A 144,179-nucleotide genomic window follows, 5' to 3' on the forward strand; every position below is an offset into this window, starting at 1 on the left:
CGCCAAATGCGCACACAACACACGCATACACCTGTATTTTGTACTTTGTATATCTGCTCGCATTGTTGCCATAAGTATTGATTATTAGATTCATTTTGACCAGTGCTGAGAAATTTGTGGCTATTTAGTTAAAACATAGACTAGATATTAAGAGTAAAACGTAAAACACAAATACAGTCTGGCCTAGTTAAACAGGTTTATACAGAAAGATACTGTGTAGTGTTAAGTAAACGATTATAGGTAATATCGCTTACATTTATAGAAGTGTGGGATTTGTACTACTGCGGACGTACGGTCTTTGTACACGTGTCTCGGACAAAGTACGGGACTGCGTATGCAACGTAAAGACGTACGCACGATCGCGTGTTTACGCAACGTGCGTAAAGGTACGACCGCTAAGTCCAAATTACACAATAGCAGTGCTTAGTTTAGGCGCGAAACGGTAGCCACGCGATAATAGCACAAATTGCTCAGTGTCCAAGATTTAGTTTAAATAAAACATTTTTTACTGCATTACCTCTGGTACTAAGGCTGTTCATCTGAATGAAAGTTAATTTTCTGTACAGAAAAACCAAAGTGTATTTGAGTGAACGAACGTGAGTGTGCAAACAATAAAGGTTTTGTGGACCCAGGGAATTCGGGATCCCGTAGGAGACCACACCAGGTGAGTGGACACTTGGTGGCGTGAGACTGGCTTGCTCACGTTAACATAGATTCAAGTACAAAGGAGCAAGGTAGCAGATACCGCAGACCAAAGGTCAGCGAAGGTTTAGAGTACCGCAGACCACAGGTCAGCAAGGTTTTTGTTTAGGTACCGCAGCCCAAGGGGTTAGCGAAGATACCCATATAGGCCATTTGATTGATACGCTCCGGCTGAGGTTTCGCAGCCTGAAAAATCGATTCCATTGGTCGTACGGCGGATAAGTAACAGTTACCTATACGCTGTGCGATTGTACCACGCGTTCGTGAGTGCAATACTTAGCGCAAGGTGATACCCTTTTTACGAGCTTTGCGTAAAATCGTGGGATCATTAGCGCTGGGTGTAGCATACGCAAGCGTGATTTGTGTAACATTTTTTTTTGCTTTAAGGGAGTTTCGCTGGTCACTCAGGAAATCTCCAACAACCAATATTTACTGAAAAGGGTAAGTCACTCCCATATACTTCCAGTAAATAGAGGTTACACAGGGGCCCTAGGTTGGATACTAACTTCGCTGACGACAGTATTTGGTAGTATTGGCCAACGTGGGCGTGAGTGGGTGAGAGCACTCGTTGAACTTTCACTGTTGCCTTATATTGAGTATTTTTTTTTTTAGGAATTAGCTGAGAAGGCAATACCTGCAAAATATGGGGGCCAGTTGCTCAAGTAAGGGACGTGCAACCAGGGTTCAGGTTGACATTCCGCGACCCAGGGGGTCAGCGAGGTACATAATGTGTGAGAAGTATGGATCACACACAGAGGTTTTATGCAATGAATGGGAACGTATGACTGCGGAAGATAAGGAACCATTCCCTAGGGTAGGCAGTTTTGAACCAGAGGTGTTGCAGAATTTAAGGTTTAGGATATGTCTGATAAAATCCCGAAAACAAAGGGTCAGACACACAAACTGTTTACATTTATGGCAGCAAGAGGGTGATATGCAGAAAGAACTAGCTCACGCAGCCGGTTCCAAACCTAGCAGGAAACTGATGGCAACCGCACCACCACCACCGTATATTACAGGGGAGAAAGTGGCTACAGACAATGGCATACTGATATATGATAAGAGTAAAGTTGATAAATGTACTAATGCTAACCCGTGCAAGTTGTATCCCATTGTAAACTTCCCTCAGGACTGCGAGCAAGAAGATAAGCCAAGCACGATATCGGCACTCTCACTAGCAGCCACCATACAAGACACCCAGGTGGGCACGGACCAACCAATAAGAGTAGTAAAGGCCCCTAGCGGAGGAGTAGGTGAGGTCGTGTCCACAGGTAAGTATGGTACCGTACATTATGCAGAGACAATTGCACCTCACATTGTAGAAGCAACTCAGAATGATGTAATTGAACTAAATCCTGTCAGGGTGATCGCAGTCCCCAATGGGAGGACAGACGCTCAGGGAGTCACTCCCATCAGGAACATTGCTATGCATTGTCCTTGGTCCCGGACAGAATTGAGGACAATTATGTCTGAATTTCCCGATCCCAGAAAGGATCTAGCTGCATGTCAAAGGTTTATTAAAGAATTTAGGTAACGCCACCAAACCCACAAACAAAGATTGGCGAACAGTGCTACGGGCATGTTTACCCTCCAATATTGACCCCGCGAAATTCATTACTGATTGTAAATTAGACGTAGAAGTACCTCTCACTGATGAATACACTCAGGAGAATGTACGACAGATCAATCTACAATTAGGAGTATATTTCCCTACTGTTGTCAAATGGAATAAAATCTTTTCCATAAGACAAAAAGAAGTTGAAACGGCGTCTGAATATTTCCATCGAGCACTGCAGGAAATGGCTAGATACACTGAGGTTGAGGACATTAAGGAAAATGTACATCACAGGGAGGTAGCTGTGTCAGTATTAATGGACGGGTTAAAAGAAACATTGAGAACAAGGGTACAAAGCACTCAACCTAACTGGAGAGGTATCTCGGTGGCTGCATTAAGAGAGTCCGCTATCGAGCACGATCGGAACATCATTAAGCACAGGGAGTCACAGGGGGATAAGCTGATGACGGTAAGTATAAAAGCCCTTACAACGAAGCCGCATCAGCCAAAACCCCAGACCCCTGATGGTAAGTCGCATGTAGTAGTATGTTATAACTGCCAGAGGGAAGGACATTTTGCACAGAATTGTAGGTATAAGGACACACATAAGGTATATCGACCCCCTAGACCAGGATATGAACCACATTATGATACACGTAATTGGGACCAGGGATCGCATAGGAGGAGTTATGAGCCGCATGCAGGGGAAACAAGGAGGTACCCACCTAGGAGGGACTGGCAGGCCTCAGAAAATTCTCAGCTACCCCCCTCACATATTGTAGCTACCAGCGCGCTGCGGGAGAGTCACAATACACAATAGGGGTTAGGCCACACCTGTAGTCTGCAGCCAGTGAAATTGATTGCTAGCCTAGGTAGTGAACCTGAGGTTACAGTTGATGTAGCTGGTAGATCACTACCTTTTCTTGTAGATACAGGGGCGGCCAGGTCAGTGATAAATTCAATGGTAGGTATGAAAACCACGGGTAAAACAATCTCAGCAATGGGAGTAACAGGAATAGTGCAACACTACCTTTAAGTAGACCAGCGGAGATTACGATAGGGCCTTTGCAGACCAAGCATTCCTTTTTGATAGCTGCATCGGCTCCGACTAATCTACTTGGGAGAGATTGATTGTGTAAAATGAGGTGTGTCATATATTGTACTCCTGAGGGTGTCTTATTGGATATACCCGAGAATCACGTTCAGGAAGTGCAGGATATGTTAGACACCCCACAAAGGTTAATGTCACACTCTGCTGTTATAGACAGGTGTCCATCCAAGGTAGAGCGAATAATCTCCCACATACCGGAATTCCTCTGGACCAAAGATGGACAAGACACTGGATTGATGGCAAATGTAGCTCCTGTAGTAGTGCAAGTAAAAGATGGTAGGATAGCTCCAAAAATCCCACAGTATCCTCTGAAGCCAGAGGTGGAATTAGGAGTGTACTCAGTCATAGAGCGCTTGCTACAACAGGGCATCCTAGTTAGGACATCCAGCACTGCCAATAGTCCCATCTTCCCTGTGAAAAAGAGTGGGGGCAGGGGTTACAGGCTAGTGCAGGATCTAAGGGGGATAAACAAGATAGTTGAGAGCCAATTCCCTGTAGTGCCAAATCCAGCTGTCATTCTCATGCAAATTCCCCCTACTGCTAAATTTTTCACTGTAATTGACCTCTGTTCTGCTTTCTTTTCAGTCCCTCTGCACCCTGACAGCCAATACTTGTTTGCATTCACATATAGGGGAGTACAGTACACCTGGACTCGCCTACCCCAAGGTTTCATTGACAGCCCAAGTATTTTCTCCCAGGCTCTGCATGACTGTTTACAATCCTTTCAACCTGAGAGCGGATCAGTATTAATACAGTATGTAGATGACTTACTGCTGTGTTCTGATTCACTCGAATCGTCCTTGAAAGACACGAAACAGCTTCTGTTTCACCTTTCTAATACGGGACACAAGGTTTCAAAGGACAAGTTGCAGTTGTGCCAGACCAAGGTAAAATATTTGGGACATTGCTTGACACAAGGACTTAGACACCTCACCGCTGATAGAATACAGGCGATTCGCGACATGACTCTGCCACAAACCCAGCAACAAATCTGCACTTTTCTTGGAATGTGTGGGTACTGCCGAAACTGAATCCCAGGGTTCTCCATACTGGCTTTACCTTTGCAGGAAATGGTCTCCTCGAACAAACCAGATCGGATCTCTCACACAGATGAGTCCGAACTGGCATTTGAGAGACTTAAACAGTGCCTATCACAGGCACCTGCATTAGGCATGCCAGATTATGGGAAACCCTTTGAGTTGTACGGTACGGAAAGTGCTGGGTGCGTGGCAGGTGTCCTAACCCAGAGACATGGTGATGCCAGCAGGCCGGTAGCGTACTACAGTGCACAGTTGGACACCGTAGCGCAGTCTCTCCCCACATGCTTGCGAAGTGTTGCAGCGATAGCTTTGCTAGTGAGTAAAAGCGAAGACGTAGTGTTAGGACACAGCCTGACCATCCATACACCTCATGCAGTGTCAGCCTTACTGAACTCTGCCCAAACCAGACATGTCTCATCTGCACGGTTTACAAGGTGGGAATTAGCACTAATGGCCCCTGTAAACATCACCATAAAGAGATGCAGTGCACTAAATCCTGCAACTTATCTGCCAGGTGTACCTGGACAGGCACAAAGGGTGGAGGATGAGAATGATGGTGAAGGAGGATTTAGCACAGACACTGACACACATGATTGTATGGAATATCTGAACCAAACTTTCACTGCAAGACCCGACATTAGTGACAACCCACTGGAATGCGTAGATTTTACTTTTTACACTGACGGTAGTTGCCACAGACAGACGGACTCGGGAGACCTGTGTACTGGATACTCAGTCGTAGATGACAGAGGTAGCATAGAAGCTGAGCCCCTGGGCCCACCGCACTCAGCACAAGTTGCTGAGCTGGTCGCCCTAACCAGAGCGTGTGAATTGGCCAAAGGAAAGTCAGCCAATATATATACAGATTCTAGGTATGCCTTTGGAGTAGTGCATGATTTCGGGGCCCTATGGCGCCTCAGAAATTTCATGACGGCAGCTGGGACACCTGTAGCGCATGCATCCCATTTAAAAAGGCTTCTAACAGCGATACAAGAACCAGACAGAGTGGCTGTTATCAAGTGCAAAGCCCACACTTACAGTCAAGACCCAGTGTCACTTGGTAACAGCCGGGCAGACAAAGCTGCTAAATCAGCAGCCAGCACCCCCATACAAACAGATATCACATCACTGATGATATTCAACACGTCAACACACAAAAATTAAGTGAAATGCAAAATTTGTGTTCTCCACAGGAAAAGGCAGTCTGGAGGTCAAAGGGGTATGGCCAGGAGTCCTCAGGACTCTGGACAGATGGACAGGGTAAGCCAGTAGCCCCCAGAGCTTATCTTCCAAGTTTAGCTGAGGCGGCACACGGTCTGACTCATCTGGGTAAAGAGGGTATGTGTAAGCTGGTGAGAGCCTACTGGTGTGTGCCAGGATTCTCTTCTCATGCGGGTAAGAGAGCAATGACATGTCTTATCTGCTTGAGGAAGAATATTGGAAAGTCAATACCAACAGAACCATCCCATATCCCTCCGACAGACTGCCCTTTTCAGGTAATACAAATTGATTTCATACAGTTACCACCCTGCAGAAATTTAAAATATGTGTTAGTCTGTATTGATGTGTTTTCTAATTGGGTGGAAGCGTTCCCTGCTGCCACAAATACTGCTACATTAACTGCAAAGAAAATTGTGCAGGAATTTGTGTGCAGATATGGTATCCCTAGAATAATTGAAAGCGATAGGGGGTACCCATTTTACAGGTGAAGTCTTTCAGGTTATGTGTAAACTCATGGGAATTAATAGCAAGCTGCATACTCTGTACCGCCCACAGGCGAGTGCGAAGGTGGAAAGAGTAAACAGCACTATTAAGAACAAGCTGAGCAAAGTAATGGCTGAAACTGGATTGTTGTGGCCAGAAGCTTTGCCACTTGTATTATACAGCATCAGAACCACTCCCAGGTCCCCACTTAACCTATCACCCTTTGAGATTCTTTTTGGTCGACAACCCCATGTAATGATTGACCCCCAGGATGATTTGAAATGCAATAACGAGGTGACTGTAAAATATTTGGTTAAGATGAGCCAGCAGCTGAGGATTCCTGACCTACCAAACAGTAATTGTCATGACATTGAACCTGGGGATTATGTAATGATTCGAAATTTTCTACGCTCAGGTTGCCTCATTGACAGGTGGGAAGGACCGTACCAAGTATTACTAACCAGCACGACAGCATTAAAGGTTGCCGAAAGAGAGACTTGGGTCCACTCGTCCCACTGTAAGAAGGTCGCTGACCCAGAGAGAACCCGTGACAAAGAGCAGAGTGTAGAGAACATCGTATCACTGGAGTGTCTGTTCCGGGAAGGCTGAGAGGCAGGACTGTTGTCACGGCACCTGAGCGCGGAGAACAACAAGACCAGAGGCGGTTGTCGCACCAGTTTTCTTTTTCCTTTTTGTTATTTTCTCCATTTCCCATTACCCTCCTTTCCTCCCACTTCTTGTTCCTTTTTCTCTCACCTTAACAAGATGGACTTACCCCAAGAGACTGCGTTCCGGGTTTTTCTGTTAACCCTGTTGTTGACCAGAACAGTCTGTTTCGGTGAGAGTACCAGTGAGGTCGAGAAAGGATCTGGAATGGGTTCTGATGGCAAGGACGGATTTGTAGAATTCCAAGAGCAACACATCAATCGAGCAAAGGCGAGTATCAGAAAACGATCTGGTAGTCAGGAAACTAGGAGGCACTGTGAAGGGTTATTGGCTGAGGAAAATTGGATTTGTAGGAACTGTGAGAACATAGTTGAGGATGGGTGTATCCAGAGATGTCAGTCCAGCCTTAATATCAACATGGACCGTCATCCATTGAGTGACTACCACTCACTAGTGGGTAAGGTCTTAAACCAGACCGAATGCTGGGTGTGTTCACAAGTACCTCAAGGTCAGAGCAAGTCAGGATTAGTACCGTACCCATTAGCAATAGATGAGGTACTTGAATTACGGGGTGGGAGACCGGTGGACAAGAAATTTAATATTTCTAGGCCCCCTAGTTTGAAGCTCCACCAGTACCATGTAGATAGATCCTTAGTATGTTTCAACATTTCCAATTCCAGAAAGCCGGGAAATTGGGAGGTGACATGGAATAACCAGACCATGGCATTTTCGCACAGAGCTGATAGGATACCCGTAAACTCTGAACTTATACGCCAAATAGCCAACAGTGGAAGGTATTTTCGGTATAGGTATACTCAAGGAAGTAAGACCATGCGGGTTGGAGAAGTATCACCAGGGTACTGTGCACATATCATACAGCCTGATACGTGTACTGAACAGATGAGAGAGTTAGGGATAGGATTTTTCACTTGGAAAGTTTGCAATATGGTAATGTCATATTCTGTCCCATATTTTCTCCCTGATGATGCTTATTTCATATGTGGGAGGAAGGCGTATAAGTGGCTTGCCCCAAACTCAGAGGGATTGTGTTACATTGGAAGAGTGTTGCCAGAGGTCATGACCATAACCCATGATAAGATGAAAGACGTTCACCGCAGTGCTCAAGCTCCTTATACTTACACTCATTATGAACACATCGTTAAGAGACACCTTATAGATAGGACAGAGCACGTAGCCTCTGATTTGATCCACGAATCCACCGGTTTCAATTCCTTCTCGCATTAGACATCACCCGTACTGCCAGAGGAATTATAAATTATAGGTACATCCATGCGCTAGCGAACCTGATAGATAATATCACTGAGATGTATGACGACACCTTCAGGTATACGGGAAGGGAGTTGCAAGCTTACAAAACGGAACTGATCCAGCATAGGATGGTCCTCAATTATATCACAGCCGTGACGGGAGGGTACTGTGTCACATTGGCAACTCAATATGGTGTGAAGTGCTGCACGTATATTACAAACAGCACTGATGACCCAACCGAGATCATCGATCAAAAGATGGACGATATCTTGCAGTTGAAGTGGGAGTTCCAAAGGAGACACAACCTTACCCTGACTGCTGTGAGTAATGAACTGACCGGCTGGGTCTCATGGTTGAACCCACGAAATTGGTTCTCAGGTTTAGGAGAGTGGGCTCAAAATGTTATTATGAGTGTAGGAAAGTTTCTCCTTTGTATCCTGGGAGTCGTCATAATTATTGGCTTGATATTTAGGCGTGTTCGAATTTTAACGCGGCGCAAGCACGGCACAAAATTGATGAGTTTAAGGAGCGGGGGCATTGGTACAGCAGCAGATTTAATTTACGACCCATCCATAGAAACGATGTTGTGATAAGGATTGCAAATGAATTCCACGGCCTGTTTCTTTCACCCGTTTTTCCTGTGTTTCCCCCTCAGCAAAAATACACCCATCCGGAAAAGACTTCGATCAACACCCAAGAATGATTACGCAAATGTTATGTGAATGTATTGTACATATGTGTCTTATCATCATCTCTACAACCTTCAGTTAGTGACACACATAGTCGACAGGTGATATCCACATATATTAGCACTCACATATGTTCCCCCTCCATGTATCATCAACTAAATGTGCACCCCATTTGTTGGAACAAGAAGCCGAAAAGAGCTCGGTAGTGTTTGTTGGCCCACTTACAGACCCTTAATACGGGATAAGAAGGATTTAATGTATACTTCGCAATACCTCGAAGCTTATCTAGAACATATACGGCACGATGATACATGCCCCTCAGACATGGATTCACACATACATGCTTTTACTATCCCACTAGGTCATACATTTCCCGCCTACACCTCTCCTCCTACCACCCAATCATCTGTTGATACTGTATTGTATATTTTTCTGTTCAATGTTTAGAAAGTGGCAGTTATTGTTGACTGCCAAAAGGTGGACTGTTAAAGTCGAAAAATATTGTAATGCATACATCATGTACTAACCACTCACACATGCCCGCTGCGCGTGCACTTATTCCGCCGTGCGTGCACATATCCGCAATTTGCGTATGATCGCTCCCGCGATCCTGCGCGTGGTATGGGTATTTACGGCGGAGTTTGTGAGCGCATAGAGGGTTATCAGAACATTACATATTTAACCCAAATAGTGCACTTTGTACACACAGCTCCCCTACACCACATCAGCAAGTATCAACAGTTTAAATGATTCCAGGACTAAGGGATTCACCTTTGAATGATAGGAAGGGACAGACACAGGTTATAGGGTGATGTCTAGTATCCAGCTGTAGGGTATTTTAAGGGTAACATTCCGGTGTTGGTTAGAGAAAGATTGCATGTTCCTGCGTATAGCTATGTGCAGAAGTAGAATATAGATATAAACTGTATTTACTGTATATTATGTATGCGGCGGTAATCCAGAGGAGACCACCCACAAGAGCAGTTGAAAAAGACATCGCCCACCTTTTCAAATCAACCTATGACCTCTCCTGTAATGCAAAGATGCATCTCAGTGTCCAATAGACAAAGGGATTACAGTAACCATTGTATTATATATGGAAGTTATGTATAAAAAGCCTGTTGTTGCCTGGCCGGTCAGAAGACTCTGAACGCTATCTACCTGATGAGCGGAGGACTGGTCCAGGTTGCGCAAGCGAACATTCTCACGTATGTACATTGACTGTAGCCATTATTCTGTTGTAGATTTATCTTGTTAGCTTTGTAGTGTATAACTTGTACTGTTATCCCCTTTCAATTAATCCACGGTGGTGTTAGAACCCAGCGGTTAACTACAAATCGGTGTTGTGTCCTCATTTCCCTGCTAGGGGTTTAAAGTGTATTTAACTGTATAAGGTTTTAAAGTGTATTGATAAGGTGTGTACGCACAGCGGGTACTTTATACCTTCAGTGCTGCGTAAGGTTTAAGATGTATCATCATTACAGTGCTTTGCGGCACAAGGTTTAGAGTGTAAGAATAACATTGCATTACGAATAAGGTTTAAAGTTTATTAAGTGTGTGTGCGCGCGCTGTGCGTACTCTGTACACCCAGCACGGCGTGTGTACGCTAAGTACGTACAACGTACGGGACTCTGTACGCAAATAGCGTGCAAAGTGCGTAGCGTGTGTATTAAGTCTAGAGGCCGCAGCGGCTCCATGGTAAAAGTGTATTTAGAGGTATAGCTTTATGGTTTAAGATAATATCGACATTATCACTAAAGTTAAGAAATAGGCTGCCTGAGGCAGCCTCCTGTTAAGTGACCTGCTACTGCAGGCACCAACTACAAACTGAGCTCACTGGCATGGAAGCGGGTTTATAGAGGAGGCGGCGCTGTGCATCTTGGGAACAGTCTAAAGCTTTGAGCCTGTTGGTGCCTCGGATCAAGATCCTACTCTACACCCCGATGTTACTTCCTTGTGGAGCCTAGTGTACATTTTGTTTGTATATTTTTATGTGAAATATATGACCGATGGATTAAGTACCGTTGCGTTCCAGGCTTCGGGACATGACTTCCCGATTGCAGGTCACCGAACGGAAGTAAAGTGATTCCACTTCCGGCCGGCGGAGTAATGCGCCCGCTAATATGGAGAAGCATATACCCCACACAACAGATGCTGGGTGACAGCCGCGGAGATTCAACGTAGCACTACTGAGGTCGGAAATCCGTTGTCGTCACTTTCAGGAGATAGTTTTTGGAGCGCAAGCGGTCCCCATAGTAACAGAAACGGCGCCAGAAGCGATCCAATGAGATTGAACTTTAAGAACGGGGCATTATGGGGTGCCATTCCTGATTGGACATTTCTTGATATAGGATGTAAAAAAGATAATCTGGGATAGAGTCCGACCATTAGTACTATACAGAACATAGGGATCCAGTTCACGTTTTAGATACAACCTTATTTTTGATAATTAGTGCAATTATGGATTTATGTAATGATTTTATGTGAAATTTGTTTGTAAGTGTATACGTATATGGTAAAAAGCATCACGTGTGTAATATGAGAGATGAATGTTTAATGCATTTTGACCACCTTTTGTAAACAAACGATGAGGATTGGTTGTTGGTCACATGACTAGACTGTTAAGTATACAAATGTGGGAGCTTGGCTTGTGCACTTCATACCCTGAGGAAGGAAACATTTCTGAAACGCGTTAGTAATTTGACTTTTTAGATATAGGGATGTTCCACTTCTACTTACCTGTAAGGTGATAAGATCTTTTTCTTAGACTTGTGCTATATTTCCCGGTTTATTTTCCCGGGATTAAATTGGTGAGAGGCAAATGTTATGGAGTGGAGTGACACAATCCTTTTTTTTATTTTTTTATGGAATTTGTTTTTAACTTGTTGTACCACCCTCTGAATAAATTGATGTACGGAGAACAACCGGTCCTACTATCTTTATTGGAGTCTGCTAGAGTTGGGATACATCTACAGAGGAACAGGACAGCTGTGGACGCCCTGTCGGCACAGTTCGTCTGTCTGTTCCCTCTGATTCCCTGGGTCTTAAAAAGACTAAAAAGGGAAAGCATGCAGGCAATTTTCATTGTTCCGGATTGGCCTCGCCGGGCCAGGTATGCAGAACTCCTGGCCATATCCCTCGATGAGCCCTGGTCTCTGCCACTTCAGGAAGATCATCTTCTGCAAGGGCCGTTCATCTATCAAGACTTACTACGGCTACATTTGACGGCATGGAAGTTGAGAGGGAGATTTTAGCCAGAAAAGGGATTCCTGGAAAGGTTATCTCAACTATGGTCCAGGCTCGGAAGGTGGACACATCTAAGCATTACCACCGCATCTGGAAGAAGTACGTCTCCTGGTGTGACAGTCGACAGTACTCCACTGTGGATTTTCATCTGGGAAGGTTCTTGCTCTTCCTGCAAGCAGGTGTGTATATGTGCCTTCATTTGGGATCCATCAAGGTTCAGATCTCAGCCTTTACTATTTTTTCTTCCAAAAACAGTTGGTTGTTATCCCGGAAGTCCAGACATTCCTAAAAGGTGTACTTCATATTCAACCACCCTTTGTTCCTCCCACGGCACTGTGGGATCTCACCTTGGTCCTGACCTTTCTGCAATCAGAATGGTTTGAACGTTTGCATTGGGTAGACTTCAAATATTTGACTTGGAAGACTGTCATGTTGTTGGCCTTGGCCTCAGAGAGGCGTGTCTCGGGATTGGGGGCCTTATCCTGTAAGAGCCCTTACCTGGTGTTTCACGAGGATAGAGCGGAGCTCAGGACTCGCCTGCAGTTTCTGCTTAAAGTGGTGTTGGCATTTCACATCAACCAACCAATTGTTGTTCCTGTGTTGTCTGACAGTCGTTTCCTCAAAGTTCTTGGACGTAGTTCGAGCTTTGAGGATTTATGTCAAGAGAACTGCTCGTCACAGGAAATCTGATTCACTTTTTGTTCTCTATGATGCTACAAAGATTGGGTGTCCTGCTTTAAAGCAGTCCATTGCTCGTTGGATCCGGATGACTATCCAACAGGCTTACTCTTCTGTTCTGGCCCGCTTCACAAGATCGGTGGGTTCTTCCTGGGTGGCTGCCCGTGGTGTCTGTTTTGCAGTTATTCCGAGCAGCCACTTGGTCTGGTTCGAACACGTTTGTGAAATTTTACAAGTTCGATACCTTGGCGTCCAAAGACCTTCATTTTGGGTTACGGTCGTTAGGTCGACACTCATTAGGTTGACCACTGAAGGTCGACATGTACTAGGTCGACAGGTCAAAAGGTCGACATGAGTTTTTCACATTATTTTTTATTTTATTTTTATTTTTTGGATTTTTCCATACTTAACGATCCACGTGGACTACGATTAGAATGGTAATCCATGCCGAGCACAGCAGTAGTGGAGCGAGGCACCTTTCCCAAAGCATGGCGAGCTAAGCGAGCCATGCAAGGGGACACGGTGCACTAATTTGGGTTCCCCGTCACTTTACAGAGAAAACGACACCAAAAACAGTCAAAAACCTCATGTTGACCTTTTTACCTGTCGACCTAATGACCATGTCGACATATTGTCCCTGTCGACCTAATGACTGTTGACCTAAGTTGTGCCTATCCAACGACCCATACCCTTTAGTTTGGTCGCTCGGTTTTGCAGGGGTCTCAGCACTCTCCCACCCGTTCTAGGAGCTTTGGGACATCCACATGGTAACTCTTACCATCCCAGTATCCTCTAGGACGTGAGAGAAAATAGGAATTTAATACCTACCGATAATTCTTTTTTTCTCCTAGTCCGTAAGGGATACTGGGCGACCGCCTCTGTGCTTCATATTTTCCTGCAAGAGTTGTTCTTGTTGCATTGTGTGCTGGTTCGTATCTCACCACTTTTTCTTATCTGTTTTCCTTCTCTCAAAGTATGTCCGTCTCCTCGGACACCGCTTTCCTAGACTGAGTTTGCAGGAGGGGCATAGAGGGGAGGAGCCAGCACCCTGAAGAATTTAAAGTGCCATGGCTCCAATGGACCCCATCTATACCCAATGGTAACTCTTACCATCCCAATATCCCCTATGGACTAGGAGAAAATAAGAATTTACTTACCGATAATTCTATTTCTCGTAGTCCGTAGTGGATGCTGGGGACTCCGTAAGGACCATGGGGAATAGCGGCTCCGCAGGAGACTGGGCACAAAAGTAAAGCTTTAGAACTACCTGGTGTGCACTGGCTCCTCCCCCTATGACCCTCCTCCAAGCCTCAGTTAGGATACGGTGCCCGGACGAGCGTACACAATAAGGAAGGATTTTGAATCCCGGGTAAGACTCATACCAGCCACACCAATCACACCATATAACTTGTGATCTAAACCCAGTTAACAGCATGATAACAACGGAGCCTCTAGAAAAGATGGCTCACTACAGCAATAACCCGATTTTTTGGTAACAATAACTATGTACCAGTATTGCAGACAATCCGCACTTGGGATGGGCGCCCAGCATCCACTACGGACTACGAGAAATAGAATTATCGGTAAGTAAATTCTTATTTTCTCTAACGTCCTAAGTGGATGCTGGGGACTCCGTAAGGACCATGGGGATTATACCAAAGCTCCCAAACGGGCGGGAGAGTGCGGATGACTCTGCAGCACCAAATGAGAGAACTCCAGGTCCTCCTCAGCCAGGGTATCAAATTTGTAGAATTTTACAAACGTATTTGCTCCTGACCAAGAAGCTGCTCGGCAAAGTTGTAAAGCCGAGACCCCCTCGGGCAGCCTCCCAAGATGAGCCCACCTTCCTTGTGGAATGGGCTTTTACAGATTTTGTCTGTGGCAGGCCTGCCACAGAATGTGCAAGCTGAATTGTACTACAAATCCAACGAGCAATAGTCTGCTTAGAAGCAGGAGCACCCAGCTTGTTGGGTGCATACAGAATAAACAACGAGTCAGATTTTCTGACTCCAGCCGTCCTGGAAACCTATATTTCCAGGGCTCTGGAAAAAAACTTGGAGTCCTCCAAGTCCCTAGTAGCCGCAGGCACCACAATAGGTTGATTCAGGTGAAACGCTGAAAACCACCTTAGGGAGAAACTGAGGACAAGTCCTCAATTCCGCCCTGTCCGAATGGAAAATCAGATGAGGGCTTTTACAGGATAAAGCCGCCAATTCTGACACGCACCTGGCCCAGGCCAGGGCCAACAGCATGACCACTTTCCATGTGAGATATTTTAACTCCACATATTTAAGTGGTTCCAATGTGACTTTTGGAACCCAAAAACTACATTTAGATCCCAAGGTGCCACTGGAGGCACAAAAGGAGGCTGTATATACAGTACCCCTTTCACAAACGTCTGAACTTCAGGGGCTAGTTCTTTTTGGAAGAAAATTGACAGGGCCGAAATTTGAACCTTAATGGACCCCCATTTCAGGCCCATAGACATTCCTGTTTGCAGGAAATGTAGGAATCGACCTAGTTGAAAATTCCTCCGTTGGGGCCTTACTGGCCTCGCACCACGCAACATATTTTCGCCAAATGCGGTGATAATGTTTTGCGGTTATATCTTTCCTGGCTTTGATCAGGATATGGATGACTTCATCCGGAATGCCTTTTTCCTTCAGGATCCGGCGTTCAACCGCCATGCCGTCAAACGCAGCCGCGGTAACTCTTGGAACAAGACAGGGTCCTTGCTGGAGCAGGTCCCTTCTTAGAGGTAGAGGCCACGGATCCTCCGTGAGCATCTCTTGAAGTTCCGGTTACCAAGTCCTTCTTGGCCCATCCGGAGCCACGAATATAGTGCTTACTCCTCTCCATCTTATAATTCTTAGTACCTTGGTTATGAGAGGCAGAGGAGGGAACACCTACACTGACTGGTACACCCACTGTGTTACCAGAGCGTCTACAGCTATTGCCTGAGGGTCCCTTGACCTGGCGCAATACTTGTCGAGTTTTATAAACATGTGGAAGACTTCTGGGTGAAGTCCCCACTCTCCCGGGTGGAGGCCGTGTCTGCTGAGGAAGTCTGCTTCCCAGTTGTCCACTCCCGGAATGAATACTGCTGACAGTGCTATCACATGATTTTCCGCCCAGCGAAGAATCCTTGCAGCTTCTGTCATTGCCCTTCTGCTTCTTGTGTCACCCTGTCTGTTTACGTGGGTGACTGCCGTGATGTTGTCCGAATGGATCAACTCCGGGTGACCTTGAAGCAGAGGTCTTGCTGAGCTTAGAGCATTGTAAATGGCCCTTAGCTTCAGGATATTTATGTGAAGTGATGTCTCCAGGCTTGACCATAAGCTCTGGAAATTCCTTCCCTGTGTGACTGCTCCCCAGCCTCGCAGGCTGGCATCCGTGGTCACCAGGACCCAGTCCTGAATGTGCGGCCCTCTAGAAGATGAGCACTCTGCAACCACCACAGGAGAGACACCCTTGTGCTTGGTGACAGGGTTATCCGCTGATGCCTCTGAAGATGCGACCCAGACCATTTGTCCAGCAGGTCCCACTGGAAAGTTCTTGCGTGGAATCTGCCGCATGGGATTGCTTCATAGGAAGCCACCATTTTTCCCAGAACCATCTCATTGATGTACTGAGACTTGGCTCGGTTATAGGAGGTTCCCTACTAGCTCGGATAACTCCCTGACTTTTTCCTCCGGGAGAAACACCTTTTTCTGAACTGTGTCCAGGATCATCCCTAAGAACAGAAGACGAGTCGTCGGAATCAGCTGCGATTTTGGAATATTGAGAATCCAATCGTGCTGCCGCAACACTACCTGAGATAGTGCTACACCGACCTCCAACTGTTCCCTGGATCTTACCCTTATCAGGGAATCGTCCAAGTAAGGGATAACTAAAATTCCCTTCCTTCGAAGGTGTATCATAATTTCGGCCATTACCTTGGTAAAGACCCGGGGTGCCGTGGACCATCCATACGGCAGCGTCTGAAACTGATAGTGACAGTTCTGTACCATAAACCTGAGGTACCCTTGGTGAGAAGGGTAAATTGGGACATGAAGGTAAGCATCCTTGATGTCCCGAGACATCATGTAGTCCTCTTCTTCCTGGTTCGCAATCACTGCTCTGAGTGACTCAATCTTGAATTTGAACCTCTGTATGTAAGTGTTCAAAGATTTTAGATTTAGAATCGGTCTCACCGAGCCGTCCGGCTTCAGTACCACAACAGTGTGGAATAATACCCCGTTCCCTGTTGCAGGAGGGGTACCTTGATTATCACCTGCTGGGAATACAGCTTGTGAATGGCTTCCAAAACTGTCTCCCTGTCAGAAGGAGACATCGGTAAAGCCGACTTTAGGAAACGGCGAGGGGGAGACGTCTCGAATTCCAATTTGTACCCCTGAGATATCACCTGAAGGATCCAGGGGTCTACTTGCGAGTGAGCCCACTGCGCGCTGAAATTCATTGAGACGGGCCCCCACCGTGCATGATTCTGCTTGTAAAGCCCCAGCGTCATACTGAGGGCTTGGCAGAGGCGGGAGAGGGTTTCTGTTCCTGGGAACTGGCTGATTTCTGCAGCCTTTTTCCTCTCCCTCTGTCACGGGGCAGAAATGAGGAACCTTTTGCCCGCTTGCCCACGAAAAGACTGCGCCTGATAATACGGCGTCTTCTCATGTTGAGAGGCGACCTGGGGTACAAACGTGGATTTCCAAGCTGTTGCCGTGGCCACCAGGTCTGAAAGACCGACCCCAAATAACTCCTCCCCTTAATAAGGCCATACTTCCAAATGCCGTTTGGAATCCGCATCACCTGACCACTGTCGTGTCCATAACCCTCTACTGGTAGAAATGGACAACGCACTTAGACTTGATGCCAGTCGGCAAATATTCCGCTGTGCATCACGCATATATAGAAATGCATCTTTTAAATGCTCTATAGGCAATAATATACTGTCCCTATCTAGGGTATCAATATTTTCAGTCAGGGAATCCGACCACGCCAACCCAGCACTGCACATCCAGGCTGAGGCGATTGCTGGTCGCAGTATAACACCAGTATGTGTGTAAATACCTTTTAGGATGCCCTCCTGCTTTCTATCAGCAGGATCCTTAAGGGCGGCCATCTCAGGAGAGGGTAGAGCCCTTGTTCTTACAAGCGTGTGAGCGCTTTATCCACCCTAGGGGGTGTTTCCCAACGCACCCTAACCTCTGGCGGGAAAGGATATAATGCCAATAACATTTTAGAAATTATCAGTTGTTATCGGAGGAAAACCACGCATCATCACACACCTCATTTAATTTCTCAGATTCAGGAAAACTACAGGTAGTTTTTCCTCACCGAACATAATACCCCTTTTTGGTGGTACTCGTATTATCAGAAATGTGTAAAACATTTTTCATTGCCTCAATCATGTAACGTGTGGCCCTACTGGAAGTTACATTTGTCTCTTCACCGTCGACACTGGAGTCAGTATCCGTGTCGGCGTCTATATCTGCCATCTGAGGTAACGGGCGCTTTAGAGCCCCTGACGGCCTATGAGACGTCTGGACAGGCACAAGCTGAGTAGCCGGCTGTCTCATGTCAACCACTGTCTTTTATACAGAGCTGACACTGTTACGTAATTCCTTCCAACAGTTCATCCACTCAGGTGTCGACCCCCTAGGGGGTGACATCACTATTACAGGCAATCTGCTCCGTCTCCACATCATTTTTCTCCTCATACATGTCGACACAAACGTACCGACATACAGCACACACACAGGGAATGCTCTGATAGAGGACAGGACCCCACTAGCCCTTTGGGGAGACAGAGGGAGAGTATGCCAGCACACACCAGAGCGCTATATATATACAGGGATAACCTTATATAAGTGTTTTTCCCCTTATAGCTGCTGTATCTTTAATACTGCGCGTAATTAGTGCCCCCCCTCTCTTTTTTAACCCTTTCTGTAGTGTAGTGACTGCAGGGGAGAGCCAGGGAGCTTCCCTCCAACGGAGCTGTGAGGGAAAATGGCGCCAGTGTGCTGAGGAGATAGGCTCCGCCCCCTTATCGGCGGCCTTATCTCCCGTTTTTCTATGTATTCTGGCAGGGGTTAAATTCATCCATATAGCCCAGGAGCTATACGTGATGAATTTTTTGCCATCCAAGGTGTTTTTATTGCGTCTCAGGGCGCCCCCCCCAGCGCCCTGCACCCTCAGTGACCGGAGTGTGAAGTGTGCTGAGAGCAATGGCGCACAGCTGCAGTGCTGTGCGCTACCTTGTTGAAGACAGGACGTCTTCTGCCGCCGATTTTCCGGACCTCTTCTGTCTTCTGGCTCTGTAAGGGGGCCGGCGGCGCGGCTCTGGGACCCATCCATGGCTGGGCCTGTGATCGTCCCTCTGGAGCTAATGTCCAGTAGCCTAAGAAGCCCAATCCACTCTGCACGCAGGTGAGTTCGCTTCTTCTCCCCTTAGTCCCTCGATGCAGTGAGCCTGTTGCCAGCAGGTCTCACTGAAAATAAAAAACCTAAAACTAAACTTTTCACTAAGCAGCTCAGGAGAGCCACCTAGTGTGCACCCTTCTCGTTCTGGCACAAAAATCTAACTGAGGCTTGGAGGAGGGTCATAGGGGGAGGAGCCAGTGCACACCAGGTAGTTCTAAAGCTTTACTTTTGTGCCCAGTCTCCTGCGGAGCCGCTATTCCCCATGGTCCTTACGGAGTCCCCAGCATCCACTTAGGACGTTAGAGAAAAGGAATTACCGGTAGGTATTAATTCCTATTTTATTGGATAGACTTAAGCTGAGTATACACTATGCAATAGTCTGGCCTAACAATCAAAACCACTTTGATCTAAAGCAGGTAGAGTGTGTACAGCTTTCTGCCAATCTGTATATCAATTGCTGAAGATAGTTCATGTTAAAATGTCACCTTGGTGATGGATAGAAGTTTGATGTGACAGTCATCAGTGATCTATCAATTGCTTGTCAATGAGTAGTGTCAAACTTCATTCCACCAATGTTTACAAACCCCTGTTTATACCTTCTGTGAGTATTGACACACTCTACTAGGCACTTATAGCCTGTGTTGCCTTTTATTATTGCAGGAGTTTTGCCAATGTTTCTTCTACACCACCCCAGTCCTATATTATATATTAATGTTGTCACCTGTGTTCTAGTGTTTCTTGAACGCCAAAGGCGTTTTTACAGGATGTTTAGGTCAGAATGTGGGGATAAATACGTGACTATACATTGACATTGCTTTACCAGATGGTGTGTTATACACTTCACTAAGCTCCTGTAACATCCCACATGACTTCAGTGTGTATTTGTTTATACTGCCACACTATCATACCTTCTGTTGTAACAAGTAAAAAGGAAAACCCTGAACAAACACAAAATTATCCTTTTTTTTTTTTTAAATTGTATTTTCTCCCTTGCTTTTTTTTCTTAACACTTGACCCTTCAAGATAGAAGGCAAAACGTATAAATAGGATGAAGTCCACCAAAATATGGATTTCAAACATCATATAGCGTTTTGTTTGTTTGTAAAAACCACATGCAATGAAAACTTCAATTACATGTGCAACACAGGATAGTAAAAATGCGCACTTTCCAACATTACCCCTTCCACTAGGAACAAAATGCTCTTCTGCACTACCCTCTTAATTTAGGACTGCAGTCACCTGTGTTCAAACACTTTTTCCATCAATTAACTAGTTCTATACAGGTAACTGCAAGTAAAGAGGGAAGTTCAGGAACAGAGTGTTCTGTGAAAATATATAAACATGAGAATTAGTGCAATGTTGCAAACATATTCCTAAAATCCTAACAATACACCTTAAATAATATGACAAGACAAGTGCAGTGCTTCCCAAACGCTCTCTTTAAGGCGCCCTAACAATCCAGATTTTAATGATATCCATGCTTAAGCACAGGTGACTTAATAAGTACATCTGTGAGTGTGATTATATCCCTTGACCACAAGCATGAATATCCTTAAATCCTGGACTGTTGGTGCTGAAACACACTACCCGGCTTTTGCCGGCCGGGAAAAAGCCGGACTGCTTTTTCCCGTGCCGGCATTGTAGTTAACAGTGTGAGGGCTAGGGTCCCTTCACACTGCACGGCCCCGGCCCGGCTGCCGGGTTGCAGCCGGGTCTCACCACTGGAAGGTCCGGCGGCCGCCGGGCCGTCTTTGGAGCCAGTAAACCATGTGTGTGAAGGGGAGCTTTCACACACAACGGTTTTTTCTGAAGCCGTGTCTGATGCTGCGCATGCGCACAGCATCACACACGGCTCAAAGCCGTCCTGTGTGACAGACTCTGACGGTTTCTCCCGGATGGCAAAAAGCCGGACAAAGTTTGTCCGGCTTTTTGCCATCCGGGAAAAACCGGAGTGTGTGTTACAGCCCTTAGGGTGGCTTGAGGACCAAGGTTTGGAATGAGAAAGTGAATGTTATGTGTGAGGTAAGAGTTACAGTGCATCCCAAAAGTATTCAAAGCGCTTAACTTTTTCCACATTGTGTTGTTACAGCCTTATTCCAAAATTGAATAAATTAATTTTTCTCTCAAGATTCTACACGCAATACCCCATAACAACGAAATTTATTAAAAATTAAAAATGTAGACATCACATGTACATAAGTATTCACAGCCTTTGCTCAATACTTTGTTGATGCACCTTTGGCAGCAATTACAGCATCAAGTCTTTTTGAATATCTTTGGGCAGTTTCGTCCATTCCTCTTTGTAGCACCTCTCAAGCTCCATCAGCTTGGATGGGAAGCGTCTATGCACAGCCATTTTCAGATCTCTCCAGAGATGTTCAATCGGATTCAAGTCGGGCTCTGGCTGGGCCACTCAAGGACATTCACAGAGTTGTCCTGAAGACACTCCTTTGATATCTTGGCTGTGTGCTTAGGGTCGTTGTCATGCTGAAAGATGAACCGTCGCCCCAGTCTGAGGTCAAGAGCGCTCTGGAGCAGGTTTTCATCCGCAATGTCTCTACATTGATGCATTCATCTTTCCCTCTATCGTGACTAGTCTCCTAGTTCCTGCTGCTGAAAAACATCCCCACAGCCTGATGCTGCCACCACCATGCTTGACTGTAGGGATGGTAATGGCCTTTTGATGAGCGGTGCCTGGTTTCCTCCAAACATGACACCTGACATTCATGCCAAAGAGTTCAATCTTTGTCTCCTCAGACCAGAGAATTTTGTTTCTCATGGTCTGAGAGTCCTTCAGGTGCATTTTGGCAAACTCCAGGCGGGCTGCCATGTGCTTTTTACTAAGGAGTGGCTTCCGTCTGGTAATTCTACCACATACTTGCCTACCTGACCCTCTCCATGAGGGAGAAAATACTCTGTTCCTGGACTTTCTGGGTAATGTATGATTGCCATCACCTGTGGTGAGCTAGTTAATTGATATGAAAGGTGTTTCACCACAGGTGATGGCAATCATACATTACCAGGAAAGTCCAGGAACATAGCATTTTCTCCCTCATGGAGAGGGTCAGGTAGGCAAGTATGCTCTACCATACATCCCATTACTTTTGGTCCCTTAAAATGTGGGAGGCACATATACCGTAGAAACCGTTGTAATTCCTACACCGTTCACCTAATTTGGATGTAAATACCCTCAAATTAAAGTTGAAAGTCTGCAGGTAAAGCACATCCTGTTGGTGGTGTATAGACTAGAGCCCAAAATATGAGAATTGTGTCGATGTCCCAATATATATGGACCTGACAGTCAGGTCCATATATATTGGGACATCGACACAATTTTCATATTTTGGGCTCTATACACCACCAACAGGATGTGCTTTACCTGCAGACTTTCAACTTTAATTTGAGGGTATTTACATCCAAATTAGGTGAACGGTGTAGGAATTACAACGGTTTCTATATGTGCCTCCCACTTTTTAAGGGACCGAAAGTAAGGGGATGTATGGTAGAGTTACCAGACGGAAGCCACTCCTCAGTTGGGAGGTATGCTGTATATTAATAGGCGTACCGTTCTATCCCTTTACACCAGGAGACACATGAATTAAACAGGTTCTCTAGCTTAATACCAGGTGAAAGGCAGGTTTGAAGTTAGCCAGCCACAGAACCTGTGTAAATCATAAGTGTCCCGTTTAAAGGGATGGTGTGGTAAACCTATAGATTACCATAGACTTTAATTAATGAAAAAAAAAAAAAAAACAACAGGACAGTAATATTAAAATGATGCTGTTTTAACAGCTCATAATAAAGCTGTGTTGGTCAGGAAAATATGATGTACAGTATCCTGCTGCACACCTTTCGTTCAGTTATACAGCTGTCAACGACCAGTTCCATCACATTCCCTTCGCAGTTTTGGCTACTACTCCGACGAGTCCAGATGATGATGATGATGCCACATATGTGCTATAACATTATTGTCTATAAAGATTATTTAAAGAAAAAGTGCAGGAATCAGGAAGTGACGTGTCGCTGTGCAGCCTGTGACTGAGCTGTCACCAGCAGCAGAAGCAGCGGTGTGTAAGTGATCGGGGCGGGCTGCAGCTGTCTCTGGACTCTCCCCGGCGCGCGGGACCGCCGCCGCTGCTGGTCAGTAACAGGCGCGCACCCGCCCGGTCGCACGAGTAAACAGGTAACGGTTGAAGCTGCCGGCAGGTTGGAACAGTCATTATTGTGCGCTCGTTTCGCTGTCACTTGTTTAATGTGTTGTGGTCTGCGTAACACAGCACGTGTATGTTCGTCCCTACAGCGCTTTTATACCTATTTATTATTAAGCTACGGACGATTTTTATGAGTGACTGACTTATTTCCATGATGCCGGTGCCTGAGCAGCTCACATCATATACCAAATTAAAGCTCTTGATGGTCTATGTATTAAGCATTGGGTGGAGATAAACCAGCTCCTGTCATTTTACAAACAGCCTGTAACATGGCAGTTAGGAGGTGATTGGCTGGTACGTTATCTCCTTCCACTTTATCACTCGCGAAGGCTTATTCTGAGTACACTCTAAACAATGTGAACCCAGTGTGACCTCGCAGGTGAGGGACCCAAGTACAATGGAGTGATATGGGGGGGAATGCTGCATTCGAATGCAGGTCCGACGGATGGATGTCGCTGATGACGCACGGGATTGTTACGATCTGTCAAATTCGCCCATATCATTAACAATGTCTTCTAGTTTGTACCCGGCATTAGTAAATTGACCCTTTGGTCCGTAGATGTGCAGAATTATATGGCCATTGTGATTGGTTGCTTTGTTTCAGAGTTATGCATCACCATTGAGCTCTTTGAAAACTCTCTGTGCACCTGCCGCGTACCCTGGAACAAAACAATAAATAAACAGCGCTAACAGGTGTTGGTATTAAATCAATAAATAAAATTTAATATAATCAAATTAGTAAAATAAACACATATTAAAATAAAATTAAATATAATCAAATTTACTGATTTAATACTGATTTACTGATTTATCAATACAAAATTAAAGCGCCCGGAGAGAAAATTATACTGATTTATCAGTACAGGTTTTTTCAATAATTATATCTTGCGTACCCTGGAACATGTGACAGTTATGAGCAGCCACCCACTAGGCAGGGATACTACGTGGTAACGACTCCTAAAGTGGTGAAAAGGGGTCAAATGTGCCGCCCAGCAAACTTGCCCGGTTGAAACCGGGTACTTCAGCTAGTTTCACTTATTACCATAGTCCCCCAATATCAGCCATAAGCGTTATGGTGCCCATACACTTGTGCAATGCCCCGAAACGCGACATCGCGGAGCATCGCACCAGCAGTTCAAGTGCGATTTCATCGCATCTGAACTGCCAAAGTGACTACCATGTGATAGATCGCATGGTAATCACGTGATGGGCACTTCACCGCCGAGTGGGAGTGGGTCAATATGTGCATACATTCATGCGATTGATCTCGAAGGATTGTATGCTATATTGTACAAGTGTATGGGCTACATAACTGTGGAGGCTAGTGACCATATGAATTCATGGTCGTAGACTGATTCATTTCTATATGTCATACTGTACAACAGGATAGTATCTAACGTGTCACCTAGATGCTGCATTATTATTCACAGAAGGTTTGGCAGCAAAATATAAAGATAAGTGATCATTTAAAAATGTACTACTTATATGGGTATCATTCACAGGCGTTTCTGCATATATTAACATCCCTTGTGTGTTGTATATCCTTATATTATGGAATCTGAGGGTTCTATACGTGCAGAATCTCCCCTCGAGAACAGTAATACTGGATGGTCTGTGGAAATAAGAAGCACAGTTTCCTTTGCTCTGCAGATATAGGCGGAGCAGAAGCTCTTAAGGGGGGTACTCGCGGGAGAGATGTGTGCTGAGCGATCTTAACACAGACCGCTCAGCACACATCTCTCACCCCGCTCAGCACAGCGCGATGTGCTGAGCGAGGGGGAAAGCCGACGGGGGGCCGCTCACTTCACACAACGGTGAAGTGAGCGACCCGCTAGATTGAGCCTGCATGCAGGCTCAATCTAGCATCGGCGATAGCGATGCGCGGGGCCGCGCATCGCTATCGCTGGAGGGCATACACACGGCAGATCCGTGCTTAAAATCTAAGCAATCTAGCAAGATTGCTTAGATTTTAAGCACGGATCTCTCCGTGTGTACCCCCCTTTACACTGGTCCCTCTTTGCTGAGCTGTAGTTGTATGTAAACATAATCTCTTTTTCTCCTTCATCCACTAGGGGCCACTGGAGTGTAGTTACAATGGGGAAATAGTAGGCAGTAATTGGGAGCTGGCACTTTAAAAATTCTCACACTGTGGCTAGCTCCTCCCCTACTATCTCCCCTCCAAGCCAGTCTTAGTTAAGTGCCCGAGGGAGCTGGTTCACTTGGGTTTAGCTGAAGAAATTTTTATTTTTTTCTTTATTATTTTATTTTTCTAACTTACACTCACAGACTGGCAGCTCTGCCACTGCCAGTCTACACCGCGGGAGCTGCCGGCGGGGTCCCATCGCAGCTGCGTGCGGCTAGGGATGGGCCCCGGCTGAGGGAGACACTGAGCTCTCCTGAGTTGGCGGACACCGCTGCGTGCCACTCCATCCAGCAGAAGATTCCGGCAGCATGGCAGCGGTGAGTATAAAAAATGGTCGGACACCGCTGCGTGCGGCTTGTGTCGGGACCACTCCATCACAGAAGATTCCGGCCGGACACCGCTGCGTGCGGCGCGTGTTGGAGCCACTCCATCAGAAGGACAGCGGTGAGTACAATCTCCCCCCCCCCCCCCCCCCTCCAGACTGATGGGTGATTTTACAGAGTGAGACTCTTAGATGTGATGGTCTTTACTGTGTTTCTAATCCACCCAGGATTTAGCCTGGTGGTGAGAGCCTCTGACTTACAACCAGTTGTCCTGGGTTCAAGTCCCACTCTATCTTAAAGAACAGTGTTTGAAATCTATATGGCTGCGGTAGCTCAGTGAATAGATGACCAGACTGCAGCAGAAAGAGCCACACTTGGCGCCATTATGTGGGGGGCGGAGCTTCAGCCCGCTCTGTAAGCGGGCTCAGTGCTCTTCAGCCGGGTGATAGCCGGGTCATAAACATTTACACGGCCGCACAGACAAGCTTACAGGCAGCCGGGTCAAAAACTGATTTTAAAGTATAAGTGGCGCCGGAGCAGAGGGGCGGAGCTAACTCCCGCTCCGTCCGGCGGGCTCAGACTCTCAGCACCGATCCCCGGCCGCAGCATATATTACAATATGCAGACGGCAGCAACAAACAGTGGGTTACATTTACTCCGACCGCAGCAAGGCGGCCGGGGGATAACATTTGCGCGCCGAGGCAGGGGGGGCGGAGCTAACTCCCGCTCTGTACGGCGGGCTCTCTCCGCTCCCCGCGCCGCTGCAGCACGCCGCTCCAGTGTGTGCTCGCACTGAAGACTCATTCCTCTCCTGGCTGTGCAGGGAGGATTTCTTTGCAAGGAGGGGTGAGTAAACCCGCTTTACTCAGCGGGCTCCCAGGTCTCACTGTCGCTAGGCAACAGACCCTGGCTCTGGAGTTTGTAACTTTTCGATACTTCATGCTGCTGAAATATAGATACATTCCTCCTGCAGTAGAGTCCTCTACCCAGCATTTCCCTACATGCAAATCAGGAAATCTGCTCTATTACAGGAGCTGGGACTCAGCTCATTAATAATTTAATAATCTACTGTGCAGTATTTATTTACCTACAAATACACAGTATTTATCTACCCTATTGGGTTCACATAGATAGTATTTATCTACCCGGTGGGTTTCACGGTGGTGTGTGTGTATATATACATATATAATTATGTTTGTATGTGTGTATATATATATATATATATATATATATATATATATATATATATATATATATATATATATATATATATATATATATATATATAATATATATATATATATATATAATATATATTTTTAAGTGTGTGTGTGTGTGTGGGTATGTATATAGATATATCCATACAATACCATATATAGGGGATAAAAGAAACACTTCCGCAATGTTTTCTAATAACAGAATATCCCACCTTGCCACATAACATTTTCCCCCATCTTTTCTCACAGGCTGGTCACCATTTTGAAAAGCCAGCGGAACCTCCGAGAAACGTCTGGTGCACCTTAATTAGCGGTACACTAAATACAGGGCGGGGTGTTGCCTTCCCTTTATTATTCCTTGGTGTCACTAGTTACTAATGCTATTTGTAATTGGGGAATGTGTGTAAGGCATCAGACAAATAGCGCTGTGGCTCAATACGCTAGTAAGGGTATCTGAACAGGGGTTTGAATCCAAACAAAACTTTAAGGAGAGCTCCTAAAGCCTAGGGCTAAGACTCATGTCCCACTGCGCAGCGCTACTGGTTCAGGTCTCCGCTGCTCCAGAAAGTTTATTTGAATCGGGTCGGTCACACATTATAGTGCAGACCTTGCATAGGGCTGTGTTTATTTAACCCACCTTTTCTCCTGTCGTTTGTCTCACCTGGGATAGTCGAAGAATTCCCTCTTAGGTGTGAAGTATGCGGTGGAGCCATCTGCTTAGCCCTCCGCACACCTGCAGGACACTCCTGTTTGAACAGCTCAGATTATACAGGTAATGTCACTGTTAACCAGATTGTACGTCATTTCACCTTTCCAAAAGGGAACCTTGCTAACATTCCATGCATTACGGATGTCTGTTTTCTGTGGATCTGAACCAGTGTCTCAGAATATCCAGGTACATTATACAGCAGTTCATCTGATACTGCAGGTAAAGGAGGAGGACACGTCAAGTCCATCAAGGTTCCACGCCAATGACGAAATGACAGCGACTGGTCCAGTTTCGGATGAGCTGGGCAGGCTCCGGTAGGCGGCCGACAGACACCCGAATACACAGTATCAGGTATCAAACAATGTTTGTTTTCCTATCCTTTCCCCGCAGATGGCAGGAGATGGTATCAGAACCTCTCTAGGGTATACCCCTCGATGTATCGTCAGTCCAACAAGCCGCCGTTTTCCTGAGGCAACCTTGCTCAGGGATCCATCGACATATGCGGCAGCGCGGTTATACCGTGTCCGGAGCAGGTAGGTTGGGGAACGATTGTCCTCTAGGTTACAGGATGCTTCGCATCAGGATCAATTGATACTTTGGTACAGGTCAGAATCACGATTCTGCTTTGTTCTTTGGAGGTCTCCACGTCTACAGACTCGGACCCTGCATCTTCGCTTGGGCTGTCTTAACCCGACGACCTCTGGGGCTGCGACAGTGACAGAGGAACAGGAAATCCTACGGGGCAGATGGTTCTGGGGAAGGAACTTTCTGCAGGATTTCTTGAACCATTGGAGGTAGGTCCATTTTGCTTTCTCCTACTACTGCCCCAGTTCCAAGACAGACCTTTACTGGTCTTTCCTTTAGTTTTTTCCGTGCCTTTTCAGGCTTTCGACTCCACACGGGTGATATCTTCGTCGCCAGGGGTTCTCAGGGTAAAAAGGCTGAAGCAGAGGTTCAACATCCTCGGTCCAGTTTGATTTAATGTCATCCTATACACCCATTACACAGACTTTCCTACCACCTGGAGGGTCCCAGGGTAGGCGCAGGTCGATGGGAGAAGGCTTGGGCGGTTACAACCGTCTCAGGAGTCCCTCGGCATGGGTCGGCCGATTTACGATGACAAGAAAGTCATACTGCAGGCTGCGCTCCATAGGTTTCTAACCGCAAAGGGTGTTGATCCCTGTTTTTCACATATCATTTGAATTAGGACAGTTCTCAGGCCTTTGTTTTCTTTTCACGTTCCGAAGCCAAGTGGCTCGGACAGGCCTATTCTGGCCTTACAATCCTTTTAGTCTGTGATTGCTAGTTGGAACAAGAAAGGGAGTTTTACGTGTCCCTTGTCTTCAGAGATACCTGTTTACTGATTTCCGTTGGACAGGCTTTTCTCAGATTCCCCCTTAACAGGATTCTCATTTTCACTGTCAGTCCTTTCCTCTTCTCTCTTCCGCTCCCACAGAGTTTAGGAAGATCACAGAATAACTCTTTTTCAAGGGCAGTGGGTGACGTTGTTTCCCTAATGGGACAATTTACTGCTACTATCCCACTCTGTACATTACGTGGCTTCTGAATATCCGGAGGATCCAGGAGTTTCGGATTCGACACAGATCCAATTTATGCTCCGCATAGACGTTTCTCAACACGGTCCGTCAGAGGTTCTTTTCATTCCTCGGCACCAGAGACTCTATTACTTCAGTCAAGTTGCGACGCAATGAAGGGTCGCCTCCATTCCTCTCGGAGCGGGGGACAACAATCTTGTTTCCAGATCAAGCCACCAGGTCAGACTCCTGGGTGAGGGAACATGCCCCGGAGTTTTGTCAGCTGGTCAGCTGTGGGCGGAGATTTCGGATCGACCTCAGGGCGTTCTGACTGACTCTTTAACCCTTTATTACTCTCGGACGTGAGCTCTGGCGGCAGTAGCCGTGGAGGCCCTCGGCTCCGGGGAGTTTTCTGGTTATTCTATCCTGCCTCCTTTTCTATTTCTACTTCATGTTCAGTAACACAGGAGGGGATTATGCGTGCTAGTCCTCTCGGTGGCGCTGGTTGGGCCACGCATGACTTGAAGATACAGATACGCCTGTTGTCAGTAGAGGAGCCGTGGCTCCTACCTCGACTGGACTGTCTACTTCAACAGGCTCCTTTTTTCTCCTTGTTCAATCTTACACTGGTTTCATTGACCCGTGTGACTGTTCACGAGACCTCAGAAGGGAGGAGTTCCCTAGTTCGGTTAGGCCTACTGGGCCCCGACTTCAGAGCCTACGGCCACACCACCCTGAACACGCCCGATCTCGTCTGATCTTGGAAGCTAAGCAGGGTCAGGCCTGGTTAGTACTTGGATGGGAGACCGCCTGGGAATACCAGGTGCTGTAGGCTAAAAGTCTGTTACCTCTTCTCGATTTTGCCACTTTTGGAAAACTTTATAGGACATAATAAGGAAAAAAGGGGTTTTTCCCCCTTCTTCCAGTTACCATTCATCTTTGGTTTCTCTGGGAGGTTTTTGCTCCGCTGCGCTTCAAACCACACTGACCGGAATTTTAGGTCTCTGCCTTTTTCGCTTTTCTTCCAAATGATATTAGCCTAGCGGCAGTAAGTTCGGCCTCTTGTTCAGGGAGTACTCTATTGGCAACTCCTCTGGCTGTGCTTCGGCTTCAGCGGTCGTTTCTTCCAGAGGGGATGTCCATTTTTCATATAAATCTGACACTAGTGTTTTTCAATCCTCTCTGAATGTTGTCAGGGCTCGCCAACTCTCTCTACAGAGGTCTCAGGCTATTCGATGAAGTGTTTTTCTTCTTTGCTCTGTACGATGCTCCCGTACTAAATAGCCGGGGTCCCAGCATAGGCTGGACAGTGGTATACATCTGATCATCAGACAGTCTTCTTGGCGGTTACTAGGGAGCCTCCGTTTTCCATTTCAGCGCGCTTTACGCGCATTGTAAGACCTTCATGGGCAGCCGCCCGCGGGGTCTCCATGAATATTTTGTCGGGCGGATACTTGGTCAAACCGACATTCGTTTTGTCAAATTCTACAAGTTTGACACTTTTACGGCCTCTGCATCACTGTTTGGCCGAGCAGTCTTTACAGGACTCTCAGCGCTTTCCCACCCGTTTTTGGGAGCTCTGGGACGTCCCCATTGTAACTACACTCCAGTGGCCCCTAGTGGATGAAGGAGAAATCAGGATTTTGGTACTTACCGATAAATCCCTTTCTCCGATTCCACAGGGGCCACTGGACGCCCGCCCAGCGCTGTTTCTCCTGATTTTTGTTTGATTAACGGTTTGCAGATCACCATATGACTGCTTGTTGGGTTCCGGCTAGCCTGGTTTTTGTCAGCTTCCGTTCCAGGTTTAGTTTGTGTTCGCCTGGTTTACAGGGCGTCGCTAACCTCCTCTGCCTTACGGTTTGGTTACTACAGCTCTCCTCGGGCACAGTTTAACGTAGACTGGCTTGGAGGGGAGATAGTAGGGGAGGAGCTAGCCACAGTGTGAGAATTTTTAAAGTGCCAGCTCCCAATACTACCAACTATCTCCCCATTGTAACTACACTCCAGTGGCCCCTGTGGAATCGGAGAAAGGGATTTATCGGTAAGTACCAAAATCCTGATTTATCTATTTCCATATAGATTGTAAGCTTGTGAGCAAAGCCTTCCTACATCTGTAACTGTCTGTAATAACCCAGTTTTGATTTATCACTGTTGTTTCCAGTTGTAAAGTACAACGTAATTTGCTGCACTATATTAGAAACTGTGTATAAATAATTATGTACGGTATGTATAGAGTGTATACTTTATTTTTGCTACTGCATAGGTCAGTGGTTCCCCAACTTTCTTGAATCACGACGCCCTAGAGTATCAGTAGTTTTTTCATGGCACCCCTAGGATAAAAGGATATATTTACAAAAAAATAAAATAAAATGAAGTAGATTGTGCCTACCTGTCAACCATAGGGTCAGTTATGTGGTGGTGCACAGTTGTACGTCTGATTGTCCTCATGTTTTATGATTGGCAGCCACTAGCACTGGTTTTTGCCTATCGCTTTGGCTATAAATAATTTAATTTGGTCCTTGACAACCAACCCGAAGCACCCCTGCAAGAGCCTTCAGTGATCGCAAAAACCTGCGAGTCTGTAGCTGCCGTCCTGGCTGCAAGACTTAAACAGAGGAGGTGGAGCCTTTCCACTCCTCATTGGCGCCTCTGGGTCCGGGCATGGCGCAGCTCCCTCGCCTGAAGAGATCCCTGCGCCGCGAGTCTGTGCATTTGGGTCGCCGGGTGATTATGTTATAGCCGCGGCGGAGGCCCGGTGAATGAGTAGCTGAGAGTGTCACAGGTGGTGGCTGGGCTTGTTGTGGGGGGTTGCCGCAGCGTCTAGGAGGGACTGGGATGGTGGCTGCCACTGGACTCTTGCTATTTTCCGTCATGGTCGCGTGGTGCAAGGGGACTGTGAAGCATGTTATAGCCGCCGCGGTGGATGAGTGAGTCATAAGTGCTACTGCAGTGGATGTCAGCTGGTATGTGGCTTGACTGTCTGTAAACGCTGCTGCCGGGTTTCCACGGGGGTCATGGTATAGCCACATGTGAGAGACTGAGTGTCACGTCTTATGCAGCGGGGCCGGTAACACAAGCAGGTGGTGGCTGGACTTGCTGTGGGGGATTCCCGGGGTGTCTGGGGGTATGAGGAGATGGCTGCAATGTGTCCAAGTGCTCTACCTGGTGCAGTGTATATAATGTGCTCTACCTGGCACAGTGTGTATAACGTGCTCCTCTACCTGGCGCAATGTGAATTGGCACTATGTGGCCACGCCCCTTCCTCACGAAGCCAAGCCCATACATTTTTCGGCGCGCACTGTCCATGCTTCCATGTTTTGGAATATGGGAGGAGGAGAACCAATTCACTTTCTGCCAAAGGGCGCCAAAATGTCTAGTTACACTTCTGGTGCAGAGTGTCCTGTATGCTACACAGCCCAGCAGGATTGTTACACCCCTCGCAGCACTTTTGTAGTGTCCAAATCAAGTTGTGTGTTTTTATATTTGAATCATTAAGAAGATTAATAAGAACCTTCATTCCGATGGAAACCAGAAAAGGACAGGTAGGACCCCAATTTTTAAAAGTGAGGGGTCCCTGGGACCCACTTTTTTTTCGACTTAGCGCGATCACTGGCCTTGTGGCACCCCAGGGTGCTACGGCACACAGGTTGAGAACCACTGGCATAGGTGAAGGTTCTCCACCCATCCATGCACTTTGAAAATATCTTGCAATATTTCAAACTTATTGCGTATTACCGTATTTTACTGCCGGACACTTGTACCTGTGTTCAGTTCAGTCTGACACAGTATTCAGCTGCTTACATCACGCTAGAATATGGTACCCTAATATCACAAATTATTCTCTAGAGTAGTGGAGCTAGGCTGTGTGTTCATTTCTGGTAATACAGCTTTATGCACTATAATCCACTTTTTGCTCTACACAATGTCCACATCAACAGCTAAACATAAAACACTAGCTACCATAGGCTACTTTTTATTTTTTAATTAACTGTGATTTCATTTTCAAGGCAACCTCTCACCTCATTTAAATCAGAAAATTGGGGTTCTACTGTGTAAATGGTAATTATTAATTATGTGGACACAAGATAATTTCTTGCTGACATTAATTGCACTCTATAAATGTTGGTTTTAAATTGCCTATTGTTATGTCTGTATAATTTTATTATGTAAGTATGTGATACTGTAGGTCCACCTTTGCAAGAGCAGTAGCAAGGATATTGCTGGTCACAATGAATAGTAATGACGGAAGGGGTGGATATATCAAGCAGTGAAAAGAGCAGACAAGTGGATCTTCAGAGGAATTGCCCATAGCAACCAATCAGCATATACCTATCATTTTATAGTAGTAGCCTCAAAGCTAATTTCTCTGACGTCCTAAGTGGATGCTGGGGACTCCGTCAGGACCATGGGGATTAGCGGCTCCGCAGGAGACAGGGCACAAAAGTAAAAGCTTTAGGATCAGGTGGTGTGCACTGGCTCCTCCCCCTATGACCCTCCTCCAAGCCTCAGTTAGATTTTTGTGCCCGGCCGAGAAGGGTGCAATCTAGGTGGCTCTCCTAAAGAGCTGCTTAGAGTAAAAAGTGACCACGGAGGCCAGCCTGAGAGGCTGGGGAGCAGTCACACAGGGAAAAAATTTCCAGGGAGTGTGATCAAGTCTGGAGATTTTTCTCCACATAAATATACTGGAGCTAAGGGCAATTTACAATGCTCTAAGCTTAGCAAGACCTCTGCTTCAAGGTCAGCCGGTATTGATCCAGTGGGACAACATCACGGCAGTCGCCCACGTAAACAGACAGGGCGGCACAAGAAGCAGGAGGGCAATGGCAGAAACTGCAAGGATTTTTCGCTGGGCGGAAAATCATGTGATAGCACTGTCAGCAGTGTTCATTCCGGGAGTGGACAACTGGGAAGCAGACTTCCTCAGCAGGCACAACCTCCACCCGGGAGAGTGGGGACTTCATCGGGAAGTCTTCCACATGATTGTGAACCGTTGGAAAAGACCAAAGGTGGACATGATGGCGTCCCGCCTGAACAAAAAACTGGACAAGTATTGCGCCAGGTCAAAAGACCCTCAGGCAATAGCTATGGACGTTCTGGTAACACCGTGGGTGTACCAGTCGGTGTATGTCTTCCCTCCTCTGCTTCTCATACCCAAGGTATTGAAAATTATAAGACGTAGAGAAGTAAGAACTATACTCGTGGCTCCGGATTGGCCAAGAAGGACTTGGTACCCGGAACTTCAAGAGATGCTCACAGAGGACTCATGGCCTCTGCCGCTAAGAAGGGACTTGCTTCAGCAAGTACCATGTCTGTTCCAAGACTTACCGCGGCTGCGTTTGACGGCATGGCGGTTGAACGCCGGATCCTAAGGGAAAAAGGCATTCCGGAAGAGGTCATTCCTACCCTGGGCAAAGCCAGGAAGGAGGTGACCGCACAACATTATCACCACATGTGGCGAAAATATGTTGCGTGGTGTGAGGCCAGGAAGGCCCCATGAAGAAATTTCAACTCGGTCGTTTCCTGCATTTCCTGCAAACAGGAGTGTCTATGGGCCTCAAATTGGGGTCCATTAAGGTTCAAATTTCGGCCCTGTCGATTTTCTTCCAGAAAGAATTGGCTTCAGTTCCTGAAGTCCAGAAGTTTGTCAAGGGAGTACTGCATATACAACCCCCTTTTGTGCCTCCAGTGGCACTGTGGGATCTCAACGTAGTTCTGGGATTCCTCAAATCACATTGGTTTAAACCGCTCAAATCTGTGGATTTAAAATATCTCACAGGGAAAGTGACCATGCTGTTGGCCCTGGCCTCGGCCAGGCGAGTGTCAGAATTGGCGGCGTTTGTCTCAAAAAAGCCCATATCTGATTGTCCATTCGGACAGGGCAGAGCTGCGGACTCATCCCCAGTTTCTCCCTAAGGTGGTGTCAGTGTTTCACCCGAACCAGCTTATTGTGGTACCTGCGGCTACTAGGGACTTGGAGGACTCCAAGTTGCTAGATGTTGTCAGGGCCCTGAAAATATAGTTTCCAGGACGGCTGGAGTCAGGAAAACTGACTTGCTGTTATCCTGTATGCACCCAACAAACTGGGTGCTCTTGCTTCTAAGCAGACGATTGCTAGTTGGATGTGTAGTACAATTCAGCTTGCACATTCTGTGGCAGGCCTGCCACAGCCAAAATATGTAAATGCCCATTCCACAAGGAAGGTGGGCTCATCTTGGGCGGCTGCCCGAGGGGTCTCGGCTTTACAACTTTGCTGAGTTGATACTTGGTCAGGGGCACACCCTGACTGAGGAGGACCTGGAGTTCTCTCATTCGGTGCTGCAGAGTCATCCGCACTCTCCCGCCCGTTTGGAAGCTTTGGTATAATCCCCATGGTCCTGACGGAGTCCCCAGCATCCACTTAGGACGTCAGAGAAAATAAGAATTTACTTACCGATAATTCTATTTCTCGTAGTCCGTAGTGGATGCTGGGCGCCCATCCCAAGTGCGGATTGTCTGCAATACTTGTACATAGTTATTGTTACAAAAATCGGGTTATTATTGTTGTGAGCCATCTTTTCAGATGCTCCGCTGTTATCATGCTGTTAACTGGGTTCAGATCACAGGTTGTACAGTGTGATTGGTGTGGCTGGTATGAGTCTTACCCGGGATTCAAAATCCTTCCTTATTGTGTACGCTCGTCCGGGCACAGTATCCTAACTGAGGCTTGGAGGAGGGTCATAGGGGGAGGAGCCAGTGCACACCACCTGATCCTAAAGCTTTTACTTTTGTGCCCTGTCTCCTGCGGAGCCGCTAATCCCCATGGTCCTGACGGAGTCCCCAGCATCCACTACGGACTACGAGAAATAGAATTATCGGTAAGTAAATTCTTATTTTATTGTTATGGGAAACTTCTCCACTGGTCCTCTTAACTGTTTTCAATCATTGATACATCCACCCCATATAGGAATAGCTATTATAAAAGTAAAGCACAGTCTAGACTGATGTCATCATGCCATGTAAAGTAGTGGAGCATAAAGGGAAATTTCTTTTCAGGTGCTGACAATTTCTCACAATTGTACATTGGTCAAATATGGCATCTTCAGAGAATGAGGAACAAATGGACAAACCAAGTAACAGTGACCCGGAGAAATCAAATGAGGTCTTAGAGTGGTCTGATCCGAGCACGTGTGATCTTCCATTTTATGTCTGCGAGTTTGTGGAGAAGGAGATTGGAAATGATTTCAAGTCCCTACGGAAAGTTGCGAGGTTTATTGAAAAGATTGCTGAAGAGAAAAAACACTTGGAAGAGCAGGTATTCAATCCCATTTTAAAAACAGGAATATTAGAAAACGTAGGCATCAGTTAGGGTAGTGATATTAGAAGTCGGTGATGAGCTTTATCCTATTACACTTTGTCATCATTGATAAGGATTTCCTGGGGATGTAGTTAGTACCCCGTCGGTCACAATCCCAAGTCAAATTAAGATGGGACGCAGAGGAGGAGAAGGGGGGCGAGCCGCGGGGGGACAGCCGGCGGGCATACAGGAAGATCAGCGCTACCGTAGCGCTGCAGCAGGATGTCACTCTGCCGCCCGACCTCACGGCAGCTTCCACCCGGCTCCAGCAGCGTGCTGGAGCCGGGTGGAAGCTGCCGTGAGGTCGGGCGGGTGAGTGACATCCAGCTGCAGCGCTACTGTAGTGCTGATCTCTCCTGTGTGCCCGCCGGCTGTCCCCTCGCCGCCTCTGGGTCCATCTCATTCTGACATCATTTTGATGTCTGATTGAGATGGTCGAAACGGGGCCAAAACCTGTCTGATTTGGTCCCGTTTTCTACATCAACACGTGGATCGGCAGCTATTCCGCCGATCCACGTGCTTTTCGACAAGTCGAATGCCTCGACTTGTCGAAAAGCTTTGAATAGGTCGAATCAGGATTCGACCTTAAAAAGTCGAAAACTGCTGTCTTTTCGACTGCAATTGAATATACCCCTAAATGTTCAGTTCCTTTTGCTTTGGTTAAAACAAATATTTGTATACTAGTTGTAAAGTCAATTGGAAACATTCATATGAAGATCTACTCAGAGAAGGCAGAATACTGAAAGGTGGTCAGGGGGTGATGCCATTAAAAGGGGCCATGTGACCTATATCTATGTTTTGACAATGCAATGCATGCACCTTACGTGTATTTGTTTCTGGAGATTTAGTTCTACATGCAGTAACATATATACCTGAATGTACCTCCCGTAATCCCTTCCAGCCTCTACACAACAGGCTTCTGCTCTTGACGTGTATGTGGCTGGTTGAGTTGTTACTGTACACTAATCAGTGGTGTCATAATGAACTACAGAGCTGGCTTTGCACAGGGGCACTGATGTTTCACAATGACTTAAAATTCTGTGCAAGTATCTGCATGTAATAATTTTACCATTTATTTGTGACTCTCAGAGACTTTACTTGGAGAAACAGTGTGAAATGTGCACAAAAACTGCGTGAATGTGATAGAATCTTTCTAATAGTAGAACCTGTGTAGACCCTTTTATAAACCCTGTATGTGATGAAATTGTGCATCTTATCTTCAGGTTCTTACTGTCTCTTCCGAAGCTCCCAAACGAATTCAGGCTGCTTTAAACAATGCCGAAAAAACAAAGTCTTCTCTTTCTTCTCTTCTGGAAAGAGAAGCCACTGTGACTGAATCAATCAGCAAGCACCTGGCGGAGGCTGGCCCATGGATGGAAGATTTAGGGGCACTTATAGACCAGATAAATGAAGTAGAGAGGCATCTATCTTACTTAAAATGGATCTCACAAATTGAGGAGCTCAGGTAACTTACTTCTAAAGCTGTGACCTAGACTTTAGCCCTATAGAATATTGGTTTGTCGCTATAACCAGCACTGAAATGAAATGAATCAACTCTAATTGAATGTACAGCAGTCTGCAGATGTGACTTGAATGACTGACTTATTGTGTACTTTAATTTTGATATTGTAATATCTTGATGGCTTTAATAATATGGATTCAAGTAAAGAGATGGGAGATATATATAGTGTTCCTTCTAGGCTGTTTCAGCAGGGTGCTGCACCCTGCCCGTTTTTCAAATGTGAAAAAGCACCCTGCCCTTTTTTCAGTGCACCCTGCAGGACCAGAAATCACCCCCTTGTATACAGAATGCAACAGTCAGAGTGCATGTTACAATGCAGTGGTCTACTCCTTGCCCACCTCTGAAATTGGAACACAATTTCTGTCCTCTGCGAATGGGATAGCAAAGGAGGAAATGACATCACTGCTGTGGCTCCTGTATAACACAGCATTCTGATAAAGAGGGAAAGAACAGGGTAAGCAGTGAGCATGTACTGCTTACACTATTTCCCTAGTAGAAGAACAGACTTATTTTGTACCTATATTTCTCTGACGTCCTAGTGGATGCTGGGGACTCCGTCAGGACCATGGGGAATAGCGGCTCCGCAGGAGACAGGGCACAAAAGTAAAAGCTTTAGGATCAGGTGGTGTGCACTGGCTCCTCCCCCTATGACCCTCCTCCAAGCCTCAGTTAGATTTTTGTGCCCGGCCGAGAAGGGTGCAATCTAGGTGGCTCTCCTAAAGAGCTGCTTAGAGTAAAAGTTTTGTTAGGTTTTTTATTTTCAGTGAGTCCTGCTGGCAACAGGCTCACTGCATCGAGGGACTTAGGGGAGAGAAGTGAACTCACCTGCGTGCAGGATGGATTGGCTTCTTAGGCTACTGGACACCATTAGCTCCAGAGGGAGTCGGAACACAGGTCTCACCCTGGGGTTCGTCCCGGAGCCGCGCCGCCGACCCCCTTGCAGATGCCGAAAAGTGAAGAGGTCCAGAAACCGGCGGCAGAAGACTTTTCAGTCTTCATAAGGTAGCGCACAGCACTGCAGCTGTGCGCCATTGTTGTCAGCACACTTCATAGCAACGGTCACTGAGGGTGCAGGGCGCTGGGGGGGGCGCCCTGGGCAGCATTGATAGTACCTTATTCTGGCTAAAAATACATCACATATAGCCCCTGGGGGCTATATGGATGTATTTAACCCCTGCCAGGTCTCAGAAAAGCGGGAGAAGAAGCCTGCCGAAATAGGGGGCGGGGCCTATTCTCCTCAGCACACAGCGCCATTTTCCCTCACAGAAATGCTGGTGGGAAGGCTCCCAGGCTCTCCCCTGCACTGCACTACAGAAACAGGGTTAAAACAGAGAGGGGGGGCACTTATTTGGCGATATGACTATATATATTCAAATGCTATAAGGGAAAAACACTTATATAAAGGTTGTCCCTGTATAATTATAGCGTTTTTGGTGTGTGCTGGCAAACTCTCCCTCTGTCTCCCCAAAGGGCTAGTGGGGTCCTGTCCTCTATCAGAGCATTCCCTGTGTGTGTGCTGTGTGTCGGTACGTGTGTGTCGACATGTATGAGGACGATGTTGGTGAGGAGGCGGAGCAATTGCCTGTAATGGTGATGTCACTCTCTAGGGAGTCGACACCGGAATGGATGGCTTATTTAAGGAATTACGTGATAATGTCAACACGCTGCAAGGTCGGTTGACGACATGAGACGGCCGGCAAACCAATTAGTACCTGTCCAGGCGTCTCAAACACCGTCAGGGGCGTTAAAACGTCCTTTTACCTCAGTCGGTCGACACAGACACTGACTCCAGTGTCGACGGTGAAGAAACAAACGTATTTTCCTTTAGGGCCACACGTTACTTGTTAAGGGCAATGAAGGAGGTGTTACATATTTCTGATACTACAAGTCCCACAAAAAAGGGTATTATGTGGAGTGTGAAAAAACTACCTGTAGTTTTTCCTGAATCAGATAAATTAAATGAAGTGTGTGATGATGCGTGGGTTTCCCCCGATAGAAAATTATTAGCGGTATACCCTTTCCCGCCAGAAGTTAGGGCGCGTTGGGAAACACCCCTTAGGGTGGATAAGGCGCTCACACGCTTATCAAAACAAGTGGCGGTACCGTCTCCAGATAGGGCCGCCCTCAAGGAGCCAGCTGATAGGAGGCTGGAAAATATCCTAAAAAGTATATACACACATACTGGTGTTATACAGCGACCAGCGATCGCCTCAGCCTGGATGTGCAGCGCTGGGGTGGCTTGGTCGGATTCCCTGACTGAAAATATTGATACCCTTGACAGGGACAGTATTTTATTGACTATAGAGCATTTAAAGGATGCATTTCTATATATGCGAGATGCACAGAGGGATATTTGCACTCTGGCATCAAGAGTAAGTGCGATGTCCATATCTGCCAGAAGTTGTTTATGGACACGACAGTGGTCAGGTGATGCAGATTCCAAACGGCACATGGAAGTATTGCCGTATAAAGGAGAAAAAGACAACGTCTTTTCAGCCTCAGTCCTTTCGTCCCCATAAGGGCAAGCGGGCAAAAGGCCAGTCATATCTGCCATGGGATAGAGGAAAGGGAAGAAGACTGCAGCAGGCAGCCCATTCCCAGAAACAGAAGCCCTCCACCGCTTCTGCCAAGTCCTCAGCATGACGCTGGGGCCGTACAAGCGGACTCAGGTGCGGTGGGGGGGGTCGTCTCAAGAGTTTCAGCACGCAGTGGGCTCACTCGCAAGTGGACCCCTGGATCCTACAAGTAGTATCCCAGGGGTACAGGTTGGAAATTCGAGACGTCTCCCCCTCGCAGGTTCCTGAAGTCTGCTTTACCAACGTCTCCCTCCGACAGGGAGGCAGTAGTGGAAACAATTCACAAGCTGTATTCCCAGCAGGTGATAATCAAAGTACCCCTCCTACAACAAGGAAAGGGGTATTATTCCACAATATATTGTGGTACTGAAGCCAGACGGCTCGGTGAGACCTATTCTAAATCTGAAATAGTTGAACACTTACATACAAAGGTTCAAATAAAGATGGAGTCACTCAGAGCAGTGATAGCGAACCAGGAAGAAGGGGACTATATGGTGTCCCGGGACATCAGGGATGCTTACCTCCATGTCCCAATTTGCCCTTCTCACCAAGGGTACCTCAGGTTCGTGGTACAGAACTGTCACTATCAGTTTCAGACGCTGCCGGTTGGATTGTCCACGGCACCCCGGGTCCTTACCAAGGTAATGGCCGAAATGATGATTCTTCTTCAAAGAAAATGGACGATCTCCTGATAGGGGCAAGGTCCAGAGAACAGTTGGAGGTCGGAGTAGCACTATCTCAAGTAGTTCTACGACAGCACGGGTGGATTCTAAATATTCCAAAACCGCAGCTGTTTCCGACGACACGTCTGCTGTTCCTAGGGATGATTCTGGACACAGTCCAGAAAAAGGTGTTTCTCCCGGAGAAGAAAGCCAGGGAGTTATCCGAGCTAGTCAGGAACCTCCTAAAACCAGGAAAAGTGTCAGTGCATCATTGCACAAGGGTCCTGGGAAAAATGGTGGCTTCTTACGAAGCGATTCCATTAGGTAGATTTCACGCAAGAACTTTTCAGTGGGATCTGCTGGAAAAATGGTCCGGATCGCATCTTCAGATGCATCAGCGGATAACCCTGTCTCCAAGGACAAGGGTGTTTCTTCTGCGGTGGCTGCAGAGTGCTCATCTACTAAAGGGCCGCAGATTCGGCATTCAGGACTGGGTCCTGGTGACCACGGATGCCAGCCTGAGAGGCTGGGGAGCAGTCACACAGGGAAAAAATTTCCAGGGAGTGTGATCAAGTCTGGAGACTTCTCTCCACATAAATATACTGGAGCTAAGGGCAATTTACAATGTTCTAAGCTTAGCAAGACCTCTGCTTCAAGGTCAGCCGGTATTGATCCAGTGGGACAACATCACGGCAGTCGCCCACGTAAACAGACAGGGCGGCACAAGAAGCAGGAGGGCAATGGCAGAAACTGCAAGGATTCTTCGCTGGGCGAAAAATCATGTGATAACACTGTCAGCAGTGTTCATTCCGGGAGTGGACAACTGGGAAGCAGACTTCCTCAGCAGGCACGACCTCCACCCGGGAGAGTGGGGACTTCATCGGGAAGTATTCCACATGATTGTGAACCGTTGGGAAAGACCAAAGGTGGACATGATGGCGTCCCGCCTGAACAAAAAACTGGACAGGTATTGCGCCAGGTCAAGAGACCCTCAAGCAATATCTGTGGACGTTCTGGTAACACCGTGGGTGTACCAGTTGGTGTATGTGTTCCCTCCTCTGCTTCTCATAACCAAGGTACTGAGAATTATAAGACGTAGAGGAGTAAGAACTATACTCGTGGCTCCGGATTGGCCAAGAAGGACGTGGCACCCGGAACTTCAAGAAATGCTCACAGAGGACTCATGGCCTCTGCCGCTAAGAAGGGACTTGCTTCAGCAAGTACCAGGTCTGTTCCAAGACTTACCGCGGCTGCGTTTGACGGCATGGCGGAGGAACGCCAGATCCTAAGGGAAAAAGGCATTCCGGAAGAGGTCATTCCTACCCTGGTCAAAGCCAGGAAGGAGGTGACCGCAAAACATTATCACCACATGTGGCGAAAATATGTTGCGTGGTGTGAGGCCAGGAAGGCCCCACAAAGAAATTTCAACTCGGTCGATTCCTGCATTTCCTGCAAACAGGAGTGTCTATGAGCCTCAAATTGGGGTCCATTAAGGTTCAAATTTCGGCCCTGTCAATTTTCTTCCAGAAAGAATTGGCTTCAGTTCCTGAAGTCCAGAAGTTTGTCAAGGGAGTATTGCATATACAACCCCCTTTTTGTGCCTCCAGTGGCACTGTGGGATCTCAACGTAGTTCTGGGATTCCTCAAATCACATTTTAAACCGCTCAAATCTGTGGATTTGAAATATCTCACATGAAAAGTGACCATGCTGTTGGCCCTGACCTGGGCCAGGCGAGTGTCAGAATTGGCGGCTTTGTCCCAAAAAAGCCATATCTGATTGTCCATTCGGACAGGGCAGAGCTGCGGACTCGTCCCCAGTTTCTTCCTAAGGTGGTGTCAGCGTTTCACCTGAACCAGCTTATTGTGGTACCTGCGGCTACTAGGGACTTGGAGGACTCTAAGTTGCTAGATGTTGTCAGGGCCCTGAAAATATAGGTTTCCAGGACGGCTGGAGTCAGGAAAACTGACTCGCTGTTATCCTGTATGCACCCAACAAACTGGGTGCTCTTGCTTCTAAGCAGACGATTGCTCGTTGGATTTGTAGCACATTTCAACTTGCACATTCTGTGGCATGCCTGCCACAGCCTAAATCTGTCAAGGCCCATTCCACAAGGAAGGTGGGCTCATCCTGGGCGGCTGCCCGAGGGGTCTCGGCATTACAACTCTGCCGAGCAGCTACGTGGTCGGGGGAGAACACGTTTGTAAAATTCTACAAATTTGATACCCTGGCTAAAGAGGACCTGGAGTTCTCTCATTCGGTGCTGCAGAGTCATCCGCACTCTCCCGCCCGTTTGGGAGCTTTGGTATAATCCCCATGGTCCTGACGGAGTCCCCAGCATCCACTAGGACGTCAGAGAAAATAAGATTTTACTTACCGATAATTCTATTTCTCGTAGTCCGTAGTGGATGCTGGGCGCCCATCCCAAGTGCGGATTGTCTGCAATACTTGTACATAGTTATTGTTACAAAAATCGGGTTATTATTGTTGTGAGCCATCTTTTCAGAGGCTCCGCTGTTATCATGCTGTTAACTGGGTTCAGATCACAGGTTGTACAGTGTGATTGGTGTGGCTGGTATGAGTCTTACCCGGGATTCAAAATCCTTCCTTATTGTGTACGCTCGTCCGGGCACAGTATCCTAACTGAGGCTTGGAGGAGGGTCATAGGGGGAGGAGCCAGTGCACACCACCTGATCCTAAAGCTTTTACTTTTGTGCCCTGTCTCCTGCGGAGCCGCTATTCCCCATGGTCCTGACGGAGTCCCCAGCATCCACTACGGACTACGAGAAATAGATTTATCGGTAAGTAAAATCTTATTATTTTTAACCCTCTGCTTAACTTTTCTGTTTTATAACACATAAGGATTAGAACTACTTCAGTACTGGAAGAAACCTTCATTATCTACTTATTTATATGCTACAGCCGTTCTTTCAAGAAGACTGGACATATACAGTATTTTTCTCAGTACAGATGTTGGGTGTTACATGGGTCTCCTATATGTATGTATCGGTATATGATACACTAAGCGTAAAATATATGTACAACAACTATAGACATATGCGCTATGCTTTGTGCGCAAAGCGTCACACCAAAAATGTGCCCTCCTCAGTGATCAGCACCCTGCCCTAAAAAAAATCCTAAAGTGATCTCTATATATAGGGATGTCTTTTCATAGTGTAAAAAGACAGCATTGGTACAGGTTTAAACCGGGGAGCAGCACCACCAGGATTATTGTGATGAGAAGTATCCCCATTACACATTGAGATACGTGGTACTATGCGATTCAATTAGGTGGTTGGAATTCCACCATCCAAGGTACACCTTGAATTCACTGGGGTGTTACTATAGGTGGAGGTCACGATTTATGTGAGATAATGCACTAGGAGGCGCCTATTCTCATTTCTCTAACGTCCTAGTGGATGCTGGGGACTCCGTCAGGACCATGGGGAATAGCGGGCTCCGCAGGAGACAGGGCACATCTAAAAAGCTTTTTAGGTCACATGGTGTGTACTGGCTCCTCCCCCCATGACCCTCCTCCAAGCCTCAGTTAGGTTTTTGTGCCCGTCCGAGAAGGGTGCAAACTGGATGGCTCTCTTAAGGAGCTGTTTAGTAAAGTTTTTTTTTTAGGTTTCTAATCAGTGATTCCTGCTGATCACTGCAACGAGGGACTTAGGGGAGAGATCTCCAACTCACCTGCGTGCAGGATGGATTGGGATCTTAGGCTACTGGACACTGAGCTCCAGAGGGAGTCGGAACACAGGTCAGCCTGGGGTTCGTCCCGGAGCCGCGCCGCCGATCCCCCTTACAGACGCTGAAGAAAGACGGCGGAACGGAGGTCCGGAAACAGGCGGCAGAAGACTTCACAGTCTTCAGAGAGGTAGCGCACAGCACTGCAGCTGTGCGCCATTGTTGCTACACGGCTCACTGACACGGTCACGGAGGGTGCAGGGCGCTGCTGGGGGCGCCCTGGGCAGCAATATAAATACCTATTTGGCAAATAAATACATCACATATAGCCATTAAGGCTATATGTATGTATTTAACCCAGGCCAGTTTTCCTAATAACCGGGAGAAAAGCCCGCCGTGAAAGGGGCGGAGCTTATTCTCCTCAGCACTCAGCGCCATTTTCCTGACCAGCTCCGCTGGTGAGGAAGGCTCCCACTCTCCCCTGCACTACAGAAACAGGGTTAAAGAGAAGGGGGGCATAAATTGGCGATATAATTATATATTAAGAGCCCATATATAGAAACAACACCTTCTAGGGTTGTTATATACATTATGGCGCTTTTGGTGTGTGCTGGCAAACTCTCCCTCTGTCTCCCCAAAGGGCTAGTGGGTCCTGTCCTCTATCAGAGCATTCCCTGTATGTGTGTGCTGTAGGTCGGTACGTGTGTGTCGACATGTATGAGGAAAATGTTGGTGAGGAGACGGAGAAAATTGCCTGTAATGGTGATGTCACTCTCTAGGGAGTCGACACCAGAAGATGGCTTACTTATGGAATTACGTGATAATGTCAACACGCTGCAAGCCGGTTGACGACATGAGACAGCCGGCGGACAAATTAGTATCGGTCCAGGCGTCTCAGACACCGTCAGGGGCTTGTAAAAACGCCCATTTACCTCAGTCGGTCGACAGACACTGACACGGACACTGACCCCAGTGTCGACGGTGAAGAAACAAACGTATTTTTCCTTTTAGGGCCACAAGTTACATGTTAAGGGCAATGAAAGAGGTGTTACGTATTTCTGATACCACAAGTACCACAAATAAGGGTATTTTGTAGGGTGGGAATAAACTACTTGTAGTTTTGCCTAAATCAGATAAATTAAATGAAGTGTGTGATGATACGTGGGGTTCCTCCGACAGAAAGTTATGGGCGGTATACCCTTTTTCCCGCCAGTAGTAAGGGCGAGTTGGAAAACACACCTTAGGGTGGACAAGGCGCTCACACGCTTATAAAAAACATGGCGTTACCGTTTCCAGATACGGCCGCCCTCAAGGAGCCAGCTGATAGGAAGCTGGAAAATATCATAACAGTATATACACACATACTGGTGTTATACTACGACCAGCAATCGCCTCAGCCTGGATGTGCAGCGCTGAGGGGGCTTGGTCGGATTTCCTGACTGAAAATTTTGATACCCTTGACAGGGACAGGATTTTATTGTCTATAGAGCATTTTAAGGATGCGTTTCTATATATGTGTGATGCGCAGAGGCATATTTGCATTCTGGCATCAAGAGTAAATGTGATGTACATATCTGCCAGACGAAGACACGACAGTGGTCAGGTGAGGCAGATTCCTGACGGCATATGGAAGTATTGCCGTATAAAGGGGCGGTCCATTGGACCTGGTGGCCATGGCAACAGCTGAAAAATCCACCTTTTGTTACCCCGAGTCACATATTGGCAGAAAAGGACACAGTCTTTTCAGTCTCAGTCCTTTCGTCCCCATACGGGCAGGCGGGCGAAGGCCAGTCATATCTGCCCAGGGGGAGAGGAAAGGGAAGAAGACTGCAGCAAGCAGCTCATTCCCAGGAACAGAAGCTCCTCACGGCTTCTGCCAAGTCCGCAGCATAACGCTGGGGCCGTACAAGCGGACTCAGGTGCGGTAGGGGGTCATCTCAAGAGTTTCAGCAACACTCGCAAGGGAACTCCGGGATCCTACATGTAATATCCCAGGTGTACATTGGAAATTCGAGACGTCTCCCCCTCACACAATTCACAGGCTGTATTCCCAGCAGGTGATAATCAAAGTACCCTTCTTACAACAAGGAAGGGGGTAGTATTCCACACTATATTGTGGTACTGAAGCCAACCGGCTCGGTGAGATCTGAAATATTTGAACACTTACATACAAGCGTTCAAATCAAGATGGAGTCACTCGAAGCAGTGATAGCGAACCAGGAAGAAGGGGACGATATGATGTCACTGGATATCAGGGACGTTTACCTACAGGTCCAAATTTGCCCTTCTCACCAAGGGTACTTCAGGTTCCTGGTACAGAACTGTCACTATCAGTTCAGACGCTGCCGTTTGGATTGTCCACGGCGCCCCGGGTCTTTACCAAGGTAATGGCCGGAATGAGGATTTTTCTTAAAAGAAACATGGACGCTTTCCTGATAAGGGCAAGGTCCAGAGAACAGTTGGAGGTCGGAGTAGCACTATCTTAAGTAGTTCTACGACAGCACGAGTGGATTCTAAATATTCCAAAATCGCAGCTTTTTCCGACGACACGTCTACTGTTCCTAGGGAAGATTCTGGACACAGTCCAGAAAAACGTGTTTCTCCCAGTGGAGAAAACCAGGGAGTTATCCGAGCTAATCGGGATCCTCCTAAAACCAGGAAAAGTGTCAGTGCATCATTGCACAAGAGTCCTGGTAAAAATGGTGGCTTATTACGAAGCAATTCCATTCGGCAGATTTCCCGCAAGAACTCTTCAGTGGGATCTGCTGGACAAATGGTCCGGATCGCATCCTCAGATGCATCAGCGGATAACCCTATATCCAAGGAAAAGGGTGTCTCTCCTGTGGTGATTACAGAGTGCTCATCTTCTAGAGGGCCGCAGATTCGGCATTCAGGATTGGATGCCGGTGACCACGGAGGCCAGCCTGAGAGGCTGGGGAACAGTCACACAGGGAAAAAATTTCCAGGGAAGTGTGATTAAGTCTGGAGAATTCTCTCCGCATAAATAAGCTTAGAGCAAATTTATAATGCTCTAAACTTAGCTAGACCTCTGCTTCAAGGTCAGCCGGTATTGATCCAGTGGGATAACATCACGGCAGTCGCCCACGTAAACAGAAGGGCGGCACAAGAAGCAGGAGGGCAGTGAAAACTGCAAGGATTTTTCGCTAGGCGGAAAATCATGTGATAGCACTGTCAGCAGTGTTCTTTCCGGGAGTGGACGACTGGGAAGCAGACTTCCTTAGCAGGCATGACCTCCACCCGGGAGAGTGGAAACTTCATAGGGAAGTTTTTCAACATGATTGTGGACCGTTGGCAAAGACCAAAGGTGGACATGATGGCGTCCCGCCCGAACAAAAAACGGGACAGGTATTCCGCCAGGTCATGAGACCTTCAGGCGATAGCTGTGGATGTTCTGGTAACACCGTGGGTGTACCAGTCTGTGTATGTGTTCCCTCCTCTGTTTCTCATAACCAGGGTATTGAGAATTATAAGACATAGAGGAGTATGAACTATACTAGTGGCTCCGGATGGGCCAAGAGGGACTTGGTACCCGGAACTTCAAGAAATGCTCACAGAGGACTAAGGGCCTGGGGAGCTAAGAAGGGACTTGATTCAGCAAGTACCATGTCTATTCCAAGACTTACCGCGGCTGCGTTTGACGGCATGGCGGTTGAATGCCGGATCCTGAGGGGAAAAGGCATTCCATAAGAGGTCATACCTACCTTGGTCAAAGCCAGGAAGGAGGTGACCGCACAACGTCATCACCACATGTGGTGAAAATATGTTGCGTGGGTGAGGCCAGGAAGGCTCCACGACGAAAATTCAACTAGGTCGATTTCTACACTTCCTGAAAACAGGAGTGTTTTGGACCTCAAATTGGGGTTCATTAACATTTAAATTTCGGCCCTGTAGATTTTCTTCCAGAAAGAATTGACTTCAGTTCCTGAAGTCCAGATTGTAAAGGATGTATTGCATATACAGCTTTTTTGTGCCCCTAGGGGCACCGTGAGATCTCAACATAGTGTTGGGATTTCTTAAAATCATATTGGTTTGAACCGCTCAAATCTGTGGATTTGAAATATCTCACATGGAAAGTGACCATGCTATTGACAAATATCTCACATGGGAAGTGACCATGTTGTTAGCCCTGGCCTCGGCCAGGCGATTGTCAGAATGGGCGGCTTTGTCTTACAAAAGCCCATATTAAAATTTTCCATTTGAACAGGACAGAACTGGGACTCGTCTCCAGTTTCTTCATAAAGGGGTGTCAGCGTTTTCACCTGAAACAACCTCTTGTGGTGCCTGCGGCTACTAGGGACTTGGAGGACTCCAAGTTACTAGACGTGGTCAGGGCCCTAAAAATATATATATATATATATATATATATATATATATATATATATATATATATATATATATATATATATATATATATATATATATTTAGGACGGCTGGAGTCAGAAAGTCTGACTTGCTGTTTATACTGTATACACCCAACAAGCTGGGTGCTCATGCTTCTAAGCAGTCTATTGCACGCTGGATTTGTAGTACAATTCAGCTGGCACATTCTGTGGCAGGCCTGCCACAGACGAAATATGTAGATGCCCATTCCACAAGGAAGGTGGGCTCATCCTGGGCGGCTGCCCGAGGAGTCTCGGCATTACAACTTTGCCGAGCAGTTACGTGGTCAGGGGAGAACACGTTTGTAAAATTTTACAAATTTTGATACTCTGGCTAAGGAGGACCTGGAGTTCTCTCATTCGGTGCTGCAGAGTCATCCGCACTCTCCCGCCCGTTTGGGAGCTTTGGTATAATCCCCATGGTCCTGACGGAGTCCCCAGCATCCACTAGGACGTTAGAGAAAATAAGAATTTACTTACCGATAATTCTATTTCTCGTAGTCCGTAGTGGATGCTGGGCGCCCATCCCAAGTGCGGATTGTCTGCAATGCTTGTACATAGTTATTGTTACAAAAATCGGGTTATTACTATTGTTGTGAGCCATCTTTTCGGAGGCTACTTCGTTTTGTTATCATACTGTTAACTGGGTTCAGATCACAAGTTGTACGGTGTGATTGGTGTGGCTGGTATGAGTCTTACCCGGGATTCAAGATCCTTCCTTATTGTGTACGCTCGTCCGGGCACAGTACCTAACTGAGGCTTGGAGGAGGGTCATGGGGGGAGGAGCCAGTACACACCATGTGACCTAAAAAGCTTTTTAGATGTGCCCTGTCTCCTGCGGAGCCCGCTATTCCCCATGGTCCTGACGGAGTCCCCAGCATCCACTACGGACTACGAGAAATAGAATTATCGGTAAGTAAATTCTTATTTTTTTTGTCTTTTAGATTTAAATTGGTTAGCCTGAACAGCAAGCCACGGGAGAAAAGGGCTGCCATCCCATTATAATATATATATATATATATATATATATATATATATATATATATCTCTCTCTATCTATCTATCTATCTATCTAGAATTACTCTCCCACTGTGCTATTTCAAATAAAAAAAACACTAAAATTAATTAATTATATGGCTGCCTGTATCCTCTAAGTTCCCTGTTAGGAGGAACTAAATGTGTGAAAATATGAAACGAAATAGAGGAGATGGCGCCAAGGGAGTTATATCAACGCCCTACCTAAAAACGGACCCTTACAGTACTCTCCGGATAAATTACGTCAGATAACAAATACTAACATAAAAATGTATTAAAACAACATATAAACCCGACACAAATGTTCATAAGTATACAGAGTTAATACATTTACATTTGTCGCACAATTTGAACAATCAGTTTGTAGTGATGAGGAAAAAGCGTAGATATATCGCTACGATTTCCTCCTTCTCCTTATTGTAGATTCGGAGGTAACATCAGATAATAGATAGATAAATAACCCAACGCGTTTCATCTTGTTCCAAGACTTCATCAGGGGTAAAATCTCCATTTCAGAACATATTGTCAGCACATAAAAGGTCATTCAAAGATGTATGAACAACGTTTCAATATTTCAATGGGACTTGATTGATACAGCGAGGACCATACCTCATATATCATCAGCTTGAGTCTGACATTCAGATATTCGAATATGGGGAAGATTCATATGTGTATAGAATCTAACTGGTTCACAAGCATAAGGAACCTCATCGGTCAGCAGCTTGAACCTGACACTCAGAGACTCAGGAGTGAAGGCAATTCAAATGGGTATAATGTCTAACCAATTTAGAACACGTGGTAGACCCTCCAGTAGTGCAGTGCTGACAGCCAAGTCTCTATATAATATAGAGACTTGGCTGTCAGCACTGCACTACTGGAGTTATTCGTTGATATAACTCCCTTGGCGCCATCTCCTCTATTTCGTGTTATATATATATATATATATATATATATATATATATATATATATATATATATATATATATATATATATATATATATATATATATATATATATATATATATATATCTCAAAAAAATAAAGGGAACACTAAAATAACACATCCTAGATCTGAATGAATGAAATATTCTTATTAAATACTTTGTTCTTTACATAGTTGAATGTGCCGACAACAAAATCACACAAAAATCGTCAATGGAAATCAAATTTATTAACCCATGGCGGTCTGGATTTGGAGTCGCACTCAAAATTAAAGTGGAGAAACACACTACAGGCTGATCCAACTTTGATGTAATGTCCTTAAAACAAGTCAAAATGAGGCTCAGTAGTGTGTGTGGCCTCCACGTGCCTGTATGACCTCCATACAATGCCTGGGCATGCTCCTGATGAGGTGGTGACCTCCATGGGTTAATAAATTTGATTTCCATTGACAATTTTTGTGTGATTTTGTTGTCAGCACATTCAACTATGTAAAGAACAAAGTACTTTAATAAGAATATTTCATTCATTCAGATCTAGGATGTGTTATTTTAGTGTTCCCTTTATTTTTTTGAGCAGTATATATCTATACCTCTTTCTATCTATCTATCTATCTATCTATCTATCTATCTATCTATTTTTAATATATATATCTCTGTCTCTTTGCCCGGCACTCCTAATGTATGATAGGTATTTCTTGCTGAGGGGCCTTCCCGAGGGTGATGACCCTATGGGTATGTGAAGCAATGAGGCGGCACCCACCAGACTTGCAAGCAGTTAAAAACGTCCTTTAATGAATTCCGTTAAAGGATGTTTTTGACTGCTTGCAAGTCTGGTGAGTGCCGCCTCATTGCTTCACATATATATATTATATTTATTTCTTATTTCTCTAACGTCCTAGTGGATGCTGGGGACTCCGTCAGGACCATGGGGAATAGCGGCTCCGCAGGAGACAGGGCACATCTAAAGAAAGCTTTTAGGATCACATGGTGTGTACTGGCTCCTCCCCCCATGACCCTCCTCCAAGCCTCAGTTAGGTTTTTGTGCCCGTCCGAGCAGGGTGCAATCTAGGTGGCTCTCCTAAAGAGCTGCTTAGAAAAAGTTTTTTTAGGTTTTAAATCTCAGTGAGTCCTGCTGGCAACAGGCTCACTGCATCGAGGGACTTAGGGGAGAGATTTTCAACTCACCTGCGTGCAGGATGGATTGGAGTCTTAGGCTACTGGACATAGCTTCAGAGGGAGTCGGAACACAGGTCATCCTGGGGTTCGTCCCGGAGCCGCGCCGCCGACCCCCCTTACAGATGCTGAAGATCGGAGGTCCGGAAACAGGCGGCAGAAGACTCTTCAGTCTTCATGAAGGTAGCGCACAGCACGGCAGCTGTGCGCCATTGTTGCTACACACTTCTCACTGACCAGTCACGGAGGGTGCAGGGCGCTGCTGGGGGCGCCCTGGGCAGCAATATTAAATACCTTTAGTGGCAAAGAATACATCACATATAGCCATTAAGGCTATATGTATGTATTTAACCCAGGCCAGATTTCTCAAAACCCGGGAGAAAAGCCCGCCGGAAAAGGGGCGGAGCTTATTCTCCTCAGCACTCAGCGCCATTTTCCTGCTCAGCTCCGCTGTGAGGAAGGCTCCCAGGACTCTCCCCTGCACTGCACTACAGAAACAGGGTAACAAAGAGAAGGGGGGCATAAATTGGCGATATTTATATATTAAAAGCGCTTATAACAAAAACAACACCTTTTAGGGTTGTTTATATACATTTATAGCGTTTTTGGTGTGTGCTGGCAAACTCTCCCTCTGTCTCCCCAAAGGGCTAAGGGGGTCCTGTCTTCGATTAGAGCATTCCCTGTGTGGCTGCTGTGTGTCGGTACGTGTGTGTCGACATGTATGAGGACGATGTTGGTGTGGAGGCAGAGCAATTGCCGGTAATGGTGATGTCACCCCCTAGGGAGTCGACACCGGAATGGATGGCTTTAGTTATGGAATTACGTGATAATGTTAGTACATTACAAAAGTCAGTAGACGAAATGAGACGGCCGGAAAACCAGTCAGTACCGGCTCAGGCGTCTCAGACACCGTCAGGGGCTGTAAAACGTCCCTTACCTCAGTCAGTCGACACGGGTACCGACACAGATGAATCTAGTGTCGACGGTGAAGAAACAAACGTATTTTCCAACAGGGCCACACGTTATATGATCACGGCAATGAAGGAGGCTTTGCAGATCTCTGATACTGCTGGTACCTCAAAAAGGGGTATTATGTGGGGGGTGAAAAAACTACCTGTAGCTTTTCCAGAATCAGAGGAATTGAATGACGTGTGTGATGAAGCGTGGGTTAACCCAGATAGAAAACTGCTAATTTCTAAGAAGTTATTGGCATTATACCCTTTCCCACCAGAGGTTAGGACGCGCTGGGAAACACCCCCTAGGGTGGATAAGGCGCTCACACGTTTATCAAAGCAAGTGGCGTTGCCGTCTCCTGATACGGCCGCCCTCAAGGATCCAGCGGATAGGAGGCTGGAAACTAACCTGAAAAGTATATACACTCATACTGGTGTTATACTGCGACCGGCAATAGCCTCAGCCTGGATGTGCAGTGCTGGGGTAGTGTGGTTGGATTCCCTGACTGAAAATATTGATACCCTGGATAGGGACAGTATTTTATTGACTCTAGAGCAATTAAAGGATGCGTTTCTTTATATGCGAGATGCTCAGAGGGATATTTGTACTCTAGCATCAAGAGTAAGTGCGATGTCCATATCTGCCAGAAGAAGTTTATGGACGCGACAGTGGTCAGGTGATGCGGATTCCAAAAGGCATATGGAAGTGTTGCCATATAAAGGAGAGGAATTATTTGGGGTCGGTCTATCGGATCTGGTGGCCACGGCAACTGCCGGCAAATCCACTTTTTTACCTCAGACCCCCTCCCAACAGAAAAAGACACCGTCTTTTCAGCCGCAGTCCTTTCGCTCCTATAAAAACAAGCGAGCAAAAGGACAGTCTTATCTGCCGCGAGGCAGAGGAAAGGGTAAGAGAGGGCAGCAAGCAGCCCCTGCCCAGGACCAGAAGCCCGCCCCGGGTTCTACAAAGCCATCAGCATGACGCTGGGGCTTTACAAGCGGACTCAGGAGCGGTGGGGGGTCGACTAAAGATTTTCAGCAATCAGTGGGCTCGCTCACAGGTGGACCCGTGGATCCTGCAGATAGTATCTCAGGGTTACATGTTGGAGTTCGAAAGGTCTCCCCCTCGCCGGTTCCTAAAGTCTGCTTTACCAACGTCTCCCTCAGAAAGGACGACGGTATTGGAAGCCATTCACAAGCTGTATTCTCAGCAGGTGATAGTCAAGGTACCCCTCCTACAACAGGGAAAGGGGTATTATTCCACACTATTTGTGGTACCGAAGCCGGACGGTTCGGTAAGACCTATTCTAAATCTGAAATCCTTGAACCTGTACATACAGAAATTCAAGTTCAAGATGGAGTCACTCAGAGCAGTGATAGCGAATCTGGAAGAAGGGGACTTCATGGTGTCCCTGGACATAAAAGATGCTTATCTGCATGTCCCAATTTACCCCTCACACCAAGGGTATCTCAGGTTCGTGATACAAGACTGTCATTATCAGTTTCAAACGCTGCCGTTTGGTTTGTCCACGGCCCCTCGGGTCTTTACCAAGGTAATGACCGAAATGATGGTTCTTCTACGAAGAAAAGGCGTATTAATAATTCCTTACTTGGACGATCTCCTGATAAGGGCAAAGTCCAGAGAACAGCTGGAAGTCGGTGTAGCACTAACCCAAGTAGTGCTTCAGCAACACGGGTGGATTCTGAATCTTCCAAAATCTCAATTGACCCCGACAACACGTCTGCTGTTCCTGGGAATGATTCTGGACACGGTTCAGAAAAAGGTGTTTCTCCCGGAGGAGAAAGCAAGGGAGTTATCCGAACTGGTCAGGAACCTCCTAAAACCAGGAACTGTGTCAGTACATCAATGCACAAGAGTCCTGGGAAAGATGGTGGCTTCTTACGAAGAAATTCCATTCGGCAGATTCCATGCACGAACATTTCAGTGGGATCTGCTGGACAAATGGTCCGGATCGCATCTGCACATGCATCAGCGGATAACACTGTCACCAAGAACAAGGTTGTCTCTCCTGTGGTGGTTGCAGAGTGCCCATCTGTTAGAGGGCCGCAGGTTCGGCATACAGGACTGGGTCCTGGTGACTACGGATGCCAGCCTACGGGGCTGGGGAGTAGTCACACAGGGAAGAAACTTCCAGGGTGTATGGTCAGACCTGGAGACGTCTCTTCACATAAATATACGGCACGAGAAGCAGAAGAGCAATGACAGAAGCTGCAAGGATTCTTCGCTGGGCGGAAAATCATGTCATAGCACTGTCAGCAGTGTTCATCCCGGGAGTGGACAACTGGGAAGCAGACTTCCTCAGCAGACACGACCTTCACCCGGGAGAGTGGGGACTTCATCCGGAAGTTTTCCACATGATTGTGAACCGTTGGGAAAAACCAAAGGTGGATATGATGGCGTCTCGCCTCAACAAAAAACTGGACAGATATTGCGCCAGGTCAAGAGACCCTCAGGCAATAGCTGTGGACGCTCTGGTAACACCATGGGTGTACCAGTCAGTGTATGTGTTTCCTCCTCTGCCTCTCATACCAAAGGTACTGAGAATTATTCGGAAAAGGGGAGTAAGAACAATACTAGTGGCTCCGGATTGGCCAAGAAGAACTTGGTATCCGGAACTTCAAGAGATGCTCACGGAGGATCCGTGGCCTCTACCTCTAAGAAGGGATCTGCTTCAGCAGGGACCTTGTATGTTCCAAGACTTACCGCGGCTGCGTTTGACGGCATGGCGGTTGAACGCCGGATTCTAAAAGAAAAGGGCATTCCAGAGGAAGTTATTCCTACCTTGATTAAGGCTAGGAAGGAAGTGACCGCACAACATTATCACCGCATTTGGAGAAAATATGTTGCGTGGTGTGAAGCCAAGAAGGCCCCAACGGAAGAATTTCAATTGGGTCGATTCTTACATTTCCTGCAGGCAGGATTGTCTATGGGCCTCAAATTGGGGTCTATTAAAGTTCAAATTTCGGCCTTATCAATCTTCTTCCAGAAGGAATTGGCTTCAGTGCCTGAAGTACAAACTTTTGTCAAGGGTGTACTACATATACAGCCCCCGATTGTGCCCCCAGTGGCACCGTGGGATCTAAACGTAGTTTTGGATTTTCTCAAATCTCATTGGTTTGAGCCTCTCAAATCTGTAGATTTGAAGTATCTTACATGGAAAGTAACCATGCTACTGGCCCTGGCTTCAGCCAGGAGAGTTTCAGAGTTGGCGGCTTTATCGTACAAAAGCCCATATCTGATTTTCCATTCGGACAGGGCAGAACTGCGGACACGTCCTCATTTTCTCCCTAAGGTGGTTTCGGCTTTTCACTTGAACCAGCCTATTGTGGTGCCTGCGGCTACTAGCGACTTGGAGGACTCCAAGTTACTGGACGTTGTCAGAGCATTAAAAAAAAAATATATATATATTTCAAGGACAGCTGGAGTCAGAAAATCTGACTCGTTGTTTATATTGTATGCACCCAACAAGATGGGTGCTCCTGCGTCTAAGCAGACGATTGCGCGTTGGATCTGTAGCACAATCCAACTTGCACATTCTGTGGCAGGCCTGCCACAGCCTAAATCTGTAAAGACCCACTCCACAAGGAAGGTGGGCTCATCTTGGGCGGCTGCCCGAGGGGTCTCGGCATTACAACTTTGCCGAGCAGCTACGTGGTCAGGGGAGAACACGTTTGTAAAATTTTACAAATTTGATACTCTGGCTAAGGAGGACCTGGAGTTCTCTCATTCGGTGCTGCAGAGTCATCCGCACTCTCCCGCCCGTTTGGGAGCTTTGGTATAATCCCCATGGTCCTGACGGAGTCCCCAGCATCCACTAGGACGTTAGAGAAAATAAGAATTTACTTACCAATAATTCTATTTCTCATAGTCCGTAGTGGATGCTGGGCGCCCATCCCAAGTGCGGATTGTCTGCAATACTTGTACATAGTTATTGTTACAAAAATCGGGTTATTATTATTGTTGTGAGCCATCTTTTCAGAGGCTACTTCGTTTGTTATCATACTGTTAACTGGGTTCAGATCACAAGTTGTACAGTGTGATTGGTGTGGCTGGTATGAGTCTTACCCGGGATTCAAGATCCTTCCTTATTGTGTACGCTCGTCCGGGCACAGTACCTAACTGAGGCTTGGAGGAGGGTCATGGGGGGAGGAGCCAGTACACACCATGTGATCCTAAAAGCTTTCTTTAGATGTGCCCTGTCTCCTGCGGAGCCGCTATTCCCCATGGTCCTGACGGAGTCCCCAGCATCCACTACGGACTATGAGAAATAGAATTATCGGTAAGTAAATTCTTATTTTTTCTTTTCAGTGATAACATCCAGCAACATCTCATGACTAACAATGTTGCAGAAGCAGCTAGCACCTTGGTTTCTATGGCCGAATTGGCCATTAAGCTCCAGGATTCATCGTGTATCCATCTACTCAAATTTATCAGATCCACTGTTCAGTTCTGGCACAAAATCCTAAAAGATAAATTAACAAGGTAATTTTTATGCTAAATGACTATGGCGTAATGACTGGACAGTTACACAGTCTCATAGTTGTTAATGTTATGTAGAGTGCATTGGTAAAACAAGTTTTCCTTTCTATAGTGATTTTGAAGAGGTGCTAAATCATTTAAACTGGCCTTTCATTGGTCCTCATCAATCACGGACACCAGTTTCTGCTTCATCCTCAGCAAGTCTAACAGATTTTTTCACTAGCTTGGATACACTCTTCACTCAACTCCTTAAGCTTCAAATTTCGTATCCTTTTTCAAATGAGTTTAATGAAGGAATGTAATTAATGATTAGGTTCTTCATGTTGTCATATTTTTTATATATAAATTGTTAGGAACTTGAACTGCTTAAGGATAGCAGAATATAAAATGTGTTTTGTAGAGGTGCCCCACTCAGCCCTGCTAGTTTGTGGGTTTCTATGGCAATTCAGCCTGGGAGATGTACAAGATCAGTTACTAAAGGGTTTGGAAACTCACAATAGGTGATATAATATCAATAAATAGTGAGCATGTGGTTAGCGTAACCTAAAAATGTGTCCTAGTGAAGAGTTAATTTAGCTACATGCCTTGACTGAGAAACAGTACCTCTGGTATGTGCTGCAAATATTTTGTGTGGTTTATACTATTCTTGATAACAAGCGTAAAGAAGAGTCATTTGGGTGTCACTGCATATCCACGTTGGCATTGATCTTTGTGAAAAAGTATGATGATGGGATTTTAAATGATGCAGGCAATTGACAGATGTGGATGGATGAAGAGGATGAGCTACAAAAGGGTGTGGTATAGCACATAGACCGTTAAAAGATAGACAGTCATTAGGTAGACACCATATGGTCGACTGAGACAGGGTCAAAAGTCAGACAGTCAAACGTTAGATACATAAAAAATTGTTTTTAAACATTTTTAACACAAATTTGGTGAAATTTGGCCCCTCACGGGCTCTCTATGCTCGCCACTCTTCGGGCTCAGTGGCTCGCTCCGCTTCGCTCGCCACAAGTTTACTGAAAGGTAATAGTTTGTGACATGGATTGTAAATGAGGCAAAAGTTGTAAAAAAAAACACAGAAAAAAAACAATTTTTTTTTCTTTTGACTTTTGACCCTGTCTGACTTTTGACTGTCAACCATATGGTGTCTACCTAATGACTGTCTATCTTTTAACTGTCTATCTATACACTGGAACCCGCTGCAAACTTATGTAAATTGAGTGTTTTGAGTTATGTAGGAGGAGATGGCAGAACACTATTCTCTGGTTTTAGATGATACTTGGCAGGAGTGAAAAGATTGGCCTGGACATATTCATTGGCTTGATGTTGTACTCCTAGGATGATATTTACCTATCAACAGGATACGTGCATAAGCAAGTTCAACACCAATAAAAATGTATTTTATGTAAACCGAAGCAAATTGAATTTAATTAGACTTGGCACCAATTAGGTGAGGCATACACAAGAACATTTGAACTAAAACAGTAAAGTCACTTGATCAGGAACTAACCTGTCGCCCACCCCCTCATGCCGATAGATGCATGAGGGAGCCACACTGCAATGAGATGATCAAAAGTGTTTGCAGATTTGATTAGTGACAGTCATTTCTGATAACCTGCCCAGTAGAGGGATAGCCTTCAAGATTTAGGGGTATATGCAATTGCGGTTGAATTCCGTCTGAAATTCGACCGTTTTTGGATTCGACACAGTTCGACAGGCAAAACCCTCCCGCCGGAACACGAATTCGACATATTCAATAAATAACGGATTCGACAGTCCCGCTGTCGAAAAACGGACCAATTGACGATAGTGGGCGGCCTGGATTCGACTTCATGGACGGCACAAAAGTGTTCAATAAATCCTGGGGGGAAAAATGCGTGGGGTCCCCCCTCCTAAGCATAACCAGCCTCTGGCTCTTTGAGCCGGTCCTGGTTGTAAAAATACGGGGGGGGGAAATGACAGGGGTTCCCCCGTATTTTAACAACCAGCACCGGGCTCTGCGCCGGGTCCAGGTGCAAAAAATACGGGGGACAAAAGGCATAGGGGTCCCCCGTATTTTTAACACCAGCACCGGGCTCCACTAGCCAGAGAGATAATGCCACAGCCGGGGGACACTTTTTTTTTTTTTTTTTATATTGGTCCCTGCGGCCGTGGCATTAAATCCCCAACTAGTCACCGCTGGCTAAATCAAGGGTCCCCCCCCCCCCCCCTCCCCCTCCAGCCACCCAAGGGCCAGGGGTGAAGCCCGAGGCCACAAGTACCAGCATGCGGGGGGAGGGGGGGGGGGGGGGCGCACGGGCCCGCTGGTACCTGTAGTTCTACTACAAAAAAATACCCAAATAAAAACAATACACACACACACACACACACACACACACACACACACACACACACCGTGATAGTACAACTTTATTACATACATGCACACCAACATACATACTTACCTATGTTGACACGAAGAGTCGGTCCCCTTCTCCACGTAGAATCCACGGGGTACCTGTAAATAAAACTATACTCCCAACAATCCAGTGTAGATCGGTCCTCTTCTGTTTGTAATCCACGTACTTGGCAAAATAAAAAAAACGAAAAACACGATCCACGCACTGAGAGGGGTCCCATGTTTACACATGGGACCCCCCGTGACTGCTGTCAAAGAGGGTCCCTTCAGCCAATCAGGGAGTGCACTCTCCTGATTGACTGTGCGCAATGTGGGGTCACTCTTGTGGTCTACCGCTGACCGCAAAGTTCCCACCATTGGATATAATGGAGCGCCTATGCGCTACATTGTATCTCGAGTGCGCCGCCTGACTGACGGCTCAGACGCGCACAGCCAATCAGGAGAGTGCCATGACGTGGCGCTCCCTGATTGGCTGAAGGGTCCCTCTTTGACAGCAGTCACGGGGAGGTCCCGCCAGTCGGGAAAGGGGTCCCATGTGTAAACATGGGACCCCTTTCAATGCGTGGATCGTGTTTTTCGTTTTTTATTTTGCCAAGTACGTGGTTACAAACAAAAGAGGACCGATCTACACTGGATTGTTGTGAGTATAATTTTATTTACAGATACCCCGTGGATTCTACGTGGAGAAGGGGACCGACTCTTCGTGTCGACATAGGTAAGTATGTATGTTGGTGTGCATGTATGTAATAATGTTATTCTGTCACGGTGTCTGTGTATTGTTTTTATTTGGATATTTTTTATGCAGTAGAACTACAGGTACCAACGGGCCCATTTCCTCCCCACATGCTGGTACTTGTGGTTCTCCAAGTACCAGCTTGCGGGGAGGCTTGCTGGGACTTGTAGTTCTGCTACAAAAAACAATATTCTTTTTTTTGTCACAAAAGGCTATCAGCCCCCCATCCGCCGCCCTTGGATGGGGGGGGGGGGGGGGCAGCCTTGGGCTTCACCCCTGGCCCTTGGGTGGCTGGAGGGGGAGGACCCCTTAGTTTAAGGGGTCCCCACTCCTCCAGGGTACCCGGCCAGGGGTGACTAGTTGGGGATTTAATGCCACGGCTGCAGGGACCAATATAAAAGTGTCCCCCCGGCTGTGGCATTCTCTCTCTGGCTAGTGGAGCCCGGTGCTGGTGTTAAAAATACGGGGGACCCCTACGTCTTTTGTCCCCCGTATTTTTGGCACCAGGACCAGGCGCAGAGCCCGGTGCTGGTTGTTAAAATATGGGGGAACCCCTGTAATTTCCCCCCCCGTATTTTTACAACCAGGACCGGCTGAAAGAACCCGAGGCTGGTTATGCTTAGGAGGGGGGACCCCGCGCATTTTTTTTCAGGATTTTTAACCATTTCACACCCCTTCCAACTGAAAAACATGCACTGATCTCTCCATATTATTGTAGTTACTAAAAAAAAAAATATATATTTTAAAAAATCGATTAAATAATACTTGTGGCTCCTAAATAGACAAACCAAGTAGATAATCCCTTCAAATATAAATAGATATGCTATTAGCAATTAAAAAAAAAAAAAAAAAAATTACATGTAATTTTATTAGATCACGACAGCAAAGTGAGGCGGAATGAAATTGACGAAATGACTGTTGAAAAGTACTGTTGTCGTATCGAAATTCTTCAATTGAATATACTTTTGTCGAAAAGCCGCATTTTAACATTGCAGACATGTCGAATTGAAAAATTTCAAATTGCCAAAAGTCGAAAATGAAACTGCAGTTTTTTTGTCGAAAAGTACTGTATTGAATTGTCGAATCAAATTCGACAGGTTTTTTGTGTCGAACATTACCCATTTTTCGACATTTTCGGCAATTCGACCGCAATTGCATATACCCCTTAATCTTGCTTGTATAAGAGCTGCTAATTAACCACTTAACTGACGATTTATTTCGACGAAAACCGCTCCGAAATTGTCTTGTTTTTTTATGAGTGAATTAGGTGAAGAACCTGACTTTAACCCTATCCCAAATGATTTTAGTTAGGAAAAAATATATATATTTCTCTATCGTCCTAGTGGATGCTGGGGTTCCTGAAAGGACCATGGGGAATAGCGGCTCCGCAGGAGACAGGGCACAAAAAGTAAAGCTTTAGGATCAGGTGGTGTGCACTGGCTCCTCCCCCTATGACCCTCCTCCAAGCCTCAGTTAGATTTTTGTGCCCGGCCGAGAAGGGTGCAATCTAGGTGGCTCTCCTAAAGAGCTGCTTAGAAAAGTTTAGCTTAGGTTTTTTATTTTACAGTGAGTCCTGCTGGCAACAGGATCACTGCAACGAGGGACTTAGGGGAGAAGAAGTGAACTCACCTGCGTGCAGGATGGATTGGCTTCTTTGGCTACTGGACATTAGCTCCAGAGGGACGATCACAGGTACAGCCTGGATGGTCACCGGAGCCTCGCCGCCGGCCCCCTTGCAGATGCTGAAAAGAGAAGAAGGTCCAGAATCGGCGGCAGAAGACTCCTCAGTCCTCTTAAGGTAGCGCACAGCACTGCAGCTGTGCGCCATTGCTCTCAGCACACTTCATACGGCAGTCACTGAGGGTGCAGGGCGCTGGGAGGGGGGCGCCCTGGGAGGCAATGTAAACCTATTTTTTGGCAAAAAATACCTCACATATAGCCTCCGGGGGCTATATGGAGATATTTAACCCCTGCCAGAATCCGTTGAAGAGCGGGAGACGAGCCCGCCGAAAAAGGAGCGGGGCCTATCTCCTCAGCACACAGCGCCATTTTCCCTCACAGAAAGGCTGGAGGGAAGGCTCCCAGGCTCTCCCCTGCACTGCACTACAGAAACAGGGTTAAAACAGAGAGGGGGGGCACTAATTTGGCGTTAGAAATATATAAAAAGATGCTATAAGGGAAAACACTTATATAAGGTTGTCCCTATATAATTATAGCGTTTTTTGGTGTGTGCTGGCAAACTCTCCCTCTGTCTCTCCAAAGGGCTAGTGGGTCCTGTCCTCTATCAGAGCATTCCCTGTGTGTGTGCTGTGTGTCGGTACGTGTGTGTCGACATGTATGAGGACGATGTTGGTGAGGAGGCGGAGCAATTGCCTGTAATGGTGATGTCACTCTCTAGGGAGTCGACACCGGAATGGATGGCTTATTTAGGGAATTACGTGATGATGTCAACACGCTGCAAGGTCGGTTGACGACATGAGACGGCCGACAAACAATTAGTACCGGTCCAGACGTCTCAAAAACACCGTCAGGGGTTTTAAAACGCCCGTTTACCTTAGTCGGTCGACACAGACACGGACACTGAATCAACAAACGTATTCCTTATTAGGGCCACACGTTAAGGGCAATGAAGGAGGTGTTACATATTTCTGATACTACAAGTACCACAAAAGAGGGTATTATGTGGGATGTGAAAAAACTACCTGTAGTTTTTCCTGAATCAGATAAATTAAATGAAGTGTGTGATGATGCGTGGGTTCCCCCCGATAGAAAATTATTGGCGGTATACCCTTTCCCGCCAGAAGTTAGGGCGCGTTGGGAAACACCCCTTAGGGTGGATAAGGCGCTCACACGCTTATCAAAACAAGTGGCGGTACCGTCTATAGATAGGGCCGTCCTCAAGGAGCCAGCTGACAGGAGGCTGGAAAATATCATATAAAAGTATATACACACATACTGGTGTTATACTGCGACCAGCGATCGCCTCAGCCTGGATGTGCAGAGCTGGGGTGGCTTGGTCGGATTCCCTGACTAAAAATATTGATACCCTTGACAGGGACAGTATTTTATTGACTATAGAGCATTTAAAGGATGCATTTCTATATATGCGAGATGCACAGAGGGATATTTGCACTCTGGCATCAAGAGTAAGTGCGATGTCCATATCTGCCAGAAGATGTTTATGGACACGACAGTGGTCAGGTGATGCAGATTCCAAACGGCACAAAGGTGTATTGCCGTATAAAGGAAGAGGAGTTATTTGGGGTCGGTCCATCGGACCTGGTGGCCACGACAACTGCTGGAAAATACACCGTTTTTACCCTAAGTCACATCTCTGCAGAAAAAGACACCGTCTTTTCAGCCTCAGTCCTTTCGTCCCTATAAGAGTCATATTTGCCCAGGGATAGAGGAAAGGGAAGAAGACTGCAGCAGGCAGCCCATTCCCAGGAACAGAAGCCTTCCACCGCTTCTGCCAAGCTCTCAGCATGACGCTGGGACCGTACAGGACCCCTGGATCCTACAAGTAGGATCCCAGGGGTACAGATTGGAATGTCGAAACGTTTCCCCCTCGCAGGCTCCTGAAGTCTGCTTTACCAAGGTATCCCTCCGACAAGGAGGCAGTATGGGAAAAAATTCACAAGCTGTATTCCCAGCAGGTGATAATCAAATTACCCCTCCTACAACAAGGAAAGGGGTATTATTCCACACTATATTGTGGTACTGAAGCCAGAAGGCTAGGTGAGACCTATTCTAAATCTAAAAAAATTTGAACACTTACAAAGGTTCAAATCAAGATGGAGTCACTCAGAGCAGTGATAACGAACCAGGAAGAAGGGGACTATATAGTGTCCCGGGACATCGGGGATGCTTACCTCCATGTCCCAAATTTGCCCTTCTCACTAAGGGTACCTCAGGTTCGTGGTATAGAACTGTCACTGTCAGTTTCAGACGCTGCCGTTTGGATTGTCCACGGCACCCCGGGTCTTTACCAAGGTAATGGCCGAAATGATGATTCTTCTTCGAAGAAAAGGCGTCTTAATTACCCCTTACTTGGACGATCTCCTGATAAGGGCAAAGTCCAGGGAACAGTTGGAGGTCGGAGTAGCACTATCTCGGATAGCACGGATGGATTCTAAATATTCCAAAATCGCAGCTGATCCTGACGACACGTCTGCTGTGCCTAGGGATGATTCTGGACACAGTCCAGAAAAAGGTGTTTCTCCCGGAAGAGAAAGCCAGGGAGTTATCCGAGCTAGTCAAGAACCTCCTAAAACCAGGAAAAGTGTCAGTGCATCATTGCACAAGGGTCCTGGTAAAAATGGTGGCTTCCTACGAAGCAATTCCATTCGGCAGATTTCATGCAAGAACTTTTCAGTGGGATCTGCTGGACAAATGGTCCGGATCGCATCTTCAGATGCATCAGCGGATAACCCTTTATCCAAGGACAAGGGTGTCTCTCCTGTGGTGGTTACAGAGTGCTCATCTTCTAGAGGGCCGCAGATTTGGCATTCAGGATTGGATGCTGGTGACCACGGAGGCCAGCCCGAGAGGCTGGGGAGCAGTCACACAAGGAAAAAATTTCCAGGGAGTGTGATCAAGTCTGGAGACTTTTCTCCACATAAATATACTGGAGCTAAGGGTAAATTTATAATGCTCTAAGCTTAGCAAGACCTCTGCTTCAAGGTCAGCCGGTATTGATCCAGTGGGAAAAACATCACGGCAGTCGCCCACGTAAACAGACAGGGCGGCACAAGAAGCAGGAGGGCAATGGCAAAAGCGTCCCGTCTGAACAAAAAACGGGACAGGTATTGCGCCAGGTCAAGAGACCCTCAGGCAATAGCTGTGGACGTTCTGGTAACACCGTGGGTGTACCAGTCGGTGTATGTGTTCCCTCCTCTGCTTCTCATACCTAAGGTACTTAGTGTTCACTCTAGGAATTTTTTAGGGCAGGGTGCTGATCACGGGTAGGGCACATTTTTCGTTCGGGAGGGCACATTTTTCAATTAGAAGGGCAAAATTAGGTACATACTATAATGCTTGGTCCTCCCATTCCCACATGATAAAGAATGGGCAGTGCGCGCCAAAGGCGAAAATTTAGGGGCGTTGTTTTTCGTGGGGTTAGGGGCATGGCCACATAATAGTGGCAATTCACATTACACCACACAATAGTGCAGATAATACACACTGCACCAGGTAGAACCTCCTATACACACTGCGACAGGTAGAGCACGTTATACATATTGCGCCAGGCAGAGCACATTCTACACTTTGCGCCAGGCAGAGCACGTTATACACATTGCGCCAGGTAGAGAGCACTGAGACACACTGCACCAGGTAGAGAGCACTGAGACACACTGCACCAGGTAGAGAGCACTGAGACGCACTGCACCAGGTAGAGAGCACTGAGACACACTGCACCAGGTAGAGAGCACTGAGACACACTGCACCAGGTAGAGAGCACTGAGAAACATTGCACCAGGTAGAGAGCACTGAGAAACATTGCACCAGGTAGAGAGCACCGAGAAACATTGCACCAGGTAGAGAGCACCGAGAAACATTGCACCAGGTAGAGAGCACCGAGAAACATTGCACCAGGTAGAGAGCACCGAGAAACATTGCACCAGGTAGAGAGCACCGAGAAACAATGCACCAGGTAGAGAGCACCGAGAAACATTGCACCAGGTAGAGAGCACCGAGAAACATTGCACCAGGTAGAGAGCACCGAGAAACATTGCACCAGGTAGAGAGCACCGAGAAACAATGCACCAGGTAGAGAGCACCGAGAAACATTGCACCAGGTAGAAAGCACTGAGACACATTGGAGGAGGAGGGGGGGGGGGGGGGTAGATGGTTCCGCACACACATAAGACAAGGGGTAGTGGGGCCACACACAGGGGGTTGGGGGGGGCAGGAGGGCACAAGGTGTCACACACACGGGGGGGGGGGGCGCACAAACCAGGGTGAGGGGGGTAAAGTGTGCCACACACAAAGGCTGGGGGTAAATGGGGTCACATGCAGGGGGTGGGGGCAGGATATGGCAATGCATTAAAATACATGTTCATTACTTTGTGTGTATCTACTTACTCACACTCTGGCAGCTGAGGGTCACACTCCGGTAGATGGGTACGCTGGCCAGTGGCACTGGCTGGTGGGAGATGGGGGCTGCCCGCGGGTGTCTGGCCATGCACACAGAGAGGAGGGAGGGCTGGGTTTGCCTCGGCGGGAGAGGCAAACCCAGCCCTCCTGTCTCTCGCAGAGGAGGGGAGATGCGGCGGCTGACAACTAAGGACGGACGAGGTGGGCGGGCGGGACGGACGAGGTGGGCGGGACAGATGGGGCGGTACAGACGGGGCGGGCCGCGGAGGTCTCTGTCTCTCATGCAGGGAGACAGTGTGACTGTGATTAAGCACACTGGATTACTGCAGTAATGTGTCCGGTGGCTTGGCGGGGTCCGGCGGGCAGCAAAGTGCGGGGCGGGAGGGCGCACACAAATGGGCAGGGCGGCATTCAGGTGTCTAAAAAAGGGGCAGGGCGCAGCGCCCTGTGAAAGACACCTAGAGTGAACACTAGGTACTGAGAATTATAAGACGTAGAGGAGTAAGAACTATACTCATGGCTCCGGATTGGCCAAGAAGGACTTGGTACCCGGAACTTCAAGAGATGCTCACAGAGGACTTATGGCCTCTGCCGCTAAGAAGGGACTTGCTTCAGCAAGTACCATGTCTGTTCCAAGACTTACCGCAGCTGCGTTTGACGGCATGGCGGTGGAACGCCGGATCCTAAGGGAAAAAGGCATTCCGGAAGAGGTCATTCCTACCCTGGTCAAAGCCAGGAAGGAGGTGACCGCACAACATTATCACCACATGTGGCGAAAATATGTTGCGTGGTGTGAGGCCAGGAAGGCCCCACGAAGAAATTTCAACTCGGTCGATTCCTGCATTTCCTGCAAACAGGAGTGTCTATGGGCCTCAAATTGGGGCCCATTAAGGTTCAAATTTCGGCCCTGTCGATTTTCTTCCAGAAAGAATTGGCTTCAGTTCCTGAAGTCCAGAAGTTTGTCAAGGGAGTATTGCATATACAACCCCCTTTTGTGCCTCCAGTGGCACTGTGGGATCTCAACGTAGTTCTGGGATTCCTCAAATCACATTGGTTTAAAACCAGTCAAATCTGTGGATTTGAAGCATCTCACATGAAAAGTGACCATGCTCTTGGCCCTGGCCTGGGCCAGGCGAGTGTCAAATTGGTGGGTTTTTTTCTCAAAAAAGCCCATATCTGTTTGTCCATTCGGACAGGGCAGAGCTGCGGACTCGTCCCCAGTTCTCTCCCTAAGGTGGTGTCAGTGTTTCACCTGAACCAGCTTATTGTGGTGCCTTGCGCCTACTAGGGACTTGGAGGACTCCAAGTTGCTGGATGTTGTCAGGGCCCTGAAAGTATAGGTTCCAGGACGGCTGGAGTCAGGAAAACTGACTTGCTGTTATCCTGTATGCACCCAACAAACTGGGTGCTCTTGCTTCTAAGCAGACTATTGCTAGTTGGATGTGTAATACAATTCAGCTTGCACATTCTGTGGCAGGCCTGCCACAGCCAAAATATGTAAATGCCCATTCCACAAGGAAGGTGGGCTCATCTTGGGCGGCTGCCCGAGGGGTCTCGGCTTTACAACTTTGCCGAGCGGCTATTTAGTCAGGGGCAAACACGTTTGTAAAATCCTACAAATTTGATACCCTGGCTAAGGAGGACCTGGAGTTCTCTCATTCGGTGCTGCAGAGTCATCCGCACTCTCCCGCCCGTTTGGGAGCTTTGGTATAATCCCCATGGTCCTTTCAGGAACCCCAGCATCCACTAGGACGATAGAGAAAATAAGAATTTACTTACCGATAATTCTATTTCTCGGAGTCCGTAGTGGATGCTGGGCGCCCATCCCAAGTGCGGATTATCTGCATTACTTGTACGTAGTTACAAAAATCGGGTTATTATTGTTGTGAGCCATCTTTTCAGAGGCTCTGCTGTTATCATGCTGTTAACTGGGTTCAGATCACAGGTTGTACAGTGTGATTGGTGTGGCTGGTATGAGTCTTACCCGGGATTCAAAATCCTTCCTTATTGTGTACGCTCGTCCGGGCACAGTATCCTAACTGAGGCTTGGAGGAGGGTCATAGGGGGAGGAGCCAGTGCACACCACCTGATCCTAAAGCTTTACTTTTTGTGCCCGGTCTCCTGCGGAGCGGCTATTCCCCATGGTCCTTTCAGGAACCCCAGCATCCACTACGGACTCCGAGAAATAGAATTATCGGTAAGTAAATTCTTATTTTTTTGATATTTACATTTTTGTAATTTTTTTATTTATTTTTGAAACAGCAATACATTGTGACTATTGTGGCTTTCAATTTGAAAGCCGGGACAGCCTGCAGGTATGCAGGGGGTGGCTTGGGAGGGTTCATTTACTCTCTCCAGCGTCTGCCATTGTCTGCAGCCGCTGGAGGGGGGGGGGATCCTGCCGTGCTAACCGGTCAGCAGTGATCGGCAGCACGGCAGACACGGGGAGAGTGCAGGGAGGCAGAGGGACCTTCCGGTCCCTCTGACAGCAGCAGCGGAGGAAAGTTTCTCTTCCCTGCTGCTGCTAACACTCTCTATCTGACTGGTCGCATCCTGTGCGACCAGTTCAGATAGAGCACTTGCCAGCATGGTCGCATCTGATGCGACCATGCCAGGTAAGTGGTTAAATTAAGGGCCTGATTCAGATTTGTAGTAAACTATAAGGCTATGAGTACTAACAAAAGAGTTGTACAAGTGCACAGTCAGCAGCAGCAGCTGGTATGGGGGCGGTTAGACCCCCTAATGGATATAATATAAGAAAAAAGTAAATAAACCAACGCTGGCTGTAGAAATTATATGCATCGACGGTTTGCTTAATAAAAAAATTATTTTTACACTGCAATTCAGATTTCAGTTTGAACACACCCCACCCAAATCTAACTCTCTGCACATGGTATATCTGCCCCCCCTTGCAGTGCACATGGCTTTGCCCAACTGCTAACAAATTTGCTGCTGCGATCAACTCTGTATTAGGCCCCATATCCGGTAAACACTACTACTCCAGAGTGATTGCTTTTGATTGAAAGTTGTCCTAGCCAAAAAATGTTTGGCACTAATTCATAAGTGAACATGCAACAAAAATCCGCTATAGGGAGGTGTTTTTGCTAACCAGCTTTTTTATGCAAATAGCATTTATATCACGTACAAATTTGTAAGGTTCTATTGTGTATATATTATGGAATAAATTGTGATCCCTTTTTTTTTTATTAAGCAAACATCTGATGCATATAATTTCTACAGCCAGCGCTGGTTTATCTACATTTCTCTGACGTCCTAGTGGATGCTGGGACTCCGTCAGGACCATGGGGATTAGCAGCTCCGCAGGAGACAGGGCACAAAAATAAAAGCTTTAGGACTAGGTGGTGTGCACTGGCTCCTCCCCCTATGACCCTCCTCCAAGCCTCAGTTAGGTTTTTGTGCCCGTCCGAGCAGGGTGCAATCTAGGTGGCTCTCCTAAAGAGCTGCTTAGAGTAAAAGTTTTGTTAGGTTTTTTATTTTCAGTGAGTCCTGCTGGCAACAGGCTCACTGCAACGAGGGACTTAGGGGAGAAGAAGTGAACTCACCTGCGTGCAGGATGGATTGGCTTCTTAGGCTACTGGACACCATTAGCTCCAGAGGGATCGAACACAGGCCCAGCCATGGAGTCCGGTCCCGGAGCCGCGCCGCCGACCCCCTTGCAGATGCCGAAAAGTGAAGAGGTCCAGAAACCGGCGGCAGAAGACTTTTCAGTCTTCATGAGGTAGCGCACAGCACTGCAGCTGTGCGCCATTGTTGTCAGCACACTTCACACCAGCGGTCACTGAGGGTGCAGGGCGCTGGGGGGGGGCGCCCTGGGCAGCAATGATAATACCTTGTTCTGGCTAAAAATACATCACATATAGCCCCTGGGGCTATATGGATGTATTTAACCCCTGCCAGGTCTCACAAACACCGGGAGAAGAGCCCGCCGAAATAGGGGGCGGGGCCTATCTCCTCAGCACACAGCGCCATTTTCCTGCACAGCTCCGCTGCGAGGAAGGCTCCCAGGACTCTCCCCTGCACTGCACTACAGAAACAGGGTAAAAAAAGAGAGGGGGGGCACTTTTTTGCCGATATTGATATATTAAGCTGCTATAAAGGAAACCACACTTCTGTAGGGTTGTTCCTATATATTTATAGCGCTTGGGTGTGTGCTGGCAAACTCTCCCTCTGTCTCCCCAAAGGGCTAGTGGGGTCCTGTCTTCGATAAGAGCATTCCCTGTGTGTCTGCTGTGTGTCGGTACGTGTGTGTCGACATGTATGAGGACGATGTTGGTGTGGAGGCGGAGCAATTGCCGGTAATGGTGATGTCACCCCCTAGGGAGTCGACACCGGAATGGATGGCTTTGTTTATGGAATTACATGATAATGTCAGCACGTTACAAAAATCAGTTGACGACATGAGACGGCCGGCAAACCAGTTAGTACCTGTCCAGGCGTCTCAGACACCGTCAGGGGCTGTAAAACGCCCTTTACCTCAGTCGGTCGACACAGACCCAGACATGGACACCGAATCTAGTGTCGACGGTGAAGAAACAAACGTATTTTCCAGTAGGGCCACACGTTATATGATCACGGCAATGAAGGAGGCTTTGCATATCTCTGATACTGCAAGTACCACAAAAAGGGGTATTATGTGGGGTCTGAAAAAACTACCTGTAGTTTTTCCTGAATCAGAGGAATTGAATGAAGTGTGTGATGAAGCGTGGGTTAACCCCGATAGAAAACTGCTAATTTCAAAGAAGTTATTGGCATTATATCCTTTCCCGCCAGAGGTTAGGGCGCGCTGGGAAACACCCCCTAGGGTGGATAAGGCACTCACACGCTTATCAAAACAAGTGGCGTTACCGTCTCCTGAAATGGCCGCCCTCAAGGATCCAGCTGATAGGAGGCTGGAAACTACCCTGAAAAGTATATACACTCATACTGGTGTTATACTGCGACCAGCCATCGCCTCAGCATGGATGTGCAGTGCTGGGGTGGTTTGGTCGGATTCCCTGACTGAAAATATTGATACCCTGGATAGGGACAGTATTTTATTGACTATAGAGCAATTAAAGGATGCTTTTCTTTATATGCGAGATGCTCAGAGGGATATTTGCACTCTGGCATCGAGAGTAAGTGCGATGTCCATATCTGCCAGAAGAAGTTTATGGACGCGACAGTGGTCAGGTGATGCGGATTCCAAACGGCATATGGAAGTATTGCCGTATAAAGGGGAGGAATTATTTGGGGTCGGTCTATCGGATTTGGTGGCCACGGCAACAGCCGGGAAATCCACCTTTTTACCTCAGGTCCCCTCCCAACAGAAAAAGACACCGTCTTTTCAGCCGCAGTCCTTTCGTTCCTATAAGAACAAGCGGGCAAAAGGACAGTCATATCTGCCCCGTGGCAAAGGAAAGGGTAAGAGAGTGCACCAAGCAGCTCCCTCCCAGGAGCAGAAGCCCTCCCCGGCTTCTGCAAAGCCCTCAGCATGACGTTGGGGCTTTACAAGCGGACTCAGGGGCGGTGGGGGGTCGACTCAAGAATTTCAGCGCACAGTGGGCTCACTCACAGGTGGACCCCTGGATCCTGCAGGTAGTATCTCAGGGTTACAGGTTGGAATTCGAGAAGTCTCCCCCTCGCCGGTTCCTAAAGTCTGCTCTGCCAACGTCTCCCTCAGACAGGGCGACGGTATTGGAAGCCATTCACAAGCTGTATTCTCAGCAGGTGATAGTCAAGGTACCCCTCCTACAACAGGGAAAGGGGTATTATTCCACACTATTTGTGGTACCGAAGCCGGACGGCTCGGTAAGACCTATTCTAAATCTGAAATCTTTGAACCTGTACATACAAAAATTCAAGTTCAAGATGGAGTCACTCAGAGCAGTGATAGCGAATCTGGAAGAAGGGGACTTTATGGTGTCCCTGGACATCAAGGATGCTTACCTGCATGTCCCAATTTGCCCTTCACATCAAGGGTACCTCAGGTTCGTGGTGCAAAACTGTCATTATCAGTTTCAGACGCTGCCGTTTGGATTGTCCACGGCACCTCGGGTCTTTACCAAGGTAATGGCCGAAATGATGTTTCTTCTGTGAAGAAAAGGCGTATTAATTATCCCTTACTTGGACGATCTCCTGATAAGGGCAAGGTCCAGAGAACAGCTGGAGGACGTAGTAGCACTAACCCAAGTAGTGCTGCAACAGCACGGGTGGATTCTGAATTTTCCAAAATCTCAATTGACCCCGACGACACGTCTGCTGTTCCTGGGAATGATTCTGGACACGGTTCAGAAAAAGGTGTGTCTTCCGGAGGAGAAAGCCAGGGAGTTATCCGAACTTGTCAGGAACCTCCTAAAACCAGGAAAAGTGTCTGTGCATCAATGCACAAGAGTCCTGGGAAAAATGGTGGCTTCTTACGAAGCGATTCCATTCGGCAGATTCCACGCACGAACTTTTCAGTGGGATCTGCTGGACAAATGGTCTGGATCGCATCTGCAGATGCATCAGCGGATAACTTTGTCTCCAATACAGGACTGGGTCCTGGTGACCACGGATGCCAGTCTGAGAGGCTGGGGAGCGGTCACACAGGGAAGAAACTTCCAGGGAGTGTGGTCAAGCCTGGAGATGTCTCTTCACATAAATATACTGGAGCTAAGAGCGATTTACAATGCTCTAAGCCTGGCAAAACCCCTGCTTCAGGGTCAGCCGGTGTTGATCCAGTCGGACAACATCACGGCAGTCGCCCACGTAAACAGACAGGGCGGCACAAGAAGCAGGAGGGCAATGGCAGAAGCTGCAAGGATTCTTCGCTGGGCGGAAGATCATGTGATAGCACTGTCAGCAGTGTTCATTCCGGGAGTGGACAACTGGGAAGCGGACTTCCTCAGCAGACACGATCTACACCCGGGAGAGTGGGGACTTCATCCAGAAGTCTTCCACATGATTGTGAACCGTTGGGAAAAACCAAAGGTGGATATGATGGCGTCCCGCCTCAACAAAAAACTGGACAGGTATTGCGCCAGGTCAAGAGACCCTCAGGCAATAGCTGTGGACGCTCTGGTAACACCGTGGGTGTTCCAGTCAGTGTATGTGTTTCCTCCTCTGCCTCTCATACCAAAAGTACTGAGAATTATACGGCAAAGGGGAGTAAGAACGATACTCGTGGCTCCGGATTGGCCAAGAAGAACTTGGTACCCGGAACTTCAGGAGATGCTCACGGAAGATCCGTGGCCTCTACCTCTAAGACGGGACCTGCTTCAGCAGGGACCGTGTCTATTCCAAGACTTACCGCGGCTGCGCTTGACGGCATGGCGGTTGAACGCCGAATTCTAAGGGAAAAAGGCATTCCGGAAGAGGTCATCCCTACCCTGGTAAAAGCCAGGAAGGAGGTGACTGCACAACATTATCACCGCATTTGGAGAAAATATGTTGCGTGGTGTGAGGCCAGGAAGGCCCCGACGGAGGAATTTCAACTGGGTCGATTCCTACATTTCCTGCAAACAGGATTGTCTATGGGCCTCAAATTAGGGTCCATTAAGGTTCAAATTTCGGCCCTGTCGATTTTCTTCCAGAAAGAATTGGCTTCAGTTCCTGAAGTCCAGACTTTTGTAAAAGGAGTACTACATATACAGCCCCCGGTTGTGCCCCCAGTGGCTCCGTGGGATCTTAATGTAGTTTTGGATTTTCTCAAATCCCATTGGTTTGAGCCACTCAAATCGGTGGATTTTAAATATCTTACATGGAAAGTAACCATGCTACTGGCCCTGGCTTCAGCCAGGAGAGTGTCAGAATTGGCGTCTTTATCGTATAAAAGCCCATATCTGATTTTCCATTCGGACAGGGCAGAACTGCGGACGCGTCCTCAGTTTCTGCCTAAGGTGGTTTCAGCGTTTCACCTGAACCAGCCTATTGTGGTGCCTGCGGCTACTAGCGATTTGGAGGATTCCAAGTTGCTGGACGTTGTCAGGGCATTGAAAATATATATTTCAAGGACGGCTGGATTCAGAAAATCTGACTCGCTGTTTATACTGTGTGCACCCAACAAGCTGGGTGCTCCTGCTTCTAAGCAGACGATTGCTCGTTGGATTTGTAGCACAATTCAACTTGCACATTCTGTGGCAGGCCTGCCACAGCCTAAATCTATCAAGGCCCATTCCACAAGGAAGGTGGGCTCATCTTGGGCGGCTGCCCGAGGGGTCTCGGCATTACAACTCTGCCGAGCAGCTACGTGGTCGGGGGAGAACACGTTTGTAAAATTCTACAAATTTGATACCCTGGCTAAAGAGGACCTGGAGTTCTCTCATTCGGTGCTGCAGAGTCATCCGCACTCTCCCGCCCGTTTGGGAGCTTTGGTATAATCCCCATGGTCCTGACGGAGTCCCAGCATCCACTAGGACGTCAGAGAAAATAAGATTTTACTTACCGATAAATCTATTTCTCGTAGTCCGTAGTGGATGCTGGGCGCCCATCCCAAGTGCGGATTGTCTGCAATACTTGTACATAGTTATTGTTACAAAAAAATCGGGTTGTTATTGTTGTGAGCCGTCTGTTCAGAGGCTCCTACGTTTGTCATACTGTTAACTCGGTTCAGATCACAGGTTGTACGGTGTGATTGGTGTGGCTGGTATGAGTCTTACCCGGGATTCAAAATCCTTCCTTATTGTGTACGCTCGTCCGGGCACAGTATCCTAACTGAGGCTTGGAGGAGGGTCATAGGGGGAGGAGCCAGTGCACACCACCTAGTCCTAAAGCTTTTATTTTTGTGCCCTGTCTCCTGCGGAGCCGCTAATCCCCATGGTCCTGACGGAGTCCCAGCATCCACTACGGACTACGAGAAATAGATTTATCGGTAAGTAAAATCTTATTTTTTTTTCTTAGGCTATGAGTGATGAGAACTCTGTTTTAAGCCACGTAGCAGGCAAAGTTGTTAGTGGAATTTGAATTTGTAGTGAAAAAGGGTAAGCGAACAAGGTAGAGTTTCTACAGGATCAGAGACTAGTGCATGGTTTGTCATGGAGATCTGATTAGTTTTAGGAAGTAGATTCACTGCTTTTATTATATCTGCTTTGCTGAATATTTTTACAAAATAATAATTTATAGTCTTTGATCCAAGACACTCTTTGCACATATTTTATATAAAGTTAAAGGATTTTGTCAGAATAGAACCTACAGATTTGTCCTCTTACGTCCTTGCTGCAGACACGCTAAACAGTCCTTGAAGTGGCGCCATGCCATGGTGGGACTCTGTGGCCGAGAGTCTTTTTTGCATTTTGTTTCCGCAATAATGCATTCTACATGCAAAGTAATGTAATAGGACGCACAAGCAGCTTTTGCTGATTAAACTGATAAGCAACATGCCTATATTCAGTGTGTAATTGCGGCTCTATCTGCATCCGAAATGCCATGTTAGTGTTTTCCATGAAAACCCCTGTAGCATAGCATTTTGTATGCAAATAGTCAGTCACACACAGAATATAGGCATGCTGCATATCATTTTAATGAACAGAAGCTGCTCATGCGCCTTCTTACATTACTTTGCATCTAAGATACATTTTCACGGAAAAAATGCAAAAAAATATGCTTGGCGCTACAGAGTCACACGGCACTCGCGCGTTATGTGTAACTTGTAGCGCACGGATCAAAGATGTAAGAGGACACATCTGTACTTGCCTTGGTTACTACAGTTAAAATCCCTTTCCATTGCCACAAAAAACAGGGTTATTACCATCATAACCCGGGTCACGGCTCTGTGAAAATCTGGGTCCAGTGCCCAGGGAATCCAACCCATCTAGCTTGTAGGATTGGTCCCTGTAAACGGGTACACCCGGTCATCGGTCCCAGATCTCATCCACAGCAGTGATGACACTATCCATGGGTGGGGTGAGTGACGTCTTGGGGGAGGGAGGGGGGGGGGGGGCAGTGCTGGACTTGCTCACTGCAGCTGAGACTTCTGGCAGCTACTGCACCCGTATGCAGTGTAAACAGCTCCGACCTGGTAATAATCCAGGTCAGAGCCGCGTTGGAAAGGGACCAGTCTTGGGTCTGACCTGGTTTAGAACTGTGTTCCAAATCTCTGGTTATACTCTGGATTTACGTGGAAAAGAAGTATTATTCTGGTCACCTGGAAAAGAAACAACTATAGCCTCCATGAAAAATTGAGCACTGTGTCACAGAGAAAACAGTGAGAACAGTATGTTAGATAATCTGGGCATGTTAATGTAGGTTTCTCTAACGTCCTAAGTGGATGCTGGGGACTCCGTAAGGACCATGGGGCTCTACCTTCGCCTGAGATGGCCGCCCTTAAGGATCCTGCTGATAGAAAGCAGGAGGGTATCCTAAAAGGTATTTACACACATACTGGTGTTATACTGCGACCAGCAATCGCCTCAGCCTGGATGTGCAGTGCTGGGTTGGCGTGGTCGGATTCCCTGACTGAAAATATTGATACCCTAGATAGGGACAGTATATTTTTGCCTATAGAGCATTTAAAAGATGCATTTTTATATATGCGTGATGCACAGCGGAATATTTGCCGACTGGCATCAAGTCTAAGCGCGTTGTCCATTTCTACCAGTAGAGGGTTATGGACACGTCAGTGGTCAGGTGATGCGTATTCCAAACGGCATTTGGAAGTATTGCTTTATTAAGGGAGGAGTTATTTGGGGTCGGTCTTTCAGACCTGGTGGCCACGGCAACAGCTGGGAATTCCACGTTTGTACCCCAGGTCGCCTCTCAACATGAGAAGACGCCGTATTATCAGGCGCAGTCTTTTCGTGGACAAGCGGGCAAAAGGTTCCTCATTTCTGCCCCGTGACAGAGGGAGAGGAAAAAGGCTGCAGAAATCAGCCAGTTCCCAGGAACAGAAACCCCCTCCCGCCTCTGCCAAGCCCTCAGTATACGCTGGGGCTTTACAAGCAGAATCGGGCACGGTGGGGGGCCCGTCTCAATGAATTTCAGCGCGCAGTGGGCTCACTCGCAAGTAAACCCCTGGATCCTTCAGGTGATATCTCAGGGGTACAAATTAGAATTCGAGACATCTCCCCCTCGCCGTTTCCTAAAGTCGGCTTTACCGATGTCTCCTTCTGACAGGGAGACAGTTTTGGAAGCCATTCACAAGCTGTATTCCCAGCAGGTGATAATCAAGATACCCCTCCTGCAACAGGGAACGGGGTATTATTCCACACTGTTGTGGTACCGAAGCCGGACGGCTCGGTGAGACCGATTCTAAATCTAAAATCTTTGAACACTTACGTACAGAGGTTCAAATTCAAGATTGAGTCACTCAGAGCAGTGATTGCGAACCTGGAAGAAGGGGACTACATGATGTCTCGGGACATCAAGGATGCTTACCTTCATGTCAAAATTTACCCTTCTCACCAAGGGTACCTCAGGTTTATGGTACAGAACTGTCACTATCAGTTCAGACGCTGCCGTATGGATGGTACACGGCACCCCGGGTCTTTACCAAGGTAATGGCCGAAATGATGATATTCCTTCGAAGGAAGTGAATTTTAGTTATCCCTTCCTTGGACAATTCCCTGATAAGGGTAAGATCCAGGGAACAGTTGGAGGTCGGTGTAGCACTATCTCGGGTAGTGTTGCGGCAGCACGATTGGATTCTCAATATTCCAAAATCGCACCTGGTTCCGACGACGTGTCTTCTGTTCCTAGGGATGATCCTGGACACAGTCCAGAAAAAGGTGTTTCTCCCGGAGGAGAAAGCCAGGGAGTTATCCGAGCTAGTCAGGAACCTCCTAAAACCGAGCCAAGTCTCAGTGCATCAATGCACAAGGGTTCTGGGTAAAATGGTGGCTTCCTACGAAGCAATCCCATTCGGCAGATTCCACGCAAGAACTTTCCAGTGGGACCTGCTGGACAAATGGTCCGGATCGCATCTTCAGATGCATCAGCGGATAACCCTGTCACCAAGGACAAGGGTGTCCCTCCTGTGGTGGTTGCAGAGTGCTCATCTTCTAGAGGGCCGCAGATTAGGCATTCAGGACTGGGTCCTGGTGACCACTGATGCCAGCCTGCGAGGCTGGGGAGCAGTCACACAGGGAAGGAATATCCAGGGCTTATGGTCAAGCCTGGAGACATCACTTCACATAAATATCCTGAAGCTAAGGGACATTTACAATGCTCTAAGCTTAGCAAGACCTCTGCTTCAAGGTCAGCCGGTGTTGATCCAGTCGGACAACATCACGGCAGTCACCCACGTAAACAGACAGGGTGGCACAAGAAGCAGGAGGGCAATGGCAGAAGCTGCAAGGATTCTTCGCTGGGCGGAAAATCATGTGATAGCACTGTCAGCAGTATTCATTCCGGGAGTGGACAACTGGGAAGCAGACTTCCTCAGCACGACCTCCACCCGGGAGAGTGGGGACTTCACCCAGAAATCTTCCACATGATTAAAAACTCGACAGGTATTGCGCCAGGTCCAGGGACCCTCAGGCAATAAGCTGTAGACGCTCTGGTAACACCGTGGGTGTACCAGTCAGGGTATGTGTTCCCTCCTCTGCCTCTCATACCCAAGGTACTGAGATTGATAAGATGGAGAGGAGTAAGCACTATATTCGTGGTTCCGGATTGGCCAAGAAGGACTTGGTAACCGGAACTTCAAGAGATGCTCACGGAGGATCCGTGGCCTCTACCTCTAAGAAGGGACCTGCTCCAGCAAGGACCCTGTCTGTTCCAAGACTTACCACGGCTGCGTTTGACGGCATGGCGGTTGAACGCCGGATCCTGAAGGAAAAAAGGCATTCCGGATGAAGTCATCCCTATCCTGATCAAAGCCAGGAAGGATGTAACCGCAAAAAACATTATCACCGCAATTGGCGAAAATATGTTGCGTGGTGCGAGGCCAGTAAGGCCCGACGGAGGAAATTCAACTGGGTCGATTCCTACATTTCCTGCAAACAGGAGTGTCTATGGGCCTGAAATTGGGGTCCATTAAGGTTCAAATTTCGGCCCTGTCAATTTTCTTCCAAAAAGAACTAGCTTCAGTCCCTGAAGTTCAGACGTTTGTAAAAGGGGTACTGCATATACAGCCTCCTTTTGTGCCTCCAGTGGCACTTTGGGATCTCAATGTAGTTTTGGGTTCCAAAAGTCACATTGGTTTGAACCACTTAAATCTGTGGAGTTAAAATATCTCGCATGGAAAGTGGTCATGCTGTTGGCCCTGGCCTGGGCCAGGCGCGTGTCAGAATTGGCGGCTTTATCCTGAAAAAGCCCTTATCTGATTTTCCATTCTGACAGGGCGGAATTGAGGACTCGTCCTCAGTTTCTCCCCAAGGTGGTTTCAGCGTCTCACCTGAACCAACCTATTGGTGGTGCCTGCGGCTACTAGGGACTTGGAGGCCTCCAAGTTGCTAGACGTTGTCAGTGCCCTGAAAATATATGTTTCCAGGACGGCTGGAGTCAGGAAATCTGACTCGCTGTTTATCCTGTGTGCACCCAACAAGCTGGGTGCTCCTGCTTCTAAGCAGACTATTGCTCGTTGGATTTGTAGTACAATTCAGCTTGCACATTCTGTGGCAGGCCTGCCACAGCCAAAAATCTGTAAATGCCCACTCCACAAGGAAGGTGGGCTCATCTTGGGCGGCTGCCCGAGGGGTCTCGGCTTTACAACTTTGCCGAGCAGCTACTTGGTCAGGAGCAAATACGTTTGTAAAATTCTACAAAATTGATATCCTGGCTGAGGAGGACCTGGAGTTCTCTCATTTGGTGCTGCAGAGTCATCCGCACTCTCCCGCCCGTTTGGGAGCTTTGGTATAATCCCCATGGTCCTTACGGAGTCCCCAGCATCCACTTAGGACGTTAGAGAAAATAAGAATTTACTTACCGATAATTCTATTTCTCATAGTCCGTAGTGGATGCTGGGCGCCCATCCCAAGTGCGGATTGTCTGCAATACTTGTACATAGTTATTGTTACAAAATCGGGTTATTATTGTTGTGAGCCATCTTTCAGAGGCTCCTCTGTTATCATGCTGTTAACTGGGTTCAGATCACAGGTTATACGGTGTGATTGGTGTGGCTGGTATGAGTCTTACCCGGGATTCAAAATCCTTCCTTATTGTGTACGCTCGTCCGGGCACAGTATCCTAACTGAGGCTTGGAGGAGGGTCATAGGGGGAGGAGCCAGTGCACACCAGATAGTCCTAAAGCTTTCTTTAGATGTGCCCAGTCTCCTGCGGAGCCGCTATTCCCCATGGTCCTTACGGAGTCCCCAGCATCCACTACGGACTATGAGAAATAGAATTATCGGTAAGTAAATTCTTATTTTTTTTGTTTTAATGAAATAACACGTATATGGACTGAGAGCGATTATAAAGCAAATATTGTTTATATTTCCTTAACATGTGTTCCTAGGGATGAATTGATAAGTACACCCAAACAGATGCTACAGAAGTATTCCCTTCCAGCATCTCCTACAATCATTCTTCCTATGCAGATTATGTTAAAACCTCTACAGAAGAGATTTTGGTATCATTTTACAGGAAATAAACAAACCAATGTCTTAAGCAAGGTGAGGAGTGTGTATGTCTATATCACTATTATGTTTCCATACACCTCATGTATGCATTTCAGTACAGCTGATTTTATATACAATATGTAGGCGACTATGATTTGCGATTAGGGTATTTAGGTGGGGAATATTTTTTATTGTTTGTTGGTCTGTACAGGAGGCATTCAAGTTGTCGGGATCCCGGCGGTCAGGATGCAGACGCTGGAATTACCACTTGGGTGGTGGTCCGCACCACAATCTGAGGGGGAATCGGTCGCCACCAGGCCCTAAGCGTGGTGAGCGCACACGCTGCGCTCGCGGCCGGGATCCCGGCGGCTGTGTCCCTGAACACGTTTGAATTTGATTCACTGTCGTTGAATACTGTCAGTTTGCTTCTATTAACAAGCTTCCCGTGTTTTTTTTTTTTTTTTTGGTGGGGAGGGATTATATTTATAATATATATGTATGTATTTTAGTTTTTTTTTTTTTTTATATATTTGAAACCGTTACGGAAAACAGTAAGTATATTTTCAAACTGCTAAAACATAAGGTTCCACACCACCTCTTTGTTTGCCTATTTCACCCACTTGTCTCCCATTCACACCTCAAGGTGCATGCTCATTTTCATGGAAGCCCAATCTAGCAGTTGTTTTGCATATCCTTTTGAAAATGCAGTGGAGGAAAGGTTGACAAAATTACATCCTTTTCCAGGGAGAAAGCACCTCCTACCTTCTCCATCCCATTTAATCATATCTAAATAGTCTTGTCCTGTAAAATGATGGATACAGCGGCGCGCCATTTTATCAGCCGTTCGTAAAGTTCTCTCAAAATAATCCTGTTCCTGTACGGAAAATTGTGAATAAAATAGGTAAACCTACTGTAACAGAGCATAAACAATATTAGCGAAAAAAGTTAAATATTATTAGAAAGAAGCATTAAGAATACTACTCCGTGTTCCTGTCTATCTGTAAGACTAACTGTGATCTATGATGTACGTAGCAAGGTATGATCCGTGACAACATCATTTTCTATTTATGGCTGCATGGTCTGTACAGTCTTATGGATAGGCCACAAAGTTGACGGTCATAATTGTCTTTACTACTATTTTGCTAATCTGTTTAATTTGTTGCTACTTTTTTTGCACATTTTTGCAAATTAAAGTGCTATGTTAATTATAGAGCAGTAGATCAGCACCATGCAAATACGCTTGAGCATTCTAGGGGGTCATTCCGACCCGCTCACTTGCTGCTAAATTTAGCACAGCTACGATCAACTCGGAATGACCCCCCTAATGCGGAGATGTTATCCTTAATGGTGCACACCATTTTGTGCCATTTTGTTGACTGTGTTGAGCTGAGAGCAAAGCCAACTAAGGACACATCGATATGCTCCCCTATACCAGTAGTTCCCAAACTGGGTCCTCAAGGCACCCTTACAGTCTGTTTTTAGGCTATCCATGGCTGAGCACAGATAGTTAAATTGATTGAGGAACTAATTAAGTAACCTGTGCCCAAGCTTAATTATCTTTAAAACCTGGACTGTTAGGATGCCTTAAACACCAGGTTTTAGAACCAAAGGAATTGTTAAAGTTTCAGATTAAGTTTCAGATGCATGGTGTGGGTCACTTCCATCGGACCTGTCTTTTGCCTTAGATTGTGTAATTTCCCTCCATTTTGCTACTGTTTCTTCAATTTTGAGTCTAAATTTGCTAATAGTGGCTGATTCAGTTGTGGAAAGTGCCCACTTCTGCGTCTATTGGCAGGCGCCCACCTGCGACTTTATGCTAGTGTTGACACAAACCCCACATTCAGCGTCTACACACACTGTAATAACAAGTGGTGCCACTTTAGACGTTCCATCGGTCGCACCATTGAAACTTGCACCAGCCCTATGGCAGATACAGTTTCTCCATCCAAGTATGGCCTCCAGTGAGAGCAGTTTAGGGTCTGCATATGGCAACCGCTGATACTCCCGTATCACGCTCATAAGATGGACCATCTCCAGGCATGAGCCAAGTTGCCTCCATGTCTCCACCGAAAAACAAGTTTATGGTAAGAACTGAGGACCACGAAGCCGCCATGCACAATTGTTCAAGGTTCGCACCACGGCGGGCCACCCAAGAAGGTCCAACAGACCAAGTAGAATGGGCCTTAATGTGATCCGGAGCAGCCTTCACATAAGCATGTGCAATCACCATTCTAATCCATCTGGCCAGAGTTTGCTTGTGAGCAGGCCAGCCCCGTTTGTGAAACCCAAACACAACAAAAAGAGAATCCGATTTCCTAATAGGAGCAGTTCTCTTCACATAGATACGGAGAGCCCGTACCACATCCAAAGACCGCTCTTTGGGAGACAGATCAGGAGAAACAAGTGCCGGAACTACAATCTCCTGATTAAGGTGGAACGAAGAAACCACCTTAGATAGCCGGGACGAGTCCTAAGAACCGCCTGGTCACGGTGAAATATCAGATATGGGGAACTACAGGACAAGGCACCCAAATCCGACACTCTTCTAGCTGAAACAATAGCCAGCAGAAACACCACCTTAAGGGAAAGCCACTTAAGGTCAGCTGAACCAAGAGGTTCAAACGGAGACTCTTGTAACGCCTCCAAAACCACTGACAAGTCCCAAGGAGCCACAGGTTGGATACGCAACACACCCTGAGTAAAGGTATGCACATCAGGTAAGGTCGCAATCTTCCTCGCAATCTTCCTCTGAAACCACACCGACAAGGCAGATACTTGAACCTTGAGGGAGGCCAGACACAGGCCTAAGTCCAGGCCCTGCTGAAGAAAGGCCAAAAACTTGGCTATACTAAACTTGGAAGCGTAATAATTGTTAGATGTCAAGACGGATGCTTCAAGAGCCACGACGTCAAAGACAGCCGGGCTAGGTCCTGGTAGACACAGGGGCCCTGAACGAGGAGGTCTGGGCGTTGTGGAAGTAGAATTGGACGCTCTGACAATAGGCCCTGCAGGTCTGAGAACCAGTGCCGTCTGGGCCACGCTGGAGCTATGAAAAGCAGAATTCCTCTTTCTTGCTTGAACTTCTGAATTACCCTGGGCAGGAGTGACACCGGAGGGAACACGTACGGCAGCCGAAACCTCCACGGCACCGCCAGCAGCTTCCACGAATGCTGCTTGAGGATCCCTTGTCCTTGCTCCGAAGACCGGAACCTTGGGATTGTGTCGAGGCGCCATCAGATCTGCGTCTGGAAGGCCCCACCTTTCCACTAGGAGTTGAAACACTTCTGGATGGAGGCCCCACTGGCCGGCATGCACGTCCTGACGACTGAGAAAGTCTGCTTCCCAATTCGGGACTCCCGGAATGAATATTGCCGATATGGCCGGTAGATGGCGTTCTGCCCACTGTAGAATCCGTGAGACTTCCTTCATTGCTAGGCGGCTTCGAGTGCCGCCTTGATGATTTATGTAAGCCATTGTGGTGGCGTTGTCTGACTGTACTTGAACAGGACGGTTCTGAATTAAATGCTGGGCTAGGTTCAAGGCATTGAAGACCGCCCGCAACTCCAGAATATTGATCAAGAGGAGGGACGACTCCTTGGTCCACCGCCCCTGAAGGGAGTGTTGCTCCAGCACCACGCCCCAACCTCTTAGACTGGCATCTGTCGTCAACAGGACCCAGTTGGATATCCAGAACGGACGGCCCCTGCACAGTTGTTGGTCCCGGAGCCACCAGAGCAGCGACAGACGGACCTCCGGAGTCAATTAGATCATTTAAGACCTGATCCGGTGAGGCAGGCCGTCCCATTTGGCTAGAATCAGCCTCTGGAGAGGGCGAGAGTGAAATTGAGCGTACTCCACCATGTCGAATGCTGCCACCATGAGGCCCAGCACCTGCATCGCCGAATGTATCGACACTTGCAGACGAGATAGGAAGCAACGAATCCTGTCCTGAAGTTTCAGGACTTTCTCCTGAGACGGGAACAACCGCTGGTTGTGAGTGTCCAATAGTGCTCCCAGATGCACCATGCTCTGAGCAGGGATCAGGGATGACTTCTTCCAGTTGATGAGCCACCCGTGGGCTTGCAGAAACCGGACCGTCACATCTAGATGACGCAGGAGAAGTTCTGGGGAATTTGCCAGGATTAACAAGTCGTCCAAATACGGCAGTATCCTGACCCCTTGACCACCGCCATGACTTTTGTAAAGACTCGCGGAGCCGTTGTTAAACCAAAAGATAACGCCCGAAACTGGTAATGGCAGTTGCCAATCGCAAATATCGGGTATTGCTGATGAGACACTGCTATAGGAATATGCAGGTAAGCATCCTGTATATCCAAGGAGACCATGAAGTCCCCAGGTTCCAAGGCCAGAACTATAGAGCGAAGGGTTTCCATCCGGAACCTGGAAACCTTCACAAACCTGTTCAATGCCTTGAGGTTGAGTATGGGCCGGGAGGACCCATTCGGTTTCGGGACTAGAAACCGCGGAGAATAGTACCCCTGGCCCATCTGCGCAAGAGGCACCTGTACTACGACTCCTGTATCCAGGAGGGTCTGTACCACTGAATGTAGAGTGTTTGCCTTTGTCTTGTCCAACGGGACATCTGTCTGGCAAAATCGATGAGGGGGTCGGTTTTTGAAGGCTATGGCGTAACCTCGCGTGACGACTTCCCGTACCCAGGCATCTGAAGTGGTCTTCAACCATTCCTGGGTATACCCTAGAAGCCGGCCCCCCACCCTGGGATCCCCCAGAGGGAGGCTTGCCCCGTCATGCGGCAGGCTTATCTGTTTTGGAAGCTGGCTGACGGGCCGCCCAGGCTCTTTTGGGCTTAGGCTTACCAGGTTTGGAAGTGCGGGCCTGCTTGTTGTACGCCTGACCTTTTGCTTTACCTTAAGCATGAAAGGGGCGAAAGGAAGTATCTTTAGCCTTCGACACAGAAGGAGCAGTACTTGGCAGATAGGCAGTTTTGGCAGTAGCCAAGTCAGCCACAATCTTATTTAAATCCTCCCCAAACAGAATATCTCCCTTTTAAAAGGGAGTACCTCCAGGGTTTTTCTAGAGTCCAGATCCACAGACCAGGATCTCGGCCACGATATCCGGCGAGCCAGGACTGATGTAGTAGAGGCCTTGGCTGCCAGGATACCAGCATCAGAAGCCGCCTCTTTAATATAACGAGAAGCTGTGACAATATAAGACAAGCATTGTCTAGCATGGTCAGAGGAGATTTCAGTATCTAACTCCAAGGCCCATGCTTCAATGGCCTCTGCAGGCCAATTAGCTGCAATAGTGGGCCTTTGTGCAGCACCCGTGAGGGTGCAAATCGCTTTCAGACAACCCTCCACACGTTTATCCGTAGGCTGTATTAGAGACGTGGCGGTGGTGACCGGTAGAGCTGAGGAAACCACCATCCTAGCCACATATGAGTCCACTGGAGGAGGCGTTTCACAATTTTTAGACCGCTCCGGCGCGAGGGGTTAGCGAGCCAGCATCTTCTTTTGAGGCACAAACTTCGTACCCGGGTTTTCCCAGGGTTCCTGACGTATATCAATTAGGTGGTCAGAGTGAGGTAAAACTTGTTTAATCACCTTCTGACGCTTGAACCTATCTGGTTTCTTAGGAGGAACGGATGGCTCAGGATCATCCGTAATCTGTAAAATTAAACTTAATAGCCTCCAAAAGATCAGGAACATTCACATGTGAACCACCCTCTCCATCAGCCGTATCTGAGTCAGAACCTGTGGGGTCAGTGTAAGTGCCGTCTTCATCCGACGAGGTGTCAGTGACAGCAGTGGATTGTGAGGAGACAAGCGCTCGCTTAGAGGACCCCTTGGACGTAGGCGAGCGACGGTCAGACTTTTTAGTAGTCAGGAACTGGTTCAACTTCTTTATTTGAGCAGATAAATCGTCCGCCCACGGCGGGTTAGCTGCAGGGACCACAAACGGTTGCACCGGCATTGGGGGTCCCATAGGGGGTGTTAGTTTATGAACTAGCGTATGCAGAAGCGTGGAAAAAGCGGCCCACGGCAGGTCATTATTTGCCCCCGTTGCCACCGTCCCACTGGTGGGCAAGGAGCCCCCAGAACCAGAGCCCAAAGCTGCTATATTCTCATAGGTATCTGCGGCTTCAGCAACACCGGCAGTGTGTTCAGCCCCAGAACGGTTACCCTCAGAAGCAGACATGATATAACTTGCAGTATCAAGGTAACACTACAATTATCAGCAGCACAATACCTCTAGCCCAAACCCCTGCGCAGTGTAGTCAGCACCAGCAGAGATAAAGGAGAGATATGGTGACTAAATCACAGAGAAAAATACGTAATACAGTATATCTTTGTGAAAATACTATATTAGATAAAACCTGACGCACCAAGCCCCCTCAGGTTATAGAATATAGGGATAGCAGGTTGAGTGAAAGACATGAAATGGACACCACTCAGCTATCAAATGCACACACACATAGTCACAGTCTGTACAATGCAGAGGTTATTACAGACAATAATACTGCACTGGACTAGCTTACACAGCTATATAACAATAGATATAACAGTACACAGTAAGAACTGGATGTATATCACAGGGTAATTGTACTAGGAAACCCTGACTAAGTGCACTCTTTCTTACTAACACTGACTAAAAAAAGGCAGGTAGAATACTTAAGTGTCCTGTAAAGTCACAGCACTGACAACCAGGCGGCTTTACATAGGAGGATTTGCCCAAGCATTCCCAGGAACAGTGAGCTGAGGGATAATGGCGCTGCAGACACTGCCAGGGAGTGAGGGAGAGACAGATATGCAGCTCCAGGGCGGGAACATTTGTGGAAATGGCGCCCTGGGGGAGGGGCTCCAGGTCTAAGCCTTATCCCCTCTGCTGGCAAAACCACCGGGTACTGCGGGCTACTTGTAAAAAAAAGGTTTAGAGAGAAACCTGACCTGCACCCATGCCCTGGTGATCTAGTGGGATCGCCTGTGCTGCCACAGTGTCCAAGGCCAGTGCGCGCGGCCCGCCTCCCACCAGCCGCTGGGGGAGAGATGGAGCTGCAGCAGGCAATGTCTACTGACATCCAGCACAATCTGTGCCTCTGCTGCAGTCCTTGTAGTCTTCTTTTTTCCTCTGAAAAAGCTTTTATAGAGCTGCTGTGAGCAGCTTTTCCTGTTATATGCTTGCACTGCAAGCACCAACTACAAACTGAGCTCCTGTGCACGGAGGTGGGGTGATATAGGAGGCGGTGCTATGCATCTTGGGAAGAAGGTCAAAGCTTTTGAGCCTGTTGGTGCTTCGGATCAAGATCCTACTCTACACCCCAATGTCTATCCTTGTGGAGCCCAGTGTACCCCGCAGCAGAAATACCCACTAAATTTTCAATGTTCAGTGTTCTCCATGCATGCATCCGAAATTGCAAGTACGACTCTGTACAGACACAATTGCGACATACTTGTAATGCGTTTTAGATTCATGCATAGTGTGTTCAACTCTGAATCTGCCTCATAATTTACTAAATACTTAGGATTAGTGCTTTGGTGCTGCTAAGTCGCAAAGTCTGGAGAGCTAAACGGAGCTATTTGGCGGGATTTGAGGATAGGTTTTTGTTTGTGGACTTATCTGCATGCGGAATGCCTCCTATTTCATTCTATCACCAACCAAACAATATTGTTGAATGTTTGAGATCATGAATGTAGTATGGTAAACGTAGCCGCAACTAATGGAACAGGTAACTAAGCTTCAACCTCCTGACCATGTCCTTTTTATGCCTGGTCCTGGGGATTGCATGGTTCAGACATTGTCGTATATCTCTGTACATTGTATGAGCCATCTTTGGGGGGTTGCAGTAATCTTCTGGGCTGGATAACCCTATATAGGAGTTAGAGAAAGCCATTAAGCAGGCTTATTGTATGTTATCTTGTTGTTTGCATTAGGGAAATAATACTAATAATAGGGTTAGTATGCCTCCTACATAGATAAATAGAGCATAAGACTATGGGGTCTATTCAAACTGCACTTTTCGACTATTTTTTTTATGTCGAATCTGGATTCGACCTATTCAAATCTAGTTCCGTTTTCCCGACTTGACGGAAATTCCGACTTGTCTCAAAACAGGTGGATCGGGGGCGTGGCTTGGACGCCATCAGGAGAAGACGTGTTATACAGGAGCTCCTGCATATTTCGGGCTAAAACCCACAATAACATCATCCCCATACACTTGAGCCCTCCCTGCCTGACCTTGCCCACGGCTGTGGACGTCTCCCTGGACGAGGGGAACCCGCCAGGAGGCCGCAGCAACATTTTTATGATCACGGCCTACCAGAGCTCCAGAGACCGGGGCCTCGAGTTAGCCACCGTCCCGATTTTGAGCTCCAGGCCCGATTCGCGGACGGAACGGGACCCGTAGCGCCGCCAGAATCTGTCCCCCTCTCCCCACAACGCTCCCCAGCCTGCCCCAGACCCCCGGCCGCCCGCAGGACGAGTCCTTTTAACCGCTGGACCACGGGGAATTGATTTAAAGTGCACTTTCCTCACCTGTGCACTGGTCGGCGGCCATCTTGGATTCTTAGGCTGATTCTCTGTGAGCCTCACCAGAGGAGAGCCGAGTTCCCTGCTGGGAGTCCAGATGAGAGAGGGGGAGAAGGAGACCCCGGAACCCTTGGCCCACACTCAGACACCTCCAAGGTTCACAAGACACTCAGGGCTCTGAAGATATAAAAGGCCTGTGACTCGAAGCTAGAGGCGCCATCTTGATTACTGGCAAATAGCCAGTACTGCAGTTCTGCATCTGTCCAGCATCTTTCTCCTACACAAATCCTGAGTCATTGCTCATGCAGGAATCTCCCTCTGGTGGTCATCCTAAGATAATGCACCACAGACGTGCACTTAAACCCACCCAGGAGAAATCATTTAAACGCCTTTCTGCAATACTGAGTGAATGGCACTATCAACCATATATTTCATCTGGCTGTCGATGCTACTAATACCGTAATGCACCGCTGATGCCAATCCAAAGGGAACTGCTCTGCTGACGGCATTCATATGCGAGCTACATAAATAAATCTAACCTCGTTGATCTGATTCCAGGAAATAAGACACCACCCCGCTGGCTAAGTGATGACCAGGAACAAAAGACCTACTAAAAAAGCCGACACATCAACCCCTCGAGGAAATATGTCACAATCCGCTATGAGATCTTTCTTACAACCCACCCCGCCTGCCCAGGCTGATAACCCACCAGTGGCAGACCACCCCGTCCCCCTGCAGACACCTCATCCATCTCCTTCAGGCACGGAAACGCCACTTGATAGCCCCCCAAGAAACAAAGATCTGCAAGAAATTCTGGCCTATATGAAAAACCTACCCACTAAGAAAGACCTGCAGGACACGGTGAGACGTGAACTGGCGGCCGTGAGACAAGATATCTCCCACGTCTCAGACCGGGTGACGAAATTAGAAGAACACCATGATTCCTCCGATACATTTTTAATGTCAATGGCAACCATCATTGAAGCTCAATCCACAGAGATTCGTTCACTCCAGACTCGACTAACGGATTTAGACAACAGAGGGAGAAGAAATAATATCCGAGTACGGGGCCTGCCGGAAGATGTCACCCAAACAGGCCTAATAGACGTCCTCACAAAAATCTTTAATGAGATCCTGGGCAACGACCCCGACGACAATATTACCTTCGACAGGGCCCACAGAGCCTTGAAGCCAAGGGGCCTCTCTTCGGATAGCCCACGCGATGTAATCTGCAGATTGCATTACTTCTCCCAAAAGGACGACATCATGCGCAAAGTCCGACAGCTCGACGGGGTTGACTTCAACGGCACACCAATCCAAATATATCAAGACTTGTCCTGGCACACTCTTCAGCAGCGGAAGGCCCTCAAACCCCTAACGGATGAACTCCGCAAACGCCAATTAAAATACAGATGGGGATACCCTTTTAATCTCCAAGTCTCCTTGTCGGGGAAAACCCATACCCTCAACACGTTCTTGGACCTCCCGGAATTCTGTGTGGGATTGGGTATCCCGAAACCTAATCTCCGCGACTGGGATTTTCACATTCCAGAGCTACCACCTTTCCAGCCCTTACACACCGGAGCTCCTTGGACAGAAGTACGAAAGAATGGGAAAAGAAACTCCAAAGGAGCCCCCCCAGATGAGGATTCACGAGTCACCTGATGGAACACTAAAGGAGGGTCACAGCTTCCTGTACACAGCGTGAGATTATTTTACACCTCTGGTGGACCTTTATTTGACATTTAGCAGTTGTGGGGCCCTGACCCCTTACTCCGCCTTGAGGCGCGGACTGCAAAATGAAACTCACTGAATGAGACTTATTGCAACCAAATACTTGATGCAACCTACAGTTTAACGAGGTTTACAGTTTACAATTTATAGATTATATTTAACAGTTTACGATTAGCTAACATTATGTATGTTTAGTTACTTTAGCTCTACTTTTGATTAATAACCAGATGCCCTAGGCGGGAGTTCCCTTATCCGCCCTACACCCGCTCATGGCAGGAATGCCTCTTAGGTCTCCAACCCTTAATCGGCTTGGTGACCTCAACGCGGGTTTTTCAAATGTTAATGTTGTTGTTTACCTTTTCCCCATGTTTAACCCTCCTCATGCCTTCCCCATACTTCCACCCCTCCCCTTCCTTGACCATTCCAGGAATGCAACCCCCCTTCATGACTCACGCCCACCATGACATCCCCCGGAAGAATTAAAATAACATCACTCAATGCGAAAGGCCTTAATGTCCCAGAGAAAAGAACATCTTTACTGCGGTCCCTATGGGCTGACAGAGTGGATGTCGCACTAATCCAAGAGTCACATTTCAAAATCTCCGCTAAGAACCCACCCTTGACTAACTTTCGCTTCCCTCAGGCCTACTACAGCAACAACCCAGACACCAAATCCAAGGGAGTAGCGATAATATTCTCCAGGACTCTCCAACTATCAGACATAACAGTCCACAAACCGATCCCAGGACACCTCCTGGTAGTCAATTGCAAAATATGTATGTGTCCGTACACATTTGTGGCTCTGTATGCTCCAAACAAAGATCAGGTCCCATTCTTCCGCTCTGCCCTTTCCCTAATTGAGCCTCTACTTTCGGGGGTTGTGGTTGTGGGGGGAGACCTGAACTGGACAATGGACCCATCCTTAGACTCATCCTCTGGCACACCCCGAACATCCCAACGTCAACACCGACAGGCTAAGCGACTATTCCACGATCTACAGTTGGTAGATTCCTGGAGAATACTCCACCCCTCTGACAGAGACTACTCCTTTTACTTGAACCCGCACAATGTTTACTCACGTCTTGATTATATATTTTTGAGCCACAGACACCTCCCTCAACTAATAGACTCCTCCATAGGCTCGATAACCTGGTCAGACCATGCCCCAATACATATGACCATCTCAACCCCCCAATCAGCTCCGGGCCAATGGACCTGGCGCCTAAACGAGTTACTTTTGCACGACCAGTACTGCAAAGGCGAACTAGAAAAGGCCCTGACAGAATATTTTCCCCTTAATGACACCGACGAGGTCTCCAAGGTTACCCTGTGGGAAGCACACAAATGCACCATAAGAGGCAAACTCATCCAGTTGGGGACTTTCATGAAAAAACAGAGGTCAGCTCATATCACTAAATTACTAGAACGTATCCACCGCCTCGAGTCCTCACACAAAAAATCCCTTTCAAAATCCGATTACCTTGACCTGACAGATACTCGTGCCCAATTGAAAAAAGCCCTCACAGATAGTATCCAGTTTTCTGTCCGTAAATGTAACTCCAAATATTACCAGTGGGGTAATAAACCCGGCCGCCTTTTGGCCCAAGCCCTCAAAGCACAACGCTCATCCCTGTACATTAATAGCATAAAAGACGGAGACGGAACTCCCCAATTCAAGTCCCCTGAAATAGCCGCGTGCTTTAAACAATATTACTCCCTCTTATACAACCTAGAGAACCGAGCCGACAATACATCCACCCCCTACAACTTCCTACAGGCAAAAGCATACCTAGAAAAAGTCTCCTACCCTGTTCTAACCCTAGCAGATAGAGAATCACTAGAGCAACCCTTTACTCAGCTAGAGTTGGAAAGTGCCCTAGCCTCGACTCCCATTGGTAAAAGTCCGGGGCCAGATGGCTTCACACTTACATATTACAAACAATTCAAAGACCTCCTCTCCCCCTACCTTCTCCAGGCCTTCAACTCAATCTCCGCAGACACCCATTTCTCGACTCAATCCTTAGAAGCCCACATTTCGGTACTGCCTAAGCCCGGTAAGGACCCCTTGGTGTGCTCTAGCTACAGACCCATATCCCTTCTAAACATTGATGCCAAGCTATTTGCAAAATTAATGGCAAACAGACTAAACGTACTCCTTCCATCCCTGATCCATAATGACCAGGTGGGCTTTGTCTTGAACCGCGAAGCCAAAGACAATACCACTAAGGCCCTAAACCTAATCCATATAGCGTCCCAAGGAGGCCCCCCTACTGTGCTACTGTCTACCGACGCTGAAAAGGCCTTCGATAGAGTCAGCTGGGGCTTTATGAGGTCTGTCCTGGGGCACATAGGACTGGGTCCCCTGGCACTTGGCAGAATCATGGGACTCTATAGATCACCCACAGCCCGAGTCCGAATCAACGGGACATTGTCCGAGCCCTTCTGCATAAATAATGGGACACGACAGGGTTGCCCATTATCACCTCTACTTTTTATCCTATGCATTGAGGCCTTTGCAAGGGCCATTAGAGCTAACTGCCACATCACAGGCCTGACAGTAGGAGATACAGAACATAAACTCTCCCTATTCGCTGACGACCTACTGGCCACAATAACGTACCCGATCACCTCCCTTCCCCATTTCATGCTGGAACTGACTCACTTTGGACAACTTTCCAACTTTAAAATAAACATGTCTAAGTCCTGTGCCCTGAACATATCCTCGCCCCCCGACACTGTGAATAAACTTAAGCGATCCTTCCCTTTTACTTGGAACACATCACACCTGCCCTATCTGGGTATACTGCTGCCAAAAGACTTATCCCGTTTGTTTAACCTGAACTTCACTCCCCTCCTCCGGACGATCAGAGCTGACTATAGTAGATGGTACCTTAAGCCACTATCATGGTTGGGGAGAGTGAACGTTGTAAAAATGAATACACTCCCTAAATTACTGTACAAATTACAAACCCTCCCAATACAAATCTTAGACTCCTGGTTCAAGTCCATACAACTCCTGACACAGCAATTCATATGGTCTAGGACAGAGGTCCCCAAACTGTGTGCCGTGGCTCCCTGGGGTGCCTCGGGATACTTGCAGGGGTGCCCTGGGTTGGTGGTTCAGGACCAATTGAAATTATTCATGGTCAATATAATAGGCAAAACCAGTGCTGTTGGCTGCCAGTCATAAAATATGTGGCCAAACAAGAAGCAATCTTGTCCCTCACTACACAACTGACCCTAAGGATGACATATAAAAGCGATCTACTTAATGTAATATTTCTTTCTAAATTTCTCAATAAGAAATTTCTGGCCTAGGGGTGCCGTGAAAAAAAATCTGATATTCTAGGGCGCCATGATTCAAAAAAGTTTGGAAACCACTGGTCTAGGAGAAGACCAAGAATTAGCAGATCCACAATGATTCGCTCCACCCGGAGTGGTGGCTTTCAATTACCAGATATCAGAGGCTATTACTGGGCAATATTGCTCAATAGAGTTTTGGACTGGACGAGGAGTCGGGACACTAAACAATGGGTGGCACTAGAGGGACTCTACATGCAGCAATTCCCAGAGATCTTTCCGTGGCTTCCCTCCCTGCCTAAGACCCATACCACCCACCCAACTATCAACGCGACCCTCTCTTTCTGGAAAAAAGCACGCAATTGGCCAAACATTTCATCCGCTTTTGGCCCAATGACTTCTTTTCTAGCCAACCCCGACTTTCAACCCGGCCTAACGCCATCCCACTTCGGTAATTGGGCCCTCGCGGGTCTCTTTAGGGTAGGCCAAATAGCAACCTCCACGGGGGTCAAGCAGTTCTCAGAAGTGCGACTAAAGTGGGACATCCCACAACAAGATTTTTGGAAATACCTACAACTCAGGCACTACATACACTCCGGGCATAGACACCCCCAAGCTTCAAGGGAACTAACACAGTTTGAGAGGTTGTGTGTTTCCAGATGCAACCCCCAACATACAGTCTCTACACTCTACAAACTAATACAAGACACTGAAGCCCAAACACCCACATCTTTTCAAAAGGCATGGGAGAAGGACCTGGAAATTCGATTGACGGACAAAGAGTGGCGAATGATATTTCTCAAAGCCCACAAAAGCTCAGTGTGCATACAAGTCAGGGAAACCCAATACAAACTGATAATGAGGTGGTACAGACACCCCTCTCTCCTCCATCACATGTATCCGGGAGTGTCGAACAAATGCTGGAGATGCCTTGGCGCAATCGGTTCCCTAATGCATATTTGGTGGTCCTGCCCCTTAATACGCCCTTTCTGGGCAGAAGTCATTTCTATCTTTCAAGATATACTCCACACACCTGTCCATACTGATCCGGCCTTCTGGTTGCTTTCCCACTCCCCTATCCCACTGGCACAACACAGAAAGTCACTGCTACGCCACCTATCCAATGCAGCGCGGGCAATCATCCCCACACTATGGAGGTCCCCAAACCCACCCACGAGAAAACTATGGTTTGAGAGGATTAACCACTACATGAATATGGAAAACATTCTCTTGGGCTCTAGAGACAAACTCTCAGAATTCATGGCCATGTGGCTGCCATGGATAGATTATACCATCTCCAAAGAGTACACAGAGTACCTCTATGCAACCAAGTGAATTAGCAATGCAACCAGCTCTCCATAATGAAGGCTCCCCACCCTTCTCTTAACTCACAAGTCCCCTGGTACTGGTCAACCCCGATCCCTGACCTTCCCCCCCCCCCATTCCTTACCTCGCCCAACCCCCCTTCCTCTAATTACTTCACTATCTCTACCTCGATGTTATGATTAGGCTTATTGTATAAACAGAAGGCACATAGATAATGTACTAAATGTTACAGGATGATATATCAACGATTATACTTGTAATAACCCTCAGAACCTGTGACAACTTACTATTTTGATGCCGTAGATTGGATTGTACCTAATTCTAACCACATTTATAATGGCTTTCTGAACTTTGATGTGATGTAATCTTTGAATTTTCTTGAATAAAAACAGAATATACAAAAAAAACAGGTGGATCGGCGAATTCGCCCGCCCATAAACACCTGTTTTGTCGAATTTGCAGGCATTTCTGACAGGTTTTTGGCATGTTTTCGACAATGCCGATTTGACTTTAAAAAAAGTCGGATCTGCATTGTCGAAAATGGGCAAAAACCTGTTGGAAATGCCCGCCAATTGAGTAGTGAAGTGTCTGATCCTCTTCGTCGGAGAGGATCCGACACAAATTGAATATACCCATATGTCATGCTGCGATGGGAATGATCATCAAATGTTCATACTATTATCTAAGAAAAGGAATATAATACAAATGAGCAATCTGTATTGTGTTTCTATAAAGTTGACCTGGTAAGAAGTGAGTGTTTGGTCTCTGCTTCATTTACCACTCTGTATTTTCTCCATGTTCACCTGCTTGGTAATATTCCTGGTGAATAATTGGAATGATGCAGCCATGACCTTTGCTCTATCATACCACAGTGTTCAGATAGTTTTGCTGATCTATTTGACAAATACAGCCAACTTTTGTTTTTCTGATGTCGCTTATCGAAGTGGCATTTAGTTTTAGTTGTTTCTCTGTATCATGTCTGTACACAAAGTGCAATGACACCAGATCGTCTGTACAGGTCTGCTCACTCATATCGCTCACATTAGGCAGATGTAAAGTCAAAGACCAATTACAGAATCGTGGTTTAAGTGGACTCCAGTGTATTCTGGTGGACATCCGGAACATAGGGGAAAACTAGAATGCTTTTGAACTCCTTTTTAGAGTAAGTGTAGATAGATGCATTTAGCAAATGAGAGTACATGTATCATTGTAGTTGTTGGCTGGTGACATGAAAGTGTTAAATTGAGTTATCTGTTATGTTTGTATTACTGTCAGATTCAAAGTTTGATGTTTACAGAGTAATTGCCAGTTTTCCTATCATAACATGTTAAAGTTTTTTTTCCTCTCTTTTTCCCAGCCCGAGTGGTACCTTACTCAGGTGCTTATGTGGATAGGAAACCACACAACATTTTTGCATGAGAAAATTCAGCCTATTCTGAACAGAGCAGGTTCCCATGTGAATGCTAAGGTAAGGCCCAAACTTTAGGATATATTTAAACTTTCAAATGTGAAATACGCAAAACACTTGTACACTTATTTTATCACTTTAAAGTGCATTTATGAAAATCTAGGAAAATATGGTTAAATGTATTTGCTTCTTATCTGAATCAATTCAGTTAAAGACACCATAAAGTATTAGTTGGCCAATACAGTTATATAATTATCTTGGGTTATACAGTACTTAACACAAGGCAACCAGACAAATCACCATGCAGCTCCCATTGCAGCTTAATTATAACTCTGTGTACAGCACAAAGTTACTAGACTTATTGTGTGTGTGTGTGTGTGTGTGTGTGTGTGTGTGTGTGTGTGTGTGTGTGTTCCCCCTCACAGTGCAGCAAAGCTGGATACACACCTGGCTGACGGATCGGCCAAACTACCTGTCAACTTATTAAGTGCATACACATTTACCATTTGTCCACTCCTTACACACAGCCAGATACGCCGATATATCTGTAGATACATTGGCCATCAGCTGTGCGGCAGGGGCGATGACGATATGTCTGTGAACGATGTCAGTCACGGACATATCGAGGGTATACACACACACACACACACACACACACACACACACACACACACACACACACACACAAGATTATTTATTATGCCTTTGATTGTCAACCTATGTTCTCCCATTTATTCTCCAATCCACTGATTTTGTTAAGCAGCATAACCAATGGTTAATACCTTTTATTACCCGAATACATTAACAAGGTTGAGGGGATACATCTTCAGTTTGTACACAGTAACCAGAGCTGCTGTAATACTCCTTCCAGACATAATTAGCCGGTTTCAACCCAGCTCGGACCCGGGACACAGAGCACGGGTTGAAGCCGGGGCACCCCTCTAATGGTTTGTAATTATGTGACCAGTGGTCAGGAGACCGCCGGTCACATTACCTCCCCCTACATCCCGCACCCTCACAATCCCATGCCGACCAACAGGGACTATTCCCACTCGTGGGTGTCCATGACACCCATAGAGTGAGAATAGAACTTGTTCACCACCGAGCACCCAAGGGGCTTGTTTCACTCTTTCCCCACCCCCCACCTCATTCCGGCATTCCGCTGCTGGGATGCCAGCGTCTGTATTTTGTCCAGCAGTCTCCTGAACGGCGATCACGCAATACACACCCCCTTTAACATGTGGGTGACTACTTGGGTTGGGTTATTCCCAGGTTTTCACCCTTCATACTGGACTTGGGGCTTCTGTCATTTAGTGGGCATTTGGAGATGTCCTTTCCAAGCGCTGCTTTCCCCGGCCAATCAATTTCTTTTAGGCATGACCTGGGTCAACAATACACAGATCACATCGGTCAGACCTAAGATGGGCCATCTACCCGAGTTGCAAGTTCCATTGGGAAAAACCCTGATTGCGAGCAGGGTCATGGACCCGCGACTGTCAACCTGGGCAGACCATATCAGACATAAGGCAAACCCGGGTCGATTTGCATTCACATGCAAAACCCCAGGTTTTAGGCTTATGTGTGATGGGGGTTCAGTGACTCGGATTTCAAGCAAATGTGAGCTTGAGGCAGGGCTGGATTAACCATTAAGCAAAATAAGCACATGCTTAGGGCATAAACGGAAGGGGTGCACCAAAGAAATTTTCCATTGTCTGATTTACCATGGACCATATGGTGCAAACTGCAAATGATGTAGTTGAACCAGATTCAAAAGGGGCTCCCACAATAAATGAAAAAATTACATACACCTATATACAATTTTACAAATGATAAGAAAATGGTAATAATAGAGTTTAATGATATACATGAATCTTGGGAATACAAGAAGATTAGAATCTGGTAAATGGTAAACTGCCACATGGTCTACCGAGACTAGAGGCTGCAGTCAGTCAGGTGGTGGTAGAGCGAATACGTTTAATTCATTTATTTTTATTTTGTGCTGCTTGTTTTGTCATTTGGACATTTTTTTTCCCTTTGGGTAAATGCTCACAGGGTGATATACACTTCCCCATAGTTCACATTTATAACAGCCAAGTGAAATGAACACAGATCTTTTTCATTTGTTCTGTCTACAAATGACAACATCAGATAATGTAATGTGCATGTTAACACTAGTACGCAAGCTTTGTGTTTTATAAGGTTCTAGGTACATTTTGTCCTGTGTGCTGTCTCAACAGATGGAATTCACTCGAGGTCTTGTCATACTTGTTCTGGAGAAGTTGTCTGTTGACATCCCATGTTTGCTTTATGATGATGTCCTCTTCTGTCATCTTGTGGATGAGGTGCTTCTATTTCAAAGGGAACTGCACACAGCACATGGGTATCCGAGCAGCCTTCCAAACTGCATGCACATTCTCTCAGAGGACACCTTCTTTCAGAGATGGCTGACAGTGGAAAGAAAATGTAAGAAAACAAGTTCTTTGTTTATTAATCTTTGTTCGTATCAGACAGCAACATTAGGGAGTTTTTTTTTGTTTTTTCCAGTTTTACATACAGATACATTTGTTTAATCTCTCTATAAACAAAACACAGCAACTTAGAGTTAATTATTTACTACTTATTTATATGGTTGTTACACGTTTTGGAGAGAACGTCATACCTCAAGCCCTTCAAATACAAAGTTTTCAAGTGTAAATGTGTCCTAGAAGGGATTTGTGACGCCATTGATCATAAATGACTATTTATAGAACTACACTCTTGTGTTAAAGCCAATAGCTCTTTTGCTTTGCATAACATTATTTTCTTTACTTCAGTTTATGCGCTTGTATGCAGAAGGATAGAAATTTTGTATTGAGCAAAAGAGCTTGAATGAAATTGTAGGGACTTCTCGTACAGCTGGCCTTGCACTGAGTGAACCTCAGCCTCTCTGGTCAACTAAACTGACCTAGTTAAACCTACGGTATTGTCTGGTATTTCTTTTGTGCCTGTAAATATCACCCTTGTGTCAGTATTGTAGCTTTTGCTTTTTCCAGTTGTACAGTACCGTAAAAGGTGGCTCTATACATGTAATAATGATTATAACTTTAAAGATCGTTCAGTAGCGAAATACAGACTTAAAAATATTTTCTGCTATTCGAATTGTCAGTGGCTTTAGAAAAGATGGATTCTATGCTGTCTTCAGAGGCTGCCTGGGTGTCACAGTACAAAGATATCTTTGATGTGGATGAAATGAAATTTCCAGATTGTGCGGAGACATTCATGACTCTTCTCCTTGTTATCACAGGTAATTAGCCATTTCCAAATATTTTTGCCAGTGCTGTGTTGGTAGATTCTTTGTGTAATGTTAACTGCAAATATGTGATTTCTTCTTGTGCCACATATAAATAAAGGAACATGTTGTGCTGTATGCAATATATGTGCTGGCTTGTTATAATGGGGATCGGCAGTGATGTGTGTATTAAGCCGCTGTGCGGCACACTGGACTCTGCATTATGCTGGGTCTACTAGCAGCAGTGATCTGCTTTTATCTCCACAAATGAAGTCTTCTAATTAGAAAAATGTCATTCTTTATCATTATTGTGTCTTTGGAAGAATCCGCAAAACGCTGCAGTTCTTTGACGTAGGGAAAGGATATAAAAAATTATTTTGTGTAAAAACAAAAGGTTGACCAGTTACGATGTATGTTACACATCTTTTGGACCTTATTGGAGATTTCTGTAGATCCAGCCCAAGCAGTGGGAGATTTAGTGTCTGCAGTAGACTAGTTATATATACAGTACACTTGTGAGCTCTTAATGAGGTAGCTATAGACTTCTGACATAATACAGATATGTCCTCTTACAACTTTGCTCCATGCACTACAAGTCGTGTTATACATAACACGTGAGTGCAGTGTGACACATTTCGGATGCAGATAGAGCCGCAATTACACACACAATATATATAATTTTAATCACATTAAATTACATTGCATCTCAGAAGCATTTCTGTGGCAAAAGACGGGGAAAAAAAACGCTCATCGCTACTGAGTCCCGCCACAGCATGGCATGACTTGAAGGGCTATTTAGCATGACAGCATCAAGGATGTAAGAGGACACATCTGTATGAGGTAAACGTATGTTACAAGCCTAGAATTTCCCTGGCAATATTAACGATGACACGGAGTTAGCTAGTCACTGAAAGTGTCACATCTATATCAAAGTGGACAAAAGAATGTGCACCCTAAATATCTGTGTACCCCATGCTTTAACCTAGACCTAACATTTAATGCAAGATTTAATCCAAGCCTAGAACTGGGCATAAACTATACAATTATCTGGCAGATAATCTGCGGTTGGAATGGAAACCTGGTAATGGATGAGAGCAATTGACAATCGACCATTTGCTTCCAAACACTGGAAATTGGACAAAACCTGTCGTTTATACAAATTGGTTACATCACAGACAGGTTTTGTCCATTTTCCAGTATTTGGTAGCAAATGGTCGATTGTCAATTGCTCTCATCCATTACCAGATTTCCATTCCAACCACAGATTATCTGCCAGATAATTGTATAGTTTATGCCTATCTTAACTCTTAAACTGTAATATTAATGTCAGGGGTATTACCAGAGTTAGATTTGTTTTCATGGATATAAAATAATCTGTCAAACAGCTTAATTTGTGCAATAGGATAAGTAAACCTGTATGTTGTACTCTTCACCAAACGTGTTATCTATTCATTTGGAGATACAATTTGAGTTGACGTTGAGTACTGCATAGATAAAGTGGGCAGCTACAGAGGTGTCCTCATACATCTAGCTTCAATACGGCATGCAGCGCTAGATGGCTGGTGTGAGTGAGCTGCCAGGTCCCGTGTAACTCTTGGGCGTCTTTATATTTTTGAGAAAGGTGCGCTTAATCGCAATGCGACTAGTAAGCACGAGGAGTTTCTGCTGATTAAGTTGACACGTATATTCTGTGTGACTGAGTCTCTATATGGAGCACAATAGAACTTATATTTGAAAAAAGATGCGGCTGCTGCATTGTAGCAATTCGTATACAGATTCAGAGACTCCGTTGCAATCAAAAAATACACGTGTCATTGATTTGCACATGTCCTTTTGTGCTAGTCACATTGCAAGTAAGATGCATATTCAGCAAAAAAGACGCCTGATGCTAGAAGATGCGTGCCAAGAGGGGCTGATGTATGAGGACACATCTGTAATGTTCTGGGTTTATTCATGTCTTATGTCCTTACTCAGATTACACAGGCATATTAAATTGCCATTTGCAAGCTTATCTGCATATTAATAAATGTAACTGACTTTAAATATTTTACAATTGAATGATGAAAGTACTGTATGTGGCATCTTGCATATAGATTGTCCACAGGCATTCATAACTGGTTTCAAGCTAAATATTCTACAGCAGCTTAAATATGATTGGTCTATGTTATGTGATACTTCTGCTGCTAGAATCTAATTTGGTTTGAAGTTGTGATTCTTATGCTATTAGAATGTGATTGTCATTGTGTAATTAATAGACCGGTATAAGAACCTCCCCACAGCAGAGAAGAAGCTGAAGTTTTTGGAGCTGCAGAAAGATTTGGTTGATGACTTCAGGATCCGTCTAACACAAGTGATGAAGGAAGAGAGCAGAGCTCTTTTGGGGTTTAAATACTGCGCCATTCTTAATGCTGTAAACTACATAGCAACTGTTCTTGGAGACTGGGCTGACAATGTTGTAAGCAGAAGTATATTTGCTATTTTATTTCCATTCTATTGTTTACTTCAGTTGCTGCTCTGCCTATTTTGGAACTTTTTGGTCACAAATAACCACACAAATGATGTCTTGTTTTTATTTAGAAGACTTTCAATTTCAAAAAAGTACCATTAGGTTGCTTATTTCTCAACACAGGGAAGATAATCTGCCATAAAAGAGGCCAATAAGTGCTGTAGGGGTCTATGTACTTGGCCTTGGAGAGAGATAAAGTGGATGGAGATAAAGCACCAGCCAATCAGCTCCTAACTGTTATTTCTCTAACGTCCTAGAGGATGCTGGGGACTCCGTTAGGACCATGGGGATAGACGGGCTCCGCAGGAGACATGGGCACTTTAAGAAAGACTTTGGATCTGGGTGTGCACTGGCTCCTCCCTCTATGCCCCTCCTCCAGACCTCAGTTTGATACTGTGCCCAGAGGAGATGGGTGCACTTCAGGGAGCTCTCCTGAGTTTCCTGTAAAAGAAAGTATTTTAGTTAGGTTTTTTATTTTCAGAGAGTCTGCTGGCAACAGGCTCCCTGCATCGAGGGACTGAGGAGAGAGAAACAGACCCACTTCTCTGAGTTTCAGGGCTCTGTTTCTTAGGCTACTGGACACCATTAGCTCCAGAGGGATCGGTACGCAGGTCTCACCCTCGCCGTCCGTCCCAGAGCCGCGCCGCCGTCCTCCTCGCAGAGCCGCAAGAAAAAAGCCGGGTGAGTATGTGAGGAAAAGACTTCAGAGGCGGCAGAAGACATGATCTTCATAAGAGGTAACGCACAGCAGTGAAGCGGTGCGCCATTGCTCCCATTCACCTCACACACTTCGGTCACTGTAAGGGTGCAGGGGGGGTGCCCTGGGCAGCAATAAACACCTAAGGTGGCAAATACACACATATACTAGAGATGAGCGGGTTTGGTTCCTCGGAATCCGAACCCGCCCGAACTTCAGCTTTTTTCTCACGGGTCCGAGCGACTTGGATCCTCCCGCCTTGCTCGGTTAACCCGAGCGCGCCCGAACGTCATCATCCCGCTGTCGGATTCTCGCGAGACTCGGATTCTATATAAGGAGCCGCGCGTCGCTGCCATTTTCACACGTGCATTGAGATTGATAGGGAGAGGACGTGGCTGGCGTCCTCTCCGTTTATAGAGAAGAGACTAGAGTAGAGAGCGACACAGTATTTAGTAATTTTGGGGAACATTTTTAGGAGTACTACTACTTGCTGAAGTGTAGTGTGACTGTATATGTATATCTGACTTGTGGGGGAGACAGTGGGGAGCAGTTAGAGTCTGAGAGCAGGAGTACATATTTTAACGTACAGTGCACACTTTTGCTGCCAGAGTGCCACACTGCCATTGTGACCACACTGACCACCAGTATATTGTGATTGTCTGCTTAGGAGTACTACTTGCAAGTTGCTGATAGTGTGACCAGTGACCTGACCACCAGTTTAATTAATCACCACCAGTTTAATATATATATATAATTGTATACCACCTACCCGTGTTTTTTTTTTTTTTTTTTTCTTGATACATACTATAGTAGCTTACTGTAGCAGTCTGCGGTGCTGAGCTGACAGTGTCCAGCAGGTCCGTCATCCGTCATTACATAATAAATATATATACCTGTCCGGCTGCAGTACTAGTGATATTATATATATATATATATATATATATATATATATATATATATATATATATTAATTTCATCTCATTATCATCCAGTCTATATTAGCAGCAGACACAGTACGGTAGTCCACGGCTGTAGCTACCTCTGTGTCGGCAGTCGCTCGTCCATCCATAAGTATACTAGTATCCATCCATCTCCATTGTTTACCTGAGGTGCCTTTTAGTTGTGCCTATTAAAATATGGAGAACAAAAATGTTGAGGTTCCAAAAATAGGGAAAGATCAAGATCCACTTCCACCTCGTGCTGAAGCTGCTGCCACTAGTCATGGCCGAGACGATGAAATGCCATCAACGTCGTCTGCAAAGGCCGATGCCCAATGTCTTAGCACAGAGCATGTAAAATCCAAAACACCAAATATCAGTAAAAAAAAGGACTCCAAAATCTAAAATAAAATTGTCGGAGGAGAAGCGTAAACTTGCCAATATGCCATTTACCACACGGAGTGGCAAGGAACGGCTGAGGCCCTGGCCTATGTTCATGGCTAGTGGTTCAGCTTCACATGAGGATGGAAGCACTCAGCCTCTCGCTAGAAAAATGAAAAGACTCAAGCTGGCAAAAGCACCGCAAAGAACTGTGCGTTCTTCGAAATCCCAAATCCACAAAGAGTCCAATTGTGTCGGTTGCGATGCCTGACCTTACCAACACTGGACGTGAAGAGCATGCGCCTTCCACCATTTGCACGCCCCCTGCAAGTGCTGGAAGGAGCACCCGCAGTCCAGTTCCTGATAGTCAGATTGAAGATGTCAGTGTTGAAGTACACCAGGATGAGGAGGATATGGGTGTTGCTGGGGAGGAAATTGACAAGGAGGATTCTGATGGTGAGGTGGTTTGTTTAAGTCAGGCACCCGGGGAGACACCTGTTGTCCGTGGGAGGAATATGGCCGTTGACATACCTGGTGAAAATACCAAAAAAATCAGCTCTTCGGTGTGGAAGTATTTCAACAGTAATGCGGACAACATTTGTCAAGCCGTGTGTTGCCTTTGTCAAGCTGTAATAAGTAGGGGTAAGGACGTTAACCACCTCGGAACATCCTCCCTTATACGTCACCTGCAGCGCATTCATAATAAGTCAGTGACAAGTTCAAAAACTTTGGGCGACAGCGGAAGCAGTCCACTGACCAGTAAATCCCTTCCTCTTGTAACCAAGCTCGCGCAAAACCACCCCACCAACTCCCTCAGTGTCAATTTCCTCCTTCCCCAGGAATGCCAATAGTCCTGCAGGCCATGTCACTGGCAATTCTGACGAGTCCTCTCCTGCCTGGGATTCCTCCGATGCATCCTTGCGTGTAACGCCTACTGCTGCTGGCGCTGCTGCTGTTGCTGCTGGGAGTCGATGGTCATCCCAGAGGGGAAGTCGTAAGCCCACTTTTACTACTTCCACCAAGCAATTGACTGTCCAACAGTCCTTTGCGAGGAAGATGAAATATCACAGCAGTCATCCTGTTGCAAAGCGGATAACTGAGGCCTTGACAACTATGTTGGTGTTAGACGTGCGTCCGGTATCCGCCGTTAGTTCACAGGGAACTAGACAATTTCTTGAGGTAGTGTGCCCCCGTTACCAAATACCATCTAGGTTCCACTTCTCTAGGCAGGCGATACCGAGAATGTACACGGACGTCAGAAAAAGACTCACCAGTGTCCTAAAAAATGCAGTTGTACCCAATGTCCACTTACCACGGACATGTGGACAAGTGGAGCAGGGCAGGGTCAGGACTATATGACTGTGACAGCCCACTGGGTAGATGTATGGACTCCCGCCGCAAGAACAGCAGCGGCGGCACCAGTAGCAGCATCTCGCAAACGCCAACTCTTTCCTAGGCAGGCTACGCTTTGTATCACCGGTTTCCAGAATACGCACACAGCTGAAAACCTCTTACGGCAACTGAGGAAGATCATCGCGGAATGGCTTACCCCAATTGGACTCTCCTGTGGATTTGTGGCATCGGACAACGCCAGCAATATTGTGTGTGCATTAAATATGGGCAAATTCCAGCACGTCCCATGTTTTGCACATACCTTGAATTTGGTGGTGCAGAATTTTTTAAAAAACGACAGAGGCGTGCAAGAGATGCTGTCGGTGGCCAGAAGAATTGCGGGACACTTTCGGCGTACAGGCACCACGTACAGAAGACTGGAGCAACACCAAAAACGCCTGAACCTGCCCTGCCATCATCTGAAGCAAGAAGTGGTAACGAGGTGGAATTCAACCCTATATATGCTTCAGAGGTTGGAGGAGCAGCAAAAGGCCATTCAAGCCTATACAATTCAGCACGATATAGGAGGTGGAATGCACCTGTCTCAAGCGCAGTGGAGAATGATTTCAACGTTGTGCAAGGTTCTGCTGCCCTTTGAACTTGCCACACGTGAAGTCAGTTCAGACACTGCCAGCCTGAGTCAGGTCATTCCCCTCATCAGGCTTTTGCAGAAGAAGCTGGAGACATTGAAGGAGGAGCTAACACGGAGCGATTCCGCTAGGCATGTGGGACTTGTGGATGGAGCCCTTAATTCGCTTAACAAGGATTCACGGGTGGTCAATCTGTTGAAATCAGAGCACTACATTTTGGCCACCGTGCTCGATCCTAGATTTAAAACCTACCTTGGATCTCTCTTTCCGGCACACACAAGTCTGCTGGGGTTCAAAGACCTGCTGGTGAGAAAATTGTCAAGTCAAGCGGAACGCGAGCTGTCAACATCTCCTCCTTCACATTCTCCCGCAACTGGGGGTGCGAGGAAAAGGCTCAGAATTCCGAGCCCACCCGCTGGCGGTGATGCAGGGCAGTCTGGAGCGACTGCTGATGCCGACATCTGGTCCGGACTGAAGGACCTGACAACGATTACGGACATGTCGTCTACTGTCACTGCATATGATTCTCTCCCCATTGAAAGAATGGTGGAGGATTATATGAGTGACCGCATCCAAGTAGGCACGTCAGACAGTCCGTACTTATACTGGCAGGAAAGAGGCAATTTGGAGGCCCTTGCACAAACTGGCTTTATTCTACCTAAAGTTGCCCTCCCACAAGTGTGTACTCCGAAAGAGTGTTTAGTGCCGCCGCTCACCTAGTCAGCAATCGGCGTACAAGGTTACATCCAGAAAATGTGGAGAAGATGATGTTCATTAAAATGAATTATAATCAATTCCTCCGTGGAGACATTGACCAGCAGCAATTGCCTCCACAAAGTACACAGGGAGCTGAGATGGTGGATTCCAGTGGGGACGAATTGATAATCTGTGAGGAGGGGGATGTACACGGTGATATATCGGAGGATGATGATGAGGTGGACATCTTGCCTCTGTAGAGCCAGTTTGTGCAAGGAGAGATTAATTGCTTCTTTTTTGGTGGGGGTCCAAACCAACCCGTCATTTCAGTCACAGTCGTGTGGCAGACCCTGTCACTGAAATGATGGGTTGGTTAAAGTGTGCATGTCCTGTTTATACAACATAAGGGTGGGTGGGAGGGCCCAAGGACAATTCCATCTTGCACCTCTTTTTTTCTTTAATTTTTCTTTGCGTCATGTGCTGTTTGGGGAGTATTTTTTGGAAGGGCCATCCTGCGTGACACTGCAGTGCCACTCCTAGATGGGCCAGGTGTTTGTGTCGGCCACTAGGGTCGCTTAGCTTACTCACACACAGCTACCTCATTGCGCCTCTTTTTTTCTTTGCGTCATGTGCTGTTTGGGGAGTGTTTTTTGGAAGGGCCATCCTGCGTGACACTGCAGTGCCACTCCTAGATGGGCCAGGTGTTTGTGTCGGCCACTAGGGTCGCTTATCTTACTCACACAGCTACCTCATTGCGCCTCTTTTTTTCTTTGCGTCATGTGCTGTTTGGGGAGTGTTTTTTGGAAGGGCCATCCTGCGTGACACTGCAGTGCCACTCCTAGATGGGCCAGGTGTTTGTGTCGGCCACTAGGGTCGCTTATCTTACTCACACAGCTACCTCATTGCGCCTCTTTTTTTCTTTGCGTCATGTGCTGTTTGGGGAGTGTTTTTTGGAAGGGCCATCCTGCGTGACACTGCAGTGCCACTCCAAGATGGGACAGGTGTTTGTGTCGGCCACTAGGGTCGCTTAGCTTAGTCATCCAGCGACCTTGGTGCAAATTTTAGGACTAAAAATAATATTGTGAGGTATTCAGAATAGACTGAAAATGAGTGGAAATTATGGTTTTTGAGGTTAATAATACTTTGGGATCAAAATGACCCCCAAATTCTATGATTTAAGCTGTTTTTTAGTGTTTTTTGAAAAAAACACCCGAATCCAAAACACACCCGAATCCGACAAAAAAAATTCGGTGAGGTTTTGCCAAAACGCGGTCGAACCCAAAACACGGCCGCGGAACCGAACCCAAAACCAAAACACAAAACCCGAAAAATTTCAAGTGCACATCTCTAATATATACATGTACAGCTGGGCACTGTATATGTATAAAAAGAGCCCCCGCCATGTTATTAGTAAATTTGAGCGGGACAGAAGCCCGCCGCCGAGGGGGGGCGGGGCTTCTCCCTCAGCACTCACCAGCACCATTTTTTCTCCACAGCACCGCTGAGAGGAAGCTCCCCGGACTCTCCCCTGCTTGACACACGGTGAAAGAGGGTTTTTAAAGTAGAGGGGGGGCACATAATTGGCGCATATACATTATACATAAGCGCTACTGGGTAAACATTCTGTGTTTTTTCCTGGGTCATATAGCGCTGGGGTGTGTGCTGGCATACTCTCTCTCTGTCTCTCCAAAGGGCCTGGTGGGGAACCGGTCTTCAGAAAAGATCTTCCCTGTGTGTGTGTGGTGTGTCGGTACGCGTGTGTCGACATGTCTGAGGTTGAAGGCTCACCGAAGGAGGAGGGGGAGTGTATGAATATTAGGTCTCCGTCGGCAGCGCCGACACCTGACTGGATGGATATGTGGAATGTTTTAAGTGCTAATGTTAATTTATTGCACAAAAGATTAGACAAAGCTGAAGCTAGGGTACAGTAAGGGAGTCAACCCATGTCTGTCCCTATGTCGCCGGGACCTTCAGGGTCTCAGAAGCGCCCACTTTCCCAAATAGTTGACACAGATACCGACACGGATTCAGACTCCAGTGTCGACTACGATGATGCAAAATTGCAGCCAAGGGTGGCTAAATGTATTCGATATATGATTATCGCAATTAAAGATGTTTTGCATATTACTGAGGAACCCCCTGTCCCTGACACGAGGGTACACATGTATAAGTGAAAGAAACCTGAGGTCACCTTTCCCTCCTCACATGAGCTGAACGAATTATGCGAAAAAGCGTGGGAAACTCCAGACAAAAAACTGCAGATTCCCAAAAGGATTCTAACAGAGTATCCTTTCCCGTCACAGGACAGAATACGGTGGGAATCCTCCCCTAGGGTAGACAAAGCTTTGACACGCTTATCAAAAAAGATAGCGCTCCCGTCCCAAGATACAGCTACCCTCAAGGATCCTGCTGACCGCAAGCAGGAGGTTACCTTGAAGTCCATTTACACTCATTCTGGTACGTTGCTCAGGCCGGCAATTGCGTCGGCCTGGGTTTGTAGTGTTGTAGCAGCATGGACAGATTCTTTATCAGTGGATATTGAGACCCTTGATAAGGATACCATTTTAATGACCCTAGGGCATATAAAAGATGCTGTCTTATATATGAGGGATGCTCAAAGAGACATTGGTTTACTGGGTTCCAGAATAAACGCTATGTCCATTTCTGCTAGGCGAGTCTTATGGACGGGGGATGCCGACTCAAAGAGGCATATGGAGTTTTTGCCGTACAAGGGTGAGGAATTGTTTGGAGAGGGCCTCTCGGACCTCGTCTCCACAGCTACGGCAGGTAAATCGAATTTTTTGCCTTAAGTTTCCTCACAATCTAAGAAAGCGCCTCATTATCAAATGCTGTCCTTTCGTTCAAATAAAAGCAAAAGAGTACGTGGATCGTCCTTTCTTGCCAGGGGTAAGGGCAGAGGAAAAAAGCTGCATAACACAGCTAGTTCCCAGGAACAGAGGTCCTCCCCGGCCTCTGCAAAATCCACCGCATGATGCTGGGGCTCCCCTGAGGGAGTCCGCTCCAGTGGGGGCACGTCTTCGACTTTTCAGCCACATCTGGGTTCAATCACAGGTGGATCCCTGGGCAATGGAAATTGTTTCCCAGGGATACAGGCTGGAATTCGAAGAGGTGCCTCCTCGCCGGTTTTTCAAATAGGCGCTACCAACTTCTCCCCTGGAAAGGGAGATAGTGTTACAGGCGATTCAAAAATTGTGTCTTCAACAAGTGGTGGCCGAGGTTCCCCTGCTTCAGAGGGGGAAGGGGTACTACTCAACCCTGTTTGTGGTCCCGACCCATTTTGAATTTAAAATCCCTGAACCTTTACTTAAAACGGTTCAAGTTCAAGATGGAATCGCTCAGAGCGGTCATCGCCAGCCTGGAAGGGGGGGATTTTATGGTATCGATGGACATAAAGGATGCATACCTGCATGTTCCCATATATCCTCCTCATCAGGCGTACCTGAGATTTGCGATACAGGATTGTCATTACCAATTTCAGACGTTGCCGTTTGGGCTTTCCACGGCCCCGAGAATTTTCACCAAGGTAATGGCGGAAATGATGGTACTCCTGCGAAAGCAGGGTGTCACAATTATACCGTACTTGGACGATCTCCTCATAAAAGCGAGATCACGGGAGAAGTTGCAGAACAACGTATCCCTTTCACTGAAGGTGTTACAGCGACACGGCTGGATTCTCAATATTCCAAAGTCGCAGCTGGATCCTACGACGCGCCTGTCCTTCTTGGGCATGATTCTGGACACAGACCAGAAAAGGGTTTTTCTTCCGGAAGAAAAAGCGCAGGAACTCATGACTCTAGTCAAGAACCTGTTGAAGCCGAAACAAGTGTCAGTGCATCATTGCACTCAAGTCCTGGGAAAAATGGTGGCGACATACGAAGCCATTCCCTTCGGCAGGTTCCATGCAAGGACTTTCCAGTGGGACCTATTGGAAAAATGGTCCGGGTCACATCTGCACATGCATCAGCGGATTACCCTGTCCCCCAGGGCCAGGGTTTCTCTCCTGTGGTGGCTGCAGAGTGCTCACCTTCTAGAGGGCCGCAGGTTCGGCATTCAGGATTGGATCCTGGTGACCACGGACGCAAGCCTCCGCGGTAGGGGAGCAGTCACACAGGGAAGAAATTTCTAAGGCCTTTGGTCACGTCAAGAGACTTATCTTCACATCAACATCCTGGAACTGAGGGCCATATTCAACGCCCTACGTCAAGCGGAGACCTTACTTCGCGACCGACCGGTGCTGATTCAGTCGGACAACGTCACCGCAGTAGCTCATGTAAATCGCCAAGGCGGCACAAGGAGCAGAGTGGCGATGGCGGAAGCCACCAGAATTCTTAGCTGGGCGGAGAATCATGTAAGTGCACTGTCAGCAGTGTTAATTCCGGGAGTGGACAACTGGGAAGCAGACTTCCTCAGCCGACACGACCTGCATCCAGGAGAGTGGGGACTTCATCAGGAAGTCTTCACACAGATTGCAAGTCGGTGGGGATTGCCCCAAATAGACATGATGGCGTCCCGTCTCAACAAAAAGCTACAAAGATATTGCGCCAGGTCAAGAGATCCTCAGGCGGTAGCTGTGGACGCCCTAGTGACACCGTGGGTGTTATAGTCGGTCTATGTATTTCCTCCTCTTTCTCTCATACCCAAGGTGTTGAGAATAATAAGAAAAAGAGGAGTGAGAGCAATACTCATTGTTCCGGATTGGCCACGAAGGACCTGGTATCCGGATCTGCAGGAAATGCTCACAGAAGATCCGTGGCCTCTTCCTCTAAGACAGGACCTGTTGCAACAGGGTCCCTGTCTGTTCCAAGACTTATCGCGGCTGCGTTTGACGGCATGGCGGTTGAACGCCGGATCCTAGCTGAAAAAGGTATTCCGGATGAGGTCATTCCTACGCTAATACAGGCTAGGAAGGGCGTGACATCTAAACATTATCACCGGATATGGCGAAAATATGTTTCTTGGTGCGAGGCCAGGAATGCTCTTATGGAAGAATTCCATCTAGGCCGTTTTCTTCACTTCCTACAGACTGGAGTGAATTTGGGCCTAAAGTTAGGCTCCATTAAAGTTCAGATATCGGCCTTATCCATTTTCTTTCAAAAGGAATGGCCTCTCTGCCTGAAGTACAGACTTTTGTGAAGGGAGTACTGCATATTCAGCCTCCTTTTGTGCCTCCGGTGGCGCCTTGGGACCTTAACGTGGTGTTAAGTTTTCTTAAGTCACATTGGTTTGAACCACTTCACAGTGGAGTTGAAATATCTCACTTGAAAGGTGGTCATGTTGTTAGCCTTGGCTTTGGCTAGGCGGGTTTTGGAATTGGCGGCTTTATCACATAAAAGCCCCTATCTGGTTTTCCATATGGATAGAGCGGAATTGCGGACCCGTCCTCAATTCCTACCTAAGGTGGTCTCATCCTTTCATATGAACCAACCTATTGTCGTGCCTGTGGCTACACGGGACTTGGAGGATTCCGAGTCCCTTGATGTGGTCAGGGCTTTGAAGATTTACGTGGCCAGAACGGCTAGGATCAGAAAAACAGAAGCACTGTTTGTCCTATATGCAGCCAACAAGGTTGGCGGCCCTGCTTCAAAGCAGACTATTGCTCGCTGGATCTGTAACACGATTCAGCAGGCGCATTCTACGGCAGGATTGCCGTTACCAAAATCGGTTAAGGCCCATTCCACTAGGAAGGTGGGCTCGTCTTGGGCGGCTGCCCGAGGGGTCTCGGCACTACAGCTGTGCTGAGCTGCTACTTGGTCGGGGTCAAACACCTTTGCAAAGTTCTATAAGTTTGATACCCTGGCTGAGGAGGACCTCCTGTTTGCTCAATCGGTGCTGCAGAGTCATCCGCACTCTCCCGCCTGTTTGGGAGCTTTGGTATAATCCCCATGGTCCTTACGGAGTCCCAGCATCCTCTAGGACGTTAGAGAAAATAAGATTTTAAACCTACCAGTAAATCTTTTTCTCGTAGTCCGTAGAGGATGCTGGGCCCCCGTCCCAAGTGCGGACTATTTCTGCAAGACTTGTATATAGTTGTTGCTTTCATAAGGGTTATGTTATAGTTTCGTCGGTTATGGACAGATGATATGTTGTTGTTCATACTGTTAACTAGATTGTATATCACAGGTTATACGGTGTGGGCTGGTATGAATCTTGCCCTTAGATTAACTAAAATCCTTTCCTCGTACTGTCCGTCTCCTCTGGGCACAGTTTCTCTAACTGAGGTCTGGAGGAGGGGCATAGAGGGAGGAGCCAGTGCACACCCAGATCCAAAGTCTTTCTTAAAGTGCCCATGTCTCCTGCGGAGCCGGTCTATCCCATGGTCCTTACGGAGTCCCAGCATCCTCTACGGACTACGAGAAAAAGATTTACCGGTAGGTTTAAAATCTTAATTTTTCAAACACAGCCTGTAATATTTTAATTCCTTGTTACAGCCTCAACAGTCAATGATAACATGTAAATAATCTTAGGCTATGCCCATGTATCTCCCACAAAGGTCTACAGATACGAGCCTGCAGGTCCTCATTCAGCATGACAACCACTGGATGCAGTACGGAAGGTTTCTAAGCAAAACCTCCCTCGGGATTGAGGCTCTATTATCTGCACTCCAGGATGGAGGGCAGACAATACAGCAGGTCCAGGTTTTGGAGAGAGAAAGGAGGGCAGTACAAGGGAAACATTTGTTTACAGTATGTTGTTGAATTTTAGGGTTCCCAAGTACTTCTGTTTCATGTCCTGGGGCTCTAATAGCAGCAGTGGTTGTTTGTACAGGTTGTTGTCATGATTATAATCATCATCATTTACTTTTTATAATGTTTGTGTTTGCAGTTCTTTTTACAACTGCAGCAAGCTGCACTGGAGGTTTGCATGGACATAAATTCTAGCAGTAAGCTGCAGCTTGGACAGCTGGCCTCAATGGAAATCTCAGTCTTTGATGACATGATTAATCTCCTAGAACGACTGAAAAATGATATGTTATGCCGTCAGGTAGAACACGTCTTCCGAGAAGTCAAAGATGCTGCAAAGATGTACAAAAAAGAAAGGTAAATATCCATGAAGAGTTCCGTAGTGTGATGTGACCAGCAAGAACTTGTGCCCACAATACAGCCTTGTTAACGCTCCTTAAAATGTGCTGTTTGCAGGTGGCTGTCTCTGCCATCGCAGTCAGAACAAGCAGTGATGTCATTGTCCAGCACAGCCTGTCCAATGCTGTTGGCACTCAGGGACCGTCTCTTACAATTGGAGCAACAACTGTGTCATACTTTGTTTAAAACGGTCTGGCAGATGCTGGCAGAAAAGCTGGATCTGTTCCTTTATCAAGATGTAAGTAAACACAGAGTGTGATTAGAGACTTGAGAATAGACATAAGTATTGACACTTATTGAGACTTTCTTTCCATAGATAATCTTGGCAAATCATTTCAACGAAGGAGGAGCAGCACAACTGCAGTTTGATATGTCACGCAATCTCTTTCCTTTATTCTCACACTACTGCAAAAGGCCAGAGAATTATTTTAAACAGTGAGTATTAATTTATAGGAACCATTAACAGAAACCATACAGCCAGTACATTAGAGCAAGAAAAGCTAGACCAAATAATTGGTAACGTATAATGTACCTGCTGCATCGGCTTACATGTGATAGCTATATAACTATATTGTAGCAACAGACAACAGTCCTGATGTTTATCCCGATCATCAGTTCTGCTGTGTTTTTATTTTGTCTGATCTTCTAGATTTGTGTGATTGATACATATGTATTGTTGTTGCAGTGTGAAGGAAGCCTGTATTATCCTGAACCTCAGTGTGGGTTCTGCCCTGCTGCTGAAAGATGTACTACAGTCTGAAGCACCAAGCGAGGGTAGCAAGGTGCCTTCTGCTACAGCAGCACTAAATGAACTGGGGGTTTATAAGCTGGCACCTCAGGATGTGGAAATTCTTTTTAATTTACGAACCAACTGGCCAAATACTGGGAAATAATACTTAATCTCATTTTAACAATCATTTTACCTGTTTCTATAATGTTGATAATACATTTATCAAACTTTGCTGTCAAATTGTATTTTTATGGTTACAAATGCCTAAACAGTAGCAGTGGAAGTGTTCATACATCTGTATATATGTATAATAATAGATAAGGTACAAATATAAAAAGTTTCTGCAAAATATTTAACTAGATGTGAAAAGTTTAGGTTATAAATGCTTTTTGTTTGGAAAATGCAAGATATTTGTGAAGAAAGGTTAAGTACCAGTTTAAGACCGTACTTATATAAAAAAATAAGTGCATTACCTTATTCTAGAACATAATCTGCAACAATTGTACAAATGTAATTAACGATTATTTCTAAATACCAGAAATGTGATATACAGCTTGAATGGGTACATATGAGCTTTTTATATTGCATATTGTCATAGCAATAAGTTACTAAATGGTTTAGAGAATGTAATATCTTTGGGGTATATGCAATTGCGGTCGAATTCCGTCTGGAATTCGACTATTTTTGGTTTCGACACAATTCGACAGTCGAATCCCGGCCGCCGGGACCCGAATTCGACATATTCAATAAAAAACGGATTTGACAGTCCCGCTGTCGAAAAACGGACCAATTGACGAGAGTGTGCGTCCTGGATTCGACTTCATGGACGGCACAAAAGTGTTCAAAAAAACCCTGAAAAAAGTTGCGTGGGGTCCCCCCTCCTAAGCATAACCAGCATAACTTGGCTATCAGCCTCCCATCCGCCGCCCTTGGATGGGGAGGGGGGGGAGAGACAGCCTCGGGCTTCACCCCTGTCCCTTGGGTGGCTGGAGGGGGGGACCCCTTGATTTAAGGGGTCCCCACTCCTCCAGTGTACCCCGGCCAGGGGTGACTAGTTGGGGATTTAATGCCACAGCCGCAGGGACTGGTATGAAAGTGTCGCCCGGCTGTGGCATTATCTCTCTAGCTAGTGGAGCCCGGTGCTGGTTTTAAAAATACGGGGGGCCCCTACGTGTTTTGTCCCCCGTATTTTTGGCACTAGGACCAGGCGCAGAGCCCGGTGCTGGTTGTTAAAATACGGGGGATCCCCTGTCATTTTTCCCCCTGTATTTTTACAACCAGGACCGGCTCAAAGAGCCCGAGGCTGGTTATGCTTAGGGGGGGGGACCCCACGCAATTTTTTTTCTGGAATTTTAAACCATTCCCACTGTAAAACATGCACTGATCTCTCCTAATTTTTTTTTTTTTAGTCGGTAAAAAAAAAAATATATGTTCTTTTAAAAAATCTATTAAATAATACTTGTGGCTCCTAAATAGACAAACCAAGTAGATAATCCCTTCCAATATAAATAGATATGCTATTAGCAATCAAAAAAACACACAAAAAAAACATGTTTTAAAAAAATTTTATTTGATCACGACAGCAAAATGAGGTGGAATGAAATTGACGCAATTTACTGTCAAAAAGCACTGTTGTCGAATCGACATTCTTCAATTGAATATACTTTACTTTTGTCGAAAAGCCGCATTTTTACCATTGCAGATATGTCGGATTTGAGAAATGTCGAATTGCAAAAAGGCGAATCTGAAACAGCAGGTTTTTTGTCAAAGTACTGTATTGCATTGTCGAATCCAATTCAACAGGTTTTTTTTTTTGTCGAAAATGCCCCGTTTTTCGACTTTTGCGGCAATTCGACCGCAATTGCATATACCCCAAGACTAAAAAGATATTCCCTGCAGTAGCTTGTGACCTTAAATTACTATTAGAATGCTATTGTTAATCGGACAGAAAAAATAAGAATGACTATTTTTATAGACTTTTCTTAGAGGTCCGCTGCATCAGATCACCAATTATTATTTTCCGTATTTATTTTCCTGTTTTCCAAAGGGAACAACACTGCATCTGCTCTGCCCCAAGCTTCCCCAGCTTCTAATGTTTTGGTAACTGAGTGGCACCATCTTCCTTCCATTGGGAAGAATAGGATGATTCTTACCTCCATGAAAAGTGTGGTGGTGCGCTTTCCTTGGAAGGCATAAAGGGGCAGATGTATTAAGCCTTGACTCCTCCTGGACGTCAATTTCATATGTTTTGTACAAGCAAAGCCATGCATGCTTTGTAAAGGTCTTTGGGGCAGATGTATTAAGCCTGGAGACTGCATAAGGAAGTGATAAACCAGTGATAAACGTACCAGCCATTCGGCTCCTAACTGTTAATTTACATATTGGAGCTGATTGGCTGGTGCATTTATCACCTTGCACTTATCACTGGTTTATCACTTCCTTATGCCTTCTGCAGGTTAATACATCTGCCCCAAAGACCTTTATAAAGCATGCATGGCTTTGCTTGTACAGAACATGTAAAATTGACGTCCAGGAGACTTATGTAATTGAAACATGTTAATCATTTCAGAATTTCTGAACAGCAAGAGTGCTAAGGGTGTTTCAGTGTGCGTGTAGAAGGCAACCAAGTCATTAGGATCAGCATTCTCATTGTGCAAATCAATTATTCTGAACTCTGTAAACACTAGTATTAATAATAGTTAAAAATAAAGGAAGCAAAGTCATTTGAATTTGTTAATGCTAAACACTGTAATTGTTAGCAGAATTTATTCATTCCTAGCTAGATAACATTGGGGTACAGTATAAGTTTATTTTTTTTAATAATGTGCATGGTACTGAAGATTCTGAAACTTATTTTCTTGACAAAATTGTAGCATTTACAAAGTATGTGACCGCAACGGAACATCACGTAGTTTAAAAAAAAAAAAAGTTTTATATACTGTGCTGGCAATGGATATATACACCTGAAAATTAACTTATGTGTAATATATTGTTGATGCTGGATCCTGTGGGAAGATCTGTCATTACTACTTTAGGGGTAGATTTACTGAAGCTTTTAAATATGAAAAATGGTGATGTTACCGATTGCAACCAATCAGATTCTATAATTTTTTAAGATGCAATAAATAAATTTCTGGAATCTGATTGGTTACTATGGACAACACCTCCACTTTTATTCTTTTTAGAAGCTTTAGTAAATCTACCCCCTAGTCTTTACAATATCAATGAACCTAGATGTGAAATCCCCAATATGAGCACTTTACAATACACTATTGCGGTCTATTAACAGGCCCCTATGGATGCTCATGTCACAGAGTCCATCTCCTTATGGTGATTGATTTTGTATCTACCTAAAAATAGGACAGCCAGTGGTGCTCTACACTCCCAGCTCTAGTACTGTCCCTCAAACGTAACAGCTGTGTCTCAACAAGTATTCAAAAACTCACTATCTCTTGCATATCTGAAGAATACAGAGATTGTACATCAAGCTTTAAGCCAACTAAAAAGTCCTTTCCATGTTAAAAAATAAATTAAAATTTCTCTAGCATCCATAAGGGATATTGGGGAGACTTGGGGGTCATTCCGAGTTGATCGCTCCCTGCCGATTTTCGCAGCGCAGCGATCACGTTAAAAAAAGGCAAAACTGCACATGCACCGCAATGCACAGGCGTGTTGTATGGGTACAAAGAGGATCGATGCAGGGCGATGGATTTAGCGAAGATTCTATTCGCACAGCCGAACGCAAGGTGATTGACAGAAAGAGGGCGTTTATGGGTGTCAACTGACCGTTTTGTGGGAGTGTTTGTGAAAATGCAGGCATGTCCAGGCGTTTGAAGGGCGGGTGTCTGACGTCAATTCCGGCACCAAAAAGACTGAAGTGATCGCAAGGGCTGAGTAAGTCTAGAGCTACTCTGAAACTGCACAAAATGTTTTTGCTGGGCGGCGACTATGCGTTTGCATGGCTGCTAAAAGTAGCTAGCGAGCGATCAACTCGGTATGACCCCTTGGTACGATGGGGCATAGACGGGGTCCAAAGGAGCAGGTGCACTTTAAATTTCTTCACTGGGTGTGCTGGCTCTTCCCCTCTATGCCCCCTCCCACAGGCAGTTTAGAAAAAATGCAGCTCCCGAGAGTTTTTTTCAGTTTCTTGTAAACTTATTATTTTCGGTATGCGGTTTGGGCAACAGCGTACCTGTACTGTGGGCGTTAAGGGGGGGAGGGGGGGGGTCACCGGCCTTGCGAGGTGTCAGAGCCACCTCCCTGCTGCAGGACCACTGAAAGGTTGTTTGTTCAGCAGGGCACTGCGTCTTAGCTATCGCAATCGCAGCACACCCCTAACAGGTGCCTGAAGGTGACGACAGTACAAACCGGGGGCCCCGCTGGGGTAGTCCCCCGGTTCATGGTGCGGCTGAACGTGGGCGTGGCATACGGGACCCTCCTAGGGGGGAGGAAGGGGGGGACCTGCTAGAGCCCCCTGTGTACACTGGCTAGCGGTGGCTTATACTAGCACTTTAGGAGACATTGGGGGTCATTCTGAGTTGATCGCATGTAGCAACTTTTTGCTGCTCGTGCGATCAACCTGACGCCGCCTATGGGGGAGTGTATTTTAGCATAGAAGGGCTGCGATCGCTTGTGCAGCCCTGCTATGCTAAAAAAAAGTTTCTTGCAAAACAAGACTAGCCCTGCAGCTACTTACCCAGTGCGACGGATCCAGCGATGAAGTGCAGTGACGTCAGACATCCGACCTCCAAACGCCTGGATCCGCCTGCGTTGGACTCGCCACACCTGGAAAACAGTGAGTATCCGCCCAGGAACGCCTCCCGTCTGTCCGTCTTCTTGCGATCGCCGCTGTGATCACTTTTCTCGCTGGCGGTGTCGCGGCCCGGCGACGATGGTCACCGGACAATGGTGCGCAATGCGTCCGCCACTCATGCGCATTTCCGACCCGTTCGCACAGCTGCGTGCGAACAGGTCGGAATGACCTCCCTTGCCAGTATAAAAAACTCTGTAGCTCCGGTGCCATGGGGAAAGGGGGGGGGGGGGGGGGAGAGCTACCTCAGAGCGGGGCCAGCTGCATTTTGGCACCTTCCTCTGCTTACTGCAGTAGCAGGCACACACAGCTCCTCCTGACACTCGGAAAACTCTGGAAAACTGGTACAGGGTGTAGCAAAGGGGGGAGAACCGCTATTGTACACAATCTGTGTCATTTACAGGACAGAAATCATTAGTGTTTCACTGTGATATAATAAGCTGACAGCCTCGCTGAGGCTGTGTAGCTGGGGTGTGCTGGTCTTCTCTCTCTGTATGTCTCCCTCTCACATACAGTAAGGGCAGGCTTGATAAGTTTTTCTGTCTGTGTGTGTATGCCTTTGTGATTTACTGTGAACATGGCTAAACACAAACTATGTAGTGTGTGCCACACCAGATTCTTTCCCTTATCATCTGATTGTTTTTGGGGTTTTTTTTTAAATTGTGTAATTTTTTTATTGGTTTACATTGAACTTGGTATACATGTACACGTTACAATACAGTACATGTAATACAAAAAAGAAAAGAATAAACACGCTAAACAGTGCACATCTGGTCATTTTCATGTAGAATTCCGTATACCCATCTTTACAGAGGAAAAGTAGCACTGTGGAAGAGAAGTGTGAGTCCACATAGCTAATAACCTCAATACAAAAATGGTGTTATACCAAATATACTTCCATTACAAGATTAGAAATGGTGCGCAATAAACAAAATACAACTAAATTAAATGTAAGGGTTAAGATGCCATATATGTGTCAACGTGCTGGGCATCCACACACCTTTCCATCCATATAGTTTCTTATATTGACGACCCCTTCCCCCCCCCAAAAAAAACGATGTATTACATCTGTTCCATTTCAAATCGTAATTAGACATCGCACCTCTGGACCTGAACATCTGCCTTTCTTGCCCAGAAATATAATTAAATAGAGCCCTCCATTGAGAAATGTTGGGTGATGCAGGTGAGAACCACCTCCTCGCTATCAACACCTTAGCCATGGTGGTTAGACTTAAAACATATCTGTACAGTACTAGGGAATGTTTCTTCAACATCTAACCCAAACAGGCAAATTTTAGGATCCATTATAGGTATGGATGACTCTGTAAGAGTAATATTTCCCCAAACTTTGGTCCAAAAGGGAAGTACCTTTGAACAGGACCACAGTAGGTGCCAAAAGTCGGCCTCCTCCACACCACACTTTGGGCAGCAAGTGTCCGAGCGGAGTTTTGCTCTATGAAGCGATACTGGGGTACGATACACTCTATGCATTATATAGAAGAAGATATGCTGGTATTGAACACAGGGGGTAGTTTATCTAACGGCACTTAACATTTTCATCCATTGTTCATTAGAAAGTTCACCTAGATCCTGTTTCCATTTAACTTCCAAAGGGTCAAATAAGTGCATATTAACGTGCTCATTTAATGTTGCATGTATTGTAAAGATCTGCCCTTTCGAGCCTAAATTAATAAGCATTGTTTTAACTAGGGATATAAAATGGCTAGAGGCAATTTACCAAACTGCGCCTGCGTCACATGACGCAGCTGGAGATAACAAAAAAAAGCCGAATTGGGGATATCATAATCATTATGTATCTGTTCAAAGGACCTAAAATAACCCCGATCATACAACCGATTCAGTAATTCCTGCTCTAAGCCATTAATTATCTTGTGAAGTAGTTCCATAAATGAAGCATTAAACCACAAAGGCGATTCCTCATCAAAGTCGTGCCATTCGAAAAAGGTGTGCATCAGATGCCACACCAGCCGTGCTTGCCGCAAAATAGGAGGAAGAGCAGAAACAGGAGAACCAGACCGCAAAAATTGAACAGGAGAAAAGGGGGACCCCACCCACTCAGCATAGAACCCAGTCAATGTAGTCCCACCTTACCCAGGATCCAATTAGAGAGGTGGACTAATTGAGAGGCCAAATAATACACATGCATATTGGGGAGTCCCAACCCACCAGCCAACTTTGATTTGACTAGAGCTTTCATGGCCACTATAGGTGTTTTACCTCCCCATATGAAAGCTGATATTACACTGTCAATAGTAGAGAATAACTTTTTAGGTAGCTATATAGGTTAATGTTGCAATAAATAAAGATACCTGGGTTGAATAGACATCTTAATTAGGTTGATATGACCCATAACGGTGAGCGGAAGCTTTTTCCACAAATGGGCTATCCTTTTAAAATCATTTGTCACAGGATCAATATTTTGTGCAATATAATCTTGGGGATATGAAGTGATCCAAACCCCCAGATATTTAAAATGTAGAGTCCACTGCAGCGGGCAGTGAGGGGCCAGTACAGTGAGAAGAATGCCAGTAGTAGGACAAATACTAGACCGGAATAAGTCCCGAAGAGATTAATAATTTGCAGCATATTGGTCCGTGAGTTCTCAGTAACCCTAAGGAATGAAAGCATGTCGTCGGCGTATAACATCTACAAAATCCCCAATACAAAGACCCCCAATATCTGGAGACGCACGTAAGTAACTAGCAAGGGGTTCAATTGCAAGCGCAAACAGCTGGAGACAGCGGGCAGCCGTGCCACGTGCCCCTCTCCAATGGAAAGGGTCGCGATACATGACCATTGACTGAGATAGGGGCTGCCGGGGAAGCATACAGCAACTGGACTCATCATAGAAATCTAGGACCAAAAGCAAATTTCGTAAGCACCTCCCATAGATACCCCCATTCCACCGAGTGAAAAGCTTGGCGGCATCCAAGGACACCACCCCGACCCTGGCCAGTCTCCGGAGGTTCTGTACCGTAGATCTGGTTGTCATGAATGATCGATGTGATTACAGTATTTAGACGGGTGGCTAGAACTTTGGCTAGTATCTTGACATCGGTGGAGAGAAGTGAGATAGGGCGATAGGAGTCAGGGGAGGTAGGATCTTTACATGGTTTAAGTAGTATAATTATAAGAGCTTCCGACATAGAGGTGGCTAATGCACCATATTCAAAGAGAGTATTAAACAATTCCAGTAGATACGGGGTGTAAAATTCCCTAAACTGCTTGTATATTTCTATTGGTAGTCTGTCACACCCGGGCGCCTTATTTGGGAAAGAGGCTATCTTAGCGTCAAGCTCCTCAACAGTAAAAGGAGATTCTAAAAAAACAACAGATTCCTTTGACAGCTGCAGCAATTGAATTTGTGAGAGATAATCTTTTAATTGACTTGCTGTGTAAGACACCTTGGAAGCATATAATGAAGAATAATAGGCAAGAAAAAAATAGGATTTTAATACCTACCGGTAAATCCTTTTCTCTTACGTCCTAGAGGATGCTGGAGACTCCAAAAGGACCATGGGGTATAGACAGGATCCGCAGGAGACATGGGCACACTAAGACTTTTACTGGGTGTGAACTGGCTCCTCCCTCTATGCCCCTCCTCCAGACCTCAGTTAGATTCTGTGCCCAGGAGAGACTGGACACACACTAGGGGAGCTCTACTGAGTTTCTCTGGAAAGACTTTGTTAGGCTTTTTTTGTTTTCAGAGAGACCTGCTGGCTACAGGCTCTCTGCTTCGTGGGAGTGAGGGGAGGGAAGTCAGACCTACTTCTTCTGAGTTAAGGGCTCTGCTTCTTAGGCTACTGGACACCATTAGCTCCAGAGGGTTCGATCACTTGGTGCGCCTAGCTGCTTGTTCCCGGAGCCGCGCCATCGACCCCCTCACAGAAGAAAGAAGCCGGGTGAGTATTAGAAGAACAGAAGACTTCAGTAACGAAGGTACAGCGCAGCGGTCGCAATGCGCTCCATGCTCCCACACACACGCCAACGGCACTCGCAGGGCGCTGGGGGGAGCGCCCTGGGCAGCAGGTTACTGGAGTCTTTTCACTGGCAAAAACGCATGTTAGAGGTGCCTGGGCACTATATATGAGACCCCCGCCAGTATAATAATTTAAATTTGAGTGGGACTACAGCGCGTCGGGAGGGAGCGTGGCTTAGCCGCACAGCTTACCAGCGCCATTTTCTCTCTTCACAGTGCATGCAGAGACGCTGGCCCAGACCTCAACTCTCCTTACAAGTACATGGAGCAAAATGGGCGTGGGGGCGCACAGGCAATTGGTGCTATATAAAACAGCGCAGACATCATATATTATTTTTTAGTAGTATATGGGCTCTGGGGTGTGAGCTGGCATACTCCCCTCTGTGTTCTCTCTACAGGCTTCCCTGTGGGTCTGTCCCCTTTGGCCAGTGTGAGCGTGTGTCGACATGTCTGAGGCTGAGTGCTCCTCCCCGGAGGAAGTTACTGGGAGCGCAGCAAAGGATTTGGGAGTGACTGTCGGCACAGCCGACTGCTGATTGGGTGAATATGTTGAGTACATTGAATGCAAATGTGGTGTTATTGTCTAAGAGGCTGGATAAATCTGATTCTCAGACACAAACGTGGAGAAAATCCATGGAGGCCGCCTTGTCTCAGGTACAGACCCCCTCAGGGTCACAGAAACGTTCCTTTACCCAGATGGCAGATACAGATACCGACACGGACTCTGATTCCAGTGTCGACTTTAGTGAGGCCAGTTTACATCCAAAATTGGTAAAGAGTATTCAGTACATGATTGTGGCTATTAAAGATGTTTTACATATTTCTGAGGAACCTCCTGTTCCAGATACAAGGGTTTGTTTATTTAAAGGGAAAAAGCCTGAGGTGAAGTTTCCCCCCCTCTCATGAACTGAACGCTCTTTGTGAAAAGGCTTGGGAGTCTCCTGACAAAAAGGTGGCAGATTCCCAAGACCATTTTTATGGCATATCCTTTCCCCTCTGACGACAGGGAAAAGTGGGAGTCATCTCCCATTGTGGACAAGGCTCTGTCCCGGCTGTCCAAGAAGGTGGCGCTTCCGTCTCTTGACACGGCTGCCCTCAAGGATCCTGCGGATCGCAAGCTGGAGACGACATTAAAGGCCATTTATGTCACTACGGGTGCACTCCTCAGGCCTGCCGTGGCGTCGGCATTGGTGAGTAGTGCTATTGCTTAGTGGGCTGATAATTTGGCATCTGACATGGATACCCTTGATAAGGATAACATTCTTTTGACTCTTGGTTATATCAGGGACGCTGCAGCTTACCTAAAGGATGCAGCGAGGGATATTGGCCTCTTGGGATCAAGGGCCAATGCCATGGCAGTCTCGGCCAGGAGGGCTCTGTGGATTCATCAATGGAATGCTGATGCCGACTCCAAGAAAGCCATGGAAGCTCTCCCTTTTAAAGGTAGTGTCTTGTTTGGTGACGGCCTCGCTGACCTGGTGTCTACCGCTACTGCGGGTAAGTCATCTTTTCTTCCTTATGTTCCCGCACAACAGAAAAAGGCGCCCCATTACCAGATGCAGTCCTTTCGGCCTAATAAATACAAAAAAGGAAGGGGCTCGTCCTTTCTCGCTTCAAAAGGTAGAGGAAGGGGAAAAAGGTCGCCTGCTGTGTTTGGCGCCCAGGACCAAAAGTCCTCCCCCGCCTCTGTCAAGTCCACCGCATGACGCTGGGGCCCCCCTACGGGAGTCCGTGCTGGTGGGGGCCCGTCTCCAAATCTTCAGATCTGGTTTCAATCGGGCCTAGATCCTTGGGTCTTAGACATAGTGTCCCAAGGGTACAAAGTTTCAGGAGATCCCCCCCCCCCCCCGCTGATTTTTCAAATCAGCCTTGCCAGAAAGGGAAGTAGTAAATGCTGCGATACAAAAGCTGTGTCAACAGAGAGTCATTGTCCCGGTTCCCCCGTCCCAATGGGGGTTTGGGGGGGGGGGGGCGGGGTTCTATTCGAGCCTCTTTGTCATGCCGAAGCCGGACGGCTCGGTCAGACCGATCCTAAACCTAAAATCCCTCAATCCGTACTTGAAAACTTTCAAGTGCAAGATAGAATCTCTTCGAGCTGTGATCTCCAGCCTAGAAGGGGGGGGGGGGGTTTATGGCGTCAGTCGACATAAAAGATGCCTACTTACACGTCCCGATATATCCTCCTCATCCGGCCTTCCTGAGATTTGCGGTGCAGGATTGTCATTACCAATTTCAGACGTTGCCGTTTGGTGAAGACCCTCAGGCGGTGGAAAGCCCAAAGTGATGGCGGAAATGATGGTACTCCTGCGCAAGCAGGGTGTCACAATTATCCCGTACTTGGACGATCTCCTGATAAAGGCGAGATCAAAAGAGCAGTTGCTAAGAAATGTGGAACTCTCCCTGACGGTTCTGCAACATCATGGTTGGATTCTAAATGTGCCAAAGTCTCAGTTGATCCCGACAACTCGGCTGCCCTTCTTGGGCATGATCCTAGACACGGAACTACAGAGAGTGTCTAGGATCCAGACCATGGTCAAGGAGACTCTGAAACCGGCAAGAGTGTCGATTCATCAATGCACTCGAGTGCTAGAGAAGATGGTTGCGGCTTACGAAGTCATTCCGTTTGGCAGGTTTCATGCCCGGGTGTTTCAGTGGGACCTGCTGAACAAATGGTCCGGGTCTCACCTGCACATGCACTGGAAAATAAGTCTATCTTCCAGGACCAGAATTTCTCTCCTGTGGTGGCTGCAAAGTTCTCACCTTCTAGAGGGACGCAGGTTCGGAATCCAGGATTGGGTCCTGCTGACCACGGATGCAAGTCTCTGAGGCTGGGGTGCAGTCACACAAGGAAGAAGTTTCCAGGGAAAATGGTCAAGCCAGGAATCTTGTCTCCACATAAATGTTCTGGAGTTAAGAGCCATTTACAACGGCCTTCTGCAAGCAAAAAACCTTCTTCAAGGTCTAACTGTCCTGATTCAGTCGGACAACATAACGGCGGTGGCGCACGTAAACCGCCAGGGCGGAACAAAGAGCAGAGCGGCAATGGCAGAGGCCACAAGAGTTCTCCGCTGGGCGGAAAAGCACGTGAGCGCTCTGTCAGCAGTCTTCCTTCCGGGCGTGGACAACTGGGAAGCAGTCTTCCTCAGCAGACACGATCTCCATCCTGGGGAGTGGGGTGTTTATAAAGAGGTATTTGCAGAAGTGACAAGGCATTGGGGAATTCCTCAAATAGAGATGTTGGTGTCTCGCCTCAACAAGAAGCTTCCGAGGTCAAGGGACCCCCAAGCCAGTGCAGTGGACGCCCTGGTAACTCCGTGGGCGTGTTCCCTCCACTTCCTCTCATTCCAAGAGTGTTGAGGATCATAAGACGAACAAGGGTTCCAGCAGTACTAGTCTTTCCAGATTGGCCACGGAGGGCCTGGTAACCGGATCTTCAGGAATTGCTCGTAGAAGATACATGGCCGCTTCCTCTCAGAAAGGACCTGTTACTGCAGGGGCCTTGCGTATTTCAGAACTTACCGCTGCTGCGTTTGACGGCGTGGAGGTTGAACGCCAAATCCTAGCTCGTAAAGGTATTCCTGGGGAAGTCATCCCCACTCTCCTTAAGGCTAGAAAGGAGGTCACGGCGAAGCATGATCACTGTATTTGTAGAAAATATGGGTGAGATTCAAATGACATATCACGCCCACTTTCCTTTCCTACATGATCTCCGTTATCGCGCATATAGCGCCCATAGAAATCAGGTTTACTGTGTGAAGGGTTGGGTGCCTCGCTACTCCAGGGTTGTGAGCTGAAATAATGATACAATGTCCCTGAGGGCAGAAACAGAACGAGTGTGGAAACGGGTGAAAAGAATTGAATCCCGCCCATTGTGTCGTGGTGTGAAGCCAAAACAGCTCCTGCGGAGGAGTTTCACTTGGGTCGTTTCCTCCATTTTTTGCAGGCAGGCGTGGATGCAGGCCTGAAATTGGGTTCCATCAAAGTGCAGATTTCGGCTTTATCTATTTTCTTTCAAAAAGAATTGGCCGCCCTTCCTGAAGTTCAGACTTTCGTGAAGGGAGTGCTGCATATCCATCCTCCGTTTGTGGCACCGTGGGATCTTGAAGTGGTGTTACAATTTCTTATGTCTCACTGGTTTGAACCTTTACGAAAGGTTGAGTTAAAGTTTCTCATTTGGAAAGTGGTCATGCTTTTGGCCTTTGGCGTCCGCCAGACAAGTGTCAGAATTGGCAGTTTTGTCTCACAAGAGCTCATATTTGATTTTCCATGTGGATAGAGCGGAATTGAGGACTCATCAACAATTTCTGCCGAAGGTGGTTTCTTCGTTTCACATAAATCAACCTATTGTGGTGCCTGTGGCTACGGATGCTGTTGCGGTGCCAAAATCTCTTGATGTCGTAAGAGCTTTAAAAATTTATGTCGCCAGAACAGCTCTTGTTAGGAAAACGGAGGCTCTGTTTGTTCTGTATGCTTCTAACAAGATTAGAAATCCTGCTTCCGAGCAGACTATTGCACGCTGGTTTTGTAATACGATTCAGCATGCTCATTCTACGGCTTGGTTGCCGTTGCCGAAGTCAGTGAAGGCCCATTCTACCAGGAAGGTGGGCTCATCTTGGGCGGCTGCCCGAGGGGTCTCGGCGCTTCAGCTGTGCCGAGCAGCTACGTGGTTGGGTTCAAACACTTTTGCTAAGTTCTACAAGTTTGATACCCTGGCTGATGAGGACCTCATGTTTGCTCAATCGGTGCTGCAGAGTCGTCCGCAATCTCCCGCCCGGTCTGGAGCTTTGGTATAGACCCCATGGTCCTTTTGGAGTCCCCAGCATCCTCTAGGACGTAAGAGAAAATAGGATTTTAATACCTACCGGTAAATCCTTTTCTCCTAGTCCGTAGAGGATGCTGGGCGCCCATCCCAGTGCGTACTGTTACTTGCAGTTGTATTGTTGGTTGTTGTTGTTGTTTTCGGTTACACGACGGTTGTGTAACGGTTATGTTCAGCTTGTTGCTGTTTTTCGCTCATTTTAGTTCCTCCAGACTCCAGTTATAGGAACTGTGCCCAGGGAGACGGACATTTTGAGGAAAAGGATTTATTGTTAACTAAGGTGAGACACATACCAGCTCACACCTCAAACACGCCGTACGACATGGCATTTAACAGAACTCCAGTCAACGGCATGAACAACGTCCGCAACAGGCTTACTAACGTAACACACCTCGTGTGTAAACATAACTAATACCTGCAAATAGAGTCCGCACTGGGACGGGCGCCCAGCATCCTCTACGGACTAAGAGAAAAGGATTTACCGGTAGGTATTAAAATCCTATTTTCTCATACGTCCTAGAGGATGCTGGGGACACCATAAGAACCATCGGGTTTATACCAAAGCTTTAGAACGGGCGGGAGAGTGCGGATGACTCTGCAGCACCGATTGACCAAACACGAGGTCCTCATCAGCCAGGGTATCAAACTTGTAAAATTTCGCAAAAGTGTTTGAACCCGACCAAGTAGCTGCTCGGCAGAGTTGTAATGCCGAGACCCCCCGGGCAGCCGCCCAGGATGAGCCCACCTTCCTGGTAGAGTGGGCCTTCACTGATTTCGGTAACGGCAATCCAGCCATAGAATGAGCATGCTGAATCGTATTACAGATCCAGCGCGCAATAGTCTGCTTGGAAGCAGGCGTTCCAATCTTGTTGGCAGCATACAAGACAAACAGAGCTTCCGTTTTCCTAAGTTGAGCCACTCTGGTGACATAAATCTTTAAGGCCCTGACAACATCGAGAGATTTTGACTCCGCGAAGGCGTCAGTAGCCACAATAGGCTGGTTCATGTGGAACGATGAAACCACCTTCGGCAGAAATTGTTGACGAGTCCTCAACTCCGCTCTATCTTCATGGAAGATAGAATAAGGACTCTTGTGAGACAAAGCCGCTAACTCAGACACCCACCTTGCGGATGCTAAGGCCAATAGCATGACCACTTTCCAAGTGAGAAATTTCAACTCTACCTTCTGTAAAGGTTCAAACCAATGGGGGTCATTCCGAGTTGTTCGCTTGCAAGCTGCTTTTAGCAGCTTTGCACACGCTAAGCCGCCGCCTACTGGGAGTGAATCTTAGCATATTAAAATTGCTAACGAAAGATTAGCAGAATTGCGAATAGACACTTCTTAGCAGTTTCTGAGTAGCTCCAGACTTACTCGGCATCTGCGATCAGTTCAGTGCTCGTCGTTCCTAGTTTGACGTCACAAACACACCCAGCGTTCGCCCAGACACTCCTCCGTTTCTCCAGCCACTCCCGCGTTTTTCCCAGAAACGGTAACGTTTTTTCACACACTCCCATAAAACGGCCTGTTTCCGCCCAGAAACACCCACTTCCTGTCAATCACATTACGATCACCAGAACGAAGAAAAAATCTTGTAATGCCGTGAGTAAAATTCCTAACTGCATAGCAAATTTACTTGGCGCAGTCGCACTGCAAACATTGCGCATGCGCATTAGCGACTAATCGCTCCGTTGCGAGAAAAAAATAACGAGCGAACAACTCGGAATGACCCCCAATGTGATTGAAGGAAATGCAACACCACGTTAAGATCCCATGGTGCCACTGGGGGCACAAATGGAGGTTGGATGTGCAAAACTCCTTTCACGAAAGTCTGAACTTCTGGAAGGGAGGCCAATTGTTTTTGAAAGAAAACCGATAAGGACAAAATTTGTACTTTAATCGAGCCTAACTTTAGGCCCGCATCCACACCTGCTTGCAGGAAATGGAGAAAACGCCCTAGCTAAAATTCATCCATAGGAGCCTTCTTGGATTCACACCAAGACACATATTTTCTCCAAATACGGTGATAATGTTTAGACGTTACTCCTTTTCTAGTCTGAAGAAGTGTGGGAGTGACTTCACAGGGAATACCCTTTCGGGCTAGGATCCGGCGTTCAACCGCCAAGCCGTCAAATGTAGCCGCGGTAAGTCGTGATACACGCACGGCCCCTGCTGCAACAGATCCTCTCGTAGAGGAAGAGGCCAGGGATCTCTTATGAGTAATTCCTGAAGATCTGGATACCAAGCCCTCCTTGGCCAGTCCGGAACAATGAGGATCGCTTGAACCTTTGTTCTTATGATCTTTAGCACCTTTGGAATGAGTGGAAGCAGAGGGAACACATACACCGACTGGAACACCCATGGTGTCACCAGCGTGTCCACTGCTATTGCTTGAGGGTCCCTCGACCTGGAACAATATCTCTGAAGTTTCTTGTTGAGGCGAGACGCCATCATGTCTATTTGAGGAATTCCCCAAAGACTTGTCACTTCTGTGAAGACCTCTTGATGAAGACCCCACTCTCCTGGATGGAGATCGTGTCTGCTGAGGAAGTCCGCTTCCCAGTTGTCCACTCCTGGAATGAAGATCGCTAACAGAGCGCTTGTATGTCTTTCTGCCCAGCTGAGAACTTTTGAGGTCTCTGCCATTGCTGCCCTGCTCTTTGTTCCGCCTTGGCGGTTTATGTGCGCTACTGCTGTTATATTGTCCGACTGTATTAGGACGGGCCGGTTGTGAAGAAGACGTTCCGCTTGAAGAAGGCCGTTGTAAACGGCCCTTAACTTCAGGACGTTTATCTGTAGACTAACTTCCTGGCTTGACCATTTTCCCTGGAAGGTTTCCCCCCTGTGTGACTGCTCCCCAGCCTTGGAGACTCGCATCCGTGGTTACTAGGATCCAGTCCTGGATCCCGAACCTGCGTCACTCCAGGAGGTGAGAGCTGTGCAGCCACCACAGGAGTGATATTCTGGTCTTGGAGGACAGGATTATTTTCCGGTGCATGTGCAGATGGGATCCGGACCACTTGTCCAATAGGTCCCACTGAAACACTCTGGCATGGAATTTGCCAAACTGAATGGCCTCGTAGGCCGCCACAATCTTTCCCAGCAATCGAGTGCATTTATGAATTGATACTCTTGCTGGTTTCAGAATTTGTTTGACCAAACTCTGAATTTCCAGAGCCTTCTCTTCTGGAAGAAAAACTCTGTAATTCCGGGTCCAGAATCATTCCCAAAAACAACAGCCGCTTCGTCAGATTCAGCTGTGACTTCGGCAAGTTTAGGAGCCAACCATGTTGTTGCAGAACTGTCAGGGAGAGCGCAGTATCCTGCTCCAGCTTGTCTTTGGATCTCGCCTTTATCAGGATATCGTCCAGGTAAGGGACAATTGTGACTCCTTGCTTACCTTGGTGAAAATCCTCGGCGCCGTGGACAAACCAAACGGCAACGTCTGAAATTGGTAATGACAATCCTGAATAGCAAACCTCCGGTAAGCCTGATGCGGAGGATATATGGGGACGTGTAAGTAGGCATCCTTTATGTCGACCAACACCATGAAATCCCCTTCCTCCAGACTGGAGATCACTGCTCGGAGAGATTCCATCATGAATTTGAATTTTCTTAGGTAAAGATTGAGGGATTTTAGGTTCAGAATTGGTCTGACCGAGCCGTCCGGTTTCGAGACCGCAAACCGGCTTGAATAAAAGCCTTCTTCCTGTTGTGACGGGGGAACCCTGACAATGACTTGATTCAGACACAACTTTTGTATTGCATCGCATACTACCTCCCTGTTCGGAAGAGAAGCTGGTAAGGCTGATTTGAAAAAACGTGGAGGGGGAACGTCTTGAAACTCCAGTTTGTACCCCTGGGACACTATTTCTAAAATCTATGGGTCTAGGGCCGAACGAGCCCAGAATTGACTGAAGAGCTTGAGACGTGCCTCCACCGGTGCGGACTCCCGCAGAGGAGCCCCAGCGTCATGCGGTGGATTTGGCAGAAGCCGGGGAGGACTTCTGCTCCTGGGAACCTGCCACGGCCAGAGATCTTTTACCTTTTCCTCTTCCTCTATTGGCAAGGAAGGAATAACCTCGCCCTTTTTTGTATTTATTTGGCCGAAAGGACTGCATCTGAAAGTGGTGAGCTTTCTTTTGTTGTGGAGGAACATAAGGCAAAAATGATGACTTACCTGCGGTAGCCGTAGATGCCAAATCAGCGAGACCGTCACCAAACAAGACACTACCTTTATATGGAAGGCTTTTTTAGAGTCAGCATCAGCATTCCATTGATGAATCTACAATGCCCTTCTAGCTAAGACTGCCATGGCATTGGCTTTTGAACCCAAAATGCCAATATCTCTCGCCACTTCCTTTAGGTAGGCTGCAGCGTCCTTGATATAACCCAGCGTTAAAAGGATGCTATCCCTATCTAGGGTATCTATATCAGATAACAAGTTATCTGCCCACTTTTCGATAGCACTACTCACCCACGCAGATGCAATGGTTGGTCGGAGCAGTGTACCTGTGGTGACGTAAATGGATTTTAACGTATTTTCCTGTCTACGATCCGCAGGATCCTTAAGGGCAGCCGTGTCAGGAGACTGTAAAGCCACCTTTTTAGACAATCGTGATAGAGCCTTGTCCACAATGGGGGGTGACTCCCACTTTTCTCTATCCCCAGAGGGGAACGGATACGCCACCTGAATTCTTTTGGGAATCATAAACTTTTAGTCAGGATTTTCCCACATTTTTTCAAAAAGAGTATTCAGTTCATGAGAGGGAGCAAACGTTACCTCAGGTTTCTTTACCTTAAACATACAGTCCCTAGTATCGGGAACAGCCGGGTCCTCAGTGATATGTAACACGTCTTTTATCGCCACAATCATGTACTGAATGTTCTTTGCCAATTTTGGGTCTAATCTGGTATCATTATAGTCGACACTGGAGTCCGTGACGGTATCTGTGTCTGCCAACTGAGCAAACGAACATTTATGTGCCCCCGAGGGGATCTGGACCTGTGCTAACACATCCTCCACAGATTTCTTCCATGCCTGGTTCTTCGATTCAGATTTTTCTAATCTCTTATTAATAAGAGCCACATTAGCATTCAAGGCATTCAACACATTTACCCAATCAGGAGTCGGTGGTGCCGACAGGGTCACTCCCACAGCCGTTTCTGTCCCTAACAGTCTCCTCCTGGGAAGAGCACTCAGCCTCAGACATGCCGACACCCACACTGGGTAAATAGGGGACAGACCCACAGTAAAGCCTGTCAGAGAAACACAGAGGGAGTTTGCCAGCTCACAACCCAGCGCTCAATCCTGGTTCTGAAACGTTAATTTCTCATACGTCCTAGAGGATGCTGGGGATGCTTCAAGAACCATGGGGTATAGACTGGATCCGCAGGAGACATGGGCACACTAAGACTTCGAATGGGTGTGAACTGGCTCCTCCCTCTATGCCCCTCCTCCAGACTCCAGTTAGGTTCTGTGCCCAGTGAGACCAGATGCACACTGAGGAGCTCTCCAGAGTTTCTCAGAAAAATACTTTTATTCGGTTTATTATTTTCAGGGAGACCTGCTGGCACCAGGCTCCCTGCATCGTGGGAGTGAGGGGAGAGAAGCAGACCTACTTCTTCTGAGTTCAAGGGCTTTGCTTCTTAGGCTACTGGACACCATTAGCTCTAGAGGGTTCGATCACTTGGTACGCCTAGCTGCTTGTTCCCGGAGCCGCGCCGTCACCCCCCCTCACAAAGCCAGAAGACAGAAGCCGGGTGAGTATGAGAAGATCAGAAGACTTCAGTGACGACAGAAGTCGGCGTTTGAGGCACCGCGCAGCGGGCCATGCTCCCACGCATAAATCTGCACTACAGGGCGCAGGGGGGGCGCCTTGGGTAGCATGTACACCAAAAACGCCACTGGCATAAGACATAACAGTGCCTAGGCACTAGTTAAGGGACCCCCGCCAGTATAAAGATAATTTTAAGCGGGACTGAAGCGTGCCATGTAGTGGGCGGGGATTAGCCCACACAACTCTGACCAGCACCATTTTCTCTTCACAGAAGCTGCAGAGACGCTGGCCTTGACCTCCACACTGCTGTACAAGTAACGGTGCAAAACGGGGGGGGGGGGGGCACAAGTAATTTGGTGTTAAATTATATATATTAAAAGCGCTAACAGGTCTGGACAGTCTTGTTACTTGCTCCAGTACCAGGATTGGCGCTGGGTGTGAGCTGGCAGAAGTCTCTCTGTGTCTCTCTTGCAGGCTTTATTGTGGGTCTGTCTCCTATAGCCCCAGTGTGGTTGTGGGTGTCGGTACGTGTGTGTTGACATGTCTGATGCTGAATGCTCTTCCCAGGAGGAGGCTGGAGTGGGGACAAAAAATACTGTGAGAGTGACCGTGTCGGCACCGCCGACGGATGATTGGGTGAATATGTTGAGTGTTTTAAACGCAAATGTGACTAAGTTGACTAAGATTTGATAAATCTGAGTCTAAGAACCAGACATGGAGGAAATCAATGGAAGATGCTTTGTCACAGGCCCAGACCCCTTCAGGGTCACAGAAACGTACATTTACCCAGATAGCAGATACAGATACCGACACGGACTCTGATTCCAGTGTCGACTATAGTGATGCCAGACTACATCCAAAACTGGCTAAGAGTATTCAGTACATTATTGTGGCGATAAAAGACGTATTACATATCACTGAGGACCCTGCTGTTCCTGATACTAGGGTCTGTATGTTTAAAGGAAAGAAACCTAAAGGTAACGTTTCCTCCCTCATGAACTGAACGCACTTTTTGAAAAGGCTTGGGAAAATCCTGACAAAAAGATACATGTTCCCAAAAGAATTCCAGTGGCATATCCGTTCCCCTCTGGGGACAGGGAAAGGTGGGAGTCAATCCCCATGGTAGACAAAGCTTTATCGCGTCTATCCAAAAAGGTGGCGCTTCCGTCCCCTGACACGGCAGCCCTGAAGGATCCTGCGGATCGTAAGCAGGAAAATACCCTAAAATCCATTTATGTCACTACAGGGTCGCTACTCAGGCCTGCCGTTGCTTCGGCATGGGCGAGTAGCGCTATTGAAAAGTGGGCGGATAACTTGTCATCTGAGATAGATACCCTGGACAGGGATAGCGTGCTTTTGACTTTGGGGCATATCAGGGACGCTGCAGCATATTTAAAAGAAGCTGTAAGGGATATTGGCCTTTCGGGATCACGGGCCAATGCCATGACAGTCTCGGCAAGGAGAGCATTGTAGATTCATCAATGGAATGCTGATGCGACTCTAAGAAGGCGATGAAGTCTCTACCGTTTAACGGTAAGGTCTTGTTTGGTGACGGCCTCACTGACCTGGTGTCTACGGCCACCGCGGGTAAGTCTTCATTTTTTACCTTATGTTCCTGCTCAGCAGAAGAAATCGCCTCACTATCAGATGCAGTCCTTTCGGCCCAATAAATTCAAAAAAGGACGTGGGTCCCCCTTCCTTGCTGCGAGGGGCAGAGGAAGGGGAAAAAGGTCAAAGGCTGTGGCAAGTTCCCAAGAGCAGAAGTCCTCTCCGGCTTCTACCAAATCCACTGCATGACGCTTGGGCTCCTCTGTGGGAGTCTGCATCGGTGGGGGCACGTCTCCAACTCTTCAGTCGTGTCTGGGTACACTCGGACCTGGATCCTTGGATAGTAGACATAGTAACCCAAGGGTACAAGTTGGAGTTTCAAGATGTGCCCCCTCACCGATTTTTCAAATCGGCCTTGCCAGCTTCTCTTCTAGAAAGGGAAATAGTAAGCGCTACGATACTAAAGTTGTGTCAAAATCAAGTTATTGTCACGGTGCCCCCGTCACAACAGGGGGAAGGTTTATATTCGAGCCTGTTCGTGGTCCCGAAGCCGGATGGCACAGTCAGACCGATTCTGAACCTAAAATCCCTCAATTTCTTTCTAAAAAGATTCAAATTCAAGATGGAATCTCTCCGTGCAGTGATCTCCAGTCTGGAAGAGGGGGATTTAATGGTATCGGTCGACATAAAGGATGCCTACTTGCATGTCCCCATCTATCCTCCACATCAGGCTTACCTGAGATTTGCGGTACAGGAGTGTCATTACCAATTTCAGACGTTGCCGTTTGGTTTGTCCACGGCTCCGAGGAGTTTCACCAAAGTAATTGCGGAAATTATGGTTCTCCTGCACAAGCAGGGAATCGCAATTATCCCGTACTTGGACGATCTCCTCATAAAGGCGAGGTCCAAGGAGCAATTGTTGAAGAATGTTGCCCTTTCACTGACTATTCTGCAACATCACGGTTGGCTCCAAAATTTGCCAAAATCACAGTTGGATACGACACGGCTGTCGTTCCTGGGTATGATTCTGGACACAATTGCAGAGAGTTTTTCTTCTAGTGGAAAAAGCTCTGGAAATACAGAACATGGTAAAACAGATTCTGAAACCAGCAACAGTGTCAGTTCTTCAATGCACTCGGTTGCTGGGGAAGATGGTGGCGGCCTACGAGGCCATTCCGTATGGCAGGTTCCATGCCAGGGTGTTTCAGTGGAATCTGTTGGACCAGTGGTCCGGGTCTCACCTGGACATGCATCGGAAGATAATTCTATCTCCCAGGACCAGAATCTCCCTTCTGTAGTGGCTGCACAGTTCTCACCTTCTGGAGGGACGCAGGTTCGGGATTCAGGATTGGATCCTGGTGACCACAGATGCAAGCCTCCGAGGCTGGGGAGCAGTCACACAGGGAAGAAACTTTCAGGGAAAGTGGTCAAGCCAGGAAGCTTGTCTAAACATAAACATTCTGGAATTAAGAGCCATTTACAACGGCATACTGCAAGCAGAACATCTTCGAGGTCTGCCTGTCTTGATTCAGTCAGACAACGTGACAGCAGTGGAGTACATAAACCGCCAAGGTGGATCAAGGAGCAGAGCGGCGATGGCCGAGGCCACGAAGATTCTTCGCTGGGCGGAAAGACATGCCAGCGCTCTGTCAGCAGTCTTCATTCCAGGAGTGGACAACTGGGAAGCAGACTTCCTCAGCAGACACGATCTCCATCCAGGAGAGTGGGGTCTTCATCAAGAGGTCTTTGCAGAAGTGACAAGTCGTTGGGGAGTTCCTCAAGTAGACATGATGGCATCCCGCCTCAACAAGAAACTTCAGAGATATTGTTCCAGGTCAAGGGAACCTCAGGCGATAGCGGTGGACGCCCTAGTGACACTGTGGGTGTTTCTGTCGGTATATGTGTTCCCTCCACTTCCAGTCATTCCAAAGGTGATAAAACTTATAAGAAGAACAAGGGTTCAGGCGATCCTCATTGTTCCGGATTGGCCAAAAAGGGCCTGGTATGCAGATCTTCAGGAGTTGCTGATAGAAGATCCCTGGCCTCTTCCTCTTCGGGAGGACCTGTTACAACAGGGGCCGTGCGTGTATCAGGACTTACCGCGACTGCGTTTGACGGCGTGGCGGTTGAACGTCAAATTCTAGCCCGAAAGGGTATTCCCAGTGAAGTCATTCCCACACTTCTTCAGGCTAGAAAAGAAGTAACGGCAAAGCATTACCACCGTATTTGGTGAAAATGTGTGTCTTGGTGTGAATCCAAGAGGGCTCCTACGGAAGAATTTCACCTGGGGCGTCTGCTTCATTTCCTACAAGCAGGTGTGGATGTGGGCCTAAAGTTAAGCTCTATTAAAGTACAGATTTCGGCCTTGTCGATTCTTTTTTTCAGAGAAAATTGGCTTCTCTTCCAGAAGTTCAGACCTTTGTAAAAGGCGTGCTGCACATCCAACCTCCATTTGTGCCTCCTGTGGCACCGTGGGATCTTAATGTGGTGTTGCAATTTTTGCAATCACATTGGTTTGAACTTTTGCGAAAGGTAGAGTTAAAATTCCTTACTTGGAAAGTGGCACATGTTGTTGGCCTTCGCGTCAGCAAGGCGCTTGTCTGAGTTGTCTGTTTGTCTCACAAAAGCCCCTATTTGATTTTCCATGCGGATAGAGCAGAGTTGAGAACTCGTCAACAATTTCTGCCAAAAGTGGTTTCATCTTTTCACGTAAACCAGCCTATTGTGGTGCCAGGGGCTACTGAGGCCTTGGCGGAGTCAAAGTCTCTAGATGTGGTCAGAGCTTTGAAAATCTATGTCGCCAGAACGGCGCAGATTAGGAAAACAGAGGCTCTGTTTGTCCTGTGGGCTCGCAACAAGATTGGGGCTCCTGCTTCTAAGCAGACTATTGCGCGCTGGATCTGTAATACGATTCATCGGGCTCATTCTATGGCAGGATTGCCGTTACCAAAATCGGTGAAAGCCCATTCTACCAGAAAGGTGGGCTCATCCTGGCCGGCTGCCCAGGGAGTCTCGGCGTTACAACTGTGCCGAGCTGCTACTTGTTCGGGATCAAACACCTTTGCGAAGTTTTACAAGTGTGATACCCTGGCTGAGGAGGATCTCGTTTGGTCAATCGGTGCTGCAGAGTCATCCGCACTCTCCTGCCCGTTCTAGAGCTTTGGTATAAATCCCATGGTTCTTGAAGCATCCCCAGCATCCTCTAGGACGTATGAGAAAATAGGATTTTAATACCTAACGGTAAATCCTTTTCTCTTAGTCCATAGAGGATGCTGAGCGCCCGTCCCAGTGCGGGCTGTATCTGCAGTTTGGTTATAGTTATGCTCATGTTGCGTTGAGTTCAGTCAAATCTGTGACTGCTGTTGGTCATGCCGTTGCATGCATTGTTGTTGAATGCCATGTTGTACGGCGTGTTGGTGGTGTGAGCTGGTATGTATCTCACCTTAGTTTAAAAAAATTAAATAAATCCTTTTCCTCGAAATGTCCGTCTCCCTGGGCACAGTTCCTATAACTGGAGTCTGGAGGAGGGGCATAGAGGGAGGAGCCAGTTCACACCCATTCAAAGTCTTATAGTGTGCCCATGTCTCCTGCGGATCCCGTCTATACCCCATGGTTCTTGAAGCATCCTCTACAGACTAAGAGAAAATAAGATTTTACTTACCGATAAATCTATTTCTCGTAGTCCGTAGTGGATGCTGGGGACTCCGTCAGGACTATGGGGATTAGCGGCTCCGCAGGAGACAGGGCACAAAAATAAAGCTTTAGGATCAGGTGGTGTGCACTGGCTCCTCCCCCCATGACCCTCCTCCAAGCCTCAGTTAGGATACTGTGCCCGGACGAGCGTACACAATAAGGAAGGATTTTGAATCTCGGGTAAGACTCATACCAGCCACACCAATCACACCGTACAACTTGTGATCTGAACCCAGTTAACAGTATGACAAATGTAGGAGCCTCTGAACAGACGGCTCACAACAATAACAACCCGATTTTTTTGTAACAATAACTATGTACAAGTATTGCAGACAATCCGCACTTGGGATGGGCGCCCAGCATCCACTACGGACTACGAGAAATAGATTAATCGGTAAGTAAAATCTTATTTTCTCTGACGTCCTAGTGGATGCTGGGGACTCCGTCAGGACCATGGGGATTATACCAAAGCTCCCAAACGGGCGGGACAGTGCGGATGACTCTGCAGCACCGAATGAGAGAACTCCAGGTCCTCTTTAGCCAGGGTATCAAATTTGTAGAATTTTACAAACGTGTTCTCCCCCGACCACGTAGCTGCTCGGCAGAGTTGTAATGCCGAGACCCCTCGGGCAGCCGCCCAGGATGAGCCCACCTTCCTTGTGGAATGGGCCTTGACAGATTTAGGCTGTGGCAGGCCTGCCACAGAATGTGCAAGTTGAATTGTGCTACAAATCCAATGAGCAATCGTCTGCTTAGAAGCAGGAGCACCCAGCTTGTTGGGTGCATACAGTATAAACAGCGAGTCAGATTTTCTGACTCCAGCCGTCCTTGAAATATATATTTTCAATGCCCTGACAACGTCCAGCAACTTGGAATCCTCCAAATCGCTAGTAGCCGCAGGCACCACAATAGGCTGGTTCAGGTGAAACGCTGACACCACCTTAGGCAGAAACTGAGGACGCGTCCGCAGTTCTGCCCTGTCCGAATGGAAAATCAGATATGGGCTTTTATACGATAAAGCCGCCAATTCTGACACTCTCCTGGCTGAAGCCAGGGCCAGTAGCATGGTTACTTTCCATGTAAGATATTTCAAATCCACCGATTTGAGTGGCTCAAACCAATGGGATTTGAGAAAATCCAAAACTACATTAAGGTCCCACGGAGCCACTGGGGGCACAACCGGGGGCTGTATATGTAGTACTCCTTTTACAAAAGTCTGGACTTCAGGAACTGAAGCCAATTCTTTCTGGAAGAAAATCGACAGGGCCGAAATTTGAACCTTAATGGACCCCAATTTGAGGCCCATAGACAATCCTGTTTGCAGGAAATGTAGGAATCGACCCAATTGAAATTCCTCCGTGGGGGCCTTCCTGGCCTCACACCACGCAACATATTTTCTCCAAATGCGGTGATAATGTTGTGCAGTCACCTCCTTCCTGGCTTTGACCAGTGTAGGAATGACCTCTTCCGGAATGCCTTTTTCCCTTAGAATTCGGCGTTCAACCGCCACGCCGTCAAACGCAGCCGCGGTAAGTCTTGGAATAGACACGGTCCCTGCTGAAGCAGGTCCCGTCTTAGAGGTAGAGGCCACGGATCTTCCGTGAACATCTCCTGAAGTTCCGGGTACCAAGTTCTTCTTGGCCAATCCGGAGCCACGAGTATCGTTCTTACTCCCCTTTGCCGTATAATTCTCAGTACTTTTGGTATGAGAGGCAGAGGAGGAAACACATACACTGACTGGAACACCCACGGTGTTACCAGAGCGTCCACAGCTATTGCCTGAGGGTCTCTTGACCTGGCGCAATACCTGTCCAGTTTTTTGTTGAGGCGAGACGCCATCATATCCACCTTTGGTTTTTCCCAACGGTTCACAATCATGTGGAAGACTTCTGGATGAAGTCCCCACTCTCCCGGGTGTAGATCGTGTCTGCTGAGGAAGTCTGCTTCCCAGTTGTCCACTCCCGGAATGAACACTGCTGACAGTGCTATCACATGATCTTCCGCCCAGCGAAGAATCCTTGCAGCTTCTGCCATTGCTCTCCTGCTTCTTGTGCCGCCCTGTCTGTTTACGTGGGCGACTGCCGTGATGTTGTCCGACTGGATCAACACCGGCTGAACCTGAAGCAGGGGTTTTGCCAGGCTTAGAGCATTGTAAATCGCTCTTAGCTCCAGTATATTTATGTGAAGAGACATCTCCAGGCTTGACCATACTCCCTGGAAGTTTCTTCCCTGTGTGACCGCTCCCCAGCCTCTCAGACTGGCATCCGTGGTCACCAGGACCCAGTCCTGTATGCCGAATCTGCGGCCCTCTAACAGATGAGCACTCTGCAACCACCACAGAAGAGACACCCTTGTCCGTGGCGATAAGGTTATCCGCTGATGCATCTGCAGATGCGATCCGGACCATTTGTCCAGCAGATCCCACTGAAAAGTTCTTGCGTGAAATCTGCCGAATGGAATCGCTTCGTAAGAAGCCACCATTTTTCCCAGGACCCTTGTGCAATGATGCACTGACACTTTTCCTGGTTTTAGGAGGTTCCTGACTAGCTCGGATAACTCCCTGGCTTTTTTCTCCGGGAGAAACACCTTTTTCTGGACTGTGTCCAGAATCATCCCTAGGAACAGCAGACGTGTCGTCGGAAACAGCTGCGGTTTTGGAATATTTAGAATCCACCCGTGCTGTCGTAGAACTACTTGAGATAGTGCTACTCCGACCTCCAACTGTTCTCTGGACCTTGTCCTTATCAGGAGATCGTCCATTTTCTTTGAAGAAGAATCATCATTTCGGCCATTACCTTGGTAAGGACCCGGGGTGCCGTGGACAATCCAACCGGCAGCGTCTGAAACTGATAGTGACAGTTCTGTACCACGAACCTGAGGTACCCTTGGTGAGAAGGGCAAATTGGGACATGGAGGTAAGCATCTGTCCCGGGACACCCTATAGTCCCCTTTTTCCTGGTTCGCTATCACTGCTCTGAGTGACTCCATCTTGATTTGAACCTTTTTATGTAAGTGTTCAAATATTTCAGATTTAGAATAGGTCTCACCGAGCCGTCTGGCTTCAGTACCACAATATAGTGTGGAATAATACCCCTTTCCTTGTTGTAGGAGGGGTACTTTGATTATCACCTGCTGGGAATACAGCTTGTGAATTGTTTCCACTACTGCCTCCCTGTCGGAGGGAGACGTTGGTAAAGCAGACTTCAGGAACCTGCGAGGGGGAGACGTCTCGAACTTCCAATCTGTACCCCTGGG

The 144,179-nt window shown here is 47.0% G+C and overlaps 1 protein-coding gene and 1 non-coding gene across 3 annotated transcripts; both read left to right on the forward strand.

The window, feature by feature from the left end:
• The first annotated feature begins 23,082 nt into the window (after positions 1–23,082).
• RINT1 (RAD50 interactor 1) lies at positions 23,083–119,005 on the forward strand. Of its 2 annotated transcripts, none has more exons than XM_063927036.1 (14): positions 23,083–23,283; positions 36,251–36,509; positions 37,775–38,016; positions 57,831–58,004; positions 58,114–58,266; positions 81,600–81,756; positions 97,928–98,038; positions 100,216–100,441; positions 101,124–101,261; positions 103,502–103,701; positions 115,290–115,504; positions 115,604–115,784; positions 115,863–115,981; positions 116,232–119,005. In XM_063927036.1, the coding sequence occupies exons 2-14, from the start codon at positions 36,288–36,290 to the stop codon at positions 116,437–116,439; spliced, it is 2,346 nt and encodes a 781-aa protein (XP_063783106.1). In that variant the 5' UTR covers positions 23,083–23,283; positions 36,251–36,287; the 3' UTR covers positions 116,440–119,005. The 2 variants fall into 2 exon arrangements, with proteins under 2 accessions (XP_063783106.1, XP_063783105.1); XM_063927035.1 differs by having other exon boundaries at positions 23,083–23,260.
• On the forward strand, positions 29,932–30,050 carry LOC134936848 (5S ribosomal RNA). The gene has a single exon (XR_010180560.1). It is a non-coding gene; the product is annotated as a 5S ribosomal RNA (ribosomal RNA).
• Positions 119,006–144,179: the final 25,174 nt, after the last annotated feature.

Source organism: Pseudophryne corroboree, chromosome 6 (genome assembly GCF_028390025.1).
Source record: "Pseudophryne corroboree isolate aPseCor3 chromosome 6, aPseCor3.hap2, whole genome shotgun sequence".
NCBI lineage: Eukaryota > Metazoa > Chordata > Amphibia > Anura > Myobatrachidae > Pseudophryne > Pseudophryne corroboree.

Coding starts and splice junctions, on each gene's coding strand:
- RINT1 (XM_063927036.1), top strand. CDS start 36,288: ATGGCATCTTCAGAGAATGAGGAACAAATGGACAAACCAAGTAACAGT. Junction 81,757..97,927: donor AAACCAATGTCTTAAGCAAG/GTGAGGAGTGTG, acceptor TCTTTTTCCCAG/CCCGAGTGGTACCTTACTCA. Junction 101,262..103,501: donor TCTTCTCCTTGTTATCACAG/GTAATTAGCCAT, acceptor TGTAATTAATAG/ACCGGTATAAGAACCTCCCC.